Below are 144179 nucleotides of genomic sequence, written 5' to 3' on the forward strand. Positions count from 1 at the left end.
AATAATGTGGAGGAAGCTTTTTGATGTCTGCAGAGTTCAATGGGTGACATTGTGTCCTGCCAAACTTCAAGAAGCTAAAACAGGAACCCCCTTTGAAGTGCATATCACAAGAAGGATTATGACAAGCGTTCGGTGATGTCACAAACGGGGAAACTGCATTAGTTCCTGGGGGCTGGACATTAAATGCCCCAGGGGACACTTCGGACTATTTAAGGTGGCCCAGGACAGCCACCAGGATCTTCTCTCGGAGGTAGCGAATAGCTAGGGAGGATCGCGACTCCTGGTCGAAACGGCGTCCTCCCGTCAAACAACGTTCTAACCTAAGCTGGTAACGTTCTTTTTTCCCCCGTTTATTTTTACGCAAATATCCGTGTGTGTTATCTTTGTAACCTCTTATTTTTGTAACTTTTATCTTGTAACATTTTTACTTTGTTTTTTTGTAATCTTTTTGTATATATTAAGTTCTGCATTGTTCTATGTTTTTCTAGAATATTAAATTATTATTTAATAAGTTGGACTTCTGCCGTACTAAACTAACACTCATAGCCTAGAAGAGACTGAAGTGTAACCGTGTATAAGTTCATGCCTAATTGTACGCTTGAGCAACACTACCGTATGAAATTGTGATTGCATTGTGTGTGGGGGCGTTTGCCATACGTTGGCCTAAGCGCGCAGCTGACCCAACGTACGAACAACGCCAGTGCGAGTAGCGACAGCAGAGTGGCTAACAGTATCGTTCGGAAACGACTGTTAGTGGGTCTTTGCTTCACGACAGTGTAAGATTGCAACTGTGTGTGTGTGTGGGTGCGTGGCGTTCCCGTATTTGGCCTAAGCGCAAAGCTGACCCAAATACGAAAACGCAGATTGCGTATTGAGCACTCGATAGCTGAGTGAACGTGTCTAGCAACGCTAGTGGTGGCAGTGGGAAGTGTTTGAGGGGTTCCAGCCTTGTTTGTAGCTTAAATAAGGCTGTTCCTCGCTTAATCTGGTCAAACCCGCAGTCGGGAACCGTATACGCAGGCGTGCCGCGGGCCGGTTCCTGACAATGTCAATCAGGAATTAAATTGATGTATGGTAATTATCTTCTATGTACAGGGGCACTTGAATGGCAATTTGACTTCACTGCTCCCTCGAAAATTTATTTCGGTTGTAATCCAGCGATACCCTACACCGGAACTCAGCAGCACGTGTCAGCAAATAATCACTACTACTTCAAAGTACCAATGCGTTTGCTGAGTACTTATGCCACTCCTCCAACCTTTTCTTTCTCTTGTTAAACAGAATACCAGTTTCTGGCCAGCACTGCATTTACATTAGATTCTTATAATGATAAGAACTTGCTGAGCTGCAGTGCTGACCACAAACAGTGGGGGTTTCCAAACTTTCGGTCAAGGGCCGGGTCAGCATACTTCAGACTGCAGGGGGACCAGAACATACATAAAATGATGTTGAAAAACATTACATTGAATCTCGGTATTGATTACCCCCAATCATGCCTGGAGGAGAACCCCCAGCAGCAACCATTCAGTCATGTGGCGCCCAAAGAACTTTGTGCACCAGACAGTGAAGCATACTCAGGTGACAACCTGCCGTTCAGTTAGCAGTGTCACCTGATGCAGAATTGGATTGGAAGCCAGTGAATGACTGCTTGCTGGCTTCTACAGTATGTGGATGGATGATGCCAGCACTGGTATTCTATATGTGGGGTGCCGACTTTTAAAGATGCAGTGGGCCATATCTATAAGTTATACATTTTGTGTTTGCGGGCCAGTGAAAAAGCCCCGGGGTGCTGCATATGGCCATAGTTTGAGGACCACTGATCTACAGTTTAGGCAGCAGGGGGAGGAGTTGGTTGGGCTAGCTCTGTGCTCACTGCTCAGCAGTGAGAGCTGCTCGCATAGTCCTCATTCAGCTTTATAACAGTGACAAATCATAGAGAGTAATTTGTTTTAAATAAAGACAGAACGTGGCGAGTGCACTCAATAGGATCCACTGTAACAACTTCAACATTAGTGGTGCATCAACCGGATACAATTGCATAGATCATTCATTGTTTTCAAAGGAGAAGGGTAAAGATTCCAGGAGCAGCTCACCATCACTTTAAAAGTTTCCATTTATTCCAACATCATTAAAAAATGAAACAGCTTTGCACACTGTTAAAAAAATATATACTTATCAGGCACATCAGAAGATGTACCTGATAAGTATATATTTTTTTACCAGTGTGCAAAGCTGTTTCATTTTTTAATGATGTTGGAATAAATGGAAACTTTTAAAGTGATGGTGAGCTGCTCCTGGAATCTTTACCCTTCTCCTTTGAAAACAAATCATAGAGAGTAGACTGGGGCTTTCATAAATGGAATACAATTTTTCTAATATTATTTTGTTTTTATTTTGTGTTGTTTATAGGTGTTGCTATGTATATACTTGCATTATAATGATATGGCAGTATGATATTTTAAAGGATGATTATTGCAACAAAATTGTAAAATTAAAAATACACGCATATACATATCTTATAAAAAGTACATTTCCCCTGTATTGAAACACACTATAATTTACAGTACATTTTTTTCAATTTTGCCAATGCCATCACAGTAGGCAGTAAATATGTGACAGGTCTGGTCTGACCGGTTTGGACCAGTCCATCTCCTCCTGGGGGATTTTCAGTATTTTATTATTCTTTTCTCAAGCAGGGTTCCCTGGAACCCCAGGGTTCCTTGAGCACTCTACAGGGGTTCCTTGGCATTTTTCCCCATTGTGGGGAAAGCACATTATAATAGGGAGTACTATAAAAATAAGTTCTAAATTGTGGGATAGAAAAATAATGATCACATTAATAAAAAGCCCTAGGATAAGGAGACAGTATAATGAGTGTCAGTGTAATACGGGGCAGTGAAATAAACAGCCACACATACTTTTAACCACTTCACAACTGAGGGGTTTTACCCCTTGACCACCAGAGCAATTTTCACCTCTCAGCGCTCCTTCCATTCATTCGTCTATAACTTTATCATTACTTATCACAATGAAATGAACTATATCTTGTTTTTTTCGCCACCAATTAGGCTTTCTTTAGGTGGGACATTATGCCAAGAATTATTTTATTCTAAATGTGTTTTAATGGGAAAATAGGAAAAAATGTGGGAAAAATGTATTATTTTTCAGTTTTTGGCCTTTATAGTTTTTAAATAATGCATGCTACTGTAATATTAAAACCCATGAAATGTATTTGCCCATTTGTCCCGGTTATAAAACCGTTTAAATTATGTCCCTATCACAATGTTTGGCTCCAATATTTTATTTGGAAATAAAGGTGCATGCTTTTCAGTTTTGCGTCCATCTCTAATTACAAGCCCATAGTTTCTAAAGTAACAGTGTTATACCCTCTTGACATAAATATTTAAAAAGTTCAGTCCCTGAGGTAACTATTTATGTATTCTTTTTTTATTGTAATTTTTTTTTTTTAATTACAAAAAAAAATAAAAATTAGGGAGTGTGGGAGGTAAGGAGTTAATTTTTTGTGTAAAACGAATTTATTTCTATGTGAAAAATGCTTTAGGGTGTAGTTTTACTATTTGGCCACAAGATGCGACCTGCAAGATGCGACCTGCAAGCGTCCTTCCGGACGCTTGCAGGAAGTACTAGGAGGCTGGGAACGTTTTTTTTTTTTTTTTCACAATGATCGCGCTGCTTATCGGAGAAGCAGTGGATCATTGCGGGGCTTAGATCAAAGTACAGGAATGTATTTTCCCGTTCATTGATCTTCGGGCGAGCGGCCGGCGGCATGTTTACAAGCGGGAGTGCGCGCTAGAGCGAGCGGGAGCGCGGGCAGCGGCAGGAGCGCATTTCTCCGTCCCTGGGGGTGAAAGGATGGAAAAAGGGTTGGAGAAATGCGTACGCGTGGGGGTAAAGTGGTTAAAGACCATGCCTCCTGCAAAATAAATGCAGGGGTTCCTCGGGATCAAAAAATTGTTTGCAGGGGTTCCTCCAGGGTAAAGAGGTTGAGAAAGGCTGCTTTACAGTATTCTTTACAAAGCATTCTATGGAAAAGATCCATACAAAGATGTTGGCAAGCTTCCGTACTCCTTTGCACACTATTTTGGCAACTGGACTGAGCAACTGCCATTTAGTGACAGTGAAGTAGGAAAAGGGTCATTTATAGTGCATTTTATTCTAATTATATGTTTATTTTCTATATTTGCATACACATGGATTTAAAATAATAACCTTTTTTTGTAATAGTGGTCCTTTAAAGAAAACCTGAACTGAAAATTAAAAGTCAAAATAAGCATACACAAGTCAGCACGGTGGCGTAGCACGGTGGCGTAGTGGTTAGCTCTCTCGCCTTGCAGCGCTGGGTCCCTGGTTCAAAATCCCAGCCAGGGCACTATCTGCAAAGAGTTTGTATGTTCTCTCCGTGTCTGCGTGGGTTTCCTCCGGGCACTCCGGTTTCCTCCCACATTCCAAAAACATACAGATAAGTTAATTGGCTCCCTCTAAAATTGGCCCTAGACTACAGTACTTACACTACATAATATAGACATATGGCAATGGTAGGGATTAGATTGTGAGCTCCTTTGAGGGACAGTTAGTGACAAGATATATATATATATACACTGTACAGCGCTGCGTAATATGTCGGCGCTATATAAATACTAAATAATAATAATAATAATACTTACCTCCCGTGTAGTCCACTCCTCAGTGTCTTTCTCCTGTCCCGCGTTCCGTTTGTTCACTGTGATCAAGGGAATTTTCCGTCCTCCATTTTGAAAATGGCCATTACCCATAACAGCTTTCTGGTCAGCACACAGTTAAACTAACATCGCCCACTTGAGCCATAGGGAAACATGGACATTACCTGGTACATCAGTTTTCCTCTCAGCTATAACTGACAGCAACTGATATTTTACTGACAGCAACTGATATATTTCAGATCTAACAAAATATTGTCAGAATTGGAAGGGATTATTGTCAGAAGAAAATGGTGAGCTTCTGAGAGGAACTGATGGCAAGGTAACTATGTAATGTTCATTTGAAGTTACCTCATGTGTTTATTTTAAATATTTTTACTCAGTACAGGTTCTCTTTAAGGCACACTGGCATGTTTATTTTTTTTCCCAGCAAACTAAATATAGCTTACGTGCAGTGAAAAAAATAAACAATATAGAGTAAGCATCTTGTTTAAACTGGATAATGTAAGATGACTGCAGTTCTCCCCAGCCATAACCTGTCAGTTTTCTGCATTATCAGTAGCTATTCATGCAGTACAGGAGAAACGGTCCACATATGCCAATTTTCTCTCACTTGGCAACCTTTCGTTACCCACTTGTGAGAGCATCTCAGACCTGCATCTCTTTAGCATAAGTGAGTTGAACTGCAGTTCAACAGATGTCTTGGGAATATGAAAGGCCATCAGTGATATGATTGGTCTTTCAATAATAGATCATCTTTGGCTTGATTCTAGCACAGATCAATGCACTTTTTTCAGTTGCTAAGTAGAGCATGCTTATTCACTACAGCTGCTGGATTTAGCTGAGTAGTACTATTCGCAAAAGCAGCAATTCTCAGTAGAGTGCCCACTGGTAAGATAAATGTATATACTCTTTTCTTTTGTGTCAGGGGCATAACTAGAAATCACTGCCCCCCCCCCCCCTTGCAAAACTTTGGATCCCCCCAAAAAAACAAAACAAAAATAACACATAAATAAGAAAGGCAGGCCAGGCAGTATATATATGTATATATATATATATATATAAAAAAAACATGCTTACAGTATAGGTTTGCAGGTATTGACAGGTATTGTTGTCCCCAATATAGGTAGCTAGGTAGCCAGGTCTATAGGTGCCCCCAGTATAGGTTAGCCAGGCACAGGTGTCCCCAGTATAGTTTAGCCAGGTATAGGTGCCCCCAGTATAGGTAACCAAGTGTATAGGTGCCCCCAGTATAGTCTGGTCTATAGGTGCCCTCGGTATAGGTAACTAGGTCTATAGGGGGATCAGATAAAAATGATGCAGGGCAAGAATCTATAAAATTGGTGCGGCCATAGGCGGCAAGAGTACAATCTGTGATTAGTGGAAAGAAGGTTAAATTATGGCGCCCAATAAAAATAATATTAAGAATAAAAAATTATGGCGAGCGCCTATATCGGCATCATAATTTAATCTCCTTTCTGCTGATTGTGGCTTTTACTATTGCCACCTGCGGCGGCATGGAGTAGCTAGAGGCAGAGGAGTTAGCAAGTGGGGTGGCAGCAGGTAGTGGAGTAGTCCAGAGTTAGGCAGCGGGGTGGGGGGGGTAGTCCTGGGTTAGGCAGCGGGGTTGGAGTGGTTAGGTTTAAGCATTGGTAAAGGGAGGGTTCAGTGTGAGAGTAGGCAGGGTTGAAACGATACATCACCTGGTCCTGGGCGATCGCGTCTTCTGAAATTCATACTTAGTTTGCAGGAGTCCGGCAGCCAGCCAATCACCATGCTGCTTCAGTCCCTGTATGGTGGTTGGCTGGCTGCAGGACTTTTGCAAACTAAACAGGAAGTGGAGGAGACGGGATCGCTGGGACCAGGTAATGTATGACAGGTGCCGAGAATGACATCTCACTAATAAGATTATTCAACGTTTTAGGACATTTCTGGAACGTTAAATAACTTTAGCAGCAAGATGACATTATAGGCATCACCCTGCGCCATTTTTTTGTGGCACCTCTTTAAATGTACCCTATAGGTGCCCCCAGTAGAGGTTAGCCAGGAATAGGTACTCCTAGTATAGGTAGCCAGATCTATAGGTTCCCCCAGTATAGGTAGCCTGGAGGGGGAGCAGCAGACACACATGGTCCTCACCTAGGCCTCCCCCTTCAAGGCTTCCCCCTCCGGTAATTAGCGCAGTAGGGTGGGCAGGCAGTGCTGGATCAATCAAACGATTCAGAGGCTTCCCTCTTCTAAGGTAAGCATCTAACTTTTTTTTAAAATCTGACTTCAGGTTTACTTCAATCTAAGAGAGAATTTAGGTCAAGAAGTGAAGATGTGTAGGCAGGAGGACAAGGCAAGAGATGCTATTTTCCTGCTGTTCTGTTTTGATAGCTTTTAAAATGCTCCAATTAGACATGAAGATCTTTTTTAGACTTCATAGTAAACTGATAATTCTTGGCAACTAGAAGATGGATTAATTGCATGTTACAGTCCTATCAATATCAGTTTTAGACAACACAAGAGGAAAATGGTCTGGAGCACAGCAGTGAGTGATTAGGAAAATTGAGTATGATTGTAGGAGGATGATAGCATGCTCGAGTCTGGACGGAAAGCACAATTGCTCTTATTTTGAGCAGCCTGTAGTATTTGCCTGAAATGAAGGCTCTGCTATTATGGTCTCTCGCAGAACTTCACTTTCATATCATTAAAACGTCTTCATTAATGAGTGGGTTTTGTTCCAGTAAGAGTTCATTTGGTAGGCATAATTACTGGTTCAAAATTAAGTTGTAAATCAAAGAAAAACAACAGCCTAAACAGAAGCTCAAAACAAATGATCTCCAAGTGTCAAGGGACCCTAAAGTCAGCTTCATCTAAGTGCTGAAAAGTCATGGGCTCACCCACTGTGCCTTGAAGGATAAACTCTTAAATGTATCCACATCCTCCCACGCAATTCCTTAATTGGAAACTCAATGCATTTTCAGAAGGCACACATTTAACATAATAGCATAGTTAAAGTAGAACTATAAGCACTTTTTTCCATTAACTGTTTACAATTGTTTAGTTGTTTACAGTTTTTATGTTGCTTCTCTTAGTTACAGTAGCCTACTGTGGCTCGATTGGCAGATAAGACCTACGGGAACTTGGCAAAAACCTATTTGGTGCAGAAGGGTAACTAAAGGAAAGCAGCCCCTGTGATCACAGGATGGCCCAGAACTGTGGGAGACATAACTATTAACCTTCTCTTCTTCCTCCGATACAGCAGACTATACTTCAGATGAGGTGCTTTTGTGGCTACACTTGTTCTAGGTGTGAAGACGAGTGTGAAGATCATGATGGTCACACACTTATTTTATGACCCCTGTGAGATGGGCCCCAAGGCCATGAAGGGCACCAAGGGGAGGCAACGGAAGGAGTGTAAACATTGGTGGGGGGGTTGGCCGACAAAAGTTTCACTAGGAGGCCCCATGAATTGTAGTTACACCACGGATTTGGGGTGTAGGGGTGAGACATCAAAGGGCTTACTACTACCATTCCGAAGAAGATGTAGAATATGAATTGCACTTGCACTGGCAGCAGAGATGGTCAATGAGATGCAGGCAGGTAAGTCTGGTTGAACTGGTTGAACTGGTCGCATTTCTCTGGTTCAACTCGATGGACGTATGTCTTTTTTCAACCAAAATAACTATGTAAGTCTAGACTGCATGAAAATGTAAAGCAAATTATGCAAAGCTAGAAATTAATCAAATCAAAGGAATGCAAGTTGGAAATATTTGCATCTCAGTGGCCATATTTATTACTGCCATCTATAGAAAGTTTAAAGGAACCTGAGCACTATAATTTTAACCACCTCGGCGTTCTGATTCCCCAGGATTTCCGTGCAAAAAGTGGTACAATTAATTTTCAGAACCTTTTTCCTGTAACTTACCAAAATGAGTCAAGCAAGAGTTTAGTATACATTATGAGTATAATAAAAGTGTCAAACACAAATTCTTGTCAAAAATAAAATAAAATTTATTAATGACAAACATAAATAGCTTGCATTTTTAATCAATGCAGAAATATCAAGAAAACACAGAAATAAATAAATGAAGGCAGAAAAATGTACACACAGTCTAGAGGTTTACCCCTAAAACACCTCCTTAGTGTGGTACTCCTTGAAACAAGGTATTATACAAAGTGCCACGTCACAGTCTGGGCAATAAAAACGGCTCTCCTTTCTAATTTTTTTGCCGTCTTTGCCCTTTTTATTGCAGCAGACTACGCACCTCCTTGTAGGGGCTTGTTTCAGGGCGGTCGGCGGTAAATGTTCAGCAAAGTGGCGTCCAGAAAGCCGTGTCGGGTTTACGACGTATGACGCCCTGCGCCCCGGTCTAGCTGCTGACTCCGGTGGGGGGTGTTTGACACAGATGGCTTCTGTGAGCTTCCAGATGAAGTCGTGGTGGGGTACAGGACTGTCACTATTTTGTTTGTACAGGGCATAAGAGTTCCACATACATTGTTCCAGCAGGTGGCGAAAAATCTTTTTGTAGTATTTCCGCTGCTGTTTGCGGACAGCCGGATAAAACGACATTGCTCCATCAGCCCTGTCCACACTCCCCATCGTTTTGTTGTAATCCAACACTGCTTTGGGCTTCTCAACCTCCTGTCGACTCCTGGTAGTGGTGCCGGCAGTCTCTGCGTTGTGAACAGTGCTGAGGACGCACACATCCCGCTTGTCCCTCCACCTCAGAGCCATCATTTTGCCCTTCTGCCAGGCAACAACCTCCCCCTTCTTCAGCTTCCTGGCAGTAAAGGCCGATGGCATATGGCGACGGTTAGCCCTCACTGTGCCGTATGCGTCAGTCTTATGCTGGATCAGGTGTTCAAATAGTTCCGGGGAGCTGTAAAAATTGTCTGTCGTAAGGCAGTACCCCTGATCCAGCAAAGGCTCAATAAGAGTTAGTACAGAGGAGGTAGCACACCCAAACTCCCTGTACTGAGGTGCAAACTGTGTGCCTTTACCTGTGTATATCACAGAGTTCCATATGTAGCCGGTCTTGGCCTCACACAGCATAAAGGACTTCACCCCAAAGCGTGCCCTTTTGGATGCAATAAATTGCACCCAGCTCAGTCTCCCCTTGTACGCCATGAGGCTCTCGTCCACGGTGATGTCTCTGTCCGGAACGTACACAGCCTTGAAATTTGCAACAATCAGCTGATAGATCTCCCAAATTTTCTTCAGCTTGGGAGCGGGGTGGGTGGCCTCATCAAACTCATCATTGTTGCTGAAGTGCAGGTACTTCATGATGAGGGTGAAGCGGGGCTCGGACATAACGGATCCAAAGAAAGGGGTACTGAGGATCTTGTTAGTGGTCCAGTACCACTTCTGCAGCGGCTTACCGACAACTCCCTGGAGGATGATGAGGCCCAGGAACACCCAGATATCATCACAGGTGACAGGTTCCCACTTTCGGCTCCGAGAGAACCTGGGTAGAGAAGCACCCTCCTGCTGCTGCGCTGCATACCGATTGGTCTCCTCTACGATCTTACGGATGACCTCATCGGTGAGGAATAGCTCCAGGTAGGACAGCGGACTGTGGTCGCATGCGATCTTCTGCCCGGGTGCCCCTGTGAAGGGGAACCTGGGTGGCGGAGCTTGAGTGGGGCTCTCCAGTTCACACCAAGTGCGTGCGACACTCACTGGCTCCTCGGTTTCGCCGTCACTGCTCTCCGACTCCGAAGACAGGTCACCGGGAACCTCGCTGTCCGTAGACTCCTCAACAAGCTCCTCCTCACTGTCGCTTCCCTCCAGGACATCCAGCAGCTCCTAGTCACACAAACGCCTCCGGGAAGACGAAGCCATGACCCCAAAGCAGGATACGGGGGTCAAAGGTCAGCGACAGGAAAAAAAAATCAAAAAAAAAATCCAGCAAATGCAAACACACAGGGACCACAGCGTCTTGAAAAAGACTAATATCACTGCAATATGTATGTAGCAAAGACTGGAAAAGGCTGGAAAGGCAGAAATCACTCAAAGCACAGAAATAACAAAGCAGAGCTAACAAGCAGACTAGGCTATGGACACTGGGACTCTGAAAGAGGAAGAGGTGTAACGGTTCTGGGCTTTTATTTAGTGTGCACAGGTGTTTACTAAACATCTTTGAATTACTTTGGCATGATTGGATTACAATCAGCTTTGTGTACTGATGTAATCCAATTATGCAATGTATGAGACGGCCACCGGGGGGCGCCAGCTCAGCATCAGAGGAAGTTCTGAGTCTGCTGACATCAGAGGAAGTGGCTGGGCAGCGCCATCTTGCCTGCCCAGCCGATCATGGAGGAGAGCAAATGGGAGCCCGGGAGGGTGACAGAGGGACCCCCCAGCAGCAGCAGCAATACAAGGAGGGAGAAGGAGGGAGCCCACGGCAGCCCACTGAGCCACCTGGAGGTGGCAGATGCACAGCAAACTGACCAAATCGAGCCCGGGAGGGAGACAGAGGGACTCCCCAGCAGCAGTAGCAGAAGGAGGGAGCCCGCAGCAGCCTGCTGAGCCGACTGGAGGCCACATCAAACCCAGGAGGGTGACAGAGGGACCCACCCAGCAGCAGCAGTACAAGGAGGGAGCTCGTGGCAGCCAGCTGAGCCGCCTGGAGGCAGCTGATGCGCACAGAACAGCAGTGGTGAGTGACAGCACTGCATGACGAGCTGAGCTCGTCAGAAACACTTTCAGCTTGTTTATTCTGGACGAGCTCAGCTCGTCCAGAACGCTAGGCAGGTTAAAAAAGAAATCAAATGAACCTCCCCCTAAGGGAGGTTCCTAAATGGTGTGTGTTTTTGGGAGAGAGCGAGAATTTACTTACCTACAAGAAGTTGTTCTCTAGCCCCGTGTCTAAATGTGGGCCTTAATGCTACCTGTGCTACAGTACCGCATCTCAGGGATGTTGCATGGTACCTGCAGCCACCATAATGCATGCTGGGAAATGTAATCCATTAATGTGACTGCATATCTTGGCTGAGAGACATAATTACAATAATGCACTACATCAATGCCCTCGTAGGTAACTAAATGCTCACTGCCCCCCAAGTCTAAGACCAGAGGCGAGCACCCATGTGCTTTTTTACTGAAGGTTAAAAAAGGAACATAAATAATAAAGTAGTTTGTTTTTTGCCTTGCAACTGCATACTAATGTGTTTGAAACACCCTAAAGATGCTCTCTGAATTGAATTTGAATACTCTCATTGTAATTATGTGGGTTTAGAGTACTATAGTTTCCTATGACAGCCCAGAAAGTTCATTGCAGGTTTTGTAAGTTACAGTAAGGGTTGGTCAGAATTTCTAAACTTCGAATTATGCACAAAAGTTTGCATTGCAAAAACAAAAAATTGTAATTTATGGCAAATCTATTTTAACACTAACCATAATAAGATTACTTATTAATAGTAAACATTTGCAAAAACTATGGTCAAAAAAAGGATACAATTTGGTAAAGAAATTTTACATACATTGTTTTATTCATATCTCCTAGAGCAAGCTCATTAGACATTTTTCACAATTTATTTGAAAAAATGTCTGTGTAAGGCTTGGAATTCACATGCTGTTATTCCATGAATTCGGAATTTCAACTCCAAGTTGAGAAAATCCTGTGTTAGGCTAGGTTCACAGTGGTCAGTTGCATACCACATGCATTATAATGTGTTATATTAAGTGTGAACAGCAATGGAGACTGGACATAGGCTTTAATACAAAGTCTGCATGCAGCGAGTTAGAATAACGTGATCAGTTGCAAAGCAGTTCTGTGAACAGACCCATAGAATTGTATGGGCAGTGAATTGACATGCAGAATTATTCTGCAATGCAACTGAACAGTGAACACTATAGGCTCATACACACATCAGACCATAGTCTTTGGAAAATGAAAGATCACAGACCAATTTTACCCCCTTCCATGTAGTATGAGAGCCATACCTACAGTCTATTCTATGGAGCTGAACTCCCCATCAGACAGAAATCTTTGCAAGATGCTGCACACAAAGATGCCCCTACACATTCAAAAGATCAGTATCTGCAAAAGATCAGTTCCTGCAAAAGATCAGTTCCTGCAAAATGCATTCATAGCCTATGATATCTGCAGATCATCATACACACCTTGTTTAACAGACATTGATCTGCAGATCAGATCCACCAGGATGGATTTTCAGATCTGCAGATGATTGTCTGATCTGCAGATGAATATCTGTTAAACAAGGTGTGTATGATGATCTGCAGATATCATAGACTATGAATGCATTTTGCTGGAATGGATCTTTGGCAGGAACAGATCTTTTGCAGAAAATGATCTTTTGTGTCTGTACAGCATCTGTGTGTACTGCATCTTGCAAATATTTTTCTCTGATGGGGAGTTCAGCTCCATAGGAAAGACTGTGTAGGTATGGCTCTCATACTACATGGAAGGGGGTAAAATTGGTCTGTGATCTTTCATTTTCCAAAGACTATGGTCTGATGTGTGTATGAGCCTTAAGGGTGCATACACACATCAGACTATAGTCTTTGGAAAATGAAAGATCACAGACCAATCTTACCACCCTTCATGTAGTATGAGAGCCATACTCTACACAGTCTTTTCTATGGAGCTGAACTCCACATCAGAAAAAAATCTTTGCAAGATGCTGCAAACACAGATGCTGTACAGACACAAACGATCAGTATCTGCAACAGATCTGTCCCTGCCAAAAATCCATTCCTGCAAATTGCAATGATAGTCTATGAGATCTGCAGATCATCATACACACATGATTTAACTGACATTCATCTGCAGATCAAGCAATCATCTGCAGATCTGAAAATCCATCCTGGTGGATCTGATCTGCAGATGAATGTCAGTTAAATCATGTGTGTATGATGATCTGCAGATCTCATAGACTATCATTGCAATTTGCAGGAATGGATTTTTGGCAGGAACAGATCTTTTGCAGATTCTGATCTTTTGTGTCTGTACAGCATCTTTGTGTGCAGCATCTTGCAAAGACTTTTTTTCTGATGTGGAGTTCAGCTCCATAGAAAAGACTATGTAGAGTATGGTTCTCATACTACATGAAGGGTGGTAAGATTGGTCTGTGATCTTTCATTTTCCAAAGACTATAGTCTGATGTGTGTATGCACCTTTAGACCAGGGCCTTAAAGTCAGAATTCTGTGAAATCTGTGTGTTTATCCCTAGTAGAGATGCTCAAGGAGAAGCTAATAATTTTGATCTGATGCAGGATTATGCAAATTCTGAATGCAAATTTATGCAACTTGAAAATGGGCCAAGCAACCTTGGTGTGAATTGATCAGTCCATTTTAAAACTGCATAAATTTGCATACAAAATATACATAATACTACATCAACTTGGAGTTATTTGCACCTTATTGACCATCCCTAATCCCTAGTTAATTATCTGAGCATTGCTCTACACACATTATGTAATGCTTGGTAAACTTAAAGGGAACCTAAACTGAGAAGGATATGGATTTTTCCTTTTAACATCATAGCAGTTGCCTGACTCTCCTGCTGATCCTGTGTTGCCAATACTTTCAGCCACAGCCCCTGAACAAGCATGCAGATCAGGTGCTCTGACTGAAGTCAGACTGGATTAGCTGCATGCTTGTTTCAGGTGTGTGATTCAGCCCTACTTCAGCCAAAGGGATCAGGACTGCCAGGCAACTAGTATTGATTAAAAGGAAACATCCATATCACTCTCAGTTTAGGTTCCCTTTAAAGGAGTACTGTAGGGGGGTAGAGGGAAAAAGAGTTGAACTTACCCAGGGCTTCTAATGGTCCCCCGCAGACGACCTGTGCCTGCGCAGCCACTTACCGATGCTCCGGCCCCGCCTCCAGTTCACTTCTGGAATTTCTGACTCAGAAAACCACTGCGCCTGCCCCGCCATGTCCTCGCTCCCGCTGACATCACCAGGAGTATATTGCTTAGGCCCAGTACGGTCTGCACCTGTGCAGTACACTCCTGGTGACATCAGCGGAAGCAAAGACACTGCCGCGCAGGCGCAGTGCTTTTCCGTCTTTCACTTCCAGAAGTGAACCGGAGGCGGGGCCGGAGCATCGGTGAGTGGCTGCGCGGGCACAGGACATCTGTGGGGGATCATTAGAAGCCCCGAGTAAGTTCAACTCTTTTTCCCCCTATCCCCCTACAGTAGTCCTTTAACTTGCATTGTGTACATAAATTTTTCTTCTGATTCAGTAATGTTTATTGAGGATGGAAGTTACAATGTTGTGTATAAAATATTATAGGTAAAGTTAAAAACCTTTAACAAACAATGCAAAAGTACAATAATTATGCTTCAAGGAGTTCAAATTAATATGTAGAAACATGACACTAAAAGAGAAAAAAATAGCTTTCTATTCATAGTTGACCTTTGTCAAAAGGTCATCTAATGTTGAATGGAAATCACATATTGCTAAATAATCATCAGATCCCGTAGTTGTAAGCTGATTCATAGCACGATAAGATTGATGAAACGTGTTAGCTATCATTATCATTACACTAAACAAAGGAATTAGGTATGTGGTTTAGAATTTTCCAAGGAAGTTACCATCATATTTCAGGCGGAGCTGATCTCATTCTATTTTGGTTATAAAATAAAAAAAAAAACAAGTTTTTATTCTTAAAGGACTTACGAGGCGAAAAAGTCACAAAAAGTTAAATACCTGCATGTAATATCAATGCACGGAGAGCGCCGTCTGCGCCCTCCGTGCTTTTCCGCCGGGTCCCCGCAGCTCAATGTGCCCCCCGGCCGGTCTCGACCCCCCAGCCCGCGTCGGGCTCTCCTTCCTCCACTAAGATGGCCGTCGGAGCTGGCCGCGGCTGCGCAGTCCGCATGTGTGCGAGTGCGGCTGCGCAGCTCTAGGGCCTCCCCCCCGATCCACGCTACAGGCCGTTTCCTGTTGCGTGGATCGGGGGGGAGGCCCTAGAACTGCGCAGCCACACTCACGCATATGCGGACTGCGGAACGGCACAGAGGGCGCGGACGGCGCCCTCCGTGCATTGATATTACATGCAGGTATTTAACTTTTTGTGACTTTTTAGCCTCGTAAGTCCTTTAAAAACAGAAGGTATTTTTGATTATTCAGATTGGAATGAGCATATGATGTCTCCCACGATGCATCACTGCTGAATATGCAAATCACCCTTTGTTGTCCCTGTAAGCTAAACACCACTTTAGAACTATATATAAAGATAATAGCTGCACTTCTGTTTGTGCTTGTGTTTCTTCCAGTATAAAACAATCAGCAGGTAAAACAACACCCCCCATCTGGTGGGGACTCACCGGATGGTGCGGCCTTCAGGGCCCGATATCGTGTTTGGGGTATTTGCCACCCTACAGCCTCTCTGGCACCTCCCGTCCTGTCCTTCAGGGACTCAGGCTCATTACCAGTAGGGCTGCTCAAATCCGATCTGGGAGACATCTGGATAGTTGCTATCTGGATATCTCCCAGTAAACCTGTGCGAGGTGGGCGGGGGGGGGGGGGGCATTCTTACCTGTCTGACATCTTCTCCATCCGTTGCTCCACGCGCCACGCTCCACACGCGTAACGTGATTACAAACACTTCCTCCTTCAACCCGAAATCGTGGGAGGCGCCGACGGACGGACTGAAGAAGACGTCAGAAAGATGAGATTGACCCCGCCCACCCAGCACAGCAGAGCCGGGACAAGGTCCTCCAGCACCCAAGGCTGAGACACCAAAGTGCGCCCCTCTATCCCTCCCACCCCAGCTGTCACACACTGATTGCTATTAGACTAAGAGAGCCACAGGGCCCACAACCTCCCCAACACCTTAATCTCTAGTTATCTGGCTTGCAGTCACTGCTATGTATCCCCTTTTCTTATTTCTTTCTGCTTCATACAAAATTAGGAATGACAGCTGAATGAATTGTGCGCCCCCTCCTACACTGCGCCCTGAGGCTGGAGCCTCTCCAGCCTATGCCTCGGCCTGGCCCTGCCGCACAGGTTTACTGGGAGATATCCGGATAGAACAATCCGGATGTCTCCCGGATCGGATTTGAGCAGCCCTGAAACCAGCTGTTCAAAGAAACGGAGACTCCTCATCACGTAAAAGTCTACTTATGGCTTTATTCGTTTAAAAATATGCATATATATGCAAAAATGATCAGCAAAAGTGCAAAAAAGTTCCAGTAATAAGTGTTCCCAACATGGGATAGTAACAACTCAATATGAGCAATTAGGGATCACTTAAAGCAAAATAATGCACTTAGCTAGGATGGATAGAGCACCCAAGGATGACCTATCAGCCTGCCCGGTGTCCACGGATGTCACTCCCGCTATCGGTGCTATTACTGCTCATCCCTTCAGAACTAATGGAATGCAATGGATGTGTCACCTTTTTAATAGTACAGAGCCACAATAATCCAACATGAATACTGACTGTTTTGGATTGGTTGTCCCTCATCAATTCATGACATGGATTAATGTGGCTCTATGGGGTAGGACTTGAAGCACCCAGAGTTACAGATTACTCATCAATCTCATGGTGAACCAGAACTCCTAGGAGTTTGCATTGGGCTACGAAGTACCAAAAAGTCCTCTTACTAAAATTCTATACAAAACAAAAAGTTTGCCTTTTTAAAACAGAAGGTATTTGCGATTATTCAGGATGGAGTGAACATATGATGTCTCCCACAATACATCCCAGCTGAATATGCTGATTTTCATATTCAGCAGTGGAGTTCTGGTCAACCATGAGCTTGCCGGTTATAAGATAACTTAGTCGCATGGGGGTTGAAGGCTTGTGAGTAGGTTATAAATCACATGGGTTATAAGCCAGCCAAACACCCCAAATGTTTTTAAAAGTTGGCAAAGCATTCTGCAACTCTGGAGAGCCACTATTTAATTGATAGGATCTCTTTGCTTTTCCAGAGAGCTGGGATGTGTGTTCTTGCTGCATTAGGCCTTGTTTAGATCATTCAGCGCAGATGGCTGTGCGATGGAAACGCAACACATACGATCGCACACCATCTGCGCTACTATGCACTGCGCTGCAGATCCCATTCACTACAGTGAATGGAATCTGTGCTGCGATTCCCGAAAATGCATGCAGAAGTGTGCAGCACATATGATGGGAACGGTAGAAGGGCTGTCTATGCGAAGTGACATGTGACATGATGCGATAGACATGTGTATGTACAATGTCTAGCACACAAATAACTATGCTGTGTTCCTTTTTTCTGTTTCTGCCTGAAAGAGTTAAATATCAGGTATGTAAGTGGCTGACTCAATCCTGACTCAAACAGGAAGTGACTACAGTGTGACCCTCACTGATAAGAAATTCCCCTTTTTACCTCTTTCTTATTCTCAGAAGCCATTTTCTGCTAGGCAAGTATTTTATAGTTGGAATTTCTTATTAGTGAGGGTCACACTGTAGTCACTTCCTGTCTGAGTCGGACTGGGTCAGCCACTTACATACCTGATATTTAACTCTTTCAGGCAGAGAAAGAAAAAAAGGAACACAGCCTAGTTATTTGTGTGCTTGGCACTGTACATACACATGTCTATCTCATCATGTCACATGTCACTTCGGGTATCCTTTAATGGTGGCGTTGTGAAGGAGGAAAATGTCAGGTTCTAGAGGCATATCTTGATTGTGTACATACATTTTATCAATCTTTTGTGAATATACCCCAAAGTTACCCGGATGACTATTATGTACTTTGATATGTATCATGAGTACAACAGGAATAAAGCTTTAACACATATGAACTGGAAGCGATAAGGTGTGCGCTCTTTAGACTTGCCTTTTATGATGTTTGTTTTATCTGTTCATGACTTATTGCTGTTCTGGAATGATTAATAATATTATGGATTTTGCCATCCAGGAGGCTTCAAGCTATCTACCTGCTGATATGGTATTCTTTATAGAACTTTAGAAGCAAATAAAGCAACATCTGTGATTTCTCCTTTTTATTTTCACCTTAACAGCGTTTGCTCTGCAGGGGATTTGTAAATATTGAAATTCAAAATGTGGCACTTTTTCTCATCAAAAAGCTTTGATAGCAGTCATTACCCCAGTAGTAGGATATGTTCGGGGCTCAGAAACACTTTTTTGTTGTGATGTTTTCAGTTTTATTAAGTTCAAAGAGAAGATAAAAAGACAAAAAGTAAGAGAAAAGTTTAGTTACGCAATGAGCAATTAGGTTGACTTTTTTTAATATAATACTGATATGTTTTAAGTTAAAAGAGGCACTGTAGTGACATTTAGCAGAATGTAGTTAAAGGGGCACTATGGCGAAAAATTGTAAAATGTAAAATATGTGCAAACATATATAAATAAGAAGTACATTTTTTTCCAGAATAAAATGAGCCATACATTAATTTTCTCCTATGTTGCTGTTACTTACAGTAGGTAGTAGAAATCTGACAGAAGCGACGGTTTTGGACTAGTCCATCTCTTCAGAGGGGATTCTCAGGGATTTATTTATTTTCAAAAGCACTTAGTGAATGGCGGTTGCACTGTCCAACTGCCAAAAAACTGTGTAGGGAACAGGGAAGCTGGCCAGCAACATTGTTTAAATACTTTTTCGGGAATATCTTTATAAAGAATAAAAGCCTTGCTGATAATCCCCTATGAAGAGATGGACTAGTCCAAAACCTTTCACTTCTGTCAGATTTCTACTACCTACTGTAAGTGACAGCAACACAGGACAAAAGTAATTTATGGCTCATTTTACCCTGGAAAAAAAGTATTTCCCATTTTCTTGTTTGCACATATTTTAATTTTTTTTTTAATTTTTTGCTAGTGCCCCTTTAATTATTCAGGATACTCACTTTTAAGGTAATTATCCTATCATGGAAATCTCAGAAGCAAATATTTGTCAGAGATCACCTGCGAGCAGTAAAGTATCTAAATCAGGGTCAGAAAAGATTTTACAATGGGCAAAAACTGACTAAAAAAGTTGAGGGAAAAGTGGGTACCCGACTTCTACGCCGGTCGCTTATATGCGAGTATATACAGTAATTTGTTTTTGAGCTTGGCTTGCTGTTGACATCCTTGCAACATCTCAGTAGATCTTGATTTCAGAAGACCAAGAACTGCATTTAACAGCTGTTCTCAGACTCTCCAGCTGCTCTTTCATTATCTGAAACATGATTGGTTACTATATATCACATGACGCAAAGAACCCATAATTGGCAAGCATAACGTGATCAGTTACTTTGCTGCCAACTACATTATCCTTGGCAGTTTTTGGTCCTTTGTGACATTATTCTTGAAGCTCTTCGTAATTACGTAGGCAAACAGCATATGCATTGTTTTATTTGTTTTTCAAAAATGCCTACCTAGTCAAATTTTGTTTAATCCTTGATCTTCTGACAAAGATCTAAAAAAAATACAGCCTAGGAGCTAAGCAATTTTAATGCTCAAATGTTAATTTTTTTGTGTGTGTAATCAAGCTCCTGTAGCTAAAACATTCTGTTTTGAAATTTTCATCATATGAATAGAAGCAGAGTGGTATAGAGTTTTCTCTATAGGCTCTGTGGGTGTGGTTGTTGCAGCGGCTTGGGTTATATCATGTTCACTGTTCAGACTGCAAAGCCAAGAGGGAAGGCACAGACTGAATTTCTCTGGTAAGACTGCAAAGCATACTGAACGCACAGACAGGCTGTGGTGCTGGAAGTAGTGTTTCTTGACTCCTCACCTGGTACGTACTTGTGATATGTCTGATATGGGCTAATCAAGGACAATATACATAGACAGAAACAAGCTCTTCAACTTAGTGCCTTCACAGGTCCAGGACAATATTTGTGCTTGGGATAGAACTTAAGATCTGTACAAACTGAAACAGAATAAACTAGCAGAAGAGGTTTGGAGCAATAAATGTATATACTGTATAGTGCTTTTTGTTTTTTAGAGGTATATCTCTCATGCAAATAGTTTAGACCATTTGTTAAAATAACATTTTGGACAAGTTCCACTTAACTTGCTGTTGCCCCTTTAAAGAAAACCTGTGAGGTAATAAAAAAAGCAAAAGTTACATACTTACCTCAGTAGAGGGATGCCTTTGAAAGATCCAGAGGCATCTCTGATCTTCCTAAAGCCCAACACTGGTCGCCGGGACCTTCTTCTTCCTCATGGCCGGGCTTCCACCCATGTACGGTAAAGTCTTAGTCCAATCCAAATTAATTTTCTACATTGTGCTTTGAGAAAGGTGACTGTAATGCTGGGGAGTCATACTTTCTGACCACCCAGCGCAACAAGGCTAAGTAGCTGGATAATGGAAGAAGCTCCACAGATGGACACAGATGGACACAGGAGTAATAAACAAGGGAACAAGATTGCCCAGAGCAACTGCAGCTCTGGGCCACCTATCAGGCTAGATGCTATGTGATACAATACACAACAGAAGTAGTCGGTAACAGGCTTGGATAGTACACGTTAATTCAGATGTCAGTCATTTTGGAAGGATTAGGCAGATTCGTAGTCGAGAAGCAGGCAAAGGTCGGTACACAATACAATATTACAATAATACAATACTCACTGTTTCAGCGACGGCAACATTCACACTGAGATAGACAGGGCTAACAGATAGGAGCGAACTAATGGCAACCGCTGCTATAGTTCATCCTCAAGAACAAGTCTAGAAGGAATACTACCATTTACCAACTTGGTGCTGGCAGAATCTAACTATCAGGATCAGAAGGACTTCACTGACCCCCGCAGGTCAGTAAACGTCCAGCAGACATGACAATACAGAGCAAGGCATTATACATTTACAATAACATCTTTCACAGCATAGACCCAACGACAACTCAGAGAGCTGAATGCCATGTCGGGCGGGGTATGAAATGGGAGGCAGACTTTTATGCTGGCATCAGCCAATGGATGCAGGTATGCAAATTCCCACACAGCTGAATGGTAATCATTCATTTCTGAGCTGGCTTGATTACCATTTGCTAGCTGGCTGTGAATGCAAAGGATTCCCATAAGAAATACATGCAGTATTATGTAACAACATGCATGCAGGAAATCCAGGGCTATCTGGCTGCAGTTCAGCTGCAACAAGCAATTGGTGGAATGATGACAGCATCCTGAGCTGCCCAGAACTGCAGAGCGATTGCAATGACAATGTGACTCATTGCGAATGCACAACCGAATGCAAGCAGACAAGCCAGAACTGTCCGTTTGCAGCGCCACTTCAACGGACAGAACACGCTACAGGAGGGATCCTTACAGTGACCTCTTGGGGACCCAAAACAGTTGTCACCTGACTGATGGAATAAAATGAACTTTGAGTTTGCAAACTGGTCTGCTAACCTTACTTGGACTTAGCTTTTGACATTTGGCAGCATAAAGTTGGTTATGCACCAAGAATATCTTTATGAAAGGGGTTCTACTCTGACCAATTTACTTGCACCCATCTGTGTACGAGCGTGGTGGAAAGGAACAGGCGCAATGATCAGCCATGCCTGCGCAGTGGCATGGAGCCGCTCCTGCATGGAGGAAAAAGCTTTGCACGAGTGGGCCAACATTGCACCTGCACAGTGCAGTCACACTCACATACATAGATGAGAGCTCAGCCACAGGAAAATACTCATCAAGTTCTTGTTCAATATGTTTGTAGGATCCTAGTGCTAGATTGGTGGCAAACACAAAAACATTTCTCACTCCCAGACAGCACTCTGCCACTTATATTCAGTCCGCAAACTGCCAGTCAGCCAATAAGGAGTGCAAATACATTACACCTAGTCTGCAGCACTTAATGGAGCAGAGGTTGAGCAATTCAGCTAATTGTTGGAGAGGGCTTCAGTCGCATATAGACACAGGCTATATGACCAGCAGGGGGCACCAGCATGCAGGAAACTCCCTCTCATATCCCCCCCTCCCCCAACTAAACTGCATAATGAGCTGCAAATGAAGTTTAAAATATGTAAACATTAGTGCACATGACAGGCAGGGGCCTCGAGCACTGCCACTAATCGGGACCCCAAAACCAGCATGTAAGATTGGTGGGGCCAATGAGGATGGAGGAAGCCTCTGTATTATTCAGAGGATTCCTTCTACTAAGGTAAGTACAGGTAGTCCTCGGTTAACGAACGAGATAGGGACTGCCCGTTCGTTCTTAACCTGAATCTGTCCTTAAGTCGGGACAGCCACTTTTGCCCCCGTTTAAAATGCAGAGTAATGGCAGTGGAAGGTAAATAGAGGACATCTCACTTGATCCTCGGCGGTAGAAGGTCCCCTCGTGGTGCCCGGAAGCTGCGCAGCCCGTCCTTTTGCTCCAACCACTGTTCCCTGGCGGCTTCTGGCTTCACACGCGGCACATAATGACGCAATCAGGAAGAGCCCCCTAGTGGCGGCGCTTCCTAATTGCGTCATTATGCGCCGCATGTGAAGCCAGAAGCCACCGGGGAACAGTGGACGGAGCGAGAGTGGCGCAGCTTCCGGGCATCACGAGGGGACCTTCTACCGCCGAGGATCAAGTGAGATGTCCTCTATTTACCTTCCGCTGCCATTACTCTGCATTTTAAATGGGGCAGAACAGGTAGTCCCCGGCGGGCGTGACGTCATGCAACGGGGTGGAGCTATGATCGCGGCGTTTGTATCGGTGGGTCGTTCGTAAGTCAGGCGTTCGTAACTCGGGGACTACCTGTATCTAAGTTTTGCTTTTTTTTATTTATTTTATCAATAAGGACACTTTAAAGTGGTATGAATCTCAGCATTTCTTCTTTGCTTGAAAAGATTCTTTACAGCATAAATTCTACTACCTCAAAAAAAGAAGTTGTAGCAGAACAGCATTCAAACAGTCAAACACACTTAGCTCTTCAGTGGAAAGCTCCTTGCATCAGTGGGCAGCTTCTGGCTGTATCCGAAGAGGTGGTAACATTATCTTGTGTTTATATTCGTTTGTCTGCTACATTTCTAGCTGTGTTGAAAATGAGCACTCTCTGCTGTAGAAGCAGAGAGCTGAGAAATGATCACTAGATAGATTTTAACCTGTTGCCAACTGTTCCACGCCAAGTGGCGTGAGCAGTGCGGCAGCCCCAGGACCGCTCCATGCCCATTGACGTGAACGGTCTTCTATGGGGCTAGCAGGAGATCACGTGCAAGATGCTCCGCCCCGCCTTCAGTCTCCGAGTGCTTTCACTGTCTAATTACTTTGTACAGCACTGCGATCTGCAGCAGCGCTGTACTGGGGACAGCCGTGTGACACGGCTGTCTCTCAGGGGGACAAGAGAGCGAACGGCTCTCATAGGCAGAAGCCTATGAGAGCCGATCACGTGATTGGCTGGCTAGGGGAAGGGAGGGAGGGAGGAAGAGGAATGAAGGGGGGGGGGGAACAAAAAAAAGTTAAATTTATTTAAAAATATTTTATATATATATTGATTAAAGTGAACCAGAGACAAAGCACCCTCGTGTATTTTACCATATAGGTCAATGGGAACATTAGAGAGAACACCTACCATGCTTTCTGTTTCATTCTGCACTGCACAGCTTGTTTCTTATCAGACCTGATGAAATCCCCGACTGAGCATTCAGTCTGGCTTTGTTATAATGACTCAGCTATAATGATTCCTGAGCAGAGCCAGCAGGGGGCAGGATTGAACTTGAAAAGACATGAGAGAACACAGACTGAGCTATAAAAATTTCTGAGCAAAGCCAGACTGAATGCTCAGTCGGGGATTTTATCAGGGCTGATAAGAAACAAGCTGTGCAGTGCAAGATAAAACAGAAAGCAAGGTAGGTGTTATCTTTAATGTTCCCACTGATCTATATGGTAAAATACATGAGGGTGCTTCATCTCTGGTCCCCTTTAAAGAAAAAGTTAACAATGTGGGGGCGATCAGACCCCACTAACAGAGAGCTCTGTTGGTGGGGGGAAAAGGAGGGGGGAATCACTTGTGTGCTGTGTAAAGTGGCCCTGCAGCTTTAAGGCAAAGCTCCAGGCCAATTAAGTAAAAATGGCTTGGTCACTGAGGGGCGGGGGGGGGGGGGGGTGTTTAACACCGCAGTCCTCAAGTGGTTAATATATAAATACAGCAGCCATGCAAGAAAATGCAGTGGCAGACTGGCAGCTTTCAGAGCAGATAAATTGTACTTTGAGAACTTGAATTTGTAAACAGACGATATTACTTGTGCACAAAAGCAAATATGATAACTGAATGGATAAAAAAAAGTAGGAAACCCTTTTTTATTGAATGTTATGTCAGAGTTGTATCCCACTTTAAGTAAAATATCTACAATTATTTATACAGGGAACAGAAATATAGATAGACCAGCAAACGCAAACATCCCTATAAACTTTAGCAAGAATAAAATGGTTTTGTTCAGTTAATGGCACAGTACAAAATGCTGGTTCCTAAAATTACCATAAGAGCATTCCGAAAGGTTAACAGGGGCAAGTGAACATATCATTTTAATTGACATCCAATATGTTTCATCAATATGCTGTACTGAAATAACTGCATTAGAAGTCCACATTTCCCCTACCCTCTAGGTACAATGTAATATCGCCCGAGGCTTCCAACACTGTCAAGACAACTTGCTTAATTAACTGGATTGAAAGCACTGATATATTTGACCATAGCAGCACAATGGATTAATGCTGCAAGCTAGACTTCACCCCAATAGCCTTTGCTCAATGTTCACCGCATTGACTCTGATCTGTGTGTGCTGAAAGATTAAATGGCAACACAGCTAAATTAAGCCTTAATTCTTTAGGAGAAGGTTGGAAACTATGAACTGTGCTAGAAAAAGCAGCATTACTGCAAGACGCTTTGATGAGGTGAGAAGATTTAGGATAGTGAAGTTCTGGCTAGGTAATCAGACAGTCTGTAGTTGTCACTGTGTTCTGTGCAGCGTTTAGAAGTGCTGTTCTTTAAAGTTGTCTGGTTTGAGCTATGATGTACGAGGCTCAGACTGGGACCATTGTGGACCTGGATTCACAGCACCATCTGTTTAAAGAAGATCTGCGGTGAATTTACAGCACATTAAAATAAACATATTACTGTTTCCCTCATTATTCCACCTCTTCATTTCTCCTATTTTCGCCGTTCCCGGCTGCCAATAAATAACTTCATTAATAAAATGTGCACGAGAGATGAGCTGAGCTGAAGCCACAGGAGGCAGATCTCCCTCCCCCTGCTGTCTGGAGCTTGCAGAAAGGTCAGCTGATGAGCAAGGTAATGTTCATATTTTCTTGTGGCCCAAGTGGACAATGTAATAGTTTAACAGTGAACAAGCTGTTACGGGGTCATCACCATGAAGGATAGAGAATTCCATTGATCACAGTGGACAAAGAGGATGCAAGAGAGTAGAAAAATAATGATTAAGGCTACTTTCCCACCAAGACGTTGCGTTTTAGGGGACGTTATGATCGCATAACGTGCCCCTAACGCAAAGCATGGTGGTGTTGAAGTTGGACGTCAAATTGAGCTGCGTTATGCAGCTCTCAAAGCAGCCGCTCCAGGATAGTGATGGGAAGTCTGATCTTTTTAAGGATTTGGATCATTTTAATCGGATCATTGAAAAGATCCGGATCTTTGAACCAAATCATTTGAATCATTTTACTAGGGAAGCAGACTGGGTGAAATGATTAGCAGGACAGGACTTTCCCTGCACTGTACATGCTGTATGTTCCTGTTTCTTCCAGACAGACATCCACTGTGAACCGAATCTTTCATTGTGATGATCCGGATGATTCGACTCGCAAAAAAGATCCGGATCAAATGAACGATTCATTCATGATCCGGTCAACACTACAGTCCCACCACGAGTCTCCACAGTGCAGTGAATATTAACTAGCCATGTGGCTGGCAGCGGAGGAGGAGGGGAGACCTCCTCCTCCAACATTACTGAGCATGTGCAAACAGTCAAACGTGGCTTAGCCCAGTATACCGTACAGCATGCAGCACTTTGTTTAAACGTGCTGCGTTACAATGTAACACAATGGGCTCGATTCACAAAGCGGTGCTAACCCACTTAGAGACTTTAGGCATGATAACCATTGCACCACGCTGGTGAAAAGCCAGTTTAGGCATGATAAATGTAGGCGTGATAAGTTTAGGCATGATAAGTTTAGGCATGATAAGTTTAGATAAGTTTAGATCGCACACAAAGTCCCGCACGCAAAGCAGCGCCATTAAACTCTATGCAAAGTGCAACAGACTTTGCTAGCACAAAACTTTTGATCAGCTGTGCACTGTGAACAGCAACATTGATTTTACAGTGCTGTGAGTTAGGCTGAGTTACTGGCTGCTGTAACGTGGGACTTTAACGTCCCACTGTGAAACCAGCCTATAAGACTTTCGAGTAGTAAGTCGGATGTGCATATGTTTATATTGACTTTTTATTTTCAGTTCAGGTTTTCTTTAAGCTTTGTATCCCAAGCACTGTTCAGAGTGGATCTCATATCTGTATTTTACCTCAAGGTTTATTAATGTGATAAAATAAAAATACCATACAAAGTATAATTCCTGACATTACCTACAACCAACCTTGCCTAAGAAAAATTATGCAAGGTGATTTTAAGTCCGGATGTATCCCGCTGCTCAGTGACAATCCTGGCTGGGCTGACAGTAATGGCATACCATGTGAGTATAACAGATCGCAGAGCCTCCCAGTCATTAGTCACAGCAGCTCTCAGCCCTTGTCATCTGATTGCATGATGCAATGACACAGCGAACATTTAATAATTAATACATGAGGCTTTTCACGTTGTGTGCTGCATACAGCCAAATGCTCCAATCCATATCAGCAGTGTCATATTGGAATAATAAGCCCGAGCTTAGGTTATATAACACTAATGAGGCAATCGATGTATAAGTTAGGAGAGAATGTACAGTCCATGTGTTAACTTTTACTGAGGGAAGGAACATACGAGGCAGAATCGCATGAGTTTTCTCCATAGCACATAGTGGAAAATGCATTTGTGATTCTACCTAGTGCAGGGGTGCCCATACTTTTTGGCTAGCCAGCTACTTTACAATCTGCAAGATCTAACCCCCCCTCCCCCTGCAGCATACATAAGAATTCTACTCCTCCCCCCCAAGCCTAGTGAATAGCTGCAGAAGCTAATAGCCCAGCGAATAGCTGAAGCTCCACAATCCTCCTCCCTTCAAACATAGCAAATAGCTTCAGAATCTTCCTGAGGTTATTTTCCCACAATGCTCTGCACTTGCCTGGCAGTCTGGAGGGGAGAAGATGTTGCGCATGCAGGCAGCCCGGAGGGGAGGAGACGCTGTGTGAGTCACACAGCCAAGAGGGGAGGAGACCTGTCTCCTTATTTGCTCCTGTCCCCTTCAGCCGCAACTCCCCTTTAGCCGCACCTCTCCACTCTTCTTACTGATGCTGCTAAGGCAGCAAAATCTGACAGACGCGTCTGCGCGGCTTTAGACTATGACAGGCGCGGCAAGGTGGCCACAATCTACTCAGCGGACAGTCGCGATCTAACGGTAGATCGCGATCAACCTATTGAGCACCCAGGACCTAGTGTGTTGCTACCCTGAAAGTACTCCTTCAGCTTAAAGTGCTACTCCAGCTAAAAAAGTTATTGAAGTTTTAGATAATTAGGCCTCTTTCTTTTTTTTATTGTTTTCTGTGGCTACACACTTCCTTACCAATCACACACACAAAGGCTAAGATTACACTTGTCCATGCAGAAAACCATCTATTTTTTATGTTTTTTCCTGTGTTTTTAGTGAGCATTTTAATGCATTTTTTTCATGCGTTTCCATTTTTCTTTTAAACCAATACTCATATAGAACAAGTAATTATCAAATAAGTTTGTACCTTATTTGGGTAAGAACGCATGCGTTTTTTTTCACCATAGGAAAGCACTGCGTTCTACATACAGCATGCAGAAAGAATGAACTTGTTTAGCATTTTGAAAACGCATCTAAAAACATTTCCATTTGCTATTTTAAATCCATATTCATAGTTAACTAGTAAAAATAAATGTTAATAATAATAACAAATGTGTTTTATCTTATTTGTGCAGTAGCTGGATAGTGTACTGGTTTAGGGCTCTGTAGAAACAAAAAGGACAATTGAGAGCCCCAGTAGTGTATTATTGATGATAGTAATAGAAATTTCCAACTAAACAATGTTATACTCACACAAGTGCGGGTTGCGTATGAGGGGAAAATCAACCTGTCCCCGTGCTGGCTAAGAAGTCGCTCTCTGTAGACAGGAAAAGAGGGTGATCACACCCATCCACCGGATAGATATACAATTACTTATGAGGAATACAGAGGCACCAGTAAAGGATAAAATATATTGAAAACAATGCAAAATGGGGGGTACTTGTGGACTTACCTCACCAGAGAAGACACAACTGTAGCATATCATAAAAGTAACATTTATTCTTACGCCAACAATTTTGCCAATTTTGGTTTAGGGCTCTGCCTCTGACACAGGAGACAGCACCTATTCAGTGAGGAGACCTTGGTCAAGACTCCCTAACACCCGTACTGCCTTTAGAGCGTGTCCTCTTGGCTGCATCTCTGGTGGTTTGCGTCTGCCAGGAGAAAAGCGCAATATAAATGTTCTGTATCTTTTCTTATCACAGCAAAAACGCATGCATTTTTTGTTTTCACCATAAGAAAGCATTGCATGCAGAACACATGCATTGTGCATACAGTATGTAGAAAGAATAAACTCGTTGAGCACTTTAAAGGGGCACTACAGCGAAAAACTGTAAAATTTAAAATATGTGCAAACATATACAAATAAGAAGTACATTTTTTCCAGAGTAAAATGAACCATAAATTACTTTTCTCCTATGTTGCTGTCACTTACAGTAGGTAGTAGAAATCTGACAGAAGTGACAGGTTTTGGACTAGTCCATCTCTTCATAGGGGATTCTCAGCAAGGCTTTTATTCTTTATAAAGACACTCCTGAAAAAAAGATTTAAACAATGATGCTGGTCAGCCTCCCTGCTTACTACATAGTTTTTTGGCAGTTGAACAGAGCAACTGCCATTCACTAAGTGCTTTTGAAAATAAATAAATCCCTGAGAAGCCTCTAGAAAGAGATGGACTAGTCCAAAACCCGTCACTTCTGTCAGATTTCTACTACCTACTGTAAGTGACAGCAACATAGGAGAAAAGTAATTTATGGCTCATTTTACTCTAGAAAAATGTACTTCTTAAAGGGATACTTAAGTCAAAAATAAAAAATGATTTTTACTCACCTGGGGCTTCCCTCAGCCCCCTGAAGCTGTATGGTTCCCTCGCAGCCTCGCTCCGATCCTCCTGTCCCTGCCGGCGGCTACTTCCGGGTTCGGCGACAGCCGCCGACAGGCTGGGAACGTGAGTGATTCTCCGCGTTCCCAGCCACTATATCACCCTCTATGCTGTCGCCGAACCTGGAAGTAGCCGCCGGCGGGGACAGGAGGATTGGAGCGAGGCTGCGAGGGCACCATACAGCTTCAGGGGGCTGAGGGATGCCCCAGGTGAGTAAAAATCATTTTTTATTTTTGACTTTAGTATCCCTTTAAGAAGTACATTTTTCTAGAGTTAAATGAGCCATAAATTATTTTTCTCCTATGTTGCTGTCACTTACAGTAGGTAGTAGAAATCTGACAGAAGTGACGGGTTTTGGACTTAAGTATCCCTTTAATTTAATATGTTTGCACTTATTTTAAATTGTACAGTTTTTCGCTGTAGTGCCCCTTTAAGGATGAAAACAAATTAAAAACCACATAACAATGTGTTTAATAAGAATGCATTTTTTGTGCGTCCCATGAACTATCATTATGTGCGTTTTTGCATGCGTTTTCTATAGCGCATGCGATGTAAATAAGCATGACCATGGCCATACTGAATGCCAATGAGATACATCCCCCTGGCACCCCAGGTAGACTCCCTGGTATCTCATAAGCAGTGACGTAACTAGAAATCACTGGGCCCCCCTGCAATAATTTAAAAGGGGCCACCCCTCCCCTTTCTGCACAGTTAAACTCAGAACCAATGTTATTTAATTGGTTAGTGCACATTTAAATGTGTTTTCCCCATGCAAATAAACACAGACAGCAGTAAAGCACTGAACACATTTTCTCTATCAGTTACATTATCTCCTGTGATAAAACCTGCATGTTTCACACATACAGACACACATGGTGTACAGAAAATGCATACAGAAAATTGACAGACAAGTGTGCTCCCAGCCTCAGCTTATTACACCAGGGCCGGATTTACCATAAGGCACTGTAGGCATGCGCCTACAGGCACCTGATGATGGAAAGGCGGCTCACTCACACACAGGGTAGTGACAGCTGGGCCAGCCAGCACACTTGTGGTGCGGTTCGGCGGGGGTTTGTTGGTCAATGTAGGGCGAAGTCTAGGGTGCCAGGACCTCTTTGTCTATAGGCTCCTGAAATGTAAATCCGGGCCTGTAATACACTCACACTGTTCATCTCTGATGGAGCAGAACTGGCTCTGCAGACTCCTCCAGCATCACTACAGTACACAGCTCTTGGGGAGGGGTAGAGAGGCTGGGGTCTGGGCGTTGTACACAACAGCCTGCTGCACACTGAATTGGGACTGTCTATAAATCTATGTCTGCAAAAGATTGTATGATTCCTTATCTGTGGCTGAGCAGATGCAGTCATTAGAACAATTGTGCAGAGAGCAGAACGTTTTTCTCTTTCTGTGCCCTTAGTTGTCAGTCTCTCAGGACAGGGAAAATAATCTCCTCTCTCCCATGGGACCCCCTGCTGCTTCTGGGCCCCTCTGCGGCTGCATCCCTTGCAGGGTGTATTGTCAAGCCCCTGTTCATAAGTGCAGAGAATGCTAGTAAAGAATGTGAATTCACAGCACGCAGCCACTAGCTACAAAAAAAAGGATAATCTGTCTAATTATCCCTTTCGAGAGTAATCTCAGGCAAAGTGAAGCTAACCAGGCAGCAGTGCAGATGTACATAAAGTTTTAATTTTACATCACAGTTCCACTTTAAAAGTCAAATACCCAGACAAGTTGGATGAAAAGATTGAACTAACTTCAAAGCACACAGATCGCAGCACATGAATAGTTTCATGATAACTATCCATAGCTCCCTGAAGAAAGCAAAGGATATAAAAGCAGTTGCCCATAGTTATATGTCACAGGAAATGCATGACTTCTAAAGTCTCTGACTGGCCACCAGAAAAGGTCATTCCACTTTGCATGAAAATATTATGCAAATTGTATGCAGCTTAGAATTTTGGGCCAATCAAAATTTAATAAGCTCAATTGCAAGGTGCACACAATTTAAAGCACTACTATCGCGAAAATAAAAAAAATTGAAAATACATGTAAACATACAAATAAAAAGTACGTTTCTTTCAGACTAAAATGAGCAATGAATAACTTTTCTCCTATGTTGCTGTCCCTTACAATAGGTAGAAGATATCTAACAGAACTGACAGGTTTTGGACTAGCCCGTGTCCTCTTGGAGAATTCTCATGATTTACTTTATTATCAAAATCAGTAGGTGAATTGCAGTTGCTCCATTTAACTGCCCAAAAAAGAAGTGTGCAGCAAACAGGGAGGCTGGCCACCATCTTTGTAAAAAATCCTTTTCAGGAAGTGTCTTTATAAAGAATAAAGGCCATGCTGAGAATCTCCCATCAAGAGATGGATTAGTCCAAAACCTGTCGGTTCTGTCAGATTTCTACTACTTTCTGTAAGTGACTAGAGATAGCCTGAACCTCAGATTTTAGGTTCGCAAACCGCGAACGCGAACTTTCAAAAAAGTTTGTGAAGCGGCGAACTCAGTGACCGCAATAGACTTCAATGGGCAGGCGAACCTGAAAAACTACAAACACTGTTTCTGGCCACAAAAGGGATGGAAAAGCTGTTTCTAACACCTGGAGGTGTGCATGGCGGAGTGGGATACATGCCAAAAGTCCCGGGGAAAAATACGGATTTGACGCAGAGCAGGGTTATAATCCCGAAAGGGCAGAACTCACATTGCATTCCTAAATTGGAGGCATAAAGTGCTTGAAAACATCTTGCATGTGTATACATGGATCAGCAGGTAGTGCAAGAGGAGGAAGATATGTCACGGTTCCGTGCGGAAGCTGAGGAAGATGAGGTGTTCCATGTTAAATAGTCAACTACGTCCTGACAATCTTGGGGGTTGTTGGTACGTGCCTTCTGAACACTGTACTTTGGTCGAGGGCCACACGAATTCACAACACCACGACCTCGAACAGACTTGCTGGGTGGCCTGCCTCTGGCTCTGTCTCTGCCTGTTATTTTGTCCATATTGGGGGTGAAGTGAAAGGTATGCACTGACTGGTATAATACAACGTGCAGTCACACAGATGAAGTGAAAGGTATGTACTGACTGGACGAATACAGTGTGCAGTCACACAGATGAAGGGAAAGGTATGCACTGACTGGACTAATACAATGTGCAGTCACAGAGATGCAGTGAAAGGTATGCACTGACTGGTATAATACAGTGTGCAGTCACACAGATGAAGTGAAAGGTATGCACTGACTGGACTAATACAGTGTGCAGTCACAGAGATGCAGTGAAAGGTATTCACTGTCTGGTATATTACAGTGTGCAGTCACAGAGATGCAGTGAAATGTATGCACTGACTGGTATAATACAGTGTGCAGTCACACAGATGAAGTGAAAGGTATGCACTCACTGGACTAATACAATGTGCAGTCACAGAGATGCAGTGAAAGGTATGCAGTGACTGGTATAATACAGTGTACAGTTACACAGATGCAGTGAAAGGTATGCAGTGACTGTTATAATACAGTGTGCAGTCACACGGATGCAGTCAAAAGGTATGCAGGGACTGGTATAATACAGTATGCAGTCACACAGATGCAGTGAAAGGTATGCAGTGACTGGTATAATGCAGTGTGCAGTCACACAGATGCAGTGAAAGGTATGCACTGACTGGTATAATACAATGTGCAGTCACAGAGATGCAGTGAAAGGTATGCACTGACTGGTATAATACAATTTGCAGTCACACAGATGCGGTGAAAGGTATGCACTGACTGTGCTGGGCCTGGCACAGTATAGCAAAGGCCAGCTGTGACAGACAGGGCTGTATATATGCAGTGTCAGTGGTAAACACACACACACAAAAAAACACATCACAAGAACATTAGCTCTCAAAAGAGCTTTTTTGGGGTGCTTTTCAGCAACAAACATCAGCAAGGAGCAAGCTAGCAAGAGCTAACTAATGCTTTCCCTATCTCTCCAACGTCTCTCCCTTCTCTCACTAAGCTGGCAGCAGACAGAGTGAGAAAATGGCCAACACTGCTGCCTTTTATAAGGGGGGGGGGGGGGGGTTAAGGTCCAGGAGGGAGTGCAGCCTAATTGGCTGCCATATGTCTGCTGACGGTGATGTAGAGGGTCAGAGTTTAGCCCAATGATGTACAATAAGGGAAAGAGGCGCCCTGATTTGAATAAAAGCTTTTAAAACCAGTTTAAAAACGAAAAAGAAAGATGAGGTATCTTACCTCAATGATGAAATCTCTGTAAACTTACAAAAGATTTTTATTTGAGCCTGTGCTCAAATAAAAATCTTTTGTAAGTTTACAGAGATTTCGTCATGGAGGTAAGATACCTCATTTTTCTTTTTCGTTTTTAAACTGGTTTTAAAAGCTTTTATTCAAATCAGGGCGCCTCTTTCCCTTATTGTGCATAGTTATACCCCCGTACATGCTTGTCCGAGGGGTGGTGACAGAACTCCCGTTGTTTTACCACGGTTAATGTTTTGTCCATCCTTTTTCATCTAAGAGAGCGACCGCAACCAGGTCCGTCCAGGACCACCCCGAGTGGAGTCGGGTTTATGGTCTCCACCTGCTTCCTGTGGTCGGTTGCCCCTTGCAACCCTCCTTTGTGAGTAGCCCTTTTAATCAATTGATTTCTCCACACACCTACTATTGACATACTGCACTATCGGGCTCCCTTTTTTGTCACCTGTATCCTTTTTTTTTTTTTTCCTATAGGGTGCCAAGACACCCCAACCACGATAGCCCAATGATGTAGTATAGGAGGCGAATCGAACTCACTATGTGTTCGCGGTTTGGCGTAAACGCGAACCGCTGGGATTCGCACAAACAAGTTAACCGGCGAACCGTACGGGCCATCTCTATAAGTGACAGCAACATAGTAGAAAAGTAGTAGTAATTTAAAGCTCTTTGTACTCTGGAAGAAACGTACTTCTAATTTGTATGTGTTTACATGAACTTTAAATTTTTTCGCAATAGTAATCATTTAAATTTGAATGCAAGCCAGAGTTATTAGTATCTTGTTGACCATCTCTTTTGGCCATTTAGGTCACCAAAAGTTGTATGCTTACCTCATCTCACAAAACAAAGTGCCTTATTATCACAAATACCTTCTGTTTTTTGTTTTTTTAAAAAGGCAAAATAACATGTAGCTTCTTCCTGTGTGAACGAAAACAGGAAGCAGAAGGAAGACAGGGTTGCAACCAGCCAATCACAGAGTTCCAAATCAATCACCTGATCAGGTCACCTCACACGCTCCCACATGAATGCTACTTCAGGAGAATTTTTGTAGAATAAATTGGTTTGATTAGAAAGAAAAAAAAAAAGAAGCATTATTATCAAAGCAGCAACAACCATATTAGTTAATAGTATATGATGGGCAAAAAATTAGGTAAATATGCAAACGTCAGTTCGCCTGGAAGTAGACGGGACAATGGAAAGTAGAAGTGACAAATCAAAGCCAGGAGCTGCACTTCAGTTAATTGTATACATTTATCTGTTGCTGGTTAATGAATCAGCAGCCCCTGGCTTTTGATCCTTTTCAGCAGAATGCTTTTGCATATTCATCAGATTTTCATACAATACATACATTCCTCTGATCTCTGGTGTAGCATTTCACTGTTGTCAGGTCTCTCTACCATTCAGATGATAATTCAAAAAAAGAAAATGATATATCATTTTTATTTTGTCCTACAGCTCAAGGTTTTCTAAAAGTAAAGTTATAAGAGACCCGAGGTGGGCATTTTTGTTTATTTAAAAAAAAATTGCTACCTGATTCTTCACTTTCACTTTTAGTCACCCCTGGGGTCACGATGCTGCAAGCTCTGCTCTGTGTGTCTCATCACAGAGCAGTAGTGTTGGGCGAACATCTAGATGTTCGGGTTCGGGCCGAACAGGCCGAACATGGCCGCGATGTTCGGGTGTTCGACCCGAACTCCGAACATAATGGAAGTCAATGGGGACCCGAACTTTTGTGGTTTGTAAAGCCTCCTTACATGCTACATACCCCAAATTTACAGGGTATGTGCACCTTGGGAGTGGGTACAAGAGGAAAAAATTTTTTAGCAAAAAGAGCTTATAGTTTTTGAGAAAATCGATTTTAAAGTTTGAAAGGGAAAACTGTCTTTTAAATGCGGGAAATGTCTGTTTTCTTTGCACAGGTAACATGCTTTTTGTCGGCATGCAGTCATAAATGTAATACATATAAGAGGTTCCAGGAAAAGGGACCGGTAATGCTAATCCAGCAGCAGCACACGTGATGGAACAGGAGGAGGGTGGCGCAGGAGGAGAAGGCCACGCTTTGAGACACAACAACCCAGGCCTTGCATGAGGACAAGAAGCGTGCGGATAGCATGCTTTGTACCACCATGCAGTCATAAATGTAATAAAGATAAGTGGTTCAATAAACAGGGACCACGCGGCAACGCTAACCCAGCAGCAGCACACGTGATGGAACAGGAGGAGGCGCAGGAGGAGAAGGCCACGCTTTGTGAGACACAACAACCCAGGCCTTGCATGAGGACAAAAAGCGTGCGGATAGCATGCTTTGTACCGCCATGTAGTCATAAATGTAATAAAGATAAGAGGTTCAATAAACAGGGACCACGCGGCAACGCTAACCCAGCAGCAGCAGCAGCAGCAGCACACGTGATGGAACAGGAGGAGGCGCAGGAGGAGAAGGCCACGCTTTGTGAGACACAACAACCCAGGCCTTGCATGAGGACAAAAAGCGTGCGGATAGCATGCTTTGTACCGCCATGTAGTCATAAATGTAATAAAGATAAGAGGTTCAATAAACAGGGACCACGCGGCAACGCTAACCCAGCAGCAGCAGCAGCAGCAGCACACGTGATGGAACAGGAGGAGGCGCAGGAGGAGAAGGCCACGCTTTGTGAGACACAACAACCCAGGCCTTGCATGAGGACAAAAAGCGTGCGGATAGCATGCTTTGTACCGCCATGTAGTCATAAATGTAATAAAGATAAGAGGTTCCATAAACAGGGACCGGCAACGGTAACCCAGCAGCAGCAGCAGCAGCAGCAGCACACGTGATGGAACAGGAGGAGGCGCAGGAGGAGAAGGCCACGCTTTGTGAGACACAACAACCCAGGCCTTGCATGAGGACAAAAAGCGTGCGGATATAGCAGCAATGCTTTTTGCCGCCATGCAGTCATAAATGTAATACAGATGAGAGGTTCAATAAACAGGGACCGGAAACGCTAAACCATCCCAGATGTTCATCGGTCATGTTACTTGGTTGGGGTCCAGGAGTGTTGCGTAGTCGTTTCCAATCCAGGATTGATTCATTTTAATTTGAGTCAGACGGTCTGCATTTTCTGTGGAGAGGCGGATACGCCGATCTGTGATGATGCCTCCGGCAGCACTGAAACAGCGTTCCGACATAACGCTGGCTGCCGGGCAAGCCAGCACCTCTATTGCGTACATTGCCAGTTCGTGCCAGGTGTCTAGCTTCATGCCCGGTTTCAGGTCCAGCGGTGCCAGCCACAAATCCGTCTGTTCCTTTATTCCCCTCCAAATTTCCTCCCCTGTGTGCTGCTTATCCCCAAGGCAGATCAGCTTCAGCAACGCTTGCTGACGCATGCCAACAGCTGTGCTGCACTGCTTCCACGATCCTACTGCTGCTGGTGCTGGGTTAGCATTTCCGGATGAGGTACAGCTTTGAGATGCGTTGGAGGAGAAGGAGTCAGAGAGGTAGGTGCTGCTGTTGTTATCCAGCTGTTTGCGGCGTGGGCAACACCCGCGCCGTAGCAGGTGAGGAATCGCTGCCAGGCTCCACAAGGTTCACCCAGTGCGCGGTAAGGGAGATGTATCGACCCTGGCCGAACGCACTCGTCCAGGTGTCAGTGGTGAGGTGAACCTTGCAGGCAACGGCATTCTTCAAGCTTCGGGTTATTTAGCTGACCACGTGCTCATGCAACTCAGGCACTGCAGAGCGCGCAAAGTGGTAGCGGCTGGGAACCACGTAACGTGGGATGGCCACTGACATCATGCCCTTGAAGCTGTTTGTCTCCACCACTCGATATGGCAGCATTTCGCAGGCCAGAAGCTTGGCTATGCTGGCTGGCTGTTACTGCCACGGCCCGGGGGTCATTTGCTGGCAATTTCCTCTTGTGCTCAAACATCTCAGAGACAGACAACTCAACCGTAGCGCTGCACACCGAAGGGCTGTTGGTTGTTGTGTTTGATGAACACTGGGAGACCTCAAGAGCACTAGTCCGGAAAGTGACAGTGTCAGCATCGTCTGATGTTTGTGAATGTTGTGAACCACGCAATGGCTGGGCTACTGCTGCTGCTGAGGCGGGTCTGGTGGTGAGTCTGGTGAACCCAAGGGAGGCAGTGTTGCTGGTGGTACCCTGTCCTGCCGCGTTTGCCCACAGAGTGGGATGTTTGGATAGAATGTGGCGGCTCATGCTGGTGGTGGAGAGGTTGTTAATACTTTTCCCCCTGCTCAGGCGGGTCTTGCACACCTTGCAAATCGCCATGGTAACATCCTCAGTGCAGTCTTCAAAGAAAGCCCAGACTTTAACTGGCTGAGGACTCGGACCTCGTGCGTGATGTGCTGGTGCTGCTTAACCCACTGCTGGACGCTTGAGAGGTCATCCAAGTAATTATCTGGTCCTGTTCTTTTGGATCTGTGAGGGTTGTTGTCCTGGACAACATGGGCAGTATTGAGTGGGTTTTCTTGGGTGCTCCCCTGTGGCCTGTACGTGAACCGTCAGGGGAAACACCTCTTCCCTTGCCCCTCCCTCTTTCACCGGATTTCTTCCTCATTTCACTTATCCTTAAAGTACACGCTGACTGGCAGCAGTACAGTGGCAGTACAGAAATGCTATACAGTGGTGGGTGAGCGGTGTACCACTATTGTCAGCAGTGACACAGAGCACAATGCTATACAGTGGTGGGTGAGCGGTGTACTACTGTTCCCAGCAGACACAGAGTGGAAGTAAACACAATGCTATATAGTGTGGCTGAGCCGTGTACACAGAGTGGCATTAAACACAATGCTATATAGTCTGCTATATAGTCACCCCGAACAGGGTGATGTTCTGCAGAACCCGAACAGTGGCAAACACTGTTCGCCCAACACTACTGGGAGGGAACGCAGATTTTAGTACCTAAACACACGATACAACATGTTTTCCGGGGTCGGACTCTGAGGCACATACAGATGGTCCCGATCATCATCCTCATCATACAACTCTTCTCCTGAGTCTGACCCACCCACCACCTCTGCCACCCCAACATCCCCAGACACAGACCCCTCATCGTCCTCAACATTAACTTGGGATGCTGGCCTGAGCCAGACCTCCTCCTCCACATCAGGCCCCATCATCTCCTCAATGGCAGCCCTCATTAATCGCTCTGGCGACGGACTGATGGACACAACGTTCTCCTCCGGGGAGGGCTGCTGCTGACCACTGGCTGCTGGGGTGGATGTTATAGCTTGCGTGGGGCGTTGGCTGTTGCTGTTGTTGGGAGTGCTGCTCACAGCGGAGGTCTCTGGGGAACTCATGTTGAGCTCATATAGTGGTTGACGGTGAGTGGAGTATTACTGATCCCAGCAATATACACACTGACTGGCAGAGTACGCAATGCTATATAGTGTGGCTGAGCGGTGTACACAGAGTGGCAGTAAACACAATGCTATATAGTCTGGCTGAGCGAGCGGTGTACTACTGTTCCCAGCAGAATCAGAGTGGCAGTAAACAATGGTATATAGTCTGGCTGAGCGGTGTACACAGAGTGTCAGTAAACAATGGTATATAGTCTGGCTGAGCGAGCGGTGTACTACTGTTCCCAGCAGAATCAGAGTGGCAGTAAACAATGGTATATAGTCTGGCTGAGCGGTGTACACAGAGTGTCAGTAAACAATGGTATATAGTCTGGCTGAGCGGTGTACACACAATGCTATATAGTCTGCTATATAGTGTCAGTAAACAATGGTATATAGTCTGGCTGAGCGAGCGGTGTACTACTGTTCCCAGCAGAATCAGAGTGGCAGTAAACAATGGTATATAGTCTGGCTGAGCGGTGTACACAGAGTGTCAGTAAACAATGGTATATAGTCTGGCTGAGCGGTGTACACAGAGTGTCAGTAAACAATGGTATATAGTCTGGCTGAGCGGTGTACACAGAGTGTCAGTAAACAATGGTATATAGTCTGGCTGAGCGGTGTACACAGAGTGGCAGTAAACACAATGCTATATACTCTGGCTGAGCGAGCGGTGTACTACTGTTCCCAGCAGACACAGAACAGTAAACAGAATGCTATATAGTGTGGCTGAGCGAGCGGTGTACCACTATTCCCAGCAGACACAGAACAGTAAACAGAATGCTATATAGTGTGGCTGAGCGAGCGGTGTACCACTATTCCCAGCAGACACAGAACAGTAAACAGAATGCTATATAGTGTGGCTGAGCGAGCGGTGTACCACTATTCCCAGCAGACACAGAACAGTGAACAGAATGCTATATAGTGTGGCTGAGCGAGCGGTGTACCACTATTCCCAGCAGACACAGAACAGTGAACAGAATGCTATATAGTGTGGCTGAGCGAGCGGTGTACCACTATTCCCAGCAGACACAGAACAGTGAACAGAATGCTATATAGTGTGGATGAGCGAGCGGTGTACCACTATTCCCAGCAGACACAGAACAGTAAACAGAATGCTATATAGTGTGGCTGAGCGAGCGGTGTACCACTATTCCCAGCAGACACAGAACAGTGAACAGAATGCTATATAGTGTGGCTGAGCGAGCGGTGTACCACTATTCCCAGCAGACACAGAGTGGCAGTAAACAGAATGCTATATAGTGTGGCTGAGCGAGGTACACAGAGTGGCAGTAAACAGAATGCTATATAGTGTGGCTGAGCAAGCGGTGTACTACTATTCCCAGCAGACACAGAGTGGCAGTAAACAGAATGCTATATAGTGTGGCTGAGCGAGGTACACAGAGTGGCAGTAAACAGAATGCTATATAGTGTGGCTGAGCAAGCGGTGTACTACTGTTCCCAGCAGTGACACAATGACAGGGGGGACCCTGGCTAGCGTGGCTGGAGCGCGAACTACCCTGCCTGCCTACCCAAAGCTAAACCCACAGACAAATGGCGGAGATATGACGTGGTTCGGGTATTTATTTACCCGAACCACGTGACAGTTCGGCCAATCAGAGCGCGTTCGGGTCCGAACCACGTGACCCGTTCGGCCAATCACAGCGCTAGCCGAACGTTCGGGGAACGTTCGGCCATGCGCTCTTAGTTCGGCCATATGGCCGAACGGTTTGGCCGAGCACCGTCAGGTGTTCGGCCGAACTCGAACATCACCCGAACAGGGTGATGTTCTGCAGAACCCGAACAGTGGCGAACACTGTTCGCCCAACACTACAGAGCAGAGTGTAGGAAGGTGGGGGAGAGGCGGTGCTGCCCAATGACAGCTGAGTGAGGAAGGGCGTTAGGATAGGAATGCCCTCAGTGGGTGTTTTGCAGGAGCGCCTCTCCTGCAAGGTACACTTCTGCCTACTCGAGATTGCCGACAAGCCGCACGCCTCCAATTTTGGTGGGTGACAGCACGGCGCAAGGGGGGGGGGGGGCAGAGAGCGGTGCAGAGGGAACACAATGGCATGTCGTGGACCAGGAAACATGCCTCTGTGTCCCATATGCTACGCCTGAATCCACCTCGGGTACACTTTAAAGGATAAGTTCACCTTTCTTGATTGTTCAGTGTTAGTAAAGGTGCAATTTTACATTTGTAATGATTGCAATGTGCTCATTTTGCTCATGCGGAATTTTGTGTAAAAGTTTGCAATTGCTATTTTAAAATTGAATTGATTTTGCTTAATCCATTTGTAAACGTGCGAAATTATGAACGAGAAAGTCGTAAACATTTTTTTACATAAATTGTGAAAAAGAAACCATTTGCGCAAACAGAAATTGTGAGGACAAGTGCAAACAATTAAAACAAAAAAAAAAACTTGTTAGTTTTTGAGAACATTGATTTTAAAAGATTCAAAGAAAAAGTATTTTTAAGCTCAGGGAGAATTCCCATTGGTCTTTTAAGGATACCGGAGGCAAAGTGATTTCTTCAAATGGAGGGAGCAGCAGTCCTCATGCCCACCAGTCCCCCTGGAAAGCTATGCTATATTTTAGGGGCACTTGAAAACAAGTATTAACTTTCCCGAAAATTAATACAAAAAGAACGTCGGTATTTTCGCTCAAAACACTGCTAAATACTCATGATCGGATGCTTTGCACATGTACTCCTACTCTGGACTCTCATTCTCTGTTCTTGTACACTCTACATGACCTGTGTGCATGCACTAAGGCTAAGAACATTCCCATGTGTGTACATGTTGTACTATTTGTTCCCATACACTGTATGCATGCAAGCATTACACTTCACTGTACACACAGGCACAATACACACATGCGCTGCACTCTTACATCCTGTACACCCATGCCCTATACACCCATGTCCTCTACAATTACCCCCCCACTAAACATTTACCTGCATTCTTTACAAATTTACTGTACACTTACTCATGCTTTGTACACACACTGTGCAATTACCCAGGGCCAGTTTAAAGTGCCTACCACCACCACCCTCCCCCTCATCCTTGCAAAGTCAGGGCCTCAAGCCGGCTGATACCCCCCAGCCTGCAGCATTTAACTTCAGCCACAAAAAGATGCCATCCAGCGTCTACCCCCACGAACAGCAGGGCTCCTCTTCCCTCCTCCCGGGCATATATACGCCAGGGAAGGATTTACCATAAGGCACTGTAGGCACGTGCATACAGGCGCCTGATAAAGGAAAAGCGGAAAAGCAGCTCACTCCCCTCCCCGAGTGCCTTTCTACCTCTTTGCCTATGCTGAGTCCTAATCAGAGTGTAAATGAGAGGTTACTCACCCTGCTCTTGGCATTCCACTGATGAGATCTCCCCTCATTCAGGGGCAATCCTAAGCTACTTAATACTGAGATTCCTCTAGCTACATAATACTTGGGAGCACCTATAGCTTCTTAATACTGAGGGTACTTCTGGCTAACTCATACAAAGGAACACCTGTAGCTACCGATGACGGGCAAGGTAAGTAAGGGAGAAATGACAGCTGGGATAGCAGCCAGCACACTTGCGGTGCAGTTTGGGGGGATTTATAGTTTCATGGAGGACAAAGTCTAGGATAAAACTGAATTTGAAATGATGAATGGGGGACACTTGGGGGCGCTCTACAGACTCTGAAGCCCTGAGGCAGTTGCCCCCTTTGGCTGCATTGTAGTGCTGGCCCTGCACTTACTCACCATGCTGTATGCAGGCACAGTAAGAATACCTACATAGGAAGAAGGAGGGTCCGCACTTGTCATGAGAAGTAACCTTTATTTGGAGGACGTATCCATAAACAGCCAAGGCAACATCTAAAGCTGGCCACTAACGGTCCAATTTCTAGCGAAAAATCGTTAGAGTGATCAGAAATTCTGATCGGACGAAAAATCGTTCACTACACCATCAACTAACCAATCATTGCTTGCTATCTATCACGACCACCAAGAAAATCCAAATTTTCGTTCGACGAAAATTCATTCGGGCAACATTTTTTTCACTCGTTCATAATCGATTGTGTCCACCAATAGAGATTATTTACAACCAATCCGATCAGAATTTCTGATCGCTCAAATGATTTTTCGCTAGAAATTGGACCATTAGTGGCCAGCTTAAGTAGCTAACATGTTTCGGACAATCTGTCCTTAATCATAGCTATGATTAAGGACAGATTGTCCGAAACACGTTATCTACTTAGATGTTGCCTTGGCTGTTTATGGATACGTCCTCCAAATAAAGATTACTTCTCATGACAAGTGCGGAACCTCCTTCTTCCTACTTTGATTTCTTGGTTCTTTTGGCCAGGTCGAGCACTGTCAGAGAAGTGGTGGGATTAGCGGTGTTCACTCTGCCTAAAGTCTAAGAATACCTACTTGCTGTACACCTACACGCTCGCTGTACGCTCATCCACGCTGTACACTAGCCCACGCACTGACCTGCGCTGTGCCCAACATGCAGCAATGTGCAATGTTGTCCTTTAAAATATATAACATCAAAAACGACTTAGTGCAGAAAATAAATGAAAAAGAAAACAAATATTCTTTGGATACAAAATATCTTAAAGTCTAGCAAGGGAAATTGTTGATTTTAGTTAGGCATTCCATTCTCAACATGTGCGGTTTCCTGCAGGGATAAACTATAGCACTGAAAATGCAGTCTTTGAATGTTTAATGTTATAACACTAGTGATTGAAGCTCACGTTCAGTAGGTGCAGCTCCCTAACCTCCACTTTGCTAAAGATATTTTTATTTTAGAGCTCGAAGTGTACTTTGCCAACCCCACATTTTTACATTTAAGTTAAAAGTGCTTTTACTTTCTACAGTAAACAGCAGATTATTTTCATTTTGTATGTTCAAAAAGCAGTTGCTTTCAGTCCCAAAGTAAGCTACTTTTTGTGTCCCTAAATTCCTTTATAGTTATTATACATGAAAAGAAAGTGGAAAATAAATGGCAACATACTGTATAACCATGTAATACTGTCTGGGCTATTCTTGGTGCCATGGGTTGGTCAACAATTCACTGCTATCAAAATAATAAATAAACACATAAAAACACAACAAAACATCCAGAATAACCAAACAACAAGAACCATGCAGGATATCTACCTTAAAAATGGTATCTCTGTCTCACCTATTAAAATTCCATATATATTCCAAAAACTATAGGGAGCCTGAGTATAGCAAAGTATTACAATTTTATTAATACCTATTATACTTTTAAATGACAACAATGATTACACCATAAAATCAATTAAAAATCTCATATCTATGACTTCAGCCAACAACAGGACGCCGGAATTATACTAAAGAGTCTAATAGGTGCACCTATTCCTCAATACCGGTATTTTGTGTAATAGTCTTCAGGCCCCTTTAAATCCTGTGCCGCATGTCATAAATCGTCATCCAGATTCAACAGCATATCTTCAACCCACCCTTATTTTGCCAGCCTCTTATAGACACTGTCCATATAGCAACTACGCCCCCATTACGTGTAGCCACACGCTTACACAACCCTATATATGCCAAGCTTCCCACGGAGTAAATCACTAGTGACATCCAGCAACCAAACTTTGCCAGCTAACTTACATCAATTGATTATCACCGTCAGCTTCCAGATATAACAGGTTCAGCCAAGGGCCGGTACTCACGTGCCCTGACTTACTTACAGGGATCTGTCCGAATCATCTTTGATTCATCCAAGCCAAGCAAACCAAGCTGGAGGAGCGGTCTCGTATTCACGCCGCTTGGCGTAACTCCGGAGCAAAGCAGCAAGTGAAGAGGGGCGGAGGCTGAGAGGGTGGATCGATGCAGCCGAAAGCCGGCGGGATGACGTCACCACCAACGTGACGCGTTTCGCCAATAGGCTACTTCAGCCGTGTGTGCGCGTAATAGGAGTCATGCACCCCTTATAGCAAGTTAGTGCAACGCCCCCATACGCATCAGATACCATGCATATCATTGTTGTGACCCAGATATCTGCAACGCCATCTAATGTCCATTCTTGAGACTACAGGAAAGATCACTCTTATAGAAAAACCTTCAAGTTCATGTCACAATTTAGCCCATGTGGCTGCATAGAATTGCATCTATAAATCCAAAAAGACTCTTTTCTCAAAAGCTGCTGATCAAAGTCTCCCCGTCTAGGGCTAATATTCAGTTTATAGATTCCTTTTGCTTTTAGCAATTTGGGATTAGAGTTCTGGAACATCTTAAAATGCATGGCAACTGGGCTTTTTTCATATCCTGATTTTATATTATTTACATGTTCTTGTATCCTATCTCTTAAAGGCCTAAAAGTGTTTCCAATATATATCATATCGCAACTACATCTTAATTGATAGATTACTTTATCCGTGGCACAGTCTATGTAGTCATTAATCCTGTATACAGCAGAGCCATCATAGTTAGGAAATGTTTCTCCTTTTTCCATATAAGGACACATTAGGCAGTCACAGCATCGAAATATCCCTTTACGATTTAAACAAGCTTTTCAATAAATTAATTTGCATAGGTAACAACTCCAGGTTTTTTTTAACTCTTGCTGTACTGGAAAACAGAAAGGGACTGCGGCAGTAGGGCCAGTACCATATGTACCTTATCTTATCATGTCACATGTCATTTCAGGTGTGCTTTAAAAAAGCCTTTTGTAGGCAGTAATGTTAGGTAATGTTTAACTATCCAATGCAAATTTACAAAAAAATGTATCTGAAAACCCGCAGAAGATTGTATCTACAGAAATAATCCTAAACAAGACTTTCCTTGAATCCAATTTTTTCTAGGTGTGAAGGTCTCTGTGGCATTACTTCGCCTCACTGTGCTTATTCAGCTCCCATACTGAGTAATGATTGAACTGTATAGCATCTTTACTTTCTCCTGTTGTCAGAAATGTTTGTCACAACCACAGAGTTCTATGTCCACTTTTTACCTCCGTTGGCTCTTCAGGAAACCACTCTGCAGCCCTTATTTTAGATCACCTGTGTCCCTCTTGCTGGTCTCGTGTCCTTTAGACTATGGATATTGTATCTCTTGAAATTGGCGATTTATTACAACACATTGGGCTGGATTCACAAAATGGTGCTAACTGTTAGCACACTGTGAAAAGTGGTTTGCGCAAAATTGCGTGATCACGGATATCGAGCGCAAAAATTCACATTTGCGCATTAACATGAATTTTTTGCGCGTTAACGGTCGCGTTCACGTGATAAATTTGCGTTATAGCGCGAATGCAAACGTTAACGCATGAAAAATTTGCGTTAACGCGTGAACGAGAATTTGTGCACGCAATAAACTTTTTTTTGCGCGAAACCCGTGCTAAAACTCGTGAAAAGCCGTGCTAACAGTTAGCACCGTTCTGTGAATCAAGCCCATTGCATTCAAGCACAGTAAGACTAGAGATGGCCCGAACCTCCGATTTTCGGTTCGCGAACCGGGTTCTCGAACTTCCGCAAAAAGTTTGGTTCGCGCGAACTTCCGTGAACCGCAATAGACTTCAATGGGGAGGCGAACTTTGAAAACTAGAAACACTTATGCTGGCCACAAAAGTGATGGAAAAGATTTTTCAAGGGGTCTAATACCTAGAGGGGGGCATGGCGGAGTGGGATAGACGCCAAAAGTCCCAGGGGAAAATCTGGATTTGACGCAAAGCAGCGTTTTAAGGGCAGAAATCACATTGAATGCTAAATTGCAGGCCTAAAGTGCTTTAAAACATCTTGCATGTGTATACATCAATCAAGGAGTGTAATTAGAGTACTGCTTCACACTGACACACCAAACAGCTGTTTGTGTAGCGATGGCCGTGCTGGACTGGTGCGCACCATGGCAAGATTGCTCTTCCTCACTCAGTGATGTCAGGTAATGTCTGACTGCCTTATCAACTTTCAATGGTTCTTTCTATAACATAGTTAAGGCTTACATCTATTTTTTTAAATGACTTTTTCTGCTGGCTGTTCACTGCCTGTAACGAGAATCTGTTATGGAGGGCAAGTCTGCCATTGCGAGTGACCACGGGTAATGGCCAGGGAATCCTGGTTCGATTCCGGTCCGGAATGGGAGCCTAAGAAACGGCTACCACCACCACGCATCCAAGGGAGGCAGCAGGCACGCTGTGGGAAAAGTTGCAGGAATGGCTAACACACACATCCAAGGAAGGCAGCAGGCATGGCATGTACGTCCCGAGTATTACAATGTGCACCTGTCACACACAGACACATACCAGACAGGCAGAGTGACACTGCGTGTGCTCAACTCACGTAGGTAGGTGGGTGCACTGTGAACAAAAGGTAGGTAGGTATATGCAGTAATGGGTATTACAATGTGCACCTGTCACGCACACAGGCAGTAGTCACTGAATGTGCTGGGCCTGGCAGTGGCACACAAACAGTATGAATTATCAAGGCTGTCTATGCAACACAAGTATCAGTGGGACACACAGAAAAAAAATAGATCACAAGAACAAGATTAGCTCTCAAAAGAGCTGTTGTGGGGTGCTTTTTTTAGCAATAAGAATCAGCAAGAAGCAAGCTAAGAAGCCTACAAGAGCCTAACTAATCTTTCCCTATGAGAGAGTCTGCAGCAGCTTTCCCTTCTCTCACTATTGCAGGCACAGGAGTGATTATAATGGTCGGCGCTGCCTGCCTTTTATAAGGGGGGGAATGGCTCCAGGAGGGAGTGTAGCCTGATTGGCTACAATGTGCCTGCTGACTGTGATGTAAAGGGTCAAAGTTGACCCTGATGGTGCACTATGGGGGCAAACCGAACTTCCAGAAAAGTTTGCGAACCCCGGAAGTTCGCCGGGAACCGTTCGGGCCATCTCTAAGCAAGACATGCTCAAGGTTGAATGAGCCTCTGATTTAGTAACCTTGTAACATGTTAGGCCTTTACAGATGTTTGTTGTGACCTGCAATTGCATTAAATGTTTTTAGGCTCTTTCGCCTAGCCCCATCTCTACAAGTATCAAAATGTAAGTTTTTGTAGAGGAAGCTGACCTAAGCTATAAAAACGTATAAACCACCCACAAGCCTGAAGAGGGAGGGGAAGGGCAAAGGATAGATGAAAGCAAAGAGAGTGATCGAATGGTATGTGCCATAAGCACACATGTGCGTCAATGAGTATTTTATAGCTAAGGCTGGATTCAGTGCACGCAGAGTAGGTTACTCATGTTACTCAGGTGCACCCCACATAGTGTGTGTAAAGAGCATACATTCAAAAATTGTGCCATTCTCTATTCTAGCGTTCACTTAATTACAAGGATACAATAGTATACCAGCCACAGGGCAGGCCTTTGCCCCGAGTAACCTGAGAGGATGCCATGATATTCTTATTTGAAGGACCCGGCACTTAGCGCTGCGCCCAAACCGTTGCTTAGCTCTGGCCAAACAATATTGCTTAGCTCCATCCCCAGACCAGCAAAGCTCCGCTCTGACAGGCATATGCTGTGTTCTCTTCCCAGCACAGCATGGCATTAAGGGTAGACTATGAAGATGCTGTTCCAGATTAAGACAAGCAGAGGGATTTATAAGAGGTAAGTTACTTTCTCCATCATGCTGCCCTCTCTGTATCCCCCTGCACCCTCAGTAGCCCCTCTTTATTTCCACCCACCTCCAACACCATCAGTAACCCCTGTCTCTCCAAATCCACCCCTAGCATCCTCAATAACTCCGCTCTCCCTCCCTCCTCCCCAAGTATATACTCAGTAACCCCTCTCTCTCTCCCCATCCACCCCTCACCCTCAGCACCCTCAATAAACTCTCTCTGTGACCATCCGCCTGCCAGCACCCTCAGTAAATCCTCTCTCTCCCTATCTACCCCTGTACCCTCAGTAATCTCTCTCCCTATGCACCCCCCCCCCAGCACCTTCAGTAACCACTCTCTCTTCCCATCCACCCTCAGCACCCCAGCAACTCAGTAGTGGCAATTCTGTCCTCTCTCTTGCCCCTGACCCTAAATAGCCTCCATTCTTTCCTCAGCCCTCTCCCTGCACCCCCTCCATCCCCTGCACCTATATGCCCCTGTATTCTTTTTTCACTTTTTAATGTAATTTAATGTAATTTACTGACCCAGTGTGGGGGAGTCACCAAGTCTAGTTTAGTTCGGGACATTGTGAAACCCAAGGCCAGCCCTCCCCACCCCATCTGGAAAAATACAGTCAAAAGAAACATTGCTTTTTTTCTTGCACACACCTGTAGAGTTTGATGATATACAGAGAAACATTTCATAAATATAAAACGTAAGTTCATAACAATGGGAAAGAAACACAAAAATTAAAAATACATTTTCATCAATCTATCTAGGGGTTTGAAGGGAAAACTGACAAGGCGAACATTTCCCTCTTTATAAGAGTAGAAATAATGTTATTTATTGGTCCTTTTATCAAATCCGTGGGTGAGCTCAGACCCATAATGATTCATTGAACACAATGCAGTCTCTGGGTGGCTTATCCTGTAATTGATTTTAGCCCAGCAGTAGTTCATTGAGCAAGCTATCTGCACTTTCCTCTATACAAATAACTGTAAGGGGGAGAATTTATGAGTCGGTGTGTATGAAAATAAGGAATAAAAAGCAGATCAATATTTGAAAGCACATCAACCATAACTTTCTGCTAACCTCTAAAATAATAACATAAAATATGAGCCTTTTGAAAAGACACTATAGTTGCCTTTAACTTGCCCGGTAAATTTAGGTGGGAGTTGTTTGATAAGAAAGACACTCATAAATATCCATCAGAAGGTACCTAAATATCTATAACAAATCTGAAACAGCAGACATTAAAATTTATTTGCAAAACAGCATTGTGCTGTAATGCATGGACTTGCGCATGGTATTTTAGTGAACTGCGCATGCATAAGAGTGAAGTCTAAGGCTTGGTTAACCATTTCAGCCCGCTGGGATTTTTCACCTTATGCATCGGAGCAATTTTCACCTCCCAATTATTCGCTAATAACTTTATCACTACTTATCACAATGTATTGATCTATATCTTGTTTTTTCCGCCACTAATTAGGCTTTCAGTGGGTGGTACATTTTGCTAAGAGCCACTTTACCGTAAATGCATTTTAACAGGATTAATAAGAGAAAAATGGAAAAAATCATTATTTCTCAGTTTTTGGCCATTATAGCTTTAAAATAATCCACGCTACCGTAATTAAAACCTATGTATTTTATTTGCCCGTATGTCTCTGTAATTATACCATTTAAATTTAGTCCCTATCACAATGTATGGCACCAATATTTTATTTGGAAATAAAGGTGCATTGTTTCCGTTTTGCGTCCATCACTATTTACAAGCTTATAATTTTAAAAATGTTTGTAGTATACCCTCCTCAAATGCATATTTTAAAAGTTCAGACCCTTAGGTAACTATTTATGTCTTTTTTTTTTATATTGTAATTTTTTTTTCCATTAAAAATTTTATTTGGGTAATATTTTGGTGTGGGATATAAACAGTTAATTTTTAATGTTATAAAATGTCTTTATTGTAATGTAAAAAATGTGCAGATGTAGTTTTACTATTTGATCACAAGATGGCCACCTTCGTTTTTAGTTTCCCTCCTTGTACTCCTCGCTAAGCTGAAGTACAAGGGGGATGCGGAAATCTGTCCGGGCAGAAGAGCCGAGCCTCACAGGTGAGCGCTTCGGTTTTTGTGCGGGGGAAAGGGGTCGGTGATCGGGAACCATGTTCCCTTTCACTGATCCCAGGAGTACCGGCGGGGACGCGGGGGCGGGAGCGCGCCCGAGCGCAGGAGTGCTGCAGAGCTGCCGCCCGGGCGTGAGCTTCACATCCGGGCGGCGGAAATGGTTAAAGTGGACCTGAACTCTTGCACAGGACACAAGGAAAACATAACAGAAATGCACCCTGTATGTATTTAAAGAGTTTAGCCTGTGTAATTCCCCCTCATTTGTGTCTAATCACTAGTTGTAATTTGATCTCCCCCATGTCACATGACTGCTTATGGAAGATAAGCAGATAAGCCCATTTGAAAGTACAGGCTGTAAACAATATGTCTGCTTCCATGAATCAGGAAGTAAAAACTGTGCAGATTTATTTTAGGATTTGTATCAGCTGTAACAAAGAAATATTTTTTGTTTAAAGGTTATTATGGTGTTGTGTATCTTTTAAAAAACAGAGAGGAAGTTCTGAGTTCAGGTCCACTTTAACAGTGGGGAGTTGCGTCCCCCTGTAAAAACAAGAATACACTGGAGGAAACCGGATTACCATCGGTGTGCCACAGCACCGGAATCAGAAATTTGCATTCCAACCATCCCGTCTAATAATTTCATGAATTTCAAAACACTAGAACAAGTTAAATAGTAATTGAAGGGTATGCAAATCTTTAGAGCTATGGGTATGTCAGTATTTAGTAAGTAGTGCTTTTGCAAATCAGAGCTTTAACATATCTTTACCTCGGAGGCGCCAACAAGAATACAGAAAACTTAATTGTTAAAGCTTAAAATTGGGGGGTGGTGGTGGACTTACCTGTCCAGAGGCGCTTATGCTCCTAAATACTATTGCCCGATGAAGTGGGCGACGGACCTGTGAAATGCTGTCTTTTTTTATCCTTGAAGTTAAAAATAAATGTCATATTTGTTTTGATTTAACTGTTGTATCATCTATGGGTAGGAAAGTCTACCACTGCCCCCCAATTTTAAGCTTTTAACAATTATTTTTTATTATTCTTGTTGGGGCCTCTGTGTCTGTATACTGTATTGTCCGTCCACCCTGAGGGAAGGGTTCTTGCCCTATTTTCCTATCTACGGAGAGTGGCTTCTTACCTGGGTGGGGATGGGCTTAGCATTGCATCATTCTCTAATATTTGTAGTTTACAAATTACACTATGTAATTTAAATTAGGAAACAGAGCAGAACTAATAACCCTTTCAACTTCTCTGCAGTAAAACCTTACCTGAAGTTGTATTACACTGTTTCTTTTATGTATAAGTGCTTCAGGCAACAGCATTGCTCTGTGACTAAATTAGTCGTAGAGCTCAAAGCAGCTCTTTTGCACAGATAACAAGTGAAGTTTCTTAACTCTTCCTGTACTGGAAACAATTTGAGACCCATATCTGTGCTACTAATGATCTATTTCTTAGCTGTACTACACATACAATTCATTAATATCATAACATATCATCAGACAGAGGCGCTCTACCTGGTTCATGACCTGATTTTGCACACTCCAAAAATCGTTTGCCTGAAGAAGCGGGACTGTTACCCGTAAAACGCGGTGCACTTTTGGAGTTACTAATATATGTTACTTTAGACTCTTAGTAACCTGTCCATTGTCCGGCCTTTTTTTCAGAAGGGAGGTGAGTCCACCCACTTCCCCCTTTTTAACAATTTTAACTAATTTTATTCTACTTGGCGCCTCTGTTATCGTATTTCAATATTTTCACTTCAGATTCCCTTTGAGGTTTATCCCATGAATAGATATAAACTACTGACAAAAATGTGAGAGGTGTACTCACTTTTGTGCGATACTGTACATTATTATAGTGCACTACAATTAAATGCCTTTCAATTCTTCCATATGAAAAGGAAGGTCAAACTGTCTTCCTTATTATTCGTAGAAAGTATATTTCAGCACCTATAAATATGGACACCAGCTTTCTGATCATTAACAAACAATGGTCAGATTATATTTTTTTTATTAAAATAAATATGAAATATTGACTTGCTACCCTTGAAACCTTTGCCAAGCACTTTTCCAATGAAAACACATACACATAGAAAAAAAAATATGTATCCTGCCAGATACATTAAGATAATGTAATGAGGGTTTTCGGCCTCACAACCCGGGGCAACTCAAACCGTCTATAATTGCCGGTCAGTTTTTATGATGTCAATTTAACTGTCCTTTGGTTTCAAAATGGGAATTTAATCGACGGTCATCTTAAAACAAATGCACTTTTAATTGCTGGTCATCAACATCAAGAAATACGTTTTTCAAGATTGGATTGGTTCTCTTTGTAGTCTTTATTGACGGAAAAATAAAACTAGGCGGAAAAGAAAGAAAAAAAAATCAATAGCGATCTGATTAACAAGACGCATTAAACGCAAAGCCTCCGACTTTTTTTTTTTACTTTATTCCAGCTGTGCATTTCAGTATAACATGAATGTCTCTATAATTAATGCAAATTATTTCAAATCAATATTTTAGTAAGCGTGTTGAAAGTAGCTGGGAGAAATTATTTATAAAATAAATTTCACCTTATATTTTCTTCTTTCACCACATAATTACACACAATTTACTGTCAATGCGCTATTCACATTGTGCATTAAAAAGTGCATTATATATTTATAGTCTACGCGGACTGCGGTGTAGGCTATGCAAAATGAACACAATTTGTCTCCTCCGAATTACTAATTACTCTGCTGCAATCACCAGGTAAGAATGCTCATTTGTGTCATTATGTTGTAATTATATTATAGTTTGGAACCAGGAAGCCTGTATAAAGGCTGATTTACTAATGCCTTTCTTTGCAATTAAAAAAAAACTAATTATCATATTTGCATATTTTGTATGAAAACTGCTTTTTAAAAAATCAACCCTGGCTTAAAGTTTCTTTTTTTCCCCTCTTGGCAGTTATTGATAGAGCAGGGGAGTGTTAGAAACACCATCAGGTTTTTATTGCTGTCTCTGTCCACACTGGGGATTAAGTTTCCTACATCCCTGTTGTCCTTGGAGTAAAATAATGTACTGGATATATTTAAATTAGGCAGTTCAAATCTGACAGAACCTACAGGTTTTGGGCCAGTCCATCTCCTCATGAGGGATCCCAGGGCTTTCTTTGTTGTCAACAGCATTTCCTCCTGAACAGCATTTGCAAAGTCTAACTGACAAAATAGTGTGCAAGTGAGTAGGGAGGCTGGATGGTATCTTACTATCCTTGCAGTTAAACTGCTGTTCAGGAAATGCTGAAAACCCTGAGAATCCCCCATGAGGAGATGAACTGGCCCCAAACCTGCCTACTTTTTTCACAATATTGGTCCTTTAAAAAAATAGGAGGGGGAATCTATAGTAAATTCCCTATGGCCCACGGACGTATACAGGACCAAGGATCCTCAGAAGACATGAAATGGCCGTCATTCCTGCCCCACCTGTGCCCTAGCACCTACCTCCACTCCCACACCAGTGATGAGATTGATGCACAATATGAGATTCCAGGTATAAACAACCTGTGATTAGGTTGAATGTGACAGCATTTGCAAAGTCTAACTGACAAAATAGTGTGCAAGTGAGTAGGGAGGCTGGCTGGTATCTGCTTCTCTGGTTGAACTCGATGGGCGTATGTCTTTTTTCAACCCAAATAACTATGTAACTATGTATCTTACTATTTTTGCAGTTAAACTGCAGTTCAGGAAATGCTGTTACAACAAAGAAAACCCTGAGAATCCCTCATGAGGAGATGGACTGGCCCAAAACCTGTTGGTTCTGTCAGATTTTAACTGCCTACTTTTTTTTCGCAATAGTGGTCCTTTAAAGAGGAGCTGTTAGGTATAAGGTCTCAGAGAAAATAAACACATATATCAGTAGCTAAAGATTGGCTGTACTTACATTACATATGCATTTCACTGTCCACGTTTGGATTTCACAGAATTTGTATATAGTATATGCAGAGAATGATGCTCCTGACAGCTCATGGCAGGCTCCATGTTTTTCTGTCAAATGTGTCGTCATGTCCTGCCTGCTTCCTGATCACAGAAAAGCTCCTACTTGAACAACACAGTGTGCAGTGAATATTAATGAGCCATGTGGCTAGGAACAATAGCTGACTCCTGCAGTGTACTCTGCCCGGAGATTTATCAGTGCTACGCGCTGGACTGATTACAAGCTGATGTAACGTCTCATTAGCAGCCGAGGGGAGGGCCCCAGAATGCTTTGCAGTATAGTATGCGGCTTGCGTCCTCTTGGGTTTTAACAGCCTTGCTGATAAGCACACATCAAAGGTAACTGAGATTTTTATCTTCACTAATGGCTTTTGGGCTTCCTTCTAAACTGTTTAACACAGGAGAATAGAGGTTTAAATTAGCTTCTGCAGCCTGACAGTTACTCTTTAACAGAGAATGGGACAAGCATTGGAATGATAAACTGTCACAAGGAGGCATCAGCAACATAGGCCCTGATGAGTCACGTGAGAAAAAACAGGTTGGCCCGAGGCTGATGTGGGGGCAGCCCTCTTTTGGGACAGATTGGCCATGATTTTATGAGCTCGTTTTTTTCCCTTGGCACTTTGTAAATACAACACTTGTTTTTACTATGTTTAATAAAGTTATTGCGCTATTGGAGTTTGCATTATAAAGGAACTGTAACAATATATAGTAAAACACAGTAAATTATCAAGGATACCCACTTTTACTTCTAAATATCCTGGTTTCAGCATCGGAAACACTTCCTATAGCTGTATATTGCTGTGTAAAAAATAAAAAAAAAGAGTAAAAAAATAAGGTATTACCAATTATTTATATGAGTCAGAATCATTCCACTATGTCCTTGAAAACCCAGGAGACATCGAGAGCTGCTGGTTTAAAGTATAGCCCATTCAATTTACAGAGCCATGCTAATCCAATTGGTAAGTTCAAGCTCATGGCAAATTGGGCCTTACTGACCTTTTTTGCAAGAAAGGCCCGGTGATTTGCCATGTGGTTGCTTTCTTGCTGGAAGGTCATGAGCAATACTGGATAGTATGGAAGTATGGTTTATGCTACCGCCAGCTTTAGCTTGTAGTGTGGGTCATGGTCTAGAGGGTAAGACAGATACCTACTACACACTAGGTTCTGGGTTCAAATCCCAGCTATGGTATATAAGCATGCTTTTCAAAAAGTACAAATCCTTAATCATGCTACTTTTTCTATCGAATTGATCATAATGGAAGTATGGTTTATGCTACCGCCAGCTTTAGCATGTAGTGTGGGTCATGGTCTAGAGGGTAAGACAGATACCTACTACACACTAGGTTCTGGGTTCAAATCCCAGCTATGGTATATAAGCTGTTTTGAAAATCTGCAATTCCCTACTGGATGGATGGATGGATGTTATTCCGGAAAATTCCGTCGGAATTATAAAATTTCCGCGGAATTCCGTCTGAGAGGTATAGGAATTCCGATTTGACTACCGGAATCGGAATTAACCTAATTCCGGCCGGAATCACGGAATTTATAATTCCGCGGAATTTTCCGAGCATCCCTACAGAGAGGGGTTTTCCACTCCATCTTGCATTGTCTGTGTGATAGGAAGTATTATTATTATTATCTTTAATTGCATTTACAAAGCGCAGCCCTGCACAATAAATGCAAACAATGATGCACGTATGACAAAATTTTACAAGGCAAAAGGTACAAGATACAAGATCATGTGATTATGGACTGGTTAGGTAGGCTGTCATAGGAAAGGTGCACAAGATCATGTAGACTACACTAGGGAAGGGAGGACCCTGCCAGAGGCTGAGGGCCCTTTTCCAATCCAATCACAATCACAAATCAATTTGCGATTCAGCTGTGTAGTGGAAAAAGGCCCTTTTTCCACTACACAGCTAAATCGCAAATCGCTAGTGATTTTTAAATCGCTAGGGTTGCTACTTTATCATAGAAATCATGAGAAATATTTTTCACTATAGTAATTCGATTTGTAAATCGTAAATCACAATCACTTTCTGGAGCGAGAGATAATGCAACACAAGTGAAAAATCGCAATCGCAATTGCATAACAAAATTAATGAAAAATTGCAATCGCTGGCATTTGTGATTTGCGATTTCTAGTGGAAAAGCCCTAAGGGGGAAGGGAGTGGAAACACTAGGTAGAGAGGTAGGTAGAGATAGAGATGGATAGAAAGGTATGCTTCTGCAAGAGACAGCTGGTAGTTAGGTGTATTTTACAATGTGTGATTATCTGTATCTGCACAACTGTTATTTGTTGGGTTTAGTGTGTGCTGAAGTGGATAGGTAGACTTGTGCAAGTTTGTTAGTTAGCTGTATTGCTAGCAACTGAGAAAACTGTCAGGTATGGGATTTTATAGAACTGTGTGTATAGCAAGGTACTTGTGCTCTTTCAGATTCCAGCTTGTTTTCTTCAGTGCTGGCTGACTCTGAGTAACTTAGAACTGTGTGTACACCTCGGTGGGTACTGTACAACTACAGCAGGATCACAATGTTCCCTTACTAGCTGTATTATACTACCAACATAGAAAAGTGTCATTTCTATGAGTTTTTGGACTGGGTTTTAGCCTTTCCCAGAGTAGCATCGCATATTATATATTATACCTCTGACAGGGGTTATAAAAATGTATTCAATTGTTTGAGACACTGACATGTTGCACAGAGTTGCACCATCACTGATTGCACCACAAAGGTGTTACATAAAATCGTTGCCTTTTGTATACTGTTTATCAGAACAAATTCCTATTTGACTGTGTTGGCACTTTACTTGCAATTTTCTTAAAAAACCACAAGGTCTTTTGACATTGGGGTGGGTGCAGCGAGGAACAACAATCACTGTGACTTAAAGGGAACCTTAACTGAACGGGGGGTAAAGAGTTTCACTTACCTGGGGCTATTACCAGCCCCCTGCAGCAGTCCTGTGCCCTCGGAGCTGCTCTGGAATCCTCCGGCCCCCCGCTGTCACTTAGTTTCGTTTTTGATGACTCACCAGTCGGCCGGCCGCCATGCGCATTATTGGACGCATCCCCTACTGCAATTAGCACTGTTGCGGACCGCAACGCGTACAGAAATACGCATTGCCGCATTCCGCACACGTAGATATGTGGCAACGCGTATTTTTGTACGCGTTGCGGTCCGCAACAGCGCTAATTGCAGTAGGGGATGCGTCCAATAATACGCATGGCGGCCGGCCGACTGGTGAGTCGTCAAAAACGAAACTAAGTGACAGCGGGGGACCGGAGGATTCCAGAGCGGCTCCGAGGGCACAGGACTGCTGCAGGGGGCTGGTAATAGCCCCAGGTAACTGAAACTCTTTACCCCCGTTCAGTTAAGGTTCCCTTTAAGACATGATACTAAAGTACTCCCACGGTGTGCACACAGCAGGCTGGATAGAAGGCTCACTTGTGTACAACAATTTCTCGGTTGTTCTGTCACTGCTGGTCTGCTTGGTACTGCACCTGTTGAAAACGTTTACAAATGTTTAGGCTACGGACAGATTAATCACACATCCATCTGCTCTGTTCTTTTATATGTCTTTACCAACATGAAACTATGGTCTCTTTAACATGCAATGGTGAAGAAGGTGAAGTCACTGACAGTTCCAACTTCCTCCTTTGCACCAGCCAGGCTCTTGTTAATGCTTGGCACAGGCATGGGTGATGGAGAGAATGCCCCAATTTTGGGCCCTACTTTTCCCTAATAATCGACTCCAAAATTGCTGCATTCGGGATGATTGCGATTTTGGGCTAACCTATATTATCTTTCAGTAGCCTAGCATTTAGGAATCACCCAAATGCGGGTAAAAATTCTCTAGTGGACCATAGCCCTTAGGTATTATCAGTGGCAGAGAAAGACATGTAATAGTTGAATGACATACTATACTAGCAGAGCACTGTGCAAACAAATACCTGGTTAATAGAGTGGTTACCATGGTGAGTAATCTAAGCATTTGGCATCATTTTTAGAGTGTTTAAAAGCAAGCCTGGACTGAAAATAAACCGATGGATTAATTGTATCAGTAGTCCGACTCCTATTCCTGAGTAGGATTTTCTTAGCGTGCCACAGTAGTATTTTGCGTTTTAAAGCTAAGCGCATAACTTTAAGGTTTTTAGTGTCGCAGCTGAATGATGATAGTTTTAGATGTTTTACAACCCCAATCTATTGATCTTTTTTTTTTAATCTATGCCCTTTACTCAGAATTGCCTTTATGCCATACAAGAGTTTTATAGCTTGTAATTAGTTGTTGAGTATAGAAGGACGATGGAGGCTTCCGGAAAGGTGGCATACTGCTTATAGCTTTTAAGTCTGTAAATGGCCCTATTTTGGGCTTGAACTATAGTCATCTGTGCAACGGCATGGGCAATATCTAAACCTCTCCTCCCCTCCCCCTCCCCTCACATATCCTGGAACTATCACCTTAAGTCGGGAAGGTATACCTTTAAAAGCAGAGTGCTGATGCACTAAGTAAGGTATGTAACATACTGCTGATGCACCTAGCAATATGACGTATGAAACTGACGGTTTCTAGTCTGACTATTAAATAAGGCAATATATATATCGGCAGATGCGCTTATAATGCCGCATGATCACTGACTATTAGCAGTGGCTGGTACGCAGATAAGGTCGCATGAGCGGGAGTGTGATGGGTCGGTGGCTGACATATTGATTAAGTAGCATAAAGCGAGATATCTTTACCCCTAGCAATGCACCTTTTTTTGTCGCGTTATGCATAACTGTATATATTTTGTACGCCGACGAGTGACCCGGGAGGCAGAACTCCAGGTGACTATGGCAACGGCAGGACGCTTCACCTCGTCCTCTACGCTCGGCCGGTTGCCTAGTTACCGGAGAAACACAGACCCGATGATGCACTTCCGGGTGGAGTTGAGTAACCTGGAAGTGAACAGGAAACCTGACCTGGTGGACGCGCGGTGTGAGATGCCGGCGTCTAAGATATGCAGGATGCGGGGAACGGATGGTGTAGCGATAGTGGGATATGAAATCCCTAGGAGATGTATAGAGACATAATCCCTGAGTGACCGGTATGACACACCCAGATGGGTGACGGCCTAAAGGAGGGATCATTTGCACCGTATATAAGACTGTTTGTGTGGGACGGCTTTTGCTCTGATAGGGGCTATATATGCTGACAGTCTGATATGTGGGGTGGGGGCACTGTATATGTTTGATGCACTGCACTGTATATATGTATTCACTCCGAACGAAGGCGTTTAGCCGAAACATGTTGAGTTTACTGTAATGTTATACACTGTTTGCATGGTGTGATCACCTACTGTCCGCCACACCTGTGTTGGTTGGGGGAAGGTATCGACCACCAATTTATTGTGTGCATGTATTAGTATATGGTCAAAAGAGGAGATATTGGTTATTTTCGAGACACATGCACACATATGTACAATTTATATTGCCTGGAGGCGACCTACCCCTAGACCTTGATACAAATGTGACACTAAGTGAGTGTCTAAAACTAACACTGGTGACTGCTTTTAAAATTGGTGCTGTACCCTTGATACATATGTGTTTTAATAGAACTAATAAAAGTTAAGTTTTAGCGTGCTAGGGGCCTACCCCTGTCTAGGGAACACGTATTATTAGCTTGTAATTAGTTATCAGCGAGTTACCTCCATCTGACCAAGTGGAGGAAACAAGTCAATCAGAATTGTAACCATTACAAAGAGAAAAAGAATAGAAAGAAAGACAGCCTAGCTCAGGCATGGGCAAACTCGGCCCTCCAGCTGTTATGGAACTACAAGTCTCACAATGCATTTGCCTTTATGAGTCATGACTGTGGCTGTCAGAATCCTGCAATGCATTGTGGGACTTGTAGTTCTGTAACAGCTGGAGGGCCGAGTTTCCCCATGCCTGGCCTAGCTCTATGCAGGATTGCCACTGTACCTACACATGTTTATCTCATCATGTCACATGTCAGTACAGGTATCCTTTAACAAGAGCGAGAAGAGCAGGGCAACAGAGGCAGAGCAGGCAAGTACCTGGTATAGAGAAATGGGGTTTCTGCTCAGCCACTCGCATGTTAATAATAGAAGTGGCTGTAGTGTCATATTCAAGTTGAGAAGCAAAATCAATAATGCAGCATGATTGCATTATTGATGAGGAGGAGGTTTAGAATACATTGTCAAAATGTCTTTTATCATTGCAGTTATGCTATAAACCTTCTTGGCTCCAAAACTGAAAATGAAAAACAGTTTTAGCATGATTTTTTTTAAAATAAAGTCACTGATAAATCCTGTTAGGTGCTCATTGTTTGATTCTCTTTCATTTTTGAGCGCAGGGAGTAGAGAGCTGCACTGTGAGCCCATCGGATTGTGCAGGACTGCATTGTTCTGCTAATCATGCAAGCTTAATTACACAAGTCCCTCTTGGCCTAATTGGCTTACAAAAAGGTTCATCCAATTTTTGGGCGGGGTGAAGGTATATTTTTTGGCATAGCACTGGCTCATAAGGACAGTGCTGTCAGATGCTGAAATGGGGTCTTTGACTTATAACATATTTCTTGTTCCTACAGTGATCACATGCCTGAAAGACTACAGACTACTGGTTGCCCTGATATTAGTGATCATAAAGACATATGAATGCTTATCTCCACACCCCCCCTCTGTAAATCCATGCACTGGATCCCTATCCTATTTAGGATAAGTTTCAAGATTCTATGCCTGGCCTATAAATCTGTGAACTAAACCTGCCCTACGTACATCTCAGAGCTTGTTCACAGGTAAACACCAGGTCGTCGCCTCTAGTCCACCAACGACCTTCGCCTAACTGCCCCATGCATCTCCCTTTCCCATTCTCAAGAGCCACCTCCACCCTCTGAAACTCCTTTCCAACACCCATCAGCCTGGCTCCCTCCTTCAACACATTCAAGCAAGTCCTCAAAACCCACCTCTTTAAGATGGCCTACCCACTCCCTACCACACAGTAGCCCTCTACTGAATATTTATTCCACAGCCCTACCTAATGTGTACATCTACACGCCCCTTAGATTGTAAGCCTTGGGCAGGATCCTCCCTTCCCTAGTGTATTGTACATGATCTTGTGCTCATTTCCTATGACCGCCTCGTACTTGAATTACTAGACCTACCTAACTAGCCTAAATCACACGATCATCTATTTTGTACCGTTTGCCTTGTATAGCTTTTCCTGTGATGTATAACCTTATTACATCTGTCATCTTTTGTATCATTTTATGAATTTATTGTCCAGCGCTGCGTATTATGTTGGCACTTTATAAATACAATAAATAATAATAATAAACTTAAACCCCAAAGATGCAGAAGATGGGGACCCCAGGATTTTATTTGTGGATTTCAGCCCTGTTTAATCCTTTCTATTATATGTCTGACATAGCCCGACATTGACCTTTTCCCTATATATGTCCAATGTCATAGTCCGACATAAGGAAATTCTGCTAGATGGCGCTGTTTCCGATAAAATCCAGCACAGCGGCATCTTTTTTCCGAATCAGACTTTGTCTGACAGTCTGCCTCGGATCAGGGATTGTATAATTAGGGGCGTGGTGTGAAAAATGTTTATATTTCAACCAACGCTTGAGCACTACACTGCTGTATTATGGCCTATCTGTGGCTCCTGCTCTCTGAATAAGTTGAAAACCTTTTTTTTTTTAAGATAAGAGCTTTTTGAACTACAAAATACGCATGTAGTTGTTTGTGTTGCCTTTTGTATTGTACAGAATATCTCCTTTCATGGCCTCCCGCTGGTAGGTTAAACGTGTTCAGTTCCTCTGCACCCGTCATTATGTAACTAGCGCCATGTACACTAAATATTGAGCTTGGCGCAATAGGTGGTAAGGATATCTTGGTATCGTTAAGTAAACATTATATTCAGATGTCACTTGGTGTCAGCGAGGGAGTTCAGCTAAACCTTTTATCTCCGTGTCAGGAAATGTCAATTTATCTCTGAGGCAGTGTCTACCTTTCAACAAGCAAAAGAAGGAAAAAAAATGTTCAATTTGTAAAATGTGCTAGAGTTGCAGACCAAGTTTCACTGTCATAAAATAGAAAGATTGCTAGACAGAGCTGGGAATAAAACTTAGCACAGACTGATGAGTCCTGGAGCAGCAAAGTGTAGTCGTGTCAATGGCACTCAACCACTTATCAACACATTCGTGTGACATCTCTGCCGGAAAGGATTTGGGTTTTTTGTGACCAATCTTGAACTTCACAGTTACTGTTTTTGTTACCTCTGTCCTGACTTTACTGCAGAAAACTTTTGGGTCATTAAATCTGACAAAAGTGTCAGAACTGCCAGTTTGTGATATGTATGGTAAATAGTACCTTTAGGCAGAATATCCCAAAAATTGTTGTGTCAACATTTGTCAAATGAAGACATTTTTCTGTTACCTTTTGTGATTTCCTGTAGAAGTTAGTAAAGAATCGGTATAGTTCCACTTCCTGTTTTGCCGAGACACCAGTAACTATAATTCATGGAAGCAGGAAATTTGGGAGCATGAGGCAGGTGGACAAAAAGGGCGCCGCCATTCACTCCCATAATAAATATCGTTTAATGGGCGCCCAACAGGAAAAAAGGGCGCCGGAGAAAAATAACGTTTTAAAAGCGGCGCCCGGAGACTTTTAATGTTTTATAACTGCTTCTCATGATTACCCATTATTTAATGATTTATAATTTTTTAAACATTATTTTTAAACGAAAAACAGTACAATATTTTTTAAAACATTACTTTTAAACGAAAAACCGCACAATTTTTTTTTTTTAAAACATTTTTAAACGAACAACCGCACCATATTTTTTTTAAAACGTTATTAATGCTTATCACTGGGGGGTCTTAGGTTTAGGCATCACAAGGAGGGTCTTAGGTTTAGGCACCACCAGGGGGGTCTTAGGTTTAGGCACCACCAGGGGGGTCTTAGGTTTAGGCACCACCAGGGGGGTCTTAGGTTTAGGCACCACCAGGGGGGTCTTAGGTTTAGGCACCACCAGGGGGAGTCTTAGGTTTAGGCACCAACAGGGGGGTCTTAGGTTTAGGCACCAACAGGGGGGTCTTAGGTTTAGGCACCACCAGGGGGGTCTTAGGTTTAGGCACCAACAGGGGGGTCTTAGGTTTAGGCACCAACAGGGGGGTCTAGGGGTTAGGGATAGGTACAGGGAGGGTTCTGTGTGAGAGTAGGGTTAGGTATAGCTTTAGTAAAATTCTTAATTATGTTTTATAAAACGTTATTATACATTTCACTTTTTAAACAGGGAAGATTAACGTTTTTAAAATTGCCGATTTCATACACATTATTTAATGATTTATAACTTTATAAAACATTATTTTTAAACGAAATATAGCACAATTTTTTTTTAAACGTTATTCATGATTATCGTTTAAAACCCTGCGCCCTTTTTTCCCGGCGCCCTTTTTTAACGTACTCATAATTCATACCGTCATGCATTGGTCAGCAGAAATACATTCTAGAGCAACCATTGGTATGCAGTTTTGCATCTCATTGGTAGGTGATCATAGAAGTCCAACGGACAATTGATGCAGGAGTCACTATGAATCAGAATCAAATTTATTTTACAAAGTGCGACTGCAAATTTACATCCGTGAATAACAAACATGGAATAAAGACACACAGAAATTGAGGCATAGGCATCAGTAATGCAGGGTTACCAGGGTAACATGTTAGGAGGTTTTGGTGTGTAGGTGGCTTGAGTTCAGAAGGAGTGCTGCTTGGGGGGGGGGGGGTGTTCCTGTGCCTGGAGGTTTAGGTTGAGGTTGGTTCTGTAGCAGTGGCCCAAAGGTATGAGGTTGAAGAAACTTCTGGAGTAGTAGGGATCGTGTGTGATCCTGTTGGCTCTGGTCTTCAGCCTAGATGCATGGCGGAGGTCCAGTGGTGGCAGGCGTGTACCAATGATCCTTTCTGCAGCATTGATTACTCTTTGGAGTTTGTACATGTTGCTTGTGGTTGCTCCTGCACACCAGACAATTATAGATAGAGTAAAAGGATAGATTTGATGGTGGCACTGTAGAAGCTGGTCAGCAGCTCCTGCAGCATACTGAACTTCCTCAGTTGTCTTAGGAAGAACAACCTTTGCTTTCTTTTGCTGTTTGGTGGTGTTCTCACCCCATCTTAAGTTGTTGGTGATATTTGTACCCAGGAACCGAACATTTGGAACACTGGTGAATTCAGTGCCTTCAATGAAGACCGGTTTGGATAAGGGAGGGCGCTTTCTGAAGTCCACAATCAACTTAACAGTCTTTGCAGCATTCAGGATGAACTTGTTGTCCTTACACCAATTTGCAGATTCAAACTCCTGCCAATTGCCCTGCTGCTAACATAGTGCTGAGTGACTAGAATGGTCGTTAAAATATTTAGAACTGTTTTAAAGAACACCTGAAATAAATAAAAATGGAGTCACTGATGATTTCCTCTTAAAAATATTGCTTGTCTGTATATCCTTATTCTTTGCCTCTAATATCTTCACTGAGGCACACAAAAAAAGGTTTACTTCAGATACCATAGCTTCAGTCAGACCTCATTGGCTGCATTTGTTTGCACATGCAAATGAGACAGTCGAGCAGTAAGTCCTGAAAAGTAAACAGAAGCCAACACACTATAATCTGGATGAGAAAACATCCCCTAATACTGTGTGTCCTGAAAATAAGACCTACCCTGAAATTAAGCCCTAGCTTGTTTTTTTGTGGATGCTTAAAATAAAAGCCCGACTCCATAAATAAGCCCTAGTTATAGTTCAGGAAAAAAAAGTAAATGATGATGTTCCAGAATTTGATGACATGACTACAGTATATATTTTTTTTGTTCAAGAATAAAAAGTAGATTGTTGAAAAATAAGACGCTGAAAATAAGCCCAAGTGCAAACATGAATGTAAGACTCTGTCTTGCTTTCAGGGAAACACGGTAGCTAGGTAGTTCTTTCAAGCTGAAGGCTAATTATTTCTGTGTGTTAGGAGTTGAATGAATCAGGTTTCATGTCACACTGACATGTTTGCTGTTCACAGTCAAAATTGAATCCCTTACAATGAGAATAATATTATGACACACAAGGACAGTTCTATATGTTTTTGCTACCATATCTATATTAATTGAATTACCCCTTAACAGAGTTGGATCATCCTCAAGTCAAACCTAGGCAGTTTCCAGTGGCGTAGCTAGAAACCTCTGGGCCCCGATGCGGAATCTGGATGTGGGCCCCCCCCCTCCCGGGCAACAACAGCCCCCCCCCCCCCCCCGGCAACAACAGCCCCCCCTCGCAACACCCGAAGCACACACATATCCAAATCCCCATAGCTGTGCATGGCATGGCTATATCAATTCCGCTTTCCAGCAGCATGGCTGCCACGTTCAATTTTCAAACATACGCAGCACCCAGAGGAAATAGGGCAATTAGTAACAAGATGCCAGTCTGAAGGAAAATAATTGTTATGTGCGCAGCATTCACCCGATAATAATTATGTGCGCAGCATTCACCAGAAAATCGTTATGTGCGCAGCATTCACCAGAAAATAATCGCAATGTGGGAGCATTCACCAGAAAATAATTGCAATGTGGGAGCATTCACCAGAAAATAATCGCAATGTGGGAGCATTCACCAGAAAATAATCGCAATGTGGGAGCATTCACCAGAAAATAATCGCAATGTGGGAGCATTCACCAGAAAATAATCGCAATGTGGGAGCATTCACCAGAAAATAATCGCAATATGGGGAGCAGTCACCAGAAAATAATCGTTATGTGCGCAGCATTCACCAGAAAATAAACGCAATGTGGGAGCATTCACCAGAAAATAAACGCAAAGTGGGAGCTTTCACCAGAAAATAAACGCAATGTGGGGGAATTCACCAGAAAATAAACGCAATGTGGGGGCATTCACCAGAAAATAAACGCAATGTGGGAGCAGTCACCAGAAAATAATCGTTATGTGGGGGCAGTCACCAGAAAATAATCATTATGTGGGGAGCGGTCACCAGAAAATAATCGTTATGTGGGGGCAGTCACCAGAAAATAATCGTTATGTGGGGGCAGTCACCAGAAAATAATCGTTATGTGGGGGCAGTCACCAGAAAATAATCATTATGTGGGGACAGTCACCAGAAAATAATCGTTATGTGGGGGCAGTCACCAGAAAATAATCGTTATGTGGGGGCAGTCACCAGAAAATAATCGTTATGTGGGGGCAGTCACCAGAAAATAATCGTTATGTGGGGGCAGTCACCAGAAAATAATCGTTATGTGGGGGCAGTCACCAGAAAATAATTGTTATGTGGGGGCAGTCAACAGAAAATAATCGTTATGTGGGGAGCAGTCACCAGAAAATAATCGTTATGTAGTGACAGTCACCAGAAAAGAATCGTTATGTGGGGAGCAGTCACCAGAAAAGAATCGTTATGTGGGGAGCAGTCACCAGAAAATAATCGTTATGTGGGGGCAGTCACCAGAAAATAATCGTTATGTGGGGACAGTCACCAGAAAATAATCGTTATGTGGGGACAGTCACCAGAAAATAATCGTTATGTGGGGGCAGTCACCAAAAAATAATCGTTATGTGGGGGCAGTCACCAGAAAATAATTGTTATGTGGGGGCAGTCACCAGAAAATAATCGTTATGTGGGGGCAGTCACCAGAAAATAATTGTTATGTGGGGGCAGTCACCAGAAAATAATCGTTATGTGGGGGCAGTCACCAGAAAATAATTGTTATGTGGGGGCAGTCACCAGAAAAGAATCGTTATGTGGGGGGCAGTCTCCAGAAAATAATCGTTATGTGGGGAGCAGTCACCAGAAAATAAACCTGTACAAATAAAAAAAAAATCACTCACCTGGCCAGCCTCTGACGTGAGCTCCCCGACGTGCAGCCAGCCTCCCTCGTGCAGCTCCTCCAGCGACGATCCTGCAGCGGAGCAGCCAGTTTTCTCCCTCGCTGACAGGCAGAGTGCAGGGCTACGGGAAGATGGTGCCCGAAGCCCTGTATTGGAGACACAAATAGTCTCTAGTGCAGGGCTTCGGCAGCCATCTTGCCGTAGCCCTGCTCTGCCTCGGGAGAAACTAGCTGCTCCGCTGCAGCACCCTGCTCCTCCGGGAGCCAGTGCGGGGATTTTAACACCTGGGGGGTCCAGGCCCCCGGGCCCCTCCCCCGCCTCTTTAGGAGGCGGGCCCGGTCGCCACCGTGACCCCTGCGACCGCGGGCCCTACGCCCTTGGCAGTTTCTTAGGGCCTTGTGGGTGCTAGTCCTCACCAAATCTTACTAAAAAAGCCAGGTAATTATCAACAGTGGCAAAAATGGCTATCTGGCCTAGAGTCCCATCTGACCTACCTCCCAAGCCTGCTGCCTAAGTGTTACCTTGGACTCCGCACTTTCCCATGCACCCTACATCAAAAGTATTGCCCAATCCTGCAACTTCCACCTCTGCAACATCTCCAGGATCTTCTCCTACCTGTCCCCTGACACCACCTAACTCCTTATCCACGTCCTTCTCATCTCCCGTCTAGACTATTGCAATTATCTTTTGTCTAGCCTCCCCTCTAACCATATTGCCCCTTCAAACAATCAGTAATGAATGCTGCCAGACTGATAAACTCTTCTCATCCCAGCACTTCTACAACTCCCCTCTGTAAAGCCCTCCACTGGCTCTCCATCCGCTTCAGGACCTATTTCAAAATTCTGAGCTTGGCCTACAAATCGGTGCAGAAGAGTCAGGACCTGCCCAACCTACATCCCCGATCGTGTCCACAGGCACATAATAGCCTCGTCCCTTCCGATCCTCCAATGATCTGTGCCTGGTTGCACCGCACATATCTCACTCCCATGCATAATTGTAGGACTTAACTAGGGCTGCCCCCACTCTCCGGAGCTCGATCCCAGCAGCCATTAGACTCGCCCCCCCCCCCCCCACACACACACATACACACACACCTTTAATACCTTCAAACAAGCCCTCAAGAGTTGCCTTTTCATGTTCCTGTACCCCCCTACATCAGTACCATAATACGTTCTGCTGGGCACCATCTCAACAGACGCACCTATTGTCTCTACTCTCACCCTTTAGATTTTAAGCCTCTGGCAGGCCCTTGTCCCTGGTATTTCCAGCTTGATTATGCAATCTCACAGTCTGACACCCCCCTTGTGGACTAGAACCAGGGGCGTAACAATAACCCCTGCAAGGGATGCAGCCACAGGGAGGCCCTTAGGGGGAGAAGCCTGAGGGGGGCCCAGGGCTCTGTGGCCCTCCAGGGTTGTTTTTAGGGGCAGGAAGGGATGCAGCACAGGTAGGGGGGCAGTGGGCACACACAGTGGTGTTTAGGGGGGCCTGACGCCCCCACTCCCTCACCTCAGGCTCCCTCTCCAGCAATGAAAGCAGCAGCAATGGGCAGGGAACACGGATTCACCTCTTCCATGTTTCATGCAATGGAGGTCCACTCTTCTCTGAAGAGCCTTAGGCCTCGATTCACTAACCGGCGCTAAGCCGGTTAGGAGGCCTTAAGAGCTAGTGGGCGCAAACCACAGTGTTAGGTGGTTTGCGCCCACAGGACCACCCACATTACGCACAGCACGGCTGGACAGTAATAGTGTGTGGTGTGACGTTATCGTCGCACCCGCTGCCATGTAAATGGCGCACCCGGTGCAACAAAAACGGCGCATCGGGTGCCCCCGAAATGGTGCATCAATGTGCCGTTTCGGGTGCACCCAATGCGTCGTTTTCATCGCACCGCGTGCGCCGTTTACAGGGCAGCAGGTGCGACGATAACGTCGCACCGTGCACTATTTCAGCCCCGCCGCTCGTGATATAGGTGGTCCTGTGCGTGAAGTGGCTCTGCGCGGCCGTTAGTGTGCATAGAGCTACTCAAGGGGCACTAAAGGCTTTTCATAGCGGCGCGAACACTTAGCGCCGCTTTGTGAATCAAGCCCTTAGTCTACTTCCTGAGCTAATCAGGAAATAGTGTGATCGTCGCCAGGGGCGGAACTAGAAATCACTGGGCCCCCTGCAAAACTTTGGATAGGGCCCCCACCTTATCTTCTCTGCAGCGACGATCACACTATTTCCTGATTAGCTCAGGAAGTAGACTAAGGGCTTGATTCACAAAGCGGCGCTAAGTGGTAGCGCAGCTGTGAAAAGCCTTTAGTGCCCCTTAAGTAGCTCTGTGCACACTAACGGCCGCGCAGAGCCACTTCGCGCACAGGACCACCCATATCACGAGCGGCGGGACTGTAATAATGCGCGGTGCGACGTTATCGTCGCACCCGCTGCCCTGTAAATGGCGCACCTGGTGCGATGAACACGGTGCATTGGGTGCCCCTGAAATGGCACATTGATGCACCATTTCGGGGGCACCCGATGCACCATTTTTGTAGCACCGGGTGCGCGTAATGTGGGTGGTCGCTTGCTAGCACTCGGCATCGGCAGTGGACAGGTGGTCCCGCTATGGAGTTGCATCTGAGTTGCCTTCCTCAGATACAACATGAGATGGTATTTTGTCACCAGGTAACGCAACCGCACGTCAAAAGGGACATGCATGGTGTTACCAAATGCTACTATTCAGATGCATGTAACTGCACCTGAAAGACGCTTGTGGCCAGGAGGCTAAACTGTGCAACAAGCGATCAGCTCCAGGGGCGTAGCAATAGGGGTTGCAGAGGTTGCGACCGCATCGGGGCCCTTGGGCCACAGGGGCCCCGAAGGGCCTTCCCTCAACTACAGTATTAGCTCTCTATTGGTCCTGTGCTCATAATAATCACTTCTATAGATACTTTGAATAGTGGTAATCATTAACACAATGTTCCCCATCCCCTTCTTGCACCTCTGACACTGTAGTTTCCATTGGCAGGTTTTGGTGCGCCGTATTAATTGTTATGTATAGAGTGATTGGGGGGCCCCATTGTAAAACTTGCATTGGGGCCCACAGCTCCTTAGCTACGCCACTGATCAGCTCAGCCGCCTTTGGAAAGGAGGCTTATCTAAATTGTTTGAAAAACACCCCATTTCATTTAAAACATCAGAAAGAACAAAAGCATTCCCTATAAAAGTGTGTTTATAGTGCTAACAGCACCTGACATCTGGGAAACAAAAGCTTTGTTTTGTTTATGCCAGCTGACAACTTTCTATTTATGCAGTGTAAGGCACAGCAGCACATGGCAAAATAACTAATGTAATAATGTTAAGAGCTGTTCTTAAAAAAACAAAAAAAAGCTATGTTTTGCATATACAGTGGGATGCGAAAGTTTGGGCAACCTTGTTAATTGTCATGATTTCCCTGTATAAATCGGTGGTTGTCACGATAAAAAATGTCAGTTAAACATATCATATAGGAGACACACACAGTGATATTTGAGAAGTAAAGAGAAGTTTATTGGATTTATAGAAAGTGTGAAAAATTGTTTAAACACAATTAGGCAGGTGCATACATTTGGGCACCACAAAAAAGAAATTAAATTAATATTTAGTAGATCTTCCTTTTGCAGAAATTACAGCCTCTAAATGTTCCTTGTAGGATCCAATGAGAGTCTGGATTCTGGTTGAAGGTATTCTGGACCATTCCTCTTTAAAAAACACCTCTAGTTCATTCAGGTTTGATGGCTTCCGAGTATGGACAGTTCTCTTTATTTCACAAAAACAGATTTTTAATTATATTCAGGTCTGGGGACTGAGATGGTCATTCCAGAACGTTGTACTTGTTCCTCTGCACGAATACCTTAGTGGATTTTGAGCGGTGTTTAGAGTCGTTGTCTTGTTGAAAGATCCAGCCCCAGTGCAGCTTCAGCTTTGTCACTGATTCCTGGACATTGGTCTCCAGAATCTGCTGATACTGAGTGGAATCCATGCGTCCCTCAACTTTGACAAGATTCCCATTCCCTGCACTGGCCACACAGCCCCAAAGCTTGATGGAACCACCACCATATTTTACTGTAGGTAGCAGTTGTTTTTCTTGGAATGCTGTGTTGTTTTTCCTCCATGCATAACTGTAACGTACCTCAATGGCTGGAGACCGATGTGCTGAGGGAAGAAACTCTTGCAACTTACCAACTGGAAACCCTGAAGTTAGCACGGGGCAGGAGCACTTGCAGAACCAACAGCGTGGCAACCATGTGCGTGACCAGAAAGGAACTGTAGCGCCCCCACAGGCTGAGTCTGGCACTGCAATGACTTAGACACCAGGTAGACTTGGATGCTGGCAACAGAGCAGATCCTTGGACAGGCACAGGTCTGGCAACAGATTGGGTAATCAGGCAGGCAGTGGTAGGTAACAGAGCGGATCTTCGGACAAGCACGGTTCTGGCAACAGAGCGGGAAGTCAGACAGGCCAGGTTTGGTAACATCAGATCAGAGCAGAACTAGTCAAGGCACGGGAGCACACACTCATGGAACTTACTGCAATACTACAGCAACCAGAGAGTGAAACTCTCCAGGCTTAAAGAGACTCTGTAACAAAAATTGCATCCTGTTTTTTATCATCCTACAAGTTCCAAAAGCTATTCTAATCTGTTCTGGCTAACTGCAGCACTTTATACTATCACTGTCTCTGTAATAAATCAATGTATTTTTCCCCTGTCAGACTTGTCGGCCTGTGTCTGGAAGGCTGCCAAGTTCTTCAGTGTTGTGGTTCTGCTATGAACTCCCCCTTCCCGGCCCCTCTCTGCACACTGCCTGTGTATTATTTAGATTAGAGCAGCTTCTCTCTTATCTTTTACAAGCTGGATAAATGGTCCTCTGAGCTGGCTAGGCTTTCACATACTGAGGAATTACAAACAAGGGCAAAGCTGTTTGCAGGAAGAAAAGAGCAGCCTGAAACCTCAGTGCATGAGAACAGGGGAAAAAACACACAAATGATCTTTTGAGATTCAAAAGGAATGCTGTATACAGCCTGCTTGTGTATGGATGTATTTTTCTATGTGTGGACATACTGTACATCAACCTACTTCCTGTTTTGGTGGCCATTTTGTTTGTTTACAAACAAACTTTTTAAAACTGTTTTTAACCAATTTTAATGCGGCGAAGAGCGGCGAAATTGTGACAGAGGGTAATAGGAGATGTCCCCTAACGCACTGGTATGTTTACTTTTGAGTGATTTTAACAATACAGATTCTCTTTAAATAGGCCGTTTGGGCGTGAATGGAGTGACGTACTACGCGTGAACACAGGACTGCATGGTGCTGCGCCATCACCTCAGTCACAGCAACATGTACAATCAGACGCCCCTCACACCTGCGCACGCACAGAACTCACAACAATGCCTTAAGGCGCCATTGTTTACGCCGCGCAACGCGCATGAGCGTACAACGCCAGGCCACCAACTGAGGGAACCCGATGAGATGCCCCCGGACACCTGCCGACATCCGTGCGTACCAGCTGCCTCACTCGGACAGGTAACTGACCATGACAATGCCCCCCCCTCCTTTAAGGGCAGCCTTCGGATGCCCTCTGAGATTGGGTTGTAAGGGTATTTCTGGTGAAATTTCTTTATCAGTCGAGCAGCATGAATATTAGCAGCTGGTTCCCATGAACTTTCCTCTGGACCATAGCCTTTCCACTTAACCAGATACTGAACATTCCTTCCTCTTTTCCTAGAGTCCAGAAAAGCTTCCACCTCAAATTCTTCTTCTCCATCAATCACAATTGAAAGTGGAGGACCCATACTGTGATTCGGAAAGGCATCTGCAATTGCTGGTTTCAGAAGAGGCACATGAAAAACTGGATGTACCTTGAGAGTCTTGGGAAGCGTAAGTCCATAAGCCATTTGACCTATTCTCTTCTTTACTGGAAATTGACCAATATACTTAGGTCCCAGTTTGTGTGAAGGACCAGGTAGCTTCAGATGTATGGTGGACAGAAACACTGTATCTCCAACATTTAACTCCAGATATCCCCTTCTATGAACATCAGCATTCTTCTTAAAGGTCTCTTGTGCCTTGGACATGGTGTCCTGAAGGTTTTTGTTATTGTCAGAGAAAAACTGGATTAACACCTCCGCAGCGGGTACAGATGTTTCTGGAATTAAATTGAGTAAGAAAGTTGGGTGAAATCCATAATTTGCAAAAAAAAATGGAGATTTCTGAGTAGGTGAATGACAGGAATGATTGTAAGCAAATTCTGCATAAGGTAACAAATGAAACCAATTATCTTGTGTGGTAGCCAAGAAACATCTAAGATACTGTTCTAATGTCTGGTTGGTTCGTTCCATCTGACCATTTGACTGAGGGTGATAAGCCGATGAAAAATGTAGTTGTATATCTAATAATTTACATAATGCTTTCAAAAATCGAGAAGTAAACTGAGGTCCTCTATCAGAGACTATATCCCCTGGAACACCATGCAGCCGAACAATCTCCCTGATAAAGGTGGAAGCTGTTACTTGTGCAGATGGTGTATTATGCATGGGTATAAAATGTGCCATCTTAGATAACCGGTCTATTACCACAAAAATATTATTATATCCTTCAGAAACAGGCAACGCCACAATAAAATCCATAGCGTATGAACACCAGGGCCTTGAAGGAACTGGTAAAGGATCTAAAAGTCCCCATGGCTTCAATTTTGATCCTTTAGCACAGCAACAGATCCTACAAGTCCTCACAGTTGTTACAATCCTTCTTCAACTTAGGCCACCAGAAGGAATGTTGCACCAGCTCCTGAGTCTTGGATACCCCAAAGTGACCGGCCAGTTGATGATCATGACCCAGTTTTAACACTGACATGTGAAATTCTTGAGGAACAAAGACTTTATCCTTGTAATACCATAGTCCATCCTTGAATAAAAGGGATGATTCATCTGTATCAGCAGGTCTGAAATTGCTCTGTAGAATATGTCTGACTAGATCCGGTTGTAACATCAGAAAATTTTGGCTTGACAGAATTGTATCTGGAATAACTGGAGAGAACTCTTCCTCCGGAAACATCCGAGATAAGGCATCTGGTTTAATGTTCTTTGACCCAGGACGATACGTTATGTGAAAAGGGAACCGTGAAAAGAAAAGTGCCCACCTAGCTTGTCTGGGGTTAAGTCTCTTGGCAGTCTTTAAATATTCAAGGTTCCGGTGATCCGTGCAGATCAAAATAGGATGACTTGCACCTTCCAATAGATACCTCCATTTTTCTAATGCATCCTTAATTGCTAACAGTTCTCTATCGCCGACATCGTAATTCCTTTCAGCAGGAGTAAATTTCCTAGAAAAATATGCCACTGGGTGTAAAAGAGACTTTTCCCCCTGTCTCTAAGATAGAACTGCTCCCACAGCTGCATCTACTTCCAATAAATAAGGCAAAGCTGGGACAGGGTGTTTAACTTCCCTGGCGGTACGCAATTTCGGTGGTTGCGTACGCGGGAGAAATTTTTTGAATAAAATTAGTTGTAATCCTTGTAGCTAGTACCCCAAGTCCACCCGCACCTCTCTGATCCTCCGGCGTTTATAATCACCCAGCCGCGATCCCATGAGAGCCGCAGCCCCCCCAATCAGCTCCAGTCATCGCTATGGCGACAATCGGACATGATGTCTGACGTCATCGATGTCATGACATCATGCCCAGTCCTGATCCTCCCCATAGCAAAGCCTGGAGGTGATTGGAGAGGCTGCACTATCGCGGGATCCGGGGGGTGGTATGTATAACGGCGGAGAGTGGAGGGACTTGGGGGACACAGGTAGCTAGGCTAGTTCTAGCTACAAGGTTTACAACAAGTTTTATTCAAAAAATTCCTCCTGGGGCCAAGTATTCCTCTGCGGCGGCTACCCCAAGTGTAGGTAGGGGTTACCGCCAGGGAGGTTAAGGATGGGAGCCGTGGTGAACGGTTTCTTGAGTTTATCAAAGGAAGCTTGCGCTGCAGGATTCCAGATAAAGCGATTTTGCTGATGAGTAAATTGAGTTATGGGTAAGATTATTGCTGAAAAAATGTTGATAAACCTGCAGTAGAAGTTTGCAAACCCGATAAAGCGCTGAACTGCTTTCTTGTTGGTAGGAGCTGTCCAATCAATGATTGCTTGAATTTTCTGTGGATCTATGGTAAATCCGTCCGCAGCGATAATAAGACCCAAGAATTGAATTGATTCTTGTTTGAATTCGCATTTTTCTGCTTTCATGTAAAGTTTATGCAGTCTAAGACGAGAGAGGACTTGACATACTTGAGAGCGATGAATCTTCACTGATGGCGAGAATATGAGGATGTCATCCAGGTAAACGATAATGAAGTGATCCATAAAATCTTTGAGTACAGCGTTAATGAAATGTTGGAAGGTGGCTGGGGCGTTACACAGCCCAAAATACATGATCAGATATTCGAAGTGCTCGAATCTAGAGCTGAAGGCTGTCTTCCATTCGTCCCCAGCTCTTATTCTTATCAGGTTGTAAGCTCTCCTAAGGTCTAATTAGGTAAATATGTTGGCTTCTCTTAATTTCTGAAACAGTTCAGGAACCAAAGGTAACGGATATTGATTCTTGATCTTAATTTTGTTCAGTTCACAATAATTGATACATGGACGAAGAGTCTTGTCCTTTTTTCTTCAAATAAAAATACCAGCACCTGCCAGAAAAGTAGATGGTCATATAAATCCCTTCCTAAAATTCTCTTCAATATATTGTTTTAAAGTGTCTTGTTCAGGATCAGAGAGTGGAAACATGTGGCCAAAAGGAATTGGTGCTCCAGGATGCAAGTCAATAGGACAGTCATAAGGACGGTGTGGTGGTAATTGATCATCAGCCCCCTTTTTATCAAATACATCAAGATACTCATGATACTGAACTGGAATAATTTCTTGTAAGGAGGAGGTATACAGTAATGGTCCTGTTGGGACGGATACATGACACTGTCTGCAGTGACTGAATTCAAATGACACAGAACCCAAAGACCAATCGATGATGGGGTTATGTGCCTGTAACCAAGGTAATCCTAAGATAACAGGATATACTGGGGAGGAAACTGAATCGAATCTTAAGAATTCCTTATGATCCTGGTTGATACTGGTAAGAACAGGTAGAGATTCACATGTAACAGGACCCGAGCTTATGGCGGAACCATCGGCTAAGTGGATATACAATGGTTCGTTGCAAGACTGTATCGAACACTGATGAGTAGTTGCAAAAGCAATGTCCAAAAAGCAGCTGCAGGCTCCAGAATCAATTATGGAATTTGTATTAAAGATTTTTCCTGGGAGCTGAAAAGAAACAGGTATGGAAAAGAGATTAGTAAAAGTTACCGTAGGCTGAGCTTTCAAAGGTCTGGTAGGAATTTCCTTACTGGAAGGTCATACAGGACAGACTCTGAGGAAGTGTCCAGAAGCTCCACAGTAGAAGCAAAGATAGCCTTGACGAATAAGACCTAATTGCATAGGTTCAGGCTGATCAGATGCTGATGCTGCTGCAGAGGGAGAAGCTGGAGAGGAAGGAAACCATAGTGGTCAAGTAGTGTTTCTTTTTTCCAAGAGACCTTCCCAAAAATGGTGATCCAGCTAAATAGCCGTTTTGACAAGTTTTTCCAGGGTATCAAGAACCCCTATCCTTGCTAGTTCATCTTTACGTTGTTCTGATAGGCCCATACGATATTGGTATTTTAATGCGGACTCATTCAGGTTGGTGTCTGCGGCCCACCTCCGAAACTCAGATGTGTACTCCTCTACCGGTCTACGGCCCTGATGTAGATTTTGCAAGGAGGACTCAGCAGTGGAACCACGTTGAGGATCATCATACATAATTGCCATGGCTGCAAAGAGAGTCTGCACAGAAGCAGGAGCTTGATGTTTCTGCTCCATAAAATGATGAGCCCAAGATTGGGGTTCCCCTTGAAGTAGTGATATAATAAACCCCACCTTGGTTTCTTCCTTGGCAAAGGTTCTTGGTTGCAAGGCAAAGTAGAGTTGGCAGGCATTACAAAAGGTGCGGAACTTATTGTGGTCACCAGAGAATCGGTCAGGTAATGGTACTCCGGGTTCAGAAGCTGGTGGTAATGTTGGAGCTAAAGCTGGGATAGGCAAGGCCAGATCTGGGACTGCAGGAACAGGCTGAACAGGGGCAGATGCAGCTGGAGCATCGCTGCCAGCAAGAGTGTTGATGCATCCTTCCAATCGAGCATGTCCAGCTTGCAGTTCCTTGAAGACATCAGTCAGGGTAGCCATTTGGTTGCAAAGAGTGCTCAAGTTTTGCTACCTCAGCGGTCTCCATGAGGCTGTAGTATTTTGTAACGTACCTTGATTGCAGGAGACTGATGTGCTGGGTAGCAACTCTTGCAACTTGCCAACTGGAAACCCTGAAGTGGAAAACGAGACTTCCAGTTAGCATGGGGCAGGAGCGCTTGCAGAACCAACGATGTGGAGACCAGTAGTGATGGGCGAACAGTGTTCGCCACTGTTCGGGTTCGCCCGGATTTTGGCCTGTTTGGGTTCGGTTCGGCACCCCCCAAACACCTCATGGTGTTCGGGAGGGTGCTCGGGCACGCTGCCCGAACCCGAACAGGCCTTCTTTGTTCGGTCGAACACAGCCGTGTCCGGCCGAACATAGCCCCCTATAGGGTCCCAGCATAAAGGGAGAGCATGCCCCGAGCGCGGGGGGGGTCGGAAATGCCCCCCCACCCCTCCCCGCTAAGCTCTTCCTTCTGCCGGTACTCTATAATTAAATTTAAGTGCCCAAAAGTACCTGAGGAGGAGGAGGGCAGGAAGAGGGAAGCCGGAGTTCTTGGGCGCTAGTACCATCTGGTACTTCCGCCCTCTCTTGACGCACTTCCTGTTTACATTTGAAGTCGCGTCAAGAGTGCGCAGAAGTACCACGATGATGCGTACGAGGGTACGTGTCATTATGTAGATGACGCGTACCCTCGTTCGCGTCATCGCGGTACTTCTGCGCCCTCTTGACGCGACTTCAAATGTAAACAGGAAGTGCGTCAAGAGAGGGCGGAAGCACCAGATGGTACTAGTGCCCAAGAACTCCGGCTTCCCGCTTCCTGCCCTCCTCCTCCTCAGGTACTTTTGGGCACTTAAATTTAATTATAGGGTACCGGCAGAAGGGAGAGCTTAGCGGGGAGGGGTGGGGGGCATTTCCAACCCCCCCCCCCCGCGCTCGGGGCATGCTCTCCCTTTATGCTGGGACCCTATAGGGGCCCCAAAGGGACATGTTCGGGTTGGGTTCGGGGTTCGGCTCGAACATGCCGAACATTAGAGGCATGTTCGGCCGAACCACACTGAACCCGAACATCCAGATGTTCGCCCAACACTAGAGACCAGGCGCATGACCAGAAAGGAACTGTAGCAGCCTGCACAGGCTGAGTCTGGCACTGCAATGACTCAGGCACCAGGTAGACTTGGATGCTGGCAACAGAGCAGATCCTTGGACAGGCACAGGTCTAGCAACAGAGCGGGTAATCAGACAAGCAGTGGTCAGCAACAGAGCGAGTAGTCAGACAGGCCAGGTTTGGTAACATCAGATTAGGGCAGAACTAGTCAAGGCATGGGAGCACACACTCACAGAACTTGCTGCAATACTACAGCAACCAGAGAGTGGTACTCTCCAGGCTCAAATAGGCTGTGTGGGCGCGAACGGCGTGACGCACTACGCACGTACACAGGAACGCACGGCGACGTGCAAATCACTTCCGTCACAGCAACATGTACAAATAGACGCCCCTTACGCGTGCGTGGGCACGCACAGCGCTCACAACGCCTTAAGGCACAATTGTTTACGTCGCGCAACGCGCGTGAGTGCACAACGCCAGGCCACCAAGTGAGGGAACCCGACAAGATGCCCCCGAACGCCTGCCGTCATCCATGCGTACCAGCCGCCTCACCCGGACAGGTAACTGACAATAACACCCCTTGTTATGCCCAAATAACTCAATTTTAGTTTCATCAGTCCACAGCACCTTATTCCAAAATGAAGCTGGCTTGTCCAAATGTGCTTTAGCATACCTCATGCAGCTCTGTTTGTGCTGTGGGTGGAGAAAAGGCTTCCACTGCATCACTCTCACATACAGCATCGCCTTGTGTAAAGTGCGCCAAATGGTTGAACGATGCACAGTGCAGCAAGATAATGTTGTCGGTTTTTGGTGCTGGTCTGTGGGTTGACTCACCATTCATCGCTTCTGTTTATCTGAGATTTTTCTTTGTCTGCCACTTCAAGCCTTAACTTGAACTGAGCCTGTGGTCTTCCATTTCCTCAGTATGTTCCTGTGGAATTGTGGAAACAGACAGCTGAAATCTCTGAAACAGCTTTCTGTATCTCTCCACTAAACCATACTGATGAACAATCTTTGTCTTCAGGTCATTTGAGAGTTGTTTTGAGACCCCCATGTTGCTACTCTTCAGAGAAAATTAAAAGAGGAGGGAAACTTACAATTGACCCCCTTAAATACTCTTTCTCATAATTGGATTCACCTGTGTATGAAGGTCAGGGGTCACTGTGCTTACCAAGCCAATTTGAGTTCCAATAATTAGTTCTAAGGCTGTGGAATCAATAAAATGACAACAGTGCCCACATTTATGTACCTGCATCATTTTATTTAAACAATTATTGTGCACTCTCTGTAAATCCAATAAACTTCACTTCACTTCTCAAATATCACTGTGTGTGTCTCCTATATGATATATTTAACTGACATTTTTTATCGTAACAACCAATGATTTATACAGGAAAATCATGATGATTTACAAGGTTGCCCAAACTTTTGCATCCCACTGTACATACCTATAGAAACCCTTGTGGAGTGCACTACAATAAAAAAAAGGGTACCTGTACAGTACAAAATTCTTCAGGCTCATTTAATTACAGCAACCAAATAGCCAATTTAAAAAATAATAATATTTGGTTATATGTGCTTACTACACCTGGCTATATGATTGCTGTAATTAAATAGGCCTGATAATTTTTGGGCATGTATATGTATCAGCGATCTATAGGTTGTTTTATGTAGGGGTTTTTAAAGGAGCTGTTAGGGTTATGTAATAATATATTGTTATTGATTAAAATGTTTGCACCTTAGTACCTGCAGCTCTCTAATCCTTTTTTGAGGCAAATTTTAAAACCTACAAAGAGTTTCTGTTTCTGGCCACAAAAGTGATGGAAAAGTTGGTTCAAGGGGTCTAACACCTGGACTGTGGCATGCCAGACTGGGATCCACGCCAAAAGTCTCACCAAAAATTACAGAGTTGACACAAAGTCAGGTTTTAATCCCTACAGGGCAGAAATCACATTATGCACAGCTCTGGGTGTCAGTGGGCTGTGGAGTGTCACACACAGAGGAATGCAATAGTACTATCAGAATACAGTGAAATAATAATGCACAGGAGTAGTTCTGTGCATGCAACTTAATGTAGCAACAGCAAAAGTGTGCAGCTCTGGGTGTCAGCGGACTGTGGAGTGTCAGACACAAAAAACCACAAGAGACCGATGTGCTAGCCCTCAAAAGGGCTGTTTGGGATGCTTTCACAGCAAATGAGGAACAAAAACACAGGTTTAGCTTATACTTTCCCTACCTTTTTGCAGCAAGTCTGACCCTGCTCTCACTAACAATCAGCAGCCAGCAGAGAATAAATCCAATATGATTTTTTTTTATAGGGGTGTGGGGGGTCCAGGAGGGGGTGCTAGCTGATTGGCTGCCATGTGTCTGCTGACTGTGAGGTAAGGGGTCAAAGTTTAGCTGAATGATGATGTATAGGGGCGAATCTAACACGTCAAATGTTCGCTGTTCGCCGCGAATGTGAACAGCGGAAGTTCGCAGGATACTGTTCGCCGGCAAACTGTTCGGGCCATATCTAATATCTAATGTCAGCATTAGGCATTAGTGAGGAGTGGAAGGTCAGAGATAAAGGCTTGGGTAACATCAAGGGTTGAGGTTGAGGTAAGCCTGTTGCGGCCACAAAATAGATATATTCCATGTCAGAACACACACTAAAGCTAAACACACACCATACAATCTTGGTTGTACAGATTTACCAAATCTATGTAGTATAAGGGCCAACAGATTGAAAATACCTTGAATGATTGATTGGATAAGCTCTTATACTACATGAAAGTGGTAAGATTGAACAACCAAGATTGTATGGTGTGTGTTGAGCCTTAGACTATAAGCACCCAAATAGTGCTAAAAAATAATCTATACAAAGCAGTAATTCTACTTTAATAATTTACATACTTCTAATGTGAACAGAAAAGTTTAACAGAACCCTTTTGCCATGAAAAGAAATAATACAATAAAAAAAAATAATAATTCTTGCCGCATTTGAATATTATATTCCATTTTATGTGTGTGTGTTTTTGTTAGCTTCTTTGAAATTGCTTTGCCTGAAGCCAATTTTATTTTATGCAAATTCCTGACAAATTAAGGAAATGTGTTTTTTGCTATGTATATTTAAACATCAATTTATTTCCACCAGTGAGCTGTATTAAGGAGAGGGGATGAAAAAAAGCAAGCTGACATGTTGGTTCCCCACAGCTATGCAGATCTATGAACTTATTGTTGCTTAAATAAAGAATTATGATCGTGCTTAAGAAATTGCAATGCCAAATTAATAAATTATGACCCTGTCCCAGGCCCAGATTTTCGCTAACAAAGCAAACAAACTTAAAATTCCTTGCCGTTAATGCGGCAAAGCAAGGGCATGATTGCAAATCGCAGTGCCTCACAGTAAAGTTATGAGGGTGCCTTTGGTCCTAGGCTCATTTGAGCAGAAACGACACTCCCCAATTTTCCCATATGCACTGCATTCTCACATATATAATGTACAGTGCCCATGCTTTCTTAAAGGAATACTGTAGGGGGGTTGGGGAAAAATGAGTTGAACTTACCCGGGGCTCCTAACGGTCCCCCGCAGACATCCTGTCCCCCCGCAGCCGCTCACCAATGCTCCGGCCCCACCTCCTGTTTACTTCTGGAATTTCAGACTTTAAAGTCTGAAAACCACTGCACCTGCGTTGCCGTGTCCTCTCTCCCGCTGATGTCACCAGGAGCGTACTGCGCAGGCCCAGTATGGTCTGTTACTGCGCAGTATGCTCCTGGTGACATCAGCAGGAGTGAGGACACGGTAGTGGATTTCAGACTTTAAAGTCTGAAATTCCAGAAGTGAACCGGAGGCGGGGCCGGAGCATCGGTGAGTGGCTGCCCGGGCACAGGATGTCTGCGAGGGACCATTTGAAGCCCCGGGTAAGTTCAACTAAATTGAACCCCCCTACAGTATTAAATATACTGTATTTAAAAAATAAATAACTTACCTAGGGCTTCTACCAGCCCCCTGCAGCTGCCCTGTGCCCACGCCGGGACAAACCGATCCTCTGGTCCCCTGCAATGACTTCTGATGTGCGGCCCTGGTCTACACGCCTCCTAAACTCACAGCGCTCTGCGCATGTGCAGTGCGAAAAACTATCTCGAATGCACATGCACAGAATGCACCCATCGATGGGAGCGTGTTTGAGTATGCGCGTAACCATGGTTGCGCATGCGCAGAGGCCTGTCGACTCGCCAGTCACCCGGTTGAAAGAGGGTCGCTGGGGGGGGGGGGCACTGGAGGGACGCTTAGTGACATTGCGGGCATAGGGCGGCTGCAGGGGGCTAGTAGAAGCCCCAGATAAGTTGAATTTTTTTTTTAATACAGTTAAGGTTCACTTTAACACAGATCTGTATACCGTAACCTTGATGTTGAATGTGCAGTAGAGCTGTGTTGGACAGGACACCTTGGGCTTTAATCAATTTACCTTTTTTACTTCTAGGAAATATTTTCGCATCTTCTCAACAAAATGCCTTTTAAAGCGGACCTGACCTCAGAACTTCCTCTCTGCTCTAAAAGATAAGCAACTGCATCATAACCTTTAAAGAACAACATTTCTTTGTTACAGATGGTACAAATCCTTCAATAAATCTGCAGCGTGTCTACTTCCTGCATTCATATAGGCAGATATAGGGTTAACAACCTGTGTTTACAAATTAGCTGCTCTGCCTGGCAGAGTAGATTCCTGAGTTGACGCAGCTGAGAGATCAAATTGCAGCGGTGATTAGTCATGGATGAGGGAGAAGTAGACAGGCGAAACTCTCTAAATACATACAGGGTGCATTTCTTTAGGGTTACTTATGTCATGTGCAAGAGTTTAGGTCCACTTTATGCTACCAGTAAGCAATAAAATACTCAGAATAATTATGGCAGTACTTCTTCACCTACTTTTGGTACGTATTCAATTGCAGAATGCTGAAAAGTTATTTTAAACAGAAGATGAAAAATGATCTTTTTACAGAAAACGTGAATTGCATATGGTGATAAGTGCACAATTTATCAATAAAATACTAGTTAAGCCACCAGCAGGCAAGAAAATGATTTTGAAGGTACTTTTTTTAATCTACTTTTTGGTCCAGAGTGCTCTAAAGTTATGTTGAAGTGCACTGCAGATAAGCAATTATCTACAAGGAAAAAACTCGGGAGCAGGGCCGGATTTACCATAAGGCAATGTAGGCACGTGCCTACAGGCTCCTGATGACGGAAAGGCGACTCACTCCCCTTCCCAAGTGTCTCCCTCCCTCCTTCCCTATGCAGAGTCCCGAGCCAAGCATAAATGAGAGGTTACTCACCCGGCTCCCTCTCCGTTCAGTGGGGGCACCACTAGATCTCTAACACTGAGGACACCCCTGGCCACCTAATGCTAAGTGACACCTGTGGTTGCCTATGATGGGCAAGGGAAGTAAGGTAGAAGTGACAGCTGGGACAGTCAGAAAACTTGCCATGCGGTTTGGAGGGGGTCTCCTGCGCCTGCGTAGTACAGTCGGCCCGACAGAGATCGGCTATTTCCGCTTATTTCCGAGCGGAAAGCCACAACAGCGCCCCCGTTGGAGCCAGAAAAGATAAATATTGCACAGCTTGACAAATTGTCGGCTGTGTGTGCCGTGGGCTGCAGTGAGACCGCCGTGGGACACAGGAGGACATGGGAAGCCTCATTAGGATCCAGAGGCTTCCCCCTACTGAGGTGAGTACCTCCAGGGTAACTTTTTTTTTGTTACAGAGTCTCTTTAACAATCCGATAAGCTAAAAGGTTGTTTTATTTTATAGATACAGTATATATGCACAGAGGTAGATAGTGGTAGCTCGGCAGTTGGAAACAGTGGTTATTTCCCACCATGCAACACTGTTTACTGACAGGAAACGGTTAGGACCTATCCGACCTAGGTCCTGGCGTCACACTGTGGGAGGGGTTTCATCACAATATCAGCCATACAGATCCCCCCCCTCCCCCATAGGAAAGGGGCAGGGCCGGATTTACAGCTGAGGAGCCTATAGGCACAGAAGTTCTGGCGCCCTCAAACACCGCCCCTCAGTACAACAACAACCCCCCACCACCCACCCACCTTATTCTTATGAAACAAAATGCTCATGCTATAAACAAACCTTATATGGTAGGACATTAGACTATGACTATGGTAGGATTAGATTTTGAGCTCGGAGGACAGTCAGTGACATGACTCTGTACTCTGTAAAGTGCTGCAGAAGATGTCACTGCTATATAAATACATAATAATACTATGGTAGGACATTAGACCTAGACTATGGCAGGGTTAGATTGTGAGCTCCTCTGCGGACAGTCAGTGACATGACTATGTACTCTGTAAAGTGCTGCAGAAGATGTCAGTGCTATATAAATACATAATTATAATATGGTAGGACATTAGACTATGACTATGGTCGGATTAGATTGTGAACTCCTCTAAGGAAAGTTAGTGACATGAATATGTACTCTGGACAGTGCTGATGAAGATGGTGCTATATAAATACATATAAATAATAATATGGTAGGACATAAAAATATGAATATGGTGGGTATTATAGTGTGAACTTCTCTAGGGATGGTCAGTGACATGACTATGTACTCTGTAAAATGCTGCAGAAGGTTTCAGTAATGTATACATATATTATAATATGGTAGGACATCAGACTATGACTATGTTAGACTATGGTAGGGATTTCACTGTGTGCTACCATGCGGACATTCAGTGATATGACTATGTACTATGTAAAGTGCTGCAGAAGATGTCAGTGCTATATAAATACATAATAATAATAATAATATAGTAGGACATTAGACTATGACAGGATTAGATTGTGAGCTCCTCTGAGGACAGTCAGTGACATGACTATGTACTCCGTACAGTGCTGCAGAAGATGTCAGTGCTATATAAATACATAATAATAATTTGGTAGGACATTAGACTATGACTATGGTAGGATTAGATTGTGAGCTCCTCTGAGGACAGTCAGTGATATGACTATGTACTCTGTAATGTGCTGCAGAGGATGTCAGTGCTATATAAATACATAATAATAATATGGTAGGACTTCTATGACTACTATGGTAGGGTTAGACTGTAAGTGGCTCTGAGGCCAGTCAGTAACATATATTCTGTAAAGTGCTGTAGATAGAAGATTTTAATGCTTCATATATAATTCATAATAAAAATAAGCTAGGACAGTAGACTAACTACGGTAGGAACTACATGATGGGCACAGGGGGAATAAACCAGGGGTGGGGATGCACAGACAGTGGGCAGGCAGAGGATGCAAAGAGGATGAGCATATGGGGGATGCACAGAGGGTGGGCATTGGGGGAAACATACAAAAGGTGTATGGATGGGCATGCAGGGACGCAGAGGGGATGGGCACTTGAGGGACACTCAGGTGTGGGAACGTGCAGGACGCACCGGGGGTGGGCATGCAGAGGACACACAGAGGGTGGACACACGTGTTGGGCATGTGAGGAACGCACATGGGGTGGGCATGCAGAAAAAGCACATAGGGTGGGCATGCAGAGGACGCACAAGAGGTGGGCATGCAGAAAAAGCACATAGGGTGGGCATGCAGAGGACGCACAAGGGGTGGGCATGCAGAAAAAGCACATGGGGTGGGCATGCAGAAAAAGCACATGAGGTGCGCATGCGAGGGACACACATGAGATGGGCATGTAAGGAGCACACAGATGGTGGGCAGTGGAGGACACACAGAGGGTAGGCACCAAGATTGACAGAGAGTTGGAGTATACTAGTAAAAAAGAGAGAGATGGAGAGTGAGTAATGGCAAAAGACAAGAGGCCATACATGGCACATTACCTCCCCCCTCACTGTCATTGCTCTGGACTGGCAGCTGTCTGGCTGTCTCTGTGTGCACACTGCTGCTTCTGACTATGCTGCCTCCTCTGCGTGTCTCTTTCAGGCTGGCAGGCTTCAGTTTCTGTTCACAGCGTGTGACAGGCTGCTCACTGTGCACAGCTGAGTGCCCGCCCGAGTTTCTGCTCTCCCCCTCCTGCTTGGGCTCCCTGTGCTCAAGATATGATGCAGGGATCCTCACTCCTCTGAAGGATCAAATTCCGCGCCACAGCCGTCCATGTGTGACGCACAGCTAAGCTGTCACAGTCAGCTTCGTGGAGGAATGGAGAAGGCGGTGCTCTAGTGCGGCTCTGCCGCTTGATTCGTCCTCCATCTCCTCCCGATTCTCCCCCTCCTTCAGGGCTCTGGGGCTGGGCGCACCAGTGCAGGCAGGGCAGGCTAATTTCGCTGTGCTGTGCAACTTGCCGCCAGTGATGCCATGCCTGCCCGCCTCGCCTTGACCGCCCATGTTGTTCCTCAAACTCCCAGCTCCCCCCGCCGCCTATGCACGCAGCTGTTTGCAGCGCTGCGTGCAGGCATGGAAACGGCAGCCGGTGGGCGGGGAGAGCGGCGTAATGATGAATGTGTGTGTGTGAACTGTGTATCATCACTACCCGCCCGCGGCCCGCCCCTCACACCTCACTGTAGTTGCGCCCGCTGTATTATCATGGAAATAAGTACACGTTCACTATTTTAAATTTAAAGGGGACATCAAAGAAATGCCGCCTTTGACCAATCAGGCGCCTGTAGGCACGTGCCTAGTGTGCCTTATGGTAAATCCGGCCCTGGAAAGGGGGTATCAGCTACTGATTGTGAGGAAATTCAATCTTTGGTTACAGTTCCTATTTAATACTTTTTACAGGCAGTTTATGTAGGGGAATCTCCTTCCTAAGGTAGTTCACCACTGGATTTCAAATACGGCTTTGGTGCAGACACATCTAAAGACATACTGACAATGCCCTCCTTCAGTATAACATTCCTGTCCCACACTCCCCTTCCCTTCAGCAATACTGCTCTCGTACATGCTTCCAGACAGTTCTTTGAAGGCATGTGCTAGATAGGAATTATGATTGGGGCTTTTGGCGGTAAATCATGATGGAGCAAGAAGCTATTTTTATTGTTCTGTTCTTCTGTCAGTTACTTTTTTTCTTGAGACTCAACACTGAGATCTGTATAAAATTCTGCTTACAGCAGCCAGGCAACTGGTTAACCTGGGATTTAATAGCTATGCTGGTCACTGACAGAGAAGACATCACGTCTGTCTGTGGATTACCCTGATATCCATGACTTTGCCAGGAATACAGATGAGCCTGTTCTCGTCAGGGTCTTAGGGAGGCAGAGAGTGTGTGAGAGCGTTGTGCCTTTGGCTGTGCCGAGAGCAGAGGTCTCAAATCCCACAGACAAGCCCCAGGGACGCACGACTGCTACGTGTCAACAGCAAAAATAGAAATATTTTCTATTTCAGCCGCATACATGTGAGAAAAGCTCAAGATTTTTTAGAAACTTTCAGACTGTGAGAAATGACCGCAGTGCAAGTACTGTGAAGAAACCATCAAAACCGACATCCAAAATATGCATTTCTGTGGACGACTGACTGCCCAAAGATGACGATGAGCTCAAAGCAACGGTACTGTAAGGAGCAACACAGTGGCATAGCACAGCGTCCACAGTTTAAAGGACACCTGTAATATCTTTAAAGAAAAATAGTTTAACTTACCTGGGGCTTCTACTGGCCCCCTGCAGACATCCTGTGCCTGCGCCAACCCGGGACAAAACGATCCTCCGGTCGCCCGCCGCGGCTCAGCTTCGTTACCGCCGACTTACAAGTAGACGGCCACCGCACCTGTACCTGCTGGCCATGCGCATCTTTGCTCACATAGCCCGGGAGCATCCTGCACAGGTGCAGTACGAATGATAACTGGGCTTCTACGAGATCAACCAGGAGGCAGAGGACGGCTGCGAGGGAGCAATCAGGCTGGCAGGGGCTCAAAGAAGCCCCAGGTATGTATAAAACTTTTCTCCCCTTTCGTCTCAGGTTTACTATAAAGGCTGCTCGCCGGGACATTGGGGGCTGCGCTGCTCTTCTGGCACTAGCCTGGCGGTACTGCACCTGTGCAAGTATGGCCGCACCTGTGTATTGGCCGTTGTGCATGAGCAGTTCCCGCTTACTGCGCAGGCATGCCCGTACTCACACAGGTGCAGTACAGCCATGCTCATGCCTGAAGCATGGCCCCATTCTTCTTACCGGCAAACCCTTGTTGGTTTTTTTTCGGGGGGGGGGGGGCTGCGCTCAGCAATGGGGGACCGGAGGATGACATGGGGAGCTTCTATAGGATTTGGGGATAAGGTAGTATCTGCATGCAGTTTGGATGTTCTCTCCATGTTTTCACAATTTTCCTCTGGACATCCACTTAAAAGTGACACTGAAGCAAAAAAAACAAACAAACTTATGATATAATGAATTGTATGTGTAGAATAGATAATTCATAGAACATTAGTAGCAAAGAAACAAGTCTCGTGTTTTTATTTTCAGTTATATGTTTTTTTTTTTTAAACAACATTGCATCATTCTCTAGTATTTGCAATTAACAAACTACACTCTGTATTTTAAACTATGGAACAGAGCAGCACTAATGACCCTTTAAACTTTCCTGTAGTAAAAACTTAAACAAACAAGAAAAAGTGAGAGACAGGTTGAAATCAGTGCTTCAGAAAACAGCTCTGTAGCCAACCGTGGTCGGAGAGCTCAGAGAAGCTCTTTTGCATAGATAACAACTGAAGTTTCTTAACTCTTCCTGTGCTGGAAACAATACGAGACTCATACTTGCACTACTAATGTTCTATTTCTTAGCTCTACTATATATAAATCATTATATCATAAGTTTATTTTCACTTCAGATTCCCTTCAAATATAAAATAATAAGTACTTGCAAATGTTACCGGCTAGAGTTCTTGACTACTCAGCAACAAGCCACTGCTGCTAGTGTGACATTGTTATTATTAGCTTCATTACATAACGTTAGCTGCTGCAGTTTCTTAGTAACAATTCTCATTCTCAGAGATGTATTACAGTTACATGGGTCATTTAAAGCACCCCTAAACTGAGAGGGATATGGAGGCTGACTTATTTAGTTCCTTTTAAACAATGCAGATTGCCTGGCTGTGCCACCGAGCCCCTGTTTCTATTACACTTAGCCATAGACCCTGAACAAGCATGCAGATCAGAAGTTTCTGACTCCAGTCTGATCGGAAAGGAGATCGGCGATCCCTGACCTCTGATTGGCCGGGGAACGCTGGCATCTGATAGGCTGAAGCCTATCAGAGGCGGTACAGGACGGATCGCCATCCTGTACTGCCCATAGAGGAGAGGAGAGAGAGGGAAGGAGAGGGAGAGGGAATAGCACTGCGGAGGGGGGCTTTGAAGAGCCCCCCCCGCTAGGCCACACAGCACAGTGGCGATCAGACCCCCCCAGCAGGACATCCCCCTAGTGGGGAAAAAAGGGGGGAAGTCTGATTGCCCTGCCTATTACCCAATCGATCTGTGGGCTGAAGAGCCCGCGCAGCACAGATCATCCAAATGTCAGCCGGTCCTTAACCACCCTGGCGTTCTATTAAGATCGCCAGGGCGGCTGTGGGAGGTTTTTTTTAAATAAAAGAAAAACTATTTCATGCAGCCAACTGAAAGTTGGCTGCATGAAAGCCCACTAGAGGGCGCTCCGGAGGCGTTCTTCTGATCGCCTCCAACAGCCAAAAGTAACACGGAAGGCCGCAATGAGCGGCCTTCCGTGTTTTGCTTACTTCGTCGCCATGGCGACGAGCGGAGTGACGTCATGGACGTCAGCCGACGTCCTGACGTCAGCCGCCTCCGATCCAGCCCTTAGCGCTGGCCGGAACTATTTGTTCCGGCTGCGCAGGGCTCAGGCGGCTGGGGGGACCCTCTTTCGCCGCTGCTCGCGGCGGATCGCCGCAGAGCGGCGGCAATCGGGCAGCACACGCGGCTGGCAAAGTGCCGGCTGCGTGTGCTGCTCTTTATTTCATCAAAATCGGCCCAGCAGGGCCTGAGCGGCACCCTCTGGCGGTAATGGGCGAGCTGAGCTCGTCCATACCGCTAAGGTGGTTAAGTGGAGGTTAGTTGCTGTTCCTGCAACCTCCGTATAAGCCTGCCGGGAATTTACCATCCCCACTCGGTGCTCCAGGTCCTGCAGGATACGCATGGTCACTTTCCTGAAGTTCAATACATTTTCCCCAAAAAAAAACAATTACCTCCAAAGGAGGCCAGACTGACAAAAGGGTGTGGTGGAGGCACCCAAAATATATGGGTGTTAAAAACTTAAAAAAATAAAGTGAAAATGAGAGGTAATCCCTTATCTCTGCAGAAGATACAGACACCAGTTCAATGGTAAAAATATTTATCCCCCCCAAAAAAAAATTGACAACGCGTTTCGCAGTTCATGGCCCACTTCCTCAGGTCACAACAAAAAGTGCCTAAGCAGCATAAGGAGTGTAGGCAACTGGTATTTTTCAAAAATAAATAAATATGGCAGCCCCCAGTATCCCACTTACTTCAGGTGTACTTTAACATGTCTGATTATAGCAATTAAGTCTATATTACACGATACTAAGATCATATGACATAAACTACAGTACATCAGTAATGACAATGTGTGGGAATCCAGTGTGATGAAATAAGAAAAGAAGCGCTGCTAATGACTCTTTGCTAACTAACTAATCAGCAGTCACCCAGAAGTGGGGTGGAGCTATTAATTGGGCATCCACTAATATTAGCGTGGGAGAAGCAAATTGTGAACTAGTAAGGAGATCAAATGAACAATGAGCAAGGAAAAAAATGTGTTTCAGTTAAAGTGACTCAAATGTGGCAAATTCAAGAATATTTGCATACATAAAATAGACGTGTGTGAGGAAAAATGGGCGCCCGTTTTCCTTAATAAAATTATCATTAATATCTACTGATATTCGTCATTTTTAAAGTGTAAATAGTGTAAAATACCAGTATATATTAACAGTATTTTACTACAACTTAACCTAACCCTACTCTCACACAGAACCCCCCCTTCTTGATGCCTAACCATAAAACCCCCTTCCTGACACCTAACCCTAAAACCACCCTTCCTGATGCCCAACCCATAAACTTTCCCCTTCCTAACCTTATAATCTTGAACACAACACATTTCAAAACTTTAACTTTCAAAAATAAATAATTTCTTAATACTAAACATAAAAAACTATGATGTTCTAATTATTAAAACAATGAAAGATTTCAAAAACTATATTGTAATTTTCAAAACAATAATTATCGCCCACCCAATTTTCTGCCTTGGGTGCCTTATATGCGATATCTGTATTAGCACGTATGGGGCGCTTAAATCGTCCATTAGCTGCGGGCACCAGAATTTCATGGCCCAGAATATTTACCCAATGCCTGCCTTGTTTTTTGCTCAGCAATACTCTTCCCAAAACATAAGAAGTTACTACTGACTAGCGGTTTACCTGTGTTGACAGCTTCAATTTAAGCAGCGTAAATGATAACGTATATTCTCCTTCAGATAACGGCGCTATGGAATATTCATCTTGAAATCAATCTTGAAAACACCACTTTAAAGGCATTCCAAAAATGTGAGCAATAACATTGCAGCCTGCTGGAAAACCGTTGAGAGAAATGTTTGATTGTGTTATTTGTTTTATGAAGGGCGTCCAAATGGAAATTGTAAGCCAATGCTACCACTACGAACGTCTCAATAAAATGCAAGATGCTTTTTCTATGTAAAGTGGAATGTGTGCTCTGAGACTTCACAGGTTCAAGTGCCTTTCCATTCACATAAGAAGAGGATGGCTGAACAAGGAGAGTTTATTGCGAGGCATAAGACGGCTTTTCCCGTGAAGCCCATTCTGCAGCGAAAAGTGGATTTTTCAACTTTCACCACAATTTGTCCATTTCCCAATTAGTCTTATGAGTCTGTTGGGTCTCTTACCGATGTGTGAGGACAAACCTAGATCCAGAAACTAACACTAATGGCCAGTTTCTTCTTTTCTTTATAGCCATGAATTATTCTTATTTCTCGGCTCTCCTCAGCCTCACAGAAAGAGGAACTGTAACCAAGGATTGAACTTCACCCCACTCAGAAGCTGATAACCCCTATTCCATAAGAAATCTTTACCTTTTATCAAATAGATCATCAGGGGGTCTGTATGGCTGATAGTGTGGTGACAGCCCCTCCCACAGTGTGACGTCAGGACCATGGTCCTGACAGCTTCCTGTCAGTGAACCTTGTTGCATTGTGGGACATAACAGCTTTTTCCAATTGCCACGCTACTGTCCCCCCCCCCCCCCAGAAAATAAAACACTTTAACATACAGCATTGTTAGGGTGTGTGACTACATATAATGATATGCAGGTTTATAGTAAAGATGAGTAGTAAAGATAATGATGACCTGCTGGTCTGCTCTAGTTTGTTAATTCTACTACCCACTGATTGCTAGTTAGTTACCAACAGGTCAGAGCTGGTCTTAAATACCGAACATGTTTATTTGTTTTAAGTGATGAGTGAAAATCCCAAAATTCTTTTTTGCATACATTTTTGAGAAAATAATGTTAAATTCGAATTTCAACCCATTGAAAATAATTTTGTAATGAGTTGATGATTTTTCAAATTTTTTTTGCAAATTTTCACACTAAAAATAAACGTTTTTGCACTTTTGCACTAAAATAAACAATTTTTTTGAATTTTCGCCATATTGTGAAAATACAATGAATATCTGTGATATTTGTATTGAAATCAAAAATGCTATATATTGGTAGGTGAACAGAGGCGCCAGAAGGATAAAAGTACATAACATTTTTAAAAAATTGCTGGGAGGAGGTGGTGGACTCGCCTCCGTTAAAGCAGACACCAAGGACTGTAAATATATAGATATACACATTTATTGAAAATACCCCAAAGATGCAACGCGTTTCGCGGGCACAGCGGATACAGGGGATAAACAACAGCAATTCAGTTATAGCAAGCAGAGCACCACAGAGGTGCTCTGCTTGCTATAACTGAATTGCTGTTGTTTATCCCCTGCTTATTGCCTGAAGAAGTGGGGTATTTTCAATAAATGTGTATATCTATATATTTACAGTTGGTGTCTGCTTTAACCGAGGCGAGTCCACCACTTCCTCCCAGCAATTTTTAAAAAATTGTATGTACTTTTCTGGCGCCTCTGTTCACCTACCAATATATTTGAGTCCACCCCAGGTGGAGGGGTGATCTACCCCCTTTCTTCCTATCTACAGAGAGCGACTTCTTAATCCTGAGTGAGGACAGGTCTAATCTCCTCACCTGCCTAATGAGCGGTTACCTAGGTGGTAACCCGTGTTTGTGAGTATTACCATCTCACTGTTTCATTTATCCAATCACTTTTGACATACTACACCATATTGGGCTCTCGATTTCTCTTCAACTTAAATCAAAAATGCTGTTTTTGATGCAAAAATGACTTCGGCGAAAAATTAACGAGCAACACTGTCTGCAAATGCGCTAATCTTTGGGAATTACCAATTATTGAGGTATTTACCCCACAGGTTGGGAATTTACCTCACTAGGCGACCATTTTACATTTGAGTCCGGTAATGGCCATAGTGAATAAGTGTTTGGCAAGATGTTCGGATAAACCAGTTTTCTGCATTACCGAATGTACAATGTGCTCAGTGAATTGAACCTATACGGGCGATTTCCAAATTTTTTACACACATAGTTTTAGTGCTACTTTTTCTAAAGTTTATTGGTAGGTGTATTTCTCCTACTTCTCTGATAGTTATCTATCTATCTATCTATCTATCTATCTATTGATCTATCTATCTATCTATCTATCTATCTATCTATCTATCTATCTTTGATCTATCTATCTATCTATCTATCTATCTATCACTCCCTATCATTCATACCAACATACACACACAGTGTTAGTGCAGAAGTAGAGAAGGAGAGAGCGAGAGAGACAGCGAGGAGCTGTAATGTCGCTGTGCTATTTTTAACAAATTGATGCATAAATGAATGCACCATAACGTCATAATTTTACAGTGTCAGCCGTTATTTCAATATTTTATTAGCTTTTCCAGACAATATGCTTCCCATTATGTAAATTTCCAGGATGATGCACTGTCTTTTTAGCGCTAATATCGTGCGTTGATGGATTATGTTATTACTCCCTTTATCCTCAGCCCACATCCGAGAAGTGCACTCTCACCCACAATGTACTGTGCATGTCAGAAGCTCAGTACTTAACTTTTTTTTTTTTTTTTCTAATGGCTTCAGTCATCTCTTCCCCCAGACTTTTTAACTCAGAGCTCTCCCTGCTCACACCTGGTGCAGACACACAAAAATGGCTGGATTTGCTGTAGGCAATGCAAACAAACTTTGAATATAAAGCCCAGCTGGTTGCTCCTATTTATAGATATGGAAGAGGAGGAGGAAGGGTGCTATCAGAGCTGTGAAAAGGTCCCCCAGTGCCAAGGCAGAGATGTTAAAGAGGAACTCCAGTGAAAATAATTTAATATAAAAAGGTGCTTAATTTTTACAATAATTATGTATACATGATTTAGTCAGAGTTTGCTCATTGTAAAATCTTTCCTCTCCCAGATTCACATTCTGACATGTATTACATGGTGACATTGTTACTGTGGGCAGATTATGTAGCTGTTCTGGCTTTAACAGACAGCTATAAACAGCCATTTCCTGTGTGTGTCATTGTTACATTGTGGCAGTTTGCCCAGAGTACCATACGGTACCAGAGCCTCTTGTGGGAGGGGTTTCAGCACAAAACCAGTCATACAGCGCCCCCTGATGGTCTGTTTGTGAAAATCATTATATTTTTCATGTAAAAGTGGGTATCAGCTACTGATTGGGATAAAGTTCAATTCTTGGTCGGAGTTTCTCTTTAAAGAGCACCCCCAGCACCCATCAATCCTTGATTATGGCATACATATGGTTCTGGCTTACTTTACAACCCTACTGATTAATTTGTCCCTCTGGTGGCGATATCAATCTAAACTATAAATACCGTTGTGAACTGGGTGCCAAATAAAAATGAAAAAATATTTACTGTGGTAATGACGATAGTAAAATGTTGGTAAATGTTATCGATATTTTACTACAACTAAACCTAACCCTACTGTCACACAGATTCCTCCCCCCTCGATGCCTAACCCTAAAACCCCCCTTCATCAGGCATAACCCTAAACCCCCCCCTCCCTGACCCCTAACTCTAAAACCCCACTTCCTGATGCCTAACCCTAAAACCCCCCTTCCTGATGTCTAACTCTAAAACCCCACTTCCTAAAGTCTAGCCCTCAAATTCCCCTTCCTGATGCCTAACCCTAAAACCCCCCTTTCTTACGCCTAACCCTAAAACCCCCCTTCCTGATGCTTAACCCTAAACCCCCCTTCCTGATGTCTAACTCTAAAACCCCACTTCCTAAAGTCTAACCCTCAAATTCCCCTACATGATGCCTAACCCTAAAACCCCACTTCCTGATGCCTAACCCTAAACCCCCTTTCCTGATGCCTAACTCTAAAACCCCCCTTCCTGATGCCTAACTCTAAACCCCCATTTCTGATGGCTAACCCTAAAACCCCCCTTCCTGACACCTAACCCTAAACTCCCCTTCCTGATGCCTAACCCTAACCCCCCCCCCTTCCTGACGCATAACCCTAAACCCCCATTTCTGATGCCTAACCTCCTTAAAATCCCCCTTCCTGACCTAATCATTTTCAAAATTATACACTTCAAAAACAATACTTTTCAAAAACCAAAAAAAATGAAGACAAAAAGACAAAACATTTCAAAAACAATAACTTTCTAGTTTTCAAAAGAGTAAAAAATTTGCTATTTATTGGGCACCCAAATAAATTTGTCCATTAGCTGCAGGTGCCCAAATTTCCTGCTTCCCTTGCCGGCACCCAAATTACAGTATTTTCTGTGGGATTCCCCCCAATGCCACTATAGCTGTAATAACATTACGGTCTATGGCAGTGACCAACGCAAGTGCTGGGTGGCTCAGAACAGGCACCGGGAAGACCTGTCACATTGATTGTGTGCTCAGGCATCAGATTGCAGTCATACTTTCTCTCTTGTATTGTCTCTCACTTCTAAGAACTATAAACATCCTTTCAGCACCATCAACTCTTTACTCTACTTTACGTTTTGTTTAGCTTGTCACCTAAGCTTTGGGGTTTTGATGGAATTTGAGATTAAGAAGATTATCTGTATTAAGGTGTATGGTTGGTGACACATGTTCATTATGGCGCCTCCTTGGTGAATGATTTTTGAGCTTAATACTGCTTATTTCTCTTGTCAATGGTTTATCTTGCATCTGTAGTGGTAGCTATACATGCTGATGTGGTGCTGCTGGGTGATCCACACATTTTGGGAGATCAATTATGTTTTACTTTGTTCCTAAAAAGACAAGTCAGTCCCAGTTATGGTATCATAGCAATCATAAACTGGTTGAGAGATTTCTTATTTATTGCACCCTGATGGTTATCTCATTAAAGGCTATCTGGGAGGCATTCATCAAAAAGGATATAATCTACATTACATTCATTACAAAGGGGATAATAGGCACCCAAGATGAAATAGAACTGCATTAAAACACATGAAATATGAAAGCAAGACGTGGCCTCCATCTATTGAGGACACTAGGTTAGTACAAGAATCATAATAATGATATTTTTTTTAGCACTTTTCTCCCTGGGGACTCAACGTACTATGACCCTGCAGTCAACTCATAACTATTTTGCCAGTCGGAAAATGCAAAAAATTACCCCCCAAAAAACTACTTTGAAATCGGATTTCTGTGGAAATACCGTATTACTACAACTCAGTAGTTTTAGCCCAATCATAGAACTCGGAAGCATTGGACCATTTAGAGAATGCAAAAATGACCAAGAAAGCACTACTCAGAAATCAGAAAACCATAGCAAATATGTGGAATTGGAAATTGGCATTTCCAACCATCCTTATTTGTCTGGAAGTGTAAAGAAGAATTTGAAGTTTTAGATTGCCAAGTTACCATGACCCACCATTAAGTATGCACATGAAATCCTATTAAATAACCTATTTTGCCCTTTGTAATTCTTTCAAGCTGTTTGTCAAAATAAAGGATTTGGTGAATGCTGCGCAGTTAATGTGTGTCAGATCTATCTAGTGAATGATTTCTTTCCATACACTTACAGGAAGTAAAGAGCACATTGAATCTGAAATACTGAACAGTTACGCACCGGGCACTCAGCTGTGCTGTAATGTTACACCACTAATGATTGATCGTATTGTGCTAAGGAAAGAAAAAGAATCAAAACAAAATGTACTAGCATGTGACCAAACAGACACTTAATACAAAGCTCAAGAGGCCAATTTCATGAATAAAAAATATTAAACACAATGTACACTGAAGTAGGAAAAAAAAAGCACTGAGCCTGGCTTACAGAAAGAATCAGAGCATATCCAATGGACTCCACTTTATTTATGGTGACCACGAGCACTGAGAGTCACCCTCCTTCTTTGTGATGACCATGATTATGGGCACTGACCAGGAACACTGGTCACTTTGGTAAGATAATGCAAGATGGGAGGAGGAGCCCCAATTACAACAATATATAGCGAAAAAATAAGGGCCACTGCACCAATGGTGAGGAAATGATGTGCCGAAATCACCTCTGGAGTCACAAGTATCATGCAGAATACTCCATACGATCCGCACCATCAACTATAGTATCTTTATTTATAGCTCTTAAAAACAATTAAAATCCATCTATGGGTTTGTGCAGTATAGATGACGCACATGCGTTTCGGTCCATTATAGGTCCTTTCTCAAACCATGACCAGCCCATAATATGGATTATGGGCTGGTCATGATTTGAGAAAGGACCTATAATGGACCGAAACGCCTGTGCGTCATCTATACTGCACAAACCCATAGATGGATTTTGATTGTTTTTAAGAGCTATAAATAAAGATACTATTGTTGATGGTGCGGATCGTATGGAGTATTCAACAATATATAGCGAGTAAAGGTAAGTAATAGGAACAGGCTTACCTCGTGATAAAAGGTTAAGATTTTTATTGTTAGATGCTAATAAAAAGACAATGCGTTTCACTGGACCTGCCCGCTTTCTCAGGTCAATACAAGACAATGTCTGAACTATGTATCTCCATTTCAGAGCACCAACCCAATAAAAAGACAACACATTTTTACGGGACCTGCCCGCTTCCTCGGGTCGATACGAGGCAGTGTCTGAACTATGTATCTCTGTTTCAGAGTGCCACATTTTTGCAAGGATTCTGTAGTAAGGTTGGGAGGAAAAGCCAAGTTGAAAATAATCAAACAGGAAGTCAGTAGTTGATCACCTATGTTGTTCCAGTAATTTTGATTTGAAGGGCAGAGGTGAGCTGTAACCGGAGAGGGCAGTGGGATCTACAGTAAATGGGATTTTTAAAAGCCCATGGGGGTCTAGGCAATATACTGCATTAAGCCGAATTACGTGCATTAAGTCTTATCACACAATGAGTAGAGCCGAATACAATACATTACATGCAATGCCTAACGCTCTACTCATCAAGACATTACGCATATAATTCTGCTTAATGCTGTTTATTGCAAACTCCCCCACTTTCCTTTTTACATTGTACTTTCTTTCTTTTTTTACATTGTACCCAGTATGAGAAAAGCATTAAGTGTTAGCTAAACAGAAGACAAGTTTCCTAGTGTCCATAGCTGGGAACAGGAGGAGAGTTTCCTTGTCCATAGCTGGGAACAGGAAGAAAGTTTCCTTGTCCATAGCTGGGAACAGGAGGGGAGTTTCCTTGTCCATAGCTGGGAACAGGAGGGGAGTTTCCTTGTCTTCATAGGAGGAGAGTTTCCTTGTCTTCATAGGAGGAGAGTTGCCTAGTGTCCATAGCTGGGAACAGGAGGGGAGTTTCCTTGGCCATAGCTGGGAACAGGAAGAAAGTTTCCTTGTCCATAGCTGGGAACAGGAGGGGAGTTTCCTTGTCTTCATAGGAGGAGAGTTTCCTTGGCCATAGCTGTGAACTTACCTCTGATTTGAGTGTCTAGCATATCATATGCCCTCCTCACATGACAGAAAAATACTGAGGACCAATATGGAGATCAGTGTCAATGAAAGGAGAAGAAAGACACACTGGACTCCATGTGGGAAGGTCACTGGTATCACCTTAGCAAATGCTCTGTGAGGAGAAAGACATTTCCCCCAGAGAAAAAGGGTGGGGCTCCTGTACTCGAGGGAAGGAAGAAATTGCTGATTTTGCTAGTAAATGGTTGGTAATCTTCTTTGTGGTGTGTCTGCATGGTCAAATGTTTTTCCATGTAAACTGACTGAACAATTTGTGACCTTTTTCTTTGTATGATTACCTGGCGAGCTGTACAGCTATGATTACCTCATGTAATTGTTTGGGCACCCCCCAATGTAATTATGCTGTCATTGATTATGTTCTCTTGCACTTACCTCTGTAGTGCAAACAATGTTTAGAGTAAGATGGTGGTATAGAGGCAAACTTGATGTAAGTTGTCTGTGTATATATATATATATATATATATATATATATATATATATATATATACACGCACGCACACACACACACTTTTTTTTCACTTCTTGTAATATTTGTTTCTCATTACAAGTAGAGACATATACCTTTGCTGACTTGCCTGTAGTAAGCCCAAGGCTTTGTTCAGATGCATTCATTTCCTGTCAGTCATCTGTGTGCATCACATGTAGATGTGTGAATGTCTGAAATATCTTTTACACCTCTCATGAAAACCAGTCATTTTGTCTATCCAGAATGTGGAGCTCATCATTCCTAAAAAGGTGTTATTACCTGCAGGTGTAGACAGACAGACTGAGGAGACTTGCACTGTAAAGTAAATATCTGGCCAATTTCACCAGCTTTATGTGATATGAGAGATTCCCAAAAAAATCTGTTGATAGTATCTACACTCTGTTGGCCCTCATACTGCATGGAGGTGGTGAAATTGGTCAGTGATTGGCGAATCAAAATGGATGTGTGCATGCACCTTTAGACCACCTATGGTGGGCCATGATTAGTGCTGTCTTAAACCGGGAGCCAGGGTGACCCGCTCCAGTGTGTAATGGAAAGTTACCGTATATACTCGCATACAAGCCGAATTTTTGACCCCCAAAAAGGGGGTCAAAAGTTGGGGGGTCGGCTTGTATGCGAGTCTTCCCTGGTGGTATAGTGGTTAGTGGTGGGTGGTCAGCGCCCCGCTCCCCCCCCCTCCCCGCTTCCCCCGCGGCCGCCGCTGCTATTACCTGCTTAGGCAGCGGCCGCTTCCTAATCCGCGTTCCCCTTCTGAAACTTTATCAGAGTGTATCACAGCAGCGCGCCCGGCGCTGCTGCTGTGACGATGCAGGGGGCAGGAAAGAGCGGTTCCCTTGGTAACGGCAATACAGATCGCCGCTATAGGGAGCCGCGCTCATTCCTGCCCCCTGCATCGTCACAGCAGCAGCGCCAGGCGCGCTGCTGTGATACACTCTGATAAAGTTTCAGAAGGGGAACGCAGATTAGGAAGCGGCCGCTGCCTAAGCAGGTAACAGCAGTGGCGGCCGCGGAGGGAGCGGGGAGCTGGGGGGGAGCACTACCTACCTATGCTGGGCACTATACTGGCTAAACTGGGCACTATACTGGCTAAACTGGGCACTATACTGGCTAAACTGGGCACTTTACTAGCTAAACTGGGCACTATACTAGCTAAACTGGGCACTATACTGGCTAAACTGGGCACTATACTGGCTAAACTGGGCACTTTACTAGCCATACTGGGGCACTATACTAGCTAAACTGGGCACTATACTGGCTAAACTGGGCACTATACTGGCTAAACTGGGCACTATACTGGCTAAACTGGGCACTATACTGGCTAATCTGGGCACTTTACTAGCCATACTGGGGCACTATACTAGCTAAACTGGGCACTATACTAGCCAAACTGGGCACTATACTAGCTAAACTGGGCACTATACTGGCTAATCTGGGCACTATACTGGCTAATCTGGGCACTATACTGGCTAAACTGGGCACTATACTGGCTAAACTGGGCACTTTACTAGCCATACTGGGGCACTATACTAGCTAAACTGGGCACTATACTAGCTAAACTGGGCACTATACTGGCTAAACTGGGCACTATACTGGCTAAACTGGGCACTATACTGGCTAAACTGAGCACTATACTGGCTAAACTGGGCACTTTACTAGCCATACTGGGGCACTATACTAGCTAAACTGAGGCACCACCTACCCATACTGGGCGCTATACTGGGCACTATACTGGCTATACTGGGCACTATACTGGCTATACTGGGCACTATACTAGCTATACTGGACACTACCTACCTATACTGGGCACTATACTAGCTATACTGGGACACACTGGGGGGCTGCACCAATCCAGCATTTCCTACCCCCGGCTTATATGGGGGTCAATCATTTTTCCCTGTTTTTTCAGGGAAAAGTTGGGGGGTCGGCTTATATGCGGGTCGGCTTATATGCGCGTATATACGGTATACAATTCTTACGTCATGCAATAGGATAGGTCTTCTTCACTCCTCTTCAGTGTACAAGTGCCATACAGCCAACCACCATGTGGTTTCAGTCCCTGCATATCATGTGACAGGGATGGAAGCTCCATGGTGATTGGATGTATGCTGCATGTATACTGCAGAGGACCTGTCCCACTGCCAGAAGGAGGTAATGCATAATGCTCCACTGCGGCTCTGCATTACAAACAGGAACGGGATTGGCTCCCCTAGTCCCCATTCCCCCCGACAACTGTGGGGGTTGCAGGGGCTGTTATTACGCCCCTGCCTAGGCAAGATACCTTTTGTTTCTCATTACCCCATCTTATGAATGGGAATCATAGTTAATCAAGTCCAGTTCTCGGTTCTAATGGTCATAGTTGGGAACTGGAGGAGAGTTTCCTAGTGTTCATTGCAAGGAAGAAGAGGATAGTTTTTCTAGTGTCCACAGCTGGGAACAGGAGGACAGTTTCCTGGAGGTCAATGCAGGGAACTGGAGGAGAGTTCCGTAGTGTTCATTGCTGGGAACAGGAGGAGAGTTTCCTGATGGTCCTGGCTAAGAACAGGAGAAGAGTTTTCTAGTGTCCATAGCTGGGAACATGAGGAGAGTTTCCTGGTGTCTTCGCTGGAAACAGGAAGAACGTTTCCTGATGGTCATAGCTGAGAACAGGAGAAGAGTTTTCTAGTGCTCATAGCTGGGAACATGAGGAGAGTTTCCTGGTGTCATAGCTGGGAACAGGAAGACAGTTTCCTGATGGGCATAGCAAAGAACAAGAGAAGAGTTTTCTTGTGTCCATAGCTGGGAACATGAGGAGAGTTTCCTGGTGTCATAGCTGGGAACAGGAACAGCGTTTCCTGATGGTCATGGCTGAGAACAGGAGAAGAGTTTTCTAGTGTCCATAACTGGGAAAAGGAGGAGAGTTTCTTGATGGTCATAGCTGGGAACAGGAGAAGAGTTTCCTAGTGCCCATAGCTGGGAACATGAGGATAATTTCCTGGTGTCATAGCTGGGAACAGGAAGACAGTTTCCTGATGGTCATAGCGGAGAACAAGAGAAGAGTTTTCTAGTGTCCATAGCTGGGAACATAAGGAGAGTTTCCTGGTGTCATAGCTGGGAACAGGAAGACAGTTCCTGATGGTCATAGCGAAGAACAAGAGAAGAGTTGTCTAGTGTCCATAGCTGGGAACATGAGGAGAGTTTCCTGGTGTCATAGCTGGGAACAGGAACAGAGTTTCCTGATGGTCATGGCTGAGAACAGGAGAAGAGTTTTCTAGTGTCCATAACTGGGAAAAGGAGGAGAGTTTCTTGATGGTCATAGCTGGGAACAGGAGAAGAGTTTCCTAGTGCCCATAGCTGGGAACATGAGGATAATTTCCTGGTGTCATAGCTGGGAACAGGAAGACAGTTTCCTGATGGTCATAGCGGAGAACAAGAGAAGAGTTTTCTAGTGTCCATAGCTGGGAACATGAGGAGAGTTTCCTGGTGTCATAGCTGGGAACAGGAAGACAGTTCCTGATGGTCATAGCGAAGAACAAGAGAAGAGTTTTCTAGTGTCCATAGCTGGGAACATGAGGAGAGTTTCCTGGTGTCATAGCTGGGAACAGGAACAGAGTTTCCTGATGGTCATGGCTGAGAACAGGAGAAGAGTTTTCTAGTGTCCATAACTGGGAAAAGGAGGAGAGTTTCTTGATGGTCATAACTGGGAACAGGAGAAGAGTTTTCTAGTGCCCATAGCTGGGAACAGGAGGAGAGCTTCCTTGTCTTCATAGCTAGGAACAGGAGAAGACATTCAGCGTGTTCATAGCAGGTAACAGGAGGAGTGTTTATTGCTGGGGACAAGTGGAGAGTCTCTGAGTAGTCGTAACAGGAGACAGGAAGAGAGTTTACTGGTGTTTATAAATTGAGAAAGGAAAACTTTCCTAGTGCGCATAGTTAGGAACAAGAAGGTATTTTAAAAAAAACAAAACATGCATCAAATCAGCTTACAATCCCCTGACATAACAGGCCTCAGCTGTCCATGGCGTGAAAGAAAGTGAACTTTAAAAGTACAAAATTCGTCCTGACAAAGGAAGAAATACAAAAACCTCCACCTGAGGAGACACACCTCACCATAATTGGTTTGACATTTCCTCATTTACAGACTGTTAATCCACATCTGTTCTTAAATAATTAGGTCTGCTACCTTTTGATGTATAAATATATCACTGGAGAGAGACATTTTGTTCTCGCCTGCCACTGGTGATATTTTATAACAGTAATTATCATGTAAAATGTCCCTCTATTAATATTATGGGTTGCCGGAAGAACTCCGAGAGCTCTGTGTCAATAACCCAAATGTTTCAGTCACCCTATCTTTCTCATTTCGGCAGCTTCACCCCTCTCCCAGCATCCCAAGTGGCATGCATGAAAAAGGGACGCGAGGAAAAAAGGGCACAGGGTTTTGTCCATAAGAATATTGTTAATATCCATTTCATTAATAAAAATATTGTTACTTTCTACCACCAATATTCTTTGTTTTTCAAGTGTAGATGGTGTATATTATTGTGATAATAGTGCCGAATGAAAATTGTTAATGACGTAAATAAACAAGTAAAAAATCTTACTGATATTTTACTACAGCTCAACTCAACCCTATTCTCACCCAGAACCCTCCACTACCAATGCCTAACCCCCTAGTGGTGCCTAACCCTGAGACCTCCCCTGGTGGTGCCTATCCCTAAGACTCCCTCCCTGCCCCCTGTTGGTGCAAATCCCTAAGACCTCCCTGGCGGTGCCTAACCCAAGACTCCCCCTGGTGATGCCTAACTCTAAGACCCCCGCGACGGTGCCAAACCCAAATCTCCCCGTGGTGGTGCCTAACCCTAATACCCACCGGTGGTGCCTAACCCTATCCTAACCCTCCCCCGGCCCCCACACAAACAGTCTTCCTGACACCTAACCCTGACCATTCCCTTCTGTACAAACACACTTACATATGTAAAATGTGTACATACAAATGATAAAATATTTAAAAACATAAAATTTGTACATACAATACAAATATTATTACAAAAACAAAAATGTTGCAAGTTTCAAAATTATAACATATTTCAAAAACTTTAATGTTTTTATGTTGAAGACAATATTTATCGGGCACCCAAATGTCTGCTTTGGGCGCCGTATTAACGATATTTGCATTAGCACCTATGGGATGCCAAATGTCCATTAGACGCAGGTGCTCAAATTTTCAGCTATCTCCCTAGGTCACCTTTCATCAGAGGCCTTGTTGGCCTCTCTCCAAATGTAGTATTCCAAATGACTTTGTATCAGAAGGTTTGAGGCTTGTCTCTGTGGTGCTTGGCATATTGTAAGCAAGATACTGTGTAGTATTTGAATAGTGATGGTTTTCTTCTGGCAAGCTCAGCCATGCAGCCAACTTTCTTCCAGTGCCTTCCTATTGTGCATCTTGAAACTGCCTCACCACATTCAATGAGTCCTGTATTTCCCGTGGTGGCTGAAATCTTAGTTGGTCTAGCTGACAGTGGTTTGGTTTCAACAGAGCCCATAATTTTACACTTGTTAGAGTTTGAACACTGCTGATTGGCATTCTCAATTCCTTGGATATTTTCTTATATCCCTTTCCTGTTTTATAGAATGCAACTACCTTTCCCAGATCCTTTCTTTTGCTCCCCCAGTGCAGCACTGGATGAAAGTTGCAAGGATCTGCCAGTGCAGCACTGGATGAAAGTTGCAAGGATCTGCCAGTGCAGCACTGGATGAAAGTTGCAAGGATCTGCCAGTGCAGCACTGGATGAAAGTTGCAAGGATCTGCCAGTGCAGCACTGGATGAAAGTTGCAAGGATCTGCCAGTGCAGCACTGGATGAAAGTTGCAAGGATCTGCCAGTGCAGCACTGGATGAAAGTTGCAAGGATCTGCCAGTGCAGCACTGGATGAAAGTTGCAAGGATCTGCCAGTGCAGCACTGGATGAAAGTTGCAAGGATCTGCCAGTGCAGCACTAGGTGAAAGTTGCAAGGATCTGCCAGTGCAGCACTGGATGAAAGTTGCAAGGATCTGCCAGTGCAGCACTGGATGAAAGCTGCAAGGACCTGTCAGGAGTCCAGAAATGAATTGACCTTTTATACACACCCACTTATTACAAGAAAATAAATCACAGATAAAGATGGTTATCTTTTATAGCCAATAAAACCTGTTTGTGTCAAAATGTGTGCATGTTATCAGGCCAAAATCACCAGGGTATGTATACTTTTGATCAGGGTCATTTGGGTAGTTTGTGTGGTAATTTTTATTTACAAAGTGTAAGCACAGTTGTTTGACAATAAATGGCTTTGGCTTTGGTCATACCACTTAAAGCGGATCCGAGATGAAAAAATAACTATAACACGTAACTTGTCTATATATCTTATCTAAAGTTTAGATAGTTTACACAGCGAATCTAGCTTCAAACCGCTTTAATAGAAAATTATTATTTCTTCCTGTGATACAATGACAGCAGCCATGTTGTCTGTAAACATTACACAGAGGCAGGCTTATCTGTATCTTGAGCACTCAGCCTGTGAAAAAGACCTAATCCCCCTCCTCCCCTCTGCCTCTGAAATCAATGGCTAGTAACACCTCCTCCTCCTCCTGCCCAGTCTGAGCTCCCATGAGCCCTTGCTACTGCTAAGGCTCTCTGAAAACCTGTGGGCGTGGTTTATTTAGTTTATAGGGAATTAGTGGATTAAAACAAAATAGTATTTGGCTTGATGAATGCCCTATAAACAATAGGAAAGGAACACAATTATGCAATGAGTAAAAGTTCACCTCGGATCCAATTTTACCTCCTTGGTGGTAATCCCGAGCTAGGGTCGGGGCGGAAAAACGCAGCTAAGAGCGGTAATCCCGACCTCTGCTCAGGGTAGCCGCCGGAGGCTGAATGCAGAGCAATGCACGCAGCGGGATCGTTTCTACATACCTCCCGGGGATCCCGACGTCGGCCGGCATTCTTCTTCCTCTCCTCCGGGGCTCTGCTTCCTGCTGGTGAGATCGCCGGCTGTTGTCATGATGACAGCCAGCAATTTAACTTTAGTGTTGCAGCGCCACCCGGAGGATGGAGGCATAAGTACAACGCAGGAGCCGGGGAGGTGAGTGATTGCTGGAACTGCTGCAAATCTCCCTGGCAGCATGATTTTTTGCAGGGTTTAGGGTCTGAAAGGGTGCAAAAAAATTGCACAGCTTTTATACCCTAAAATCTGGAAAGAATCATAACACCAAGAGGGTTAACAACCAAATAAATTTTACCTCCTTTTCTTCTCACTAATAGAGGGTTTTTTGGTGGTATTTGATTGCTGCTGCTACTTTTAGTTTTTTTTTTATTCAACAAAAAAGACCCATATTTAAAAAAAATACTATTTTTTTATTTCCCCCCCCCCCCCCCACACACACACACACCTCTTAACTGGCCCTACGACACGTTACACACACTACACTATACATACATAGGTATATGCCTATGATAGGGATTAGATTGTGAGCCAATCCAAGGGATAGTGAAGTGACAAGGCAATACTCTGTACAGCGCTGTGTAAGATGTCAACGCTATATGCATGGTTTTCTGTTTGCAAAAAAAAAAAAAAACAGCCTGCCAGCCGCGATTGCTGGCTGGCAGGCTGATCGCTGTGCCCTGCTGTGCTGAATGATGGGAGAGCGCGCTCACGTGAGCGCAAGCTCCCGTCCAACCTCGCTCCTTGTGAGATGACGCACAGGTGCATCTCCGAGGATCGAAAGAGACACTCTCTCGCCGCACTCCTGCGTTAGGCGGTCGGGATGCCATTAATGTTGTGGGCCACTGCGCCTGTGCGGCCCTGGTGATGTGAGCAGTAGCGTGGATGGAAGTGAGCTGTGGCGGGGGACTGGAGGATTGTTTTGTCCTGGCACGGGCACAGGGCATCTGTGGGGGGCTATTAGAAGCCCCAAATAAGTTAAACTCTTTTTTTTTCTTACTGTACTCCTTTAAAGGAAATGCCAGCCAAATCAAGCTCTGCAAGCTTTACTTACTCGGGGCTTCCTCCAGCCCCTTGCAGCCGACATGTCCCACATGTTCAATTATGATTGACCAATCACTGGCCGATTTTACCAGGGATGGAACTACGCCTAGTTTTACTCAATTACGCTTCGCTAAATTACGGCTTCGAAATCAAATATGCGCTTCATATGCATTTCGTAGTCTACGCGTTAGAATACGCAATTACGCGTAGTGCGAAGCGTAATGTATGCGGACACTTTTGTCCTTATGCGTAAACATTTCTGTATTAATTCCTCTTTTAAATTGCTTAAACCGTGAACTCTTCTATGCGTACTTTTGCCAATGCGTAACACTTCTATGCGTACCCTTTCCAATGTGTAATTTTGTAAGCATACAATCGCACACGGAAAAATAGATGCAAGTAACGCATTCATAGTCCACTTCGCAATACATATGTTAACTACGCGTAGCGGGCGTAAACTATGCGTAGCAGTAATACGTTATGCGTAAATTCGTAAACATAGTTTTGAGACTTTGCCTACAAACTATGATGCGTAGATGCGAACTACGATGCTTAAATTCGCACTGTCATAGTTTCTGCTCATCCCTGGATTTTACCTCCTCCATGTAGTATGAAGATAAACAGACATTGAATACTATGAGCAGATTGTGTAGTTAATCCCTCATAATAAATGGAGATGGTAAAATTGAAAATGTGTACCAGGCATAGCACTACATAGCAAAGTGCTTTTCAAATTGCTAGCTCTTTAAAAAGCGCTTGAAGTGTGAACTAGTCCCAAGTGTGGCATTAAACATCGCCAACCTTTTCAGTGTAATGTGGTACTTCACTATAGTTCTATTTAGGTATAAAGTAAACAGAGGCGCCAAAAGGATACAATATACTAAACATTTTAAAATTTGCTATGGGGGCAATGGTGGACTTACCTCCCAGAAGCAGACGCAAGAACTGTAAATTTCAAAACATTCAAGAATTGATTGAGATACTCCAAAAAGAAGGTTGCAACTCGCTTCACAGATATATTCTTGCTTCATCAGGCAATAATGAATATTTTACAGTCATATGTCCATGTAATCAGGCAATAAACAAAGAAGTATTTTACAGTCATATGTCTATGTAATACCCAGCGCCTCCAACAAAGGCGCAGGCTGGGTATTACATGGACATATGACTGTAAAATACTCCTTTGTTTACTGCCTGATGAAGTAGGAATATACCTGTGAAATGCGTTGCAACCTTGTTTTTGGAGTAGTTCAATAAATGATTGCATGTTTTGAGATTGACAGTTCTTGTGTCTGCTTCTGGGAGGTAAGTCCACCACTGCCGCCATAGAAAATGTTTAGTATATTTTATTCTTTTGGCGCCTCAGTTTACTTTATACCTCAATTGAGCCCCTCCCCCCGGTAGAGGGATGACATACCCCTTTCTTTCTCCGATCTACAGAGAGCAACTTCTTAATCCTGAGTGAGGACCAGTCTAATCTCACCACCTGCATTTACAGTGGTTACCTTGGAGGTAACCCCAGTTTGTGAGTATATTTCAAAATTTACCAGTACATATGACACTATTTTGGGCTCTTGGTGTCCCTCTCTATAAAGTTCTATTTAGGATTGGTTATACACTTACAATTGTCTCTTAAGTTAATTGTAACTTCAGGTTTGCTTTAAATATGCAAATAACTTACCGTAAAAAAAAAAAGAAGAGAAGAAAAACATGACTCAACTCAAAAAAACTTTATCCTGACTGCGCATATAGTTAGCAAAACTTTGACTGACAGAGTTACATTTATTATCAGTGTTTTGGCATACTTTGTTAAATACTGCAAACCTTCGCTTCACTAAGTCCCAAGCAGTAAACAGTTCAGCTTGATGTAAGTGATGTATCCCATAAGAAAAAACACATTCAGACAATATAGATTTTTAAAAATCAACTTTCTTTGGTGAGAAAGTACAATAGTCGTGCTGTGGAAACAAGTGTCTGTGGATGAAAAGGTCCACCCTCACTTTTGGAAACTTGTATAATCCCTTAACACTCATTTGACATTCTATGTGTAGATCAGATTAGGAAGAAGAATCCACAAGGTGTATCTGCATGAAAACTAGCAACAAAGTATCTCTGGCATAAAAAATTTAGTGAATATCATCTAGAGATTAGGAAAATAACTTATAAAGCATAATAGATCCGACCACTGAGAAGGATAGGCTGACTTAATACTTTATTCTGTGACAGCAAACTATGCCTGCAAAATAAGAAAAGAACATACATGCAAAGAGGCGCTGGAAATAGCCACTAGTAGAATATCTGTTAAATTATTGATATTCTACCATTGGGTAGTTGTAATTCCAATAGGAAAATATTGGTAAATCTCAACAGATCCCACGCCCATCCCTAAACTAAACCACACACACACACACACGCAATCCCGGCGATATCCACGCGACTTGGATAGATATAAATGTAAGTTATCAGGTTCTGCAGCATTTGTGGCACCCCATAGGCGTCTATGTTTATTGCCGCTGTAAAAGGAAACCTGTTAAAATAGTGGGCTGCTCCAGAAAGACTATATTTTGTTTTGTTTGTTCATTTATGCACAGGACTAAAACTATTGTAAAATTGAACTCGTAAGTATTTAGTTTATCGTCTTATTTCTTTTCTTTTTTCTTTTGGGTGAAGTGTACTTTAAAGTGGACCTAAATTAAAAATACAAGATTTCAGAAATAAAATCTATTTTCTAAATTATAATAATAAATAGCAGCCTTTTTTCAGCTGCATGATGACAAAAATAAAATACTAGCCGACCCACGGCGTAGCATACGCCGCATAAGAGGGTAGAGGGCAGGAAGGGGGTATTGGGCACAGCGGCGGGGAGGGGGGGTTGGACCCCCCTCAACTGGGTCCCCTATGTGTGCTCTACCTCCAGCTTAAGCTCAGCAGGAACCCCCCCTCTTACCTGGGTCCCCCATGTGCACTCCCCCTCCAGCTTAAGCTCAGCAGGAACCCCTTCCCTCGTCTGGGTCCCCCATGTGCACTCCCCCTCCAGCTTAAGCTCAGCAGGAACCCCCTCCCCCTCACCTGGGTCCCCCATGTGCGCTCCCCCTCCTGCTTAAGCACAGTACCAGCTGCCACTATTAGTAAGAGGCAGCGGGCGGGGATGACTCACCTCTTCCGTGTTCCATTGTGCGTTCCACTGTCGTCACTTCCTGCAATGCCGCACACTGTATTGGTGTAATTTGCCTTTTTAAAACAGAAGGAAATCTGCAATAATTCAGCTATAAGTGAACATTTGTGGTTACCCACAATGCACTGCTACTAAATATGCAAATTACCCCTTCTCCCCCTTGGTAAGCCAAGCAAGCATCCAGAGCTGCTGGTGTATAGCAAGCATATAGCTTTAAATTGTACACAGTCATATCAAACCCACATGTAGACAGCCTGTTTCAGACTTTTAGTCCTTATCAGTACATGGCAGGGATTGATACGGCTGTATGAGATAGGGCTTGGACCAGTACAACAGAGTAACCAAGCAGCTCAGGGTGACCCAAACCATTCGGAATGTATAAGGGGATAAAAGGGACCAAAAAGACCTCCTACTAAAAAAAGCTAAGCTTGGTGTAATTTGCCTTCCTAAAACAGAAGGAAATATGCAATAATTCAGCTATAAGTGAACATTTGTGGTTACCCACAATGCACTGCTACTAAATATGCAAATTCCTTTTCACCCTTAGTAAGCCAAGCAAGCATCCAGAACCACTGGTGTATAGCAAGCTTATAGCTTTAAATTTTACACAGCCATATCAAACACACATGTGACAGCCTGTTTCAGACTTTTGGTCCTCATCTGTACATGGTAAGGATAGATATGGCTGTATGAGATAGGGCTTGGACCAGTACAACAGAGTAACCAAGCAGCTCAGGGTGACCCAAACCACTCGGAATGTATAGGTGGATAAAAGGGACCAAAAAGACCTTCTACTAAAAAAATCAAAGCTTGGTGTAATTTGCCTTCTTAAAACAGAAGAAAATCTGCAATAATTCAGCTATAAGGCCTAGTGCACACCAGAGCGGTTCGGCTGCGGTTTGCGATCTGCTTGCGGGTGCGGATCCGCTAGGGTAATGTATTTCTATGGGCTGGCGCACATCAGAGCGGGAGGCATTTTGCATAAACGCATACTCCCGGGCTGCTGCAGATTTTGGATTGCGGATGCGTTTCTGCCTCAATGTTAAGTATAGGAAAAACGCAAACCGCTCTGAAAAACGGCACTTCAGAGCGGTTTGCCAGGCGTTTTTTGTTACAGTAGCTCTTCAGTAACAGCTTTACTGTAACAATACATGAAATCTACTACACCAAAAACGCTTCCCAAAACCGCAAAACGCTAGCTGAAACGCTACAGAAAAATAAGAAAAAGCGTTTCAAAATCTGCTAGCGTTTTTTGGTGTGCACCAGGCCTAAGTGAACATTTGCGATTACCCACAATGCACCACTACTAAATATGCAAATTATTCCTTTTCACCCTTGGTAAGTCAAGCAAGCCTATAGCTTTAAGTTTTACACAGTCATATCAAACCCACATGTGACAGCCTATTTCAGCCATTTGGTCCTCATCAGTACATAGCAGGGCTTAATAAGGCTGTATGAGATAGGGTTGGACCAGTACAACAGAGTAACCAAGCAGCTCAGGGTGACCCAAACTACTAAGAATGTATAGGAGGATAAAAGAGACCAAAAAGCCCTCCTACTAAAAAAAAGCAAAGCTTGGTGTAATTTTTCTTCTTAAAACAGAAGCAAATCTGCAATAATTCAGCTATAAGTGAACATTTGTGGTTACCCACAATGCACTGCTACTGAATATGCAAATTATCCCTCTTTGCCCTTTGTTTGATATGACACTACTTCTTCTTCTTGCTTCGACCAGCCCCTTCTTCTTGCTTGGACCGGCCCTGGGGGCAGGGCGCTACTTCTTCTTCTTGCTTGAAGGTTGAGGCACTTACTCTATTATATATATAGATTTTACATTTATTGGAGGAACCCCTCCCTTCCTTTCATATTGCCGGGACAGAATCCAGAAAACTGGTGGAGTAGGTGGTGTCTGGCAATGGAGGAATTGCTAATGGCTGCCACCTGTATAACCCTAGCTATGAAAAGAGGAGGGTGAAAAGCATGCACTGAAATGCTCATAGGCTTGAAGGAGTGTTTATTTATCTTTGTACATGTCAGAGTGGTGCAACTAAATATTTTGAGTTAAAAAAATGTTTGGTTTGGGTCCGCTTTAAGTAAGGGCTGGTTCACACGGGCGTCTGCTGAGCTTTTGCTTGGTGCCGCGTTTAAACGCCAGCGTTTAAACGCTAGCGTTTAAAAGCTAGCTTTTGAAGGCTTTTGGGAAGCGTTCAAGGCTAGCAGTTCTGGTCTCTGCTATTGTTTCCTGGCGTTTACCGCCTCTGAAAGCAACATGTTGCTTTCGAGACTAGACGCAACGCTGGGATCTACTGCCAGGCTTTCATGAAAGCATGCAAAAGCCAGCTCTAAACGCTCCCATTCACTTGAATGGGACGGCGGTAGATCCCAAAAAACGCCCAGTCTGAAACGCTGCTTAAACGCCACAAAAACGCCACAAAAACGCCCATGTGAACCAGCCCCAAAGAAAAAAAAAAGTAATTCATATTGGGTAGACACTGTAAGACAACACACTTTGTAATATACAATTCAATAATAATACAACATAAACTTTTCAATAACAAGTTATCTATATTTTTTCAAATGAAATAAACAATTGTTTGATCTAAAAAGTTACAAACATTTGCAGATAAAAAAGCATGTTGGTATGACAGCAGGCTCCTCCAGCAACAGAAGTTGGATCTTTACTATTGGTATACATCTTGTCCTTGCTTCACTATGTTTCAAAACAAATAAATGATACTCATTAATAAAACATTAGGCCTAATGCATCTGAGAGATCTTTCTACAAGAAATGACAGTAATGGGGAGACATTATTTAGTCACCATGCATGAGAGATTCAAAATTCATGTAAAATACAAATATCAATAGAAAGTTGCAAGTTAAAAAAAAAGTAATTTTCCTGCTCAGATTTTCTTTAAAATATTACCCAAACAGGCACTTCATAATGAAAAAGCTATAATGTACTAGCAGACCTATAGATGCATTGTTTTCAATGCATGTATTGATTATCTTGTTACGGTATTGGCATGGGGAGAGTTAATGTTTACATATTAATTTGAAAACCTACCTTTTAGGCTCCTATTCCTGTCTCCTGAGTACATTACATTGGAAGAAGGGAAGGTGATGATTATGTTGTGTCTCTTGGCTCTGTCTTCTGAGTGTTTAAGTTGTGGAAGTGGGTGGTTATGTTGTGTCTCTTGGCTCTGTCTTCTGAGTGTTGAAATTGTGGAAGTGGGTGGTTACGTTGTGTCTTTTGACTCTGTCTTCTGTGTGTTGAAGTTGTGGAAGTGGGTGGTTATGTTGTGTCTCTTGACTCTGTCTTCTGTGTGTTGAAGTTGTGGAAGTGGGTGGTTATGTTGTGTCTCTTGGCTCTGTCTTCTGAGTGTTGAAGTTGTGGAAGTGGGTGGTTATGTTGTGTCTCTTGGCTCTGTCTTCTGAGTGTTGAAGTTGTGGATGTGGGTGATTATGTTGTTTCTCTTGGCTATGTCTTCTCAGTGTTGAAGTAGTTCCTGTTGATTAGGATTGGTCTAGTTGCAATCTGTATGCAACAATGACAAATTCACCAGTATCACCATTATAGTTAATGATTCCAAATACGTGGTTCCTGATGCTGAGCTGGTGATTGACAAATTGTATCATCCCTGCTTCTCTTCTAGTTACAGAATTTTGGGATTGCTTCACTAACATTATAGTTTTGAATTTTGGTTGCATAAGAACCTTACATGAATATGGGATGAAAGCACCAAAAAAGTGATTAAAGTACAGCATACGTGTTTTAAAGATATTCATGTAGTCATGGTAAAAGATTTGTTCTAAAACCAAGCAACAGCCACAGTTTTACGTTAATTTTGAATGATTTGGAAATAGATTAAAACCTCTCTCAAGTATTTATTTCTGTCTATGTCTTTATGAGAAATTAGCCTAATCTCTTCAAAAACTTCAGGAACAGCAATGAACTTTCTTTCTTGGCAGAGTTTGGAAAAGTTACAACCATTGTGACATTTTTTATTGCAGTGCTTCAGATAAACTTACAAAATGTTCCTAACTGTTTTTGCAATTAAAAAGTGTTTTGGCAACTGAGATTTTTTTTTTTTTATGAAAATTCAAAGCATTTTTGCAACATTTGAATTTTTGCAAATATTTTAATTATTCCATTTTGCAATTCTTATTGCCTTAAATGCATTTTCAAAATAATAATAATAATGATAATAATAATCATCATCGTCATCATCATCGTCATCATCACGCATAAATATATATTTAAAAACAATTGTCATCCTTTCAAAACCATGCTAATTTTATATATAAAAAAAAAAATTGGCAAAGCAAGAACTTTCCATCACTCCCACTTTCTGAGATCATCATAATAAAGCTCTGAAGGTCCCAAGGATAAGAAGTAAAAAAAAATCTCACTAGTGGGGACAAAGACATCACAAAATGACCTTAGAGAATTTATAACTCTAACCCGCTTTATCCAAAACTAACAAGATAGGTTTGACTGAATTAGGCTTCAAGGTTCAGGAGGAAACTGTGTAAAAAGAAGAGAAACACTTAGAAGAACTGTATGGTTTGATATAAAAGTTTCAGAAGAAGAAAAAAGGCCAAAGGGGCAAGTAAGGCTCAGTGAGGCACAGATAAAAAGTAAAATTCATAAGGACCGTAAGCTTCAAGTGTTGACGAAGGATTAAAACATAGGTTAGGAGCAGAAAACAGTTAGATCTCAGAGGAGAAGATAGGCTCAATAGCACAAAAAAATACTTTAAAAGGAACGTGAGGCTTGGTGTAGACTTTTGTCTATGAAATATAGAAAGACTCGAAGCTAAGAGGAGGAAAGTTGTCCACACAAGATTGTTTAGATTGTTTAGGGAAGAAATATGGCTCAAATGACAAAGTTTCGAAAAGAGAAATAACAGTTTATGTCACTGGATTACAGCATGTCTTATTAGCTGTAAAAAAGGCATTTGTTGTTACATTTTTTTTTCTTTGGGGGATTTTTCTTTCTCTCCCAGCTCTTTTTTTTTTAAATCAAAAAATATGTTATGAATCCACATCATCCTTTATCAGATCATCTAAGTTCACATGAATAAAAGTGGAGTTATTGTAGGGAAAACCTAACTGCCCTGTCCACAAACCAAAGATACACAATCTATTCCTCCATAAAAACATCAACCGATTTGTGTGTTATGAAGCGCGATTTTCCTTCCGCATATTTCTCCGGCTCGAAATTGTCTGCTAAAAGAGATTGCACTTTGGACTCCCATTATTTTCTTGTTAAAATGGAGCTATTAAATTGAAAGACTAAGCTGTATTTTACAATCAATACATTGACTTTTGTATGTTGACCTCTGCTTTGTAGGAGCCAATATTAACTGCACTTGCTCAATGTAATATCGCTCATTTTAGGAACAATCAATGCCGGCGAGTTTTGGCGTCTTTCAGATTTCGTAATACACCAAACTATATAATTAGAAGACAATAATGAAACACGTCAGGGAGAATTATGGTTTGGAGTTGAGACATGTCAAAAGACTGAAGATTCTGTGCAAGCGTGACCTTCTGGGTGAAATATTGACTTTAATTTGAAAATTGTAAAATAGATACAGTATACTAAACAGACATCTTTCCATTCATTTCTGCAGTATTTGGCTTTATCACTAGAAAATAATTTAAAAATAAGGAGCGCATGCATAATAATGAAAAGAAATATAATTGTTTTAATAAAATAATGTGATGATCAGTCTCTTATATTTGTTCAGCATTCAGCACAAATATTGGAAAGTTTATTGCACGTTTAATTGTTAATATGCAGACTTGCTTAAAAGCCACTGTAAGTTATGTTTGTGATGTTGCATGACCTACATAGGACCTGAAGAGTAAATTCTCCTCATTATCTAGGGGAGTGGCACAAATACCTTGATAGATTAATCTTTGTACGAATAACCCTCTCATAAAAAGCTCTCCATAAGTTGTCCCCACCATAAATTTCCTTGCTGATCTCCACCCATCAAACCACCCAGAACCTTCGCTTCTTCCAAAGATGGATCATTCCCTTTCCCTCTTGCATCTAAGACATCTTATGAGTTTCACCTTTCCTTTGTAACTTCCCCTCACGCATCTTCTACAATGCCTCAAGACTAGAAATCTTTAAATGCACCCCAATAATGCACCTCTTCAGACACCCTTAACTGGTTCAGGACTGCGGTAGGTAGAATGTATGCTGGTAAGCAGTTGAAATACTGCAGTACTGGGCAACCAGGTACAATAATGTCCAGAAGGTCTTGCATAAATTTCATCTGCTGATGACCAGAGAAAGTACAATGGTCCAGGCATAAAGTGGCACCAGCAGTTGAGAATAGTGGAATCAAAACTAACTTAACACTAATAGTCTAAGTGTGAGAAAACCACACAGAAAAATATAAAGGAATCCATGCTCAGTTCACATGAAGCAAGCAGATACGCGTTCATTTGCTCTGGGCGCCTGTCATTTTGTCGCAGGGTGAGCCAAATGATGGCTCACCTTGCAGCCACACAAATTTCAGGTGGCGCTAATTAGTATTCCCCCTAAATTACCTGTACATAGGGCATGACTAAAGCTTGGTGCTATAGCAGCGCCAAACCCAGATGCTTTGCAGCGTGCTGTGCACACCTAGAAACCTGCCTCTGTCAGAAACACCTCCACCTCTGTAAAAGCAGAAATTGGTGGTTCCATGGCCCGTATGCAATCTACTTTTTCTCCTAGTTGACATTTTTATACCTTGTCAATAGAATGCCCTTTAAGCCCCCTGGAAGCAAGACAATACACTGAATAATTTTGACAGTACTTTTTCCCTCACTTTTGGCATTTTTTTTTAATTGCAGAGCACTGAAAGTTATTTTAAACATACGATTAAATATTATCTCCTAGGAGAAAAAATGTATTAGATATGGTCCCATATGTCCATTGATGTGGGTAAGCTCTAAAACCAGAATCACATTATGCGGACAGTCCCTTATATGGCTTTCTCATTTGTGAATGGAAAGTTTCTGCTCATGATGAATAAAAAGCCAACTGTATGCTATAAAAGCCAACTGTAAATTCAGAATCAGAACAGGTGATCATCTAAAATGCAAAAGAGCATAATGTCAAGGCTTTATTAGAGATACCTTTAAAGTGTTGGATTTCTTCTTGGTCCTTAATTGCTATGTCACTGGCGAGAATAAAGTGACCGAATAGAAAGAAATGAACTTCTCTACTAAAATACTCAATATAAATTATCATTTCTTTGTTAAGTGGTTAAGTATGCTATTTCTGCTAAATACATTTCATAACTGAGTGTTCTCGGACCATCTGATTAACATATTTGAAGATCATTTTAAGTCACCTCTCATGACATGAAGGGAGCATTGTTTTCATATATTTATTTTTTTGAAAACACTGCACTGAATATATTTGTGTACATACAGTATGTATGGATTTATTTATGTATTAGTAGAAATCTAATAGGCAATGAGTCCATATTTCCTATTTATAATGTGCATTGGGGTGCTTTCAGTAGAGGCCTTTAAGTTTTCTTACATTTTTTATTCATACCTTGGAGGTTCACCTTATAGGGTACCAAAACCAATTATTTTATTTCTGATTTAAGTTGAGGATACCTTGTTAAAGTCTGCCTTTACTTAGGGTTTATTCAAACTTCAATTAAAAAATGCAGTGTTTTATGTAAAACACACAAAAAAAACACATTTTATACTACATTTACACATTTTACATACTATAACTTAAATTAAAATAAATTAATACCGCCTTCTCCCCTCCCCTGCCCCCTCCCCCCAGTTACCAAAATAAAACACTTGTAAGAAAATAAATTACACCATTAAAAAAATACCTAAGTAATTACACTAGGGACTCTGTGTTTTTAATATGTATGGCATGAGGGTAAATTACTGTTATATTTGTATACATGGGGTTGCAATTAGTGACAGACGCAAAACTGAAAAAATGCTCCTTTATTTCCAAATAAAATGTTGTCGCCATACATTGTACTAGGGACATAATTTAAACATTGTAATAATTGGAACAAATGGGGAAATAAAATATGTGTTTTTTATTCACAGTATCGTGTTTTATTTTAAAACTATAAGTCTGAAAACTGAGAAATAATTTTTCTTTCTCATTCCTGCTAAAATGTATTTAGAATAAAATAATTCTTAGCATAATGTCCCACCCAAAGAAAGCCTAATTGGGGGTGAAAATAACAAGTTATAAATCGTTTTGTTGTGACAAGAAGTAATAAAGTTATTGGCAAATGAAAGGGAGAAGCGCTGACAAGGTGAAAATTGTTCTGGTCTGCTAGGGTAAAAACCCTTGGGGGTGAAGTGGTTAAAGAGGGATTATCAGCCACAAAATCAAATTCCATTTACCCACTGCTGTGTGTTTAATATGCAACCTGTAACCTCACCCTGCATTGCAAGCACTCCAATCTATTCAGAAATATTTCTGCTGTAATAAATCTTAGCTTATTCAGACTTGCTCTATTTGATACTTTGCCGATGAGAAGGAAGCTTGTGATCTCCCCTCCCACTAATTGGCTTCAGTGTGAAGCTGAAATACGATCTATGCTGTGCTCTCATGTGTTTACAAAGCAAGCTAACTATGACAGTGCAATTTCTAGAAGAAAAAAAGTAAGGGAGGAAATTACATCAGGATTGGCTTCAGTCAGATGGAATCAAGATGGCAAATGTCTGAAATTGAATTCTATTTTCTTTATGTACTATATAAAATTCACTGAAATCAAAACAGACAGTACAATACATCTGTTATGTAAGCAGAACAAGTAGTTATCTACTTATATATGTTGCTTTTTATCCTGGCATAGTATGGATGACCCTGCTGCTTAAAAGGCATAAAGAGAACCATTGGCCAGAGGAAAGCCATCAATGCAAGTGAACATTGTTCAGCCAGTAAAAAGTAAACACTCTCCGTCTGTTTCTTCTCTCCATGTTTTGATGTGGTAGGTAGTGTTGGGCGAACAGTGTTCGCCACTGTTCGGGTTCTGCAGAACATCACCCTGTTCGGGTGATGTTCGAGTTCGGCCGAACACCTGACGGTGCTCGGCCAAACCGTTCGGCCATATGGCCGAACTAAGAGCGCATGGCCGAACGTTCCCCGAACGTTCGGCTAGCGCTGTGATTGGCCGAACGGGTCACGTGGTTCGGACCCGAACGCGCTCTGATTGGCCGAACTGTCACGTGGTTCGGGTAAATAAATACCCGAACCACGTCATATCTCCGCCATTTGTCTGTGGGTTTAGCTTTGGGTAGGCAGGCAGGGTAGTTCGCGCTCCAGCCACGCTAGCCAGGGTCCCCCCTGTCATTGTGTCACTGCTGGGAACAGTAGTACACCGCTTGCTCAGCCACACTATATAGCATTCTGTTTACTGCCACTCTGTGTACCTCGCTCAGCCACACTATATAGCATTCTGTTTACTGCCACTCTGTGTCTGCTGGGAATAGTAGTACACCGCTTGCTCAGCCACACTATATAGCATTCTGTTTACTGCCACTCTGTGTACCTCGCTCAGCCACACTATATAGCATTCTGTTTACTGCCACTCTGTGTCTGCTGGGAATAGTGGTACACCGCTCGCTCAGCCACACTATATAGCATTCTGTTTACTGTTCTGTGTCTGCTTGGAATAGTGGTACACCGCTCGCTCAGCCACACTATATAGCATTCTGTTTACTGTTCTGTGTCTGCTGGGAATAGTGGTACACCGCTCGCTCAGCCACACTATATAGCATTCTGTTTACTGTTCTGTGTCTGCTGGGAATAGTGGTACACCGCTCGCTCAGCCACACTATATAGCATTCTGTTCACTGTTCTGTGTCTGCTGGGAATAGTGGTACACCGCTCGCTCAGCCACACTATATAGCATTCTGTTCACTGTTCTGTGTCTGCTGGGAATAGTGGTACACCGCTCGCTCAGCCACACTATATAGCATTCTGTTCACTGTTCTGTGTCTGCTGGGAATAGTGGTACACCGCTCGCTCAGCCACACTATATAGCATTCTGTTTACTGTTCTGTGTCTGCTGGGAATAGTGGTACACCGCTCGCTCAGCCACACTATATAGCATTCTGTTTACTGTTCTGTGTCTGCTGGGAACAGTAGTACACCGCTCGCTCAGCCAGAGTATATAGCATTGTGTTTACTGCCACTCTGTGTACACCGCTCAGCCAGACTATATACCATTGTTTACTGACACTCTGTGTACACCGCTCAGCCAGACTATATACCATTGTTTACTGACACTCTGTGTACACCGCTCAGCCAGACTATATACCATTGTTTACTGCCACTCTGATTCTGCTGGGAACAGTAGTACACCGCTCGCTCAGCCAGACTATATACCATTGTTTACTGACACTATATAGCAGACTATATAGCATTGTGTGTACACCGCTCAGCCAGACTATATACCATTGTTTACTGACACTCTGTGTACACCGCTCAGCCAGACTATATACCATTGTTTACTGCCACTCTGATTCTGCTGGGAACAGTAGTACACCGCTCGCTCAGCCAGACTATATACCATTGTTTACTGACACTCTGTGTACACCGCTCAGCCAGACTATATACCATTGTTTACTGCCACTCTGATTCTGCTGGGAACAGTAGTACACCGCTCGCTCAGCCAGACTATATAGCATTGTGTTTACTGCCACTCTGTGTACACCGCTCAGCCACACTATATAGCATTGCGTACTCTGCCAGTCAGTGTGTATATTGCTGGGATCAGTAATACTCCACTCACCGTCAACCACTATATGAGCTCAACATGAGTTCCCCAGAGACCTCCGCTGTGAGCAGCACTCCCAACAACAGCAACAGCCAACGCCCCACGCAAGCTATAACATCCACCCCAGCAGCCAGTGGTCAGCAGCAGCCCTCCCCGGAGGAGAACGTTGTGTCCATCAGTCCGTCGCCAGAGCGATTAATGAGGGCTGCCATTGAGGAGATGATGGGGCCTGATGTGGAGGAGGAGGTCTGGCTCAGGCCAGCATCCCAAGTTAATGTTGAGGACGATGAGGGGTCTGTGTCTGGGGATGTTGGGGTGGCAGAGGTGGTGGGTGGGTCAGACTCAGGAGAAGAGTTGTATGATGAGGATGATGATCGGGACCATCTGTATGTGCCTCAGAGTCCGACCCCGGAAAACATGTTGTATCGTGTGTTTAGGTACTAAAATCTGCGTTCCCTCCCAGTAGTGTTGGGCGAACAGTGTTTGCCACTGTTCGGGTTCTGCAGAACATCACCCTGTTCGGGGTGACTATATAGCAGACTATATAGCATTGTGTTTAATGCCACTCTGTGTACACGGCTCAGCCACACTATATAGCATTGTGTTTACTTCCACTCTGTGTCTGCTGGGAACAGTAGTACACCGCTCACCCGCCACTGTATAGCATTGTGCTCTGTGTCACTGCTGACAATAGTGGTACACCGCTCACCCACCACTGTATAGCATTTCTGTACTGCCACTGTACTGCTGCCAGTCAGCGTGTACTTTAAGGATAAGTGAAATGAGGAAGAAATCCGGTGAAAGAGGGAGGGGCAAGGGAAGAGGTGTTTCCCCTGACGGTTCACGTACAGGCCACAGGGGAGCACCCAAGAAAACCCACTCAATACTGCCCATGTTGTCCAGGACAACAACCCTCACAGATCCAAAAGAACAGGACCAGATAATTACTTGGATGACCTCTCAAGCGTCCAGCAGTGGGTTAAGCAGCACCAGCACATCACGCACGAGGTCCGAGTCCTCAGCCAGTTAAAGTCTGGGCTTTCTTTGAAGACTGCACTGAGGATGTTACCATGGCGATTTGCAAGGTGTGCAAGACCCGCCTGAGCAGGGGGAAAAGTATTAACAACCTCTCCACCACCAGCATGAGCCGCCACATTCTATCCAAACATCCCACTCTGTGGGCAAACGCGGCAGGACAGGGTACCACCAGCAACACTGCCTCCCTTGGGTTCACCAGACTCACCACCAGACCCGCCTCAGCAGCAGCAGTAGCCCAGCCATTGCGTGGTTCACAACATTCACAAACATCAGACGATGCTGACACTGTCACTTTCCGGACTAGTGCTCTTGAGGTCTCCCAGTGTTCATCAAACACAACAACCAACAGCCCTTCGGTGTGCAGCGCTACGGTTGAGTTGTCTGTCTCTGAGATGTTTGAGCACAAGAGGAAATTGCCAGCAAATGACCCCCGGGCCGTGGCAGTAACAGCCAGCCAGCATAGCCAAGCTTCTGGCCTGCGAAATGCTGCCATATCGAGTGGTGGAGACAAACAGCTTCAAGGGCATGATGTCAGTGGCCATCCCACGTTACGTGGTTCCCAGCCGCTACCACTTTGCGCGCTCTGCAGTGCCTGAGTTGCATGAGCACGTGGTCAGCTAAATAACCCGAAGCTTGAAGAATGCCGTTGCCTGCAAGGTTCACCTCACCACTGACACCTGGACGAGTGCGTTCGGCCAGGGTCGATACATCTCCCTTACCGCGCACTGGGTGAACCTTGTGGAGCCTGGCAGCGATTCCTCACCTGCTACGGCGCGGGTGTTGCCCACGCCGCAAACAGCTGGATAACAACAGCAGCACCTACCTCTCTGACTCCTTCTCCTCCAACGCATCTCAAAGCTGTACCTCATCCGGAAATGCTAACCCAGCACCAGCAGCAGTAGGATCGTGGAAGCAGTGCAGCACAGCTGTTGGCATGCGTCAGCAAGCGTTGCTGAAGCTGATCTGCCTTGGGGATAAGCAGCACACAGGGGAGGAAATTTGGAGGGGAATAAAGGAACAGACGGATTTGTGGCTGGCACCGCTGGACCTGAAACCGGGCATGAAGCTAGACACCTGGCACGAACTGGCAATGTACACAATAGAGGTGCTGGCTTGCCCGGCAGCCAGCGTTATGTCGGAACGCTGTTTCAGTGCTGCCGGAGGCATCATCACAGATCGGCGTATCCGCCTCTCCACAGAAAATGCAGACCGTCTGACTCAAATTAAAATGAATCAATCCTGGATTGGAAACGACTACGCAACACTCCTGGACCCCAACCAAGTAACATGACCGATGAACATCTGGGATGGTTTAGCGTTTCCGGTCCCTGTTTATTGAACCTCTCATCTGTATTACATTTATGACTGCATGGCGGCAAAAAGCATTGCTGCTATATCCGCACGCTTTTTGTCCTCATGCAAGGCCTGGGTTGTTGTGTCTCACAAAGCGTGGCCTTCTCCTCCTGCGCCTCCTCCTGTTCCATCACGTGTGCTGCTGCTGCTGCTGCTGCTGCTGGGTTACCGTTGCCGGTCCCTGTTTATGGAACCTCTTATCTTTATTACATTTATGACTACATGGCGGTACAAAGCATGCTATCCGCACGCTTTTTGTCCTCATGCAAGGCCTGGGTTGTTGTGTCTCACAAAGCGTGGCCTTCTCCTCCTGCGCCTCCTCCTGTTCCATCACGTGTGCTGCTGCTGCTGCTGCTGCTGCTGGGTTACCGTTGCCGGTCCCTGTTTATGGAACCTCTTATCTTTATTACATTTATGACTACATGGCGGTACAAAGCATGCTATCCGCACGCTTTTTGTCCTCATGCAAGGCCTGGGTTGTTGTGTCTCACAAAGCGTGGCCTTCTCCTCCTGCGCCTCCTCCTGTTCCATCACGTGTGCTGCTGCTGCTGCTGCTGCTGCTGGGTTACCGTTGCCGGTCCCTGTTTTTGGAACCTCTTATCTTTATTACATTTATGACTACATGGCGGTACAAAGCATGCTATCCGCACGCTTTTTGTCCTCATGCAAGGCCTGGGTTGTTGTGTCTCACAAAGCGTGGCCTTCTCCTCCTGCGCCTCCTCCTGTTCCATCACGTGTGCTGCTGCTGGGTTAGCGTTGCCGCGTGGTCCCTGTTTATTGAACCACTTATCTTTATTACATTTATGACTGCATGGTGGTACAAAGCATGCTATCCGCACGCTTCTTGTCCTCATGCAAGGCCTGGGTTGTTGTGTCTCAAAGCGTGGCCTTCTCCTCCTGCGCCACCCTCCTCCTGTTCCATCACGTGTGCTGCTGCTGGGTTAGCATTACCGGTCCCTTTTCCTGGAACCTCTTATATGTATTACATTTATGACTGCATGCCGACAAAAAGCATGTTACCTGTGCAAAGAAAACAGACATTTCCCGCATTTAAAAGACAGTTTTCCCTTTGAAACTTTAAAATCGATTTTCTCAAAAACTATAAGCTCTTTTTGCTAAATTTTTTTTCCCTCTTGTACCCACTCCCAAGGTGCACATACCCTGTAAATTTGGGGTATGTAGCATGTAAGGAGGCTTTACAAACCACAAAAGTTCGGGTCCCCATTGACTTCCATTATGTTCGGAGTTCGGGTCGAACACCCGAACATCGCGGCCATGTTCGGCCTGTTCGGCCCGAACCCGAACATCTAGATGTTCGCCCAACACTAGTGGTAGGCAGCGCCGCAGGCATTTTTCATTGTTTTGAAGCCGGAAGCATGTGCCTGGGTCTATCAGTTTATATCATTCCAAAAATATGTCAGATAATTACAGGCAGTTTGAGAATGCCAAGCATACATCAGAGACTCACACTTCAAAAACTCAGCATCCCGAGCTGGGCTGGCTCTTCTGTTAATTATCTAGTGGGCTTTGGTATTATGTACTCTGCTGAAACACCCACAGCACACTTCTCATAAACGCTAATGCGTGAACTTTTATAACTTATTGGTCACACTCGCTAATGGATTCATGAACGGAGGTGTTCAAGGTACACACATAGGCATTCATTCACAAACATGCCCAGTCTTGGCGATTTGTCATTAGTTTGGTTAAGAGGAAGAGCTAATATGACGTGGCCCAATCAACTGTATATACTTATATTAACCTTTTACTTTCTGCAAATTTTATTTAAAATGCAGTATCTTAAGAGAAACTTTACCAAAAGATAGTAGAAGGAGAAAAAATAAAATCAAGGCATCGCAGAGTGAAAGGTGAAAAAAAAAATAGAAATGAGAAATGATTGACAATCGCTGTGTAAATAATTTGTGTTGTTTGATCTAACGTGAGCATGCAGGGCATCATCTTTACTTTTGGCAAACATGACAAAAAATGGAAAATATAAACTACCCTCATTTATAAACACACCCACTAACAATGTGATAGGCTAAAAAGATGCATTTTGGAGTGAGATTGAGTATATATATATATATATATATATATATATATATATATATATATATATATATAGTTACATAGTTATTTTGGTTGAAAAAAGACATGCGTCCATCGAGTTCAACCAGTACAAAGTCGAGTTAAACAAGTACAAAGTCGAGTTCAACCAGTACAATATATATACAGGTAGTCCTCGGTTAACGAACGAGATAGGGACTGTAGGTTCATTCTTAAAGGGACACAAGTCAAGCAAAAAAAAATGAGTTTTACTCACCTAGGGCTTCCAATAGCCCCCTGCAGCTGTCCGGTGCCCTCGCCGTCTCCCTCCGATCCTCCTGGCCCCGCCGGCAGCCACTTCCTGTTTCCTCCCAGACACATTAGCACCCTCTATGCTGCTATATGGTGTATGATATATGCTATAGCAGCATAGATGGCGCTATTGTGGCCAGGAATGCGAAGAATCACTCGCGTCCCCAGCCTGACAGCTCCTGTCACCGAAACAGGAAGTGGCTGCCGGTGGGGCCAGGAGGATCGGAGGGAGATGGCGAGGGCACCGGACAGCTGCAGGGGGCTATTGGAAGCCCCAGGTGAGTAAAACTCTTTTTTTTTTTACTTAAGTGTCCCTTTAACCTGAATCTGTTCTCAAGTCGGAACATCTGTGCCCCTCTGTGCCTCCAGTGTCCCCCTCTGTCATCTCTGCCCTCTGCACCTGCTTATACAAGTTTAAAAGCCATTTATTCTTTGAATTTTTTTAAATCTATTTTCTGAAAAACAACAAGTCCAGTTTGAAAAAAAAACAACACAGAGTCCTTGCCGTTCGTATCGGCGGGTCGTTCGTAAGTCGGGCGTTCGTAAGTCAGGGACTACCTGTGTATATATATATATATATATATATATATATATATATATATATACATATATATATATATATATATATATATATATATATTTATTATATACACACACAGCAGGAGATACTGCTTGCTTGGCAATTGGCTACAGCCAGTATATCCCACAATGCAACAAGGTTCTTAGGTTCTTAGACAGGAAACTGTCATGACCATGGCAATGACATAACACCGTGGTAGGGGTTTTTACTTTGCAGTATCAGCCAAGCAGATGGTCTATTTGAGAAAAGTTGAAGATTTATCACGGGAAAGGGGGCTTTGACTACTGATTGGGATGAAGTTTTAATCTTGGGTTAAAGTTTGGCTTCAGTTCACAATGAAAACTGCAGCATGTTGAGCAAGGCCAGTTAGTCTCTCAAGAAGGTTTCCACCTAACACAAATGGTGCAGCACACTGAACTGCTAGTAGACCGCTTGCTCAGGCATCATACCAATTTTATGGGAGCAACTATAGCTATGCACATACTGTAGACTAAAACCGACCAGGACAACTGATAAAGACCGTCTAGGGAAAGAATCCAGCTAAAATGCACAAACCTTCCCCTCCCCAAATATTCCCCGAGTCTCCAGCGATGTGTAGCAGCCTTCCTCTTGCTCCTAGCGGCTTTCTGGCTTCCCCCCTGCACTGGGGAAGCCGGTGTGTCATCCGGACCCGCATCAGGTCACATGAGACACCGACTTGCGTGCACAGATGCCGAAAATCGATAGGAGCCCGCTAGGAGCAAGAGGAAGACTGCTACACGTCGCTTTAGGCTTGGTAAGTATTTTTAAGGCTGCAAACACCCACAAAACCCTCCCAAAAGAAAGTCCCCATTATCCATCAGGCATGCCAGTTAGCTGAGACTTCCAGTTGCCTGAGTTCCAGATAACGGGGACTCTGCTGTAGAACTATAGATACAATTGTTTATCTCATTAGTTTATTTTTACTTCAGGTTTGCTTTAACTCCTGTAGTACAGGAAGTGTTATACTAAAATATTTTGTATACACCTTTAAAGGAAACCAGAGCTGTTCTAAATAAAATGTTTTATACATACCTGGGGCTTCCTCCAGCCCCATATGCATGGATCGCTCCCATGCTGCCGTCTTCAGTCTTCTCCAGCTCCGGTACCGGGTCCCCGCACTTCTGCCATCGCGGCCAGCTACGCAGGAGAAGTGCGCCCTCTACGAATCTCTCCAGCAGCTGCTAGAGAGATACACAAACAACGCACCTCTCTTACACTAGACTGGCTCCGATTGACGGCAGTGCTGGGACCCGGTACCGGCGCTGCGAGAAGGCTGAGGACGGCAGCGTGGGAGTGATCCATGCACATGGAGCTGGAGGAAGCCCCAGGTGTGTATAAAACACTTTATTTAGAACAGCTCTGGTACACTTTAACAGTCTTGCCAGTGCATATACAGTATTGGCATCTGACAAATCTGGCCATTTATCCAGGGTAACTTGTATGTTGAAGTTTACAATTACAAACGTGGTCAAATGGTCACATTCAAACTGCTGTTCCCAGCAAACCGAGGCAAACCTAGGCCAGGAAATAGATATGCCTCTGTGCTTTTAGGGATGACAATGTGCTGTGGTGTGTTCCGGCTGAAGTTGGAACTCATAGTTTGCATTGATCTTATTATATCTTATGTCGCACCTGTGCTCTACTGTACAGACATTAAATTGGCCGTTCTGACAATATTATCTTATGCAGTGTACAGAAAGTACTGGGAGGCTAGGTATCAACACAAAGCTATAAAATGAGAAATGAGCTGTATTCCTGGCATCCAGGAGCATGGCAGGTGGCCTGATAACAGCAAATAATCCTTCCATGCTACAGTCCATCTACTACATAGGTAGTGTACAAGTGTAGGACATCCATTATCTGATATATTTCTAGGCTTATTAAAAAACTGTTCAAGAATGATATTTTATGGATAATATGATACATGCTTCCTGGGCAAAATAAAATAGTTCAATAATTAGAATGTGTTTCCAAGCAAAAAACAAACAAAAAAACAACCATTAGTAGACAGTATGTATAGGGATGATCGGAAAGAGCAAATTCCATTCCGCCAGAATTGCGGAATTCCGCCAGTGCTAAATTCTGTCGCCATTACATTTCCATGGAATTTTGCGGAATTCCGCATTCCGGCGGAAAAATGAAAGTAATCGCAAATGAAACCTCGTTTTTGTTAAATGGTAGCTCATGGGACCTACTGGCTTTTCCACCGGTCATTTTTTTTTTTTTTTTGCAGCAGGAGGTGTTGCTTACGCCATGGGACCTAGCGGTGGTCCCATGACGGTCGTTTTGGCAACGCAGGAGGTATCGCTTACGCAATAGGACCTAGCGGTGGTCCCATGGCGGTCATTTTGGCACCGCAGGAGGTGTCGCTTAAGCCATGGGACCTAGCGGTGGTCCCATGGCAGTCGTTTTGGCACCACAGGAGGTGTTGCTTACGCCATGGGACGTAGCAGTGGTCCTATGGCGGTCGTTTTGGCAACGCAGGAGGTGTCGCTTAAGCCATGGGACTTAGCGGTGGTCCCATGGTGGTCGTTTTGGCACCGCAGGAGGTGTCGCTTACTCCATGGGACCTAGCGGTGGTCCCATGGCGGTCGTTTTGGCAACGCAGAAGATGTCGCTTAAGCCATAGGACCTAGCAGTGGTCCCATGGCGGTCGTTTTGGCACCACAGGAGGTGTCGCTTAAGCCATGGGACCTTGTGGTGGTGGCACCGCAGGAGGTGTCGCTTACGCCATGGGACCTTGTGGTGATCCCATGGCGGTGGTTTTGGCGCCACAGGAGGTGTCGCGTAAGCTTTGGGACCTGGCGGTGGTTCCATGGTGGTGGTTTTTGCGCCACAGGAGGTGTCGCATAAGCTTTGGGACCTCAGCGGTGGTTCCATGGCGGTGGTTTTGGCACCACAGGAGGTGTCGCGTAAGCTTTGGGACCTGGCGGTGGTTTCATGGTGGTGGTTTTGGTGCCGCAGGAGGTGTCGCGTAAGCTTTGGGACCTGGCGGTGGTTTCATGGTGGTGGTTTTGGCGCCACAGGAGGTGTTGCGTAGGCTATGGGACCTATAAAAAATGGTTGGGATAGGTGAGATAGCTAGGGAGCTGGTTGCTAACATAGGATTGATTGGTTTTTGTTAAGACTGTAATTGGTGCTGAAATAATTCCAATTTTCATGCATTAATCTGTTTGGGTGGTTTTTGTAAGCCTCTGATTGGTGCAAAAATTCCTATTTTCATGAAGAAATCCTTTAGTTTTCACTTTAAGCTTAATCTAGGTGCTTCCTTATGATTGGTGTCCAAAAATCTGCATTCCACCGGAATTACGCACCGTTCCGCAGAATTTCTGCTATAGCACTATGGCAATTCCGTTCCGATGCGGGGGAATGGAACCACCAAATTCCGTCCGGAATCGCGGAAAAATTAATTCCGCGGAATGTAGTGAGCATCCCTAAGTATGTAGGCATGTAATATAAAGCATATATGTGCTGATCTTGTACTGATGTCAGCAATTCAGCAACTAGGCTTACAGTCAGCTACTCTAGTTGTTTTTTGTCTATCTGATCTCCAAGTCTAGCATTGCTGAGGCTTTCAACGGGTTAGTAGAGTATCGGTATGCTTACCAATATTCTACTATTGAGGATAGCAGAATATCAACAACATTAACAATATTCTTCAACTATTCTACTACCTGGCGTATCTCCATCCAATGACAATGCTGGCACTGAGTTGGAAGGTGGGCAGACTAGCGATTGGCTGTGTGCTTCCAGAGGCAAGAGCTTTACACCGGGGATGCCATAGTGGGGTGTGGACAAGCTGCTTATCCCAGACACTGTTCCAGTAAGTGTATTGGCCTATTTAAACTGGGTGTTTCTTAGCCACTTGTTGTTAAAGGACAACCGAGGTGACGTGTGACATGATGAGATGGACGTGAAAATATACAGTGCCAACTGCCAAGCACACAAATGGCTATGCTGTGCTCCTTTTTTTCTTTCTATGCCTGAAAATGTTAAAAATCAGGTATGCAAGTAATAGTTTCTGTCCGGGTCGGGATTGGGTTGGGCTATAACTAGAGATGGCCCGAACGGTTCGCACGTGAACTTATTTGCGCAAACTTCCATGGTTCGCATTCGCAGTGAACCGCATACTATATGCGACTTCGATCCACCCCCTATACTACATCATTGGGGTCAACTTTGACCCTCTACATCACGGTTAGCAGACACAGGGTTGCCAATCAGGCTACACTCCCTCCTGGAGCCCCACCCCCCTTATAAAACGCAGGCAGCGTCCGACATTTCACTCACTCATGTGGCTGCAATAATTAGAGAAGGGAGAGAACCTGCTGACATAGGGAAAGCTTAGTTAGGCTCTTGTGTTAGGCTTGTTAAGTTGCTCCTTCTTGCTGATACTTATTGCTAAAAAGCACTCCTCATCCTCAACAGCTCTTTTGAGAGCTAATGTTGTTCTTGTGATCTATTTTTTTTTTGTGTGTGTGTCCCACAGACACTTGTGTTGCATATACAGCCCTATCAGTCAGTTGCAGTTGCTGGTGGGACCTTGGCCCCTTGGTAATTCCTACTGTGCCACTTCCAGGCCCAGCACATTCAGTGACTACCTGTGTGTGTGACAGCTGCACATTTGTAATACCAATCACTGCATACCCACCTGTTCAGTGCACCTACTTACCTATGTGAGCGCACGCAGTTTTATATACCACCAGTCACTGCAACTGTTGACGGTACCTGTGTGTGTGACAGCTGCACATTTGTAATACCAATCACTGCATACCCACCTGTTAAGTGCATCCACCTATCTACGTGAGCGCACGCAGTTTTATATACCACCAGTCGCTGCACCTGTTCATGGTACCTGTTTGTGGGACAGCTGCACATTTGTAATACTAATCACTGCATACGCACCTGTTCAGTGCACCTACCTACCTACGTGAGCGCACGCAGTTTTATATACCATCAGTCGCTGCACCTGTTCACGGTACCTGTTTGTGAAAGCTGCACATGTGTAATACCAATCACTGCATGCCCACCTGTTCAGTGCATCCACCTACCTATGTGAGCGCACGCAGTTTTATATACCACCATAATCAAAGGGAGAATCGCACACCACTGTGGAGGTGCTGGACCATTGAAGACTGAAAGCAAAAAATCGAAAAGGTCCGCACACTCACGTGATCCAAAATCAAGGTTTATTCAACCAATGTGATACAAGTCCACTCCATAAACTGACGACTCGTTTCGGGGCCCCGTGGGGTCCCCTTTGTCAAGGTAAAACAGTACAGAATGGTAACAACGTGTAGACTGACAGTGCAACCTAATAAGCAATCAGTTCAACTCATGGCCCCACCCCCCAGATTCAAACATGTCCTCATTAGCATATGTCAACACATCATCACATTAAAGACATCAAGCGTCCTATTGACATATACTGTTCACACTGTGTATTAATGACAGGATTAACCAGGATGGGCAGCCACTGGGGACATGTAACAATGTCGAGCTTATATACCACCAGTCGCTGCACCTGTTCACGGTACCTGTATGTGTGAAAGCTTCATATTTGTAATACCAATCACTGCATACCTACCTGTTCAGTGCACCTACCTACCTACGTGAGCGCATGTAGTGTTATATACCACCAGTCACTGCACCTGTTCACGGTACCTGTGTGTGTGACAGACACACATTTGTAATCCCAATCACTGCATACCCACCTGTTCAGTGCACGTACCTACCTACGTGAGCGCATGTAGTGTTATATACCACCAGTCGCTGCACCTGTTCACGGTACCTGTTTGTGTGACAGATGCACATTTGTAATCCCAATCACTGCACACCCACCTGTTCAGTGCACCTACCTACCTACGTAAGCTCATGTAGTGATATATACCACCAGTCGCTGCACCTCTTGACAGTACCTGTGTGATAGCTACTCATTTGTAATACCAATCACTGCATACCCACCTGTTCAGTGCACCTACCTACCTACATAAGCACACGCAGTGTTATATACCACCAGTCACTGCACCTGTTCACGGTACCTGTGTGTGTGACAGCTGCAAATTTGTAATACTAGTCATTGCATAATTGTTCACAGTACCTGTGTGACCGCAAGCTGTTTAATATACCAGTCCATGCATACCTGTTAACCCCCCCCCGCCCCCCCGATATGGACAAAACAACAGGCAGAGGCAGACTCAGAGGCAGGTCTGTTGGAGGTCGTGCTGATGTGATTTCGCGTGGCCCTGGCCCAAAGTATAGTGCTCAGAAGAAGGCACGTTCCATCAATTCCCAAGAGTGTCAGGACGTGGTTGACTATTTAACACAGAACACCTCAACTTCCGCAGCCACCAGCGCTACTACAAGCACCACATCCACTGCATTTGACACTTCACAGGAGTTATTTGGTGGGGAATTAATTGATTCACAGCCATTATTGTTACAAAAAGATAAAGGCACTAAGCAAGTTACACCACCTCATATGTCTGAGTTAGGGACAGTGCGACACTATGGAGTAAGGTGTGAGGAGGAGGATGATGAAGTACCTGCTGTTGGTGCAGTTTATGAGGTGTCTGAGGCAAGCGAAGCTGGGGAGGAAGATTATGATGATTATGATGATACGGATGCCATGTGGGTTCCCAATAGAGGAGATGAACAGGCGGACAGTTCAGAGGGGGAGTCAGAGAGGAGTAGGAGGAGACGAGTTCCTGAAAGAAGCAGGGGGAGCTCGTCATCAGAAACAGCTGGTGGCAGTGTCCAGCACCATGTATCGCCACCTATGGACAGCCAGCCAACATGCCCTTCAACATCAGCTGCTGATGCCACCATAGTGCCATCACCCCAGGGGGGCTCAGCAGTTTGGACATTTTTGTGTGTGTCTGCCTTAGATCAGAGCAATGCCATCTGTTCTCTTTGCTGCCAAAAATTGAGCCATGGAAAGGACAACAGCCGCGTAGGGACAACTGCCTTACGAAGGCACATGGAGAAAAGGCACACACTGCAATGGGAAGAGCACCAGAGGAAAAGCAGCACACAAAAGAAAAGCCACCCTCCTTCTCCTCTTCCTCCTTCAGGTGCATCATCTTCAGCCGCTTTCTCCGTCGCAACTTCACAATCACAGCCACCCTCCTCCACTCTGCCTCTCACCTTGAGTGGTTCCTGCTCCTCTGCCCACAGCAGCAGCCAGGTGTCCATGAGGGAAATCTTTGTGTGGAAGAAGCCAATGTCTGCCAGTCACCCCCTTGCCCAGCGTCTGCCAGCTGGCTTGGTGGAACTGTTAGCTTGCCAGCTGTTACCATACCAGCTGGTGGACTCTGAGGCCTTCTGAAAATGTGTGGCCATTGGCACACCACAGTGGAAGATACCAGGCCGCATATTATTTCACAAAAAAGGCGATACCCAAACTGTACCATGAAGTTGAGAGGCAAGTGGTGTCATCTCTGGCACACAGCGTTGGGTCAAGGGTCCATCTGACCACGCATGCCTGTTCTGCCAAGCACGGTCAGGACCGCTACATTACTTACACACCCGATTGGGTCAACCTGGTGACCGCTGGCAAGCAGGGAGTATGTGGCTGTGCAGCGAACTTAGTTGTGACACCTCCACGGCTTGCAGGCAGGCCTGCTGCCACCTCCTCTCCTCCTGCTACATCCTCTTCACTGTCATTCTCCTCCGCCTCCTTGGCTGAGTGGCAGTTCAACTCTACTGGTGCTGCAATCTCCTCTCCAGCTACACAGCCCCGGCTCCCCAGGGCCTATGCTGCATGCCAGGTACGACGGTGTCACGCCATCTTAGACATGTCCTGCCTCAAAGCGGAGAGTCACACTGGAGCAGCTCTCCTGGCTGCTCTGAACAAACAGGTGGATCATTGCAGACCCCGCACCAACTGGAGATCGGCAACATGGTGTGTGACACGGCAGCAATCTCATTTCATCTTTGAATTTGGGAAAGTTGACACATGTACCCTGCATGGCACATGTGCTGAATCTCATAATTCAGAGATTTGTGTCTAAGTACCCAGGCTTACAGGACGTCCTAAAGCAGTCCAGGAAGGTATGTGGGCGTTTCAGGTGGTCTTACACGGCCATGGATCGATTTGCCGATATTCAGAGGAGAAAAAACTTGACGGTGAGACGCTTGATTTGCGATAGCCCGACTCGCTGGAATTCAATGCTCCTGATGTTCAACCGCCTGCTACAACAGGAGAAAGCCGTCAAACAGTATCTCTACAACTGCAGTCAAAGGACACGCTCTGGGTAGATGGGGATGTTCTGGCCGAAGTATTGGACACTCATGCGAAATGCCTGCAGGCTCATGCGGCCGTTTGAAGAGGTGACAAACCTGGTGAGTCGCAGTGAAGGTGCCATCAGCGACTTGATCCCATATGCTTTCTTCCTGGAGTGTGCCGTGCATAGAGTGGTGGATCAAGCTGTGGAGGAGCGTGAACTGGAACAGGAACAGGAGGAAGAGTTGTGGGATCAATTCTCAGCAGAAGTAGATGATTCCTCAACACCTGCGGCAGCACAGAGGGGGGAGGAGGAGGAGGAAGAGTCGTGTGGGGAAGAGGAGTCAGATGATGAGGAAGGTGGGTTTTTTTTGGGAGGAGGAGACGGAAGAACAACCACAGCAGGTGTCACAGGGTGCTTGTGCTGCTCAAATTTCCCGTGGTGTTTTTCGTGGCTGGGGGGAGGAGGAGAACTTAGCTGACATCACTGAGGAAGAGCAAGAGGAGATGGATAGTACGTCTGCATCCAACTTTGTGCAGATGGTGTCTTTCATGCTGTCCAGCCTGTTGAGGGACCCCCATATAAAAAAACTCAAGGGGAATGAGCTGTACTGGGTGGCCACGCTACTAGACCCTCAGTATAGGCACAAAGTGGCGGAGATGTTTCTAAATCACCAGAAGACAGAAAAGATGTAGCACTTGCAGAACAAGCTGGCAACTATGCTTTACAATGCGTTTAAGGGTGATGTCACAGCACAATGGAATAAAGGTACCACTGCCAGTAATCCTTCTCACATGTCCACGCAGGCAAGGACAGGTCGCTATAGCGATCTCATGGTGACATTGGACATGCGGACATTCTTTAGTCCAACATCTCGCCTTAGCCCTTCCGGATCCACCCTCCACCAACACCTCAAACTGGCAGGTAGCCGACTACCAGGCCTTAAGTGTGGATGTAGACACTGTGAGCAGCGATGATCCCCTGGACTACTGGGTGCGCAGGCTTGACCTGTGGCCAGAGCTTTCACAATTTGCCATCCAACTTCTGTCTTGCCCTGCCTCAAGCATCCTGTCAGAAAGGACCTTCAGCGCAGCTGGAGGCATTGTCACTGAGAAGAGAAGTAGCCTAAGTCACAAAAGTGTTCAGTACCTCACCTTTATCAAAATGAATGAGGCATGGATCATGGAGGGCTACTGCCCACCCAAAGACCAAGTCAGTCCCCACACAGCATCTCTGCCTGCAGACCGCTTGACTGTCTTCTCCGCCACCACCAACAGGGTCTAGGTCTCCAGGCGGATTGTTGAATTCTATAATCATTTTTCTGGTGCATGTACATGCCTGCCTATTTTTTCTGGCTGCACTGCAGCTGCAACAACAAAACAAAAGGCATGTACATGTGTCCATTCCCCTTCGTGATTGTTACATTGCTGCGGTGAAGGGGCTTGCGTATAACAATGAAGCAATGACCGACGGCTATTTGAGTGTCTTGGGGGACACCCACAAGATAATAAGGTCGTAGCTGCATTGTGGCCAGACCAAATTTGATCAGCTGGAAAGTCACTGTTCTGTCATTGAGCTACCTCAGCCCGACGACCATATGGGCTGGAAATCCACCATCACCTGCACTTTCGTCATGGTGCGCACCAGTCCAGCATGGCCGTCACTACACAAACAGCAGTTTGCAGTCGCTGCATACCTTTCACTGCATCTGTGACTGCACATTGTATTATACCTGGCATTCAGTGCATACCTTTTACTTGAATGGATGACAGACTTGCCCTCCATAACAGATTCTCGTTAAAGGATTTGAAGTTGATTCGTCTTATATACAGCAGGACCTCGAAAGTCCTCCTGTATTGTAATTTTTGGTCACTACCTCGGGACGTGCATGCCATGCCTGCTGCCTTCCTTGGATGTGTGGTGGTAGCCGTTCCTGCTTCTTTGCCCACAGCATGCCTGCTGCATCCTTGGATGTATGGTGGTAGCCATTTTTCAGGCTCCCACTACGGACCGGAATCGAACCTGGATTCTCCTGCCATTACCCGTGGTCACCATGGTACTGAGAAAGTAATATCGAGAGTTTATCAGTCACACAGTTGAATGAATGGCAGACTTGTACTCCATAACAGATTCTCATTAACCTCTTGAGGACCATGGTGGTAAACCCCCCTAGTGACCAGCCTAATTTTACATTAATTGGCCACTGCAGCTTTAAGGCCAAGCTGCAGGGCCGTATACCTCTGCACACAAGTGATCTCCCCCCCCTTTTCTCCCCACCAACAGAGCTCTCTGTTGGTGAGGTCTGATCGCCCCCCCCTGTGTTTATTTTTTTTTATATAAATATTTGTTTGTTTGTTTTTTAATATTTTTGGACATTTTCTTTTTTTTTTCTTTCTAAATCCCCTCCCTCCCCCCAGCCGGCCAATCACGGCGATCGGCTGTCATAGGCTTCTGCCTATGAGAGCCGATCGCTCTCTTGTCCCCCATGGGGACAGCCGTGTCACACGGCTGTCCCCAGTGCAGCGCTGCTGCTGATCGCAGCGCTGCACATGTAAATACACGGCGGTTTCACCGTGTAACAGTCTCCCAAGCGGCAATCGCCGCTCGGAGACTGAAGGCGGAGCTCAGCTCCGCCCACCAAGCGGGAGATGCACGCGCACCGTGCGCGCGATCTCCCGTAAACTGCTGCCCCAGGACTTTCCGCCAATTGGCGTTACCTGGTCCTGGGGCTGCCGCCGCGGCCACGCCTACTGGCGTGACGCGGGCGGCAAGCGGTTAAAGGTACTGAACAGCAAGCAGAACAAGTATTTAAAAAAATAGATGTAAGCTTTAACAATGGTAGAGAAAGAACCATCGAAAGTTGATGAGACAGTCAGACATTACCTGACATCACTGAGTGAGGAAAAACAATCTCACCATGGTGCGCAGTATTCCAGCACGGCCGTCACTACACAAACAGCTGTTTGCGGAGGAAATTATACTCACAAACGTGGGTTACCACAAAGGCAACCACTGTATAGGCAGGTGAGGAGATTAGACCTGTCCTCACTCAGGGATAAGAAGTCGTTCTCTGTAGATGCGAAAGGGGGTAGATCACCCCTCCACCAGGGGTGGACACGGTATAGCAGTAGGAGAACAGAGGCGCCAACAGGATAAAAGTGGATAAAAACTTTAAAATTTGCTGGGAGGAAGTGGTGGACTTACCTCCATAAAGCAGACACGAAAGACTGTCTGAATAGTAGCAATCACATTTATTAAATAGTACCCCAAAAAAGTGCAACGCGTTTCGCAGGCCCAGCCCGCTTCATCAGGCAATAAACGTGGGAACAAAACAGAATTTCGGCAAAAGATGATGGAAAAGATGTTTCATGGGGTCTAACACCTGGAGGGGGGCATGGTGGAGTGGGATAGATGCCAAAAGTCCGGGGAAAAATCTGGATTGGACACAAAGCAGCGTTTTAAGGGCAAAAATCACATTGAATGCTAAATTGCAGGCCTAAAGTGCTTTAAAACATCTTGCATGTGTATACATCAATCAGGGAGTGTAATTAAAGTACTGCTTCACAATGACACACCAAACTCACTGTGTAACGCACCGCAAACAGCTGTTTGCGTAGTGACCCCGTGCTAGACTGGTGCGCACCATGGCGAGATTGCTCTTCCTCACTCAGTGTGATGTCAGGTAATGTCTGACTGCCTTATCAACTTTCGATGGTTCTTTCTCTACCATTGCTAAAGCTTACATCTATTTTTTTAAATACTTGTTCTGCTTGCTGTTTAGTACCTGCATCTAGAATCTTTTATGGAGGGCAAGTCTGCCATTGCGAGTGACCATGGGTAATGGCTGGGGAATCCTGGTTCGATTCCGGTCCGGAGTGGGAGCCTAAAAAATGGCTACCACCACCACACATCCAAAGAAGGCAGCAGGCACGCTGTGGGCAAAGGAGCAGGAACGGCTACCTCACATCCAAGGAAGGCAGCAGGCATGGCATGCACGTCCCGAGGTAGTGACCAAAAATTACAATACAGGAGGACTTTCGAGGCTCTGCTGTATATGAGATGAATCAACTTTAAATCCTTTAAAGAGAATCTGTTTTGGAGGGCAAGTCTGCCATCCATTCAAGTGAAAGGTATGCACTGACTGGCAGGTATAATACAATGTGCAGTCAAAAATGCAGTGAAAGGTATGCAGTGACTGCAAACAGATGTTTGTGTAGTGACGGCTGTGCTGGACTGGTGCGCACCATGACGAGAGTGCAGGTGATGGCGGCTTTCCAGCCCATATGGTCACCGGGCTGAGGTAGCTGAATGACAGAACAGTGACTGTCCAGCTGATCAAATTTGGTCTGTCCACAATGAAGCAACAACCTTATTATCTTTGGTGTGCCCCCCCCCCCCCCCCCGACACTTATATAGACTGCGTGCGCTCACGTAGGTAGGTGGGTGCACTGTGAACAACAGGTAGGTAGGTATATGCAGTAATGGGTTGGGTATTACAATGTGCACCTGTCACACACAAACAGGTAGTGGACAGGCACAGTGACACTGCGTGTGCTCAACTCACATAGGTTGGCGGGTGCACTGTGAACAACAGGTAGGTAGGTATATGCAGTAATGGGTATTACAATGTGCACCTGCAACACACAGAGGTAGCCACTGGATGTGCTGGGCCTGGCAGTGGCACACACACAATATGAATTATCAAGGCTGTGTATGCAACAGAAGTGTCAGTGGGACACACAGGAAAAAAAATAATAGGTCACAAGAACAAGATTTGCTCTCAAAAGAGCTGTTGTGGGGTGCTATTTTAGCAATAAGAAATAGCAAGGAGCAAGCTAAGGAGCCTACAAGAGCCTAACTAATCTTTCCCTATGAGAGTCAGCAGCAGCAGCTGTCCCTTCTTTATTTACTGCAGGCACACGAGTGAGTATAATGGCCGGTGGTGCCTGCCTTTTATAAGTGGGGGAGTGGCTCCAGGAGGGAGTGTAGCCTGATTGGCTACAATGTGCCTGCTGACTGTGATGTAGGGGGTCAAAGTTGACCCTAATGGTGCATTATGGGGGCGAACCAAACTTCCGGAAAAGGTCACGTTCACTGGCGAACGCGAACCACCAGAATTTCGCTGGGAACCGTTTGCCAGCGAACCGTTCGGGCCATCTCTAGTATCTACAAGCAAAAACAGCGGTCGGCAATTCTTTTAATGTCTGTGTAATCTACCTAAAGGGATTTCTTTTCTTTTTCAACTAGACTAGAATTTTACTTTGCATAAATATCATAAAAGTTACACCTGCCAAGGAAAACATTGAGAGAATGCATTTACCATGAAGTTAAATTAGAAGAACGTAAGGAGTCATTTGGAGCAACTCGCGTTCACTTAGCTAACTGCATCCTGTAATTTTACGCATCTTCTTAAGTGCTGTTGAGATAAGAAAACATTCACAATTAAATCTGTATATTTCACAATATGCTTTAGACACTGACTACATCTGGTTCACAGTTTAACTTCTGCTGGAATGCAACTCGACTGAGATTTTTTTTTTTTCCCGTAACCCAGAATCAAGTCACAACTTTGATTAAGAAAAAGTCAATGTGAAGCAGAGTCTCAGAGCAACCAATAAGAATCATTTATTATTTAATATCTGATTAGTTGCTTTGGGTAACTGCTGGTAATTTTCCACAGTTTTATTTTGCTTACAGTGAGTCTGCATACTTAAAGGGGAACTGTCGCAAAAATCTTAAAATTTAAAACACATACAAATAAGAAGTACAGTAGCAGTGTTAGGGAGACTTGCCTAAGGTCTCCTATTGAATAGGTGCTGGCTTACTGAACAGGCAGAGCCTATTAACCATTACGCTACCCAGCCACCATATAATTAAGAATATTGAGGTTGCATTCACAGTGGCACGTTGCGGAGCTGCGTTATAAAGTCTTATAACACAATTTACCACACTGCAATGATAATCCTATGGGCCATTCACAGTGCGATGTTAACGTCACATTTAAAAATGTTGCGTTATGGCAACTCACTGCTTGCAGTGCATTACCTCTTAACGCAGACACGTTTCGACTTTAACGTTGCATTAAACCGCAACGTCCCACTGTGAATACAGCCTCAAGGATTTTTTTTCATTGTTCTGTTTTTATTTCACTGAACCCTTTGTGGAAATGGGTAAGGGGTATTATGTACCTTTACACCCATTTCTCCAGGGAGGGGTGCTGGCATCTGGGGGACCCCTACTTAAATCGGATCTGAGATGAAAAACTAACTATAACAAGTAACTTGTTTATATATCTTATCTAAAGTTTAGATAGTTTACACAGCATATCTAGCTGCAAACAGCTTCAAAAGTTTATGATTATTTGTTCATGTGATACAATGAGGGCAGCCATGTTCTGTTTGTTACATTGTCACATGCTGAGGGCTGGAGATGCTATCAGCTTGCCTGTGTGTAAATTCAGTCCCCTCTCCTCCTCCCTCCTCCCCTCTGCCTCTGAATGAATGGCTGCAGAGCCTCCTCCTCCTTCTGCCCAGACTGTGCTCCCATAAGCCCTTGCTACAGTGCCAAGGCACAAAAGGAGCTGTGGGCGAGGCTTGTTTAATTTATAGGGAATTAGAGTATTAAAACAAAACAAAAAATTTATTTGGCTTGAGGAATGCCCTATAAACTATATGAAAGGAACACAATTATGCAATGAGTAAAAGTTTATCTCGGATCCACTTTAAGGGGAACTCCCAGATGCCACCATGAACCCAGGGTCGGTTGTAGACTTTTTGCTGCTTGAGGCAAACTTGTGAGGAGGATCATCCACCAGGCCACCTACGCAGGTGCCTGGGGCCTAGTGGGCGTCAAGGGTCCCACCATCCACCTAGGCCCAACTCATACGTCACTGTCTGCTGCAATATGTACCAGTAACACAAACACTTTGCAGATCAATCAGCTGATCAAATCCCTCACATGCTACTCCGTCAATTCTCTGCAAGGGAAAAAATTCCGCAAAATAAATGGATCATCTTGACAGTCTTTATATTTTGTCTGATAGATTTATACCAACCTAACAACGAGGAGTAGACTTTTAAATGGCTGCTACGTAGGTTTATCATCTCTTCATAGAAAAGTTGGAAATGCATATTGAGATGTCAGTCAGTTTTATGCTTTCAGTCTATGCGTTATTTAGAGTCAATCTAAATGTATGAAGGCGAGGAGAAGCAGCCATTCCCTCCCGAGGACCGGATGATGCAGGACGCGGAAACCAATCATCATGCTGATCGGAGCTGCAGACGACGCATTCCAAATAAAATTAGCATCTTGTTAAACTCATCATCGCAGTTGTGATTCAAGCCGCGGTGCTTAAAGTGATTGATGGACCCAATGTTGACTGAACAGATGCAATTAACATCTTAAAAAATAAAATCACATCCTAAAATCATGCACGGAGGAGAAACGTGAAATCAATCTCTCGTAGCTACCGGTGCTGAGGAGTGTGCCTGTAATAAATGCAAGAATGAGTTACTGCGCCGTAACGAAAATCATACCCTGCATCCAATGCAGGGAGAACTCAGGTGAGCAACTGAAAGAATTCTGTAGATTTTTTTTATGAATATCTACTTAATCTCTTTATAAAATGTAATTAACAAAAATGTTTCTATTATTATAATTACATAAATATGACATATAATTAGCAAAAAAAAAAAAAAGTTTCAAAATGTTGGATTTTTTATTATTATAAATACGTAAGTA

General features: G+C 44.1%; 1 protein-coding gene across 1 annotated transcript; it reads right to left on the bottom strand.

Annotated features, from left to right (window-relative positions):
* Window positions 1-1321: 1321 nt before the first annotated feature.
* On the bottom strand, window positions 1322-74106 carry LOC137504674 (piggyBac transposable element-derived protein 4-like). The gene is made up of 4 exons (XM_068233256.1): window positions 73565-74106; window positions 28984-29002; window positions 8951-10491; window positions 1322-1415 (listed from the first exon to the last, which is right to left on the bottom strand). The coding sequence occupies exons 1-4, from the start codon at window positions 74104-74106 to the stop codon at window positions 1322-1324; spliced, it is 2196 nt and encodes a 731-aa protein (XP_068089357.1).
* Window positions 74107-144179: the final 70073 nt, after the last annotated feature.

This window comes from Hyperolius riggenbachi, chromosome 4 (assembly GCF_040937935.1).
Source record: "Hyperolius riggenbachi isolate aHypRig1 chromosome 4, aHypRig1.pri, whole genome shotgun sequence".
NCBI lineage: Eukaryota > Metazoa > Chordata > Amphibia > Anura > Hyperoliidae > Hyperolius > Hyperolius riggenbachi.

What these genes read in the sequence shown, in the direction of transcription:
- LOC137504674 (XM_068233256.1), bottom strand. Translation starts at nt 74,106, where the DNA reads ATGTCCAAGGCACAAGAGACCTTTAAGAAGAATGCTGATGTTCATAGA. An exon ending in AAACAAGCCCCTACAAGGAG is followed by an intron (nt 1,416 to 8,950) that starts GTGCGTAGTCTG and finishes GTCCCCCTGCAG; the next exon opens with TCTGAAGTATGCTGACCCGG.